This window comes from Dysidea avara, chromosome 2 (genome assembly GCF_963678975.1).
Source record: "Dysidea avara chromosome 2, odDysAvar1.4, whole genome shotgun sequence".
In the NCBI taxonomy this organism is placed as follows: Eukaryota; Metazoa; Porifera; class Demospongiae; order Dictyoceratida; family Dysideidae; genus Dysidea; species Dysidea avara.
This window is the reverse complement of record NC_089273.1, coordinates 7,958,613-8,102,791: the sequence shown is the minus strand read 5'-3', so window position 1 is coordinate 8,102,791 and position 144,179 is coordinate 7,958,613. Positions and strand designations below refer to the sequence as shown.

At 36.7% G+C, this 144,179-nt stretch overlaps 1 protein-coding gene and 1 long non-coding RNA gene across 2 annotated transcripts; one reads left to right on the top strand and one right to left on the bottom strand.

The window, feature by feature from the left end:
- Positions 1-36,266: 36,266 nt before the first annotated feature.
- Positions 36,267-132,432, top strand: LOC136246543 (uncharacterized). The gene is made up of 30 exons (XM_066038040.1): positions 36,267-36,499; positions 39,980-40,264; positions 45,571-45,856; positions 46,775-47,737; positions 48,719-48,886; positions 64,526-65,437; positions 68,108-68,281; positions 69,158-72,103; positions 83,540-83,770; positions 88,077-88,175; positions 90,483-90,753; positions 92,639-92,705; positions 93,310-93,378; positions 97,069-97,204; positions 97,268-97,390; positions 97,483-97,552; positions 97,646-97,748; positions 98,171-98,238; positions 101,914-102,040; positions 102,187-102,278; positions 103,191-103,302; positions 107,118-107,274; positions 107,332-107,413; positions 108,564-108,630; positions 108,685-108,788; positions 113,135-113,264; positions 116,601-116,642; positions 118,108-118,176; positions 118,256-118,316; positions 131,736-132,432. Exons 1-30 carry the CDS (start codon positions 36,296-36,298, stop codon positions 131,804-131,806), a joined length of 8,289 nt encoding a protein of 2,762 aa, XP_065894112.1. The 5' UTR covers positions 36,267-36,295; the 3' UTR covers positions 131,807-132,432.
- LOC136242944 (uncharacterized) lies at positions 129,822-130,390 on the bottom strand. Its single transcript, XR_010694679.1, has 2 exons — positions 130,156-130,390; positions 129,822-130,028 (listed from the first exon to the last, which is right to left on the bottom strand). It is a non-coding gene; the product is annotated as an uncharacterized lncRNA (long non-coding RNA).
- Positions 132,433-144,179: the final 11,747 nt, after the last annotated feature.

Sequence of the window (144,179 nt, the reverse complement as noted above, 5' to 3'; positions counted from 1 at the left end):
GAACTCTCTACAGGTTGATTTATTTGTAGCTGAATTCTCTACAAGGTAACTTCTTCTAGCTGATCTTTCTACAGGGTGATTTGTTTGTAGCTGAACTCTCTACAGGGTGATTTGTTTGCAGCTGAACTCTCTACATGGTAGTTTCTTTGTAGCTGAACTCTCTACAATGTAACTTCTTCTAGCTGAACTCTCTACAGGGTAACTTGTTTCTAGCTGAACTCTCTACAGGGTGGTTTGTTTGTAGGTGAACTCTCTACAAGGTAACTTCTTCTAGATGATCTTTCTACAGGGTGATTTGTTTGTAGCTGAATTCTCTACAGGGCAATTTGTTTGCAGCTGAACTCTCTACATGGTAGTTTCTTTGTAGCTGAACTCTCTACAATGTAACTTCTTCTAGCTGAACTCTCTACATGGTGATTTGTTTGTAGCTGAACTCTCTACAATGTAACTTCTTCTAGCTGAACTCTCTACAGGGTAACTGCTGAACTCTCTACAGGGTGATTTGTTTGTAGCTGAATTCTGTACAGGTGATTTATTTGCAGCTGAGCTCTTTACAGAATGGTTTCTTTGTAGCTGAACTCTCTACAAGGTAACTTCTTCTAAATGATCTTTCTACAGGGCAATTTGTTTGTGGCTGAATTTTCTACAGGGTGATTTCTTTGCAGCTGAACTATCTACATGGTGATTTCTTTGTAGCTGACCTCTCTGTAAGGTGATCCTTCTAGCTGATCTCTCTACCGGATGACTTGTTTGTAGCTGAACTCTCTAGAGGGTGATTTATTTGTAGCTGAACTCTCTACAATGTAACTTCTTCTAGCTGAACTCTCTACGGGTGGCTTGTTTCTAGCTGATCTCTCTACAAGGTGACTTGTTTGTAGCTGAACTCTCTACAGGGTGATTTGTTTGTAGCTGAATTCTCTACAGGGCGATTTATTTGCAGCTAAACTGCTGAACTCTCTACAAGGTAACTTCTTCTAGCTGAACTCTCTACAGGGTAATTTGTTTGTAGCTGAATTCTCTACTGGGCAATTTGTTTGCAGCTGAACTCTCTACATTGTAGTTTCTTTGTAGCTGAACTCTCTACAATGTAACTTCTTCTAGCTGAACTCTCTACGGGTGGCTTGTTTCTAGATGATCTCTGTACAGGGTGACTTGTTTCTAGCTGAACTCTCTACAAGGTGATTTGTTTGTAGCTGAACTCTCTACAAGGTAACTTCTTCTAGCTGATCTTTCTACAGGATAATTTGTTTGTAGCTGAATTCTCTACAGGGTGATTTGTTTGCAGCTGAACTCTCTACATGGTAGTTTCTTTGTAGCTAAACTTTCTACAATGTAATTTCTTCTAGCTGAACTCTCTACAGGATGACTTGTTTCTAGCTGATCTCTGTACAGGGTGACTTGTTCCTAGCTGAACTCTCTACAGGTGATTTGTTTGCAGCTGAACTCTCTACAAAGTGACTTCTTCTAGCTGATCTATCTACAGGATGACTTGTTTCTAACTGAACTCTCTACAGTGTGATCTGTTCATAGCGGAACTTTCTACTGGGTGATTTGTTTGCAGCTAAACTCTTTGCATGATTGTTTCTTTGTAACTGAACTCTCTACAAGGTAACTTCTTCCAGCTGATCTCTCTACAGGGTAATTTGTTTGTAGCTGAATTCTCTACAGGGTGATTTATTTGAGCTGAACTCTCTACATGATGGCTTCTTTGTAGATGAACCCTCTATAAGGTACCTTCTTCTAGCCGATCTGACTACAGGGTGACTTGTTTGTAGCTGAATTCTCTACAGAATAACTTGCAATGTAAGATTACTGAGTAAATTATAAATGCAGTAGAATGCTTTATTAGGGTGACTGTTCTATTAGAGTATCTCGATCTCGCATTTGCTGCACGTAGTTGCCTTTCGAATCATAACTCAGTGATTTGTAATCCGATTCTTCTGTACTACTGCAAGGACTTTCTATGATGATTATTCCAGCTACATACTGATTTTCAGCTCGTTGGTCTACGCGGTTTGCCTGGTAGACACGAAAACTAATAGTTTTTTCATTCATAAAAATCGATCGCGTAATTTTGACACAGGTTGGGTTTTGTGTCATATCTCCATGGTCTTTATCCCGATTCCTTTCAAACCACAAAAAGGCACTCCTACGATGGTTGCTCCATCTACATATCAATTTTCAACTGATTCCTCCAAGGGGTTTACCCTGTAGGCGTGACAGACCTTCGACCTTATTTTACGCAAATAATCGATCATAACTCCGTGAATGTTCATCGGATTCCTACCAAAGTTGGTACGGAGATCCGCCTTAATGAGCCCTTTAAGTGTGCCAAATTTCAGCCCGATCCGAGCACGAATTCGTGTTTTATGGCGGATTTTGCGAAGTGTGCGAAATGAAGAAGAAGTAGAAGAAGAAGAAAAAAACGAAGAAATTAAAACGAAATTTTGTTCGCTCGTATCTCGGAAATGGCTGGAGCGATTTTCTTCAAATTTGGTGTGTAGACTCCTCTAGCTGGCCGGCACCTCTCTACCAAATTTGGTTCCAATCGGATAAGGGATCACAGAGCTACATAGGTGTGAAAATTGCGTTTTCTTTCTTCCTGTTAATATACTCACGGGTGGCACGCCGGCTTCTTGGGCCGCACGACACACTACCGTGTGTCTTGATATAAATAATTTGTACATTTACAGATAAAATATTTAAAGTACATCTACTTCATATCTTTTCTTCTTCCTGTGGTAAAGAAAAAAAGATAGGTATAAAAAGTCCCAAAGCCAGCCATAGGCCGGCTTTGGGGTATACAAATGCAAAAAGAAATGAAATCTAATCCAAAACAGCCAAGCTGTAAAAAAAGTGTGCGTCCCTCAAAAAGGCTATGGTGAAAAAAGATGTGAAATCCAAGGTGGTGGCCAAGAAATGGCTGTGATAGTAGGTTAATGGTAAAAAATTTAATAACGTCAATTCAGATGAATTTGGTGCCGCTTGGTCTTGGCACAAAATTCATCTGCATTGTCGTTATTAAAATTTTTACCATTAACATACCATCACAGCCATTTCTTAGCTGCCACCTTGGATTTCACATCTTTTTTCACCATAGCCTTTTTAAGGGCTGCACTCTTTTTTACAGCTTAGCTGTTTTGGATTAGAGTTCACTTCTTTTTGTACTTATAAATCCCAGAGTCGGCCTATGGCTGGCTTTGGGACTTTATTAACCTATCTTTTTTTCTTTACCGCAGGAAGAAGAAAAGGTGAAGCAGATGTACTTTAATTTTATCACTAAATGTGCAACTTATATATAATACATATATTTATTACAGAACTCTCCACGTTAGTTTCTTTATAAATGAACACTCTACAAGGTGACTTCTTCTTGCTGCTCTCTCTACAGGGTGAATTGTTTGTAGCTGAACGATCTACAAGGTAACTTCTTCTAGCTGATCTCTCTACAGGGTAGCTGAATTCTGTACAGTTGATTTGTTTGCAGCTGAGCTCCTTACAGAATGGTTTCTTTGTAGCTGAACTCTCTACAAGGTAACTTCTTCTAACCGATATTTCTACAGGGAGATTTGTTTGTAGCTGAACTCTCTACATGGTGGTTTCTTTGTAGCTGAACTATCTACAAGGTGACTTCCTCTAGCTGATCTTTCTACAGGGCGAATTGTTTGTAGCTCAATTCTCTACATGGTGGTTTCTTTGTAACTGAACTCTCTACAAGGTGACTTCTTCTAGCTGATCTTTCTACAGGGTGATTTGTTTGTAGCTGAACTCTCTACAAGGAAACTACTTCTACGTAGCTGATCTCTCAACAGGGAGATTTGTTTGTAGCTGAACTCTATATAGGTGATTTGTTTGCAGCTGAGCTCTTCACAGAATAGATTCTTTGTAGCTGAACTCTTTACAAAGTGACTTCTTCTAACTGATCTTTCTATACGGCAATTTGTTACTTTGTGGCTGAACTTTCTACAGGGTGATTTCTTTGCAGCTGAACTCTCTTCAAGGTAATTTCTTCTAGCTGATCTCTCTACAGAGTGATTTGTTTGTAGCTGAATTCTCTACATGGTGGTTTCTTTGTAACTGAACTCTCTACAAGGTGACTTCTTCTCGCTGATCTTTCTACAGGGTGATTTGTTTGTAACTGAACTCTCTACAGGTGATTTGTTTGTAGCTGAACTCTCTACAAGGAAACTTTTTCTAGCTGATCTTTCTACAGGGTTATTTGTTTGTAGCTGAACTCTCTACAAGGAAACTTTTTCTAGCTGATCTTTCTACAGGGTTATTTGTTTGTAGCTGAATTCTGTACAGGTGATTTGTTTGCAGCTGAGCTCTTTACAGGATGGTTTCTTTGTAGCTGAACTCTCTACAAGGTAACTTCTTCTAGTTGATGTCTCTACAATGTCACAAGTTTGTAGCTGAACTCTCTACATGGTGGTTTCTGTGTAACTGAACTCTCTACAAGGTGACTTCTTCTAGCTGATCTTTCTACAGGGTGATTTGTTTGTAGCTGAACTCTCTACAAGGAAACTTCTAGTGTTGTTTTAGTTCTAAGGAACTAGAACTAAATCTAGTTTTAGTACAGCAATTTAATTCTAGTTCTAGTACACTACAACTAAACTAAAATTGTGGTCTATTTTAGTTCTAAAACTAAAACTAAACTAAAATTCTTTCAAGTTTTGGTTCAAAAACTAGAACTAAACCAAAACCTTTAAAACTTTTAGTTCAAGAACTAGAACTAACTAAAAGGTTTCTCAAGCAATCCTACATAAAAGGGTGTTGTACACTATAACCACTTAACACTTTTCTTTGAAGATGGTGATGCCTGCAAATGCCTGCAAATGCTACCATAAACATTGTCAGAGGAGGTTGGACATGCACACATGAGTGCATACATTTTGTATTGAAAGTGTAACCAAGCGTTCACGAAAGTTTTCACAAATACCATTCGAGAGTGTACTTCAAGTTTAGTCTATTGAGCCGGTCAACCCCACTACTCCAGGCACTTAAATTACTCTTGAAATCTCCAGGATCATGTGTGTAAGCATTCGCTGGGTGGAATCCATGTGTAATACTATAGGGATGCCCTATGTACGTGTATTTAAACACAATGATTGTCGAAGAAAGCAATGTGCATGCTAACAAAGCCTCTAAGAGTATTGAAAAAGAAGAGCAGACACCGCTAGTTTGGCCCTACAGAGAATCGAAAAGAGAATTAGAAATTCACACACCCACCTTCCAATAAAACATTGCTATTCAGCATTAATTCTGCCTATTTAGGTTATTTAAGCTCAGTTCTATTAGAGCTTTTGTTCATTTGTGCACAATGGTAAGTGGAAATAGTGCTGAACATCAAAACAACAAATCTAAAGTTTCTGTAAGTCTAGGGTGTGCTACCAAGGTTAGTATATGTGAAGATATCTAACACTAAAACTAACACTAACTAAAATGAAACTAATACTAACTAAATTACAGAAATATGGGGTACCAGAACTAATACTAACTAAAACTTTGGTGGAATTGGGGCACTAGAACTAAAACTAACTAAAACTATGGTGGAATTGGGATACTAGAACTAAAACTAAATAAAACTATGACAGAATTGGAGTACTAGAACTAGAACTAAACTAAAATGAACTTGCTGTACTAAAACAACACTAGAAACTTCTACTAACTGATCTCTCTACAGGGAGATTTGTTTGCAGCTGAATTATCTACAAGGTAACTTCTTCTAGCTGATCTCCCTACAGGGTGAATTGTTTGTAGCTGATCTCTCTCTACAGGGTGACTTGTTTGTAGCTAATCTCTATACAGGTTGCTTGTTTCTAGTTGATCTCTTGAATTCTCTTCAGGGCGACTGCTCTATTAGGATGACTGCTCTATTAGAGTATCTCGATCTCTCACTTACTGCACCAAGTTGGATTTCGTGTTATAACTCCGTGGCTTTAAGTCTGATTCTTCTACACCATGGATGAGCCTTTCTAAGATGATTACTCCATCTGTACAGCGATTTTCAAAGCATTACCCCAAGCGGTTTATCTGGTAAGCGTGGCAAGCAGTCGTTTTTTTATTAGCTAATCTCGATTGCGTAATTGTTACACACTGTTGGTTTTTTCGTTGTATCTTCCTGGTTTTAAGCTCGATTTCTTTCAAACCACAAACGGTTTGAGGTTCAATAGTCAACCTATTCTCCCACCGATTTTCAGCTTCTTCCCATACGCGGTTTACCCTGTAGGCGTGACAACATATTGGTGTTATTTTTAGTGAATAATCACTCATAACTCTTTGCCTGTTTATCGTATTCCTGCCAAAGTTGGTACTGAGATGCGCCTTAATACCCCCATTCTGTGTGACAAATGTTAAGGTAATCGGATAAGGCGTTCGCGTTTTATAGCAGTTTTTGTAAGTGTGCGAAGAGAGGTAGAAAAATAAGAAGAAAAAATAAGCAGGTTATATAGAGCCGGTACCGGTTACACTGTTTTGCCGGCTATTTTGCCGGCAGTGGAGGGTATAATACTTAGAATGTTACGTGCATTAAAAAAAACTTGTACAAAAAACCTAAGAAAGCGAAAAAAAAAAGTTGTCTAAGCGAGGGTTCGAACCCGGGCATCCGTACTCATAAGCAATGTTTGTAACGATTATACCACGGGTGCTGCAGCTAGTCACATTATTTAGTTTCTACGTTATAAACATCCGACTGAAGTGACTTCTATATATAACTAGAGTGAAGAAGAAACCAAAGCTGAACCCTAGCCTACCCCTAACGCTAAGGAACTACTTTTCGCATCCCCTAAAGTTGAATGCTCGGGGCAACCTACTAGACGCGTGCCCTAAAGTTGAATGCTCGGGGCAACCTACTAGTACCGGCACAATAGCCGTTAGTGTTTGCAAACCGGTACCGGCTAAATATACACTTCGAAAAAAATAACCAAGAAACTAAGCCAATTTTTGAAGTCGGATATCTTGGGAACGCTTGAAGCGATTTCGCTCAAATTGGGAATGTGGAGTGCTGAAGTTGGAGGGAGTGTCCACAGCAAAAATCGTCTTGTTTCATCAAGGCAGCATAGAGCTACGGAGGTGCGAAAATTGCGTTTTCTTTCTTCCTGTCAATATACTCACTGGTGTTGCGCGCCGGCTTCTTGGGCCGCACGACACACTACCGTGTGTCTTGATATCTTGATATCATGATAGCTATGTTGAGTATGCTGTTCATGCTGTTCAACCATTATTGCTATCCCTTATTTTATTACTTTTTATTGCTGGATCCTAATTTTTAAATTACACTGGTTTGTTACGTTATGGTTGTAGCTAGCCATGATATGTGATTGTTCTCATCAGGGTGAGTGCTTTATTAGACTATTCAATCTTACCAATTCAGCCACATAATAAATTGGGGGTGTGGTCACCTTCTTTTATGAACTGCGGCTGCATGATGTTATGAGGGAAACTGAATCATTATGGCCATAATTAATAATTAATTTTTATGTTTCAGATCAAGAAAGTCAACTTAAACCTTACAACTGCCTCTGGCTGTTTTATTAGAGTAACTATAAGTGGAATGCTCTATTATAGTGATTTCTTATTAATCACTATTTGTGACTGGATTTTGGAAAAACGATCCGAATCGCACATTAGAAGTTTCGAGATAAACGGTTTTAAAGAATCGAAGCCAGCATAACTCTCCAAGGATGGCAAGCACGCGTATGAAATTTACACAAAAGATGCAATCTGTTACCTTTCAAGCCACTTCCAGTACTTGTAGCTGCTTGTACAGTTTCCCGCCAAATAAGATAGAAAATCTGAGCAGTTGGACGAGCGAAGTAGTATCACGAGTGCTCACAAAGGGGTGGAGGCTGGGGGGTGGCGGGGAGGGCAAAAGATAGGCTTCATAATGGAGGCATACCACGATTGGAGTCCAGACACGAGATTACAGGGCTGTGCTGGCTCTTTAGTGGCTGATATGTAGCAAAATCTACAGAGAACACGTCTGGCCAACATTATAAGGCTGTCCACCAGTAAACCACTGATCCTTGCCAAGCCAGGTCCTTCACAAGGCCTGAAACCGCCATTTGGGCACTCCACACCACCCAGAAAAGACGTCTATTAAAACCGTCTATTAAAACCAGCCTCGTGTAGTTTGAGTAGTGCTGAGGGTCAAAACTTATAGTACGATAGTGTAGCTATCCACTGGTGGTGTTAGTTTGATTTTGCCTGATGTGCGATTTGGTTCGGTTCTGTAAAATCTGGTCACATTTGAAGAAGCTACTTTCTCCCCTGGCTGATGGTATTCAGCTGACCTAGCCTGCCCTTTTCTATTCCTAACTATGTAAGTTAGCTCATTACACACATGCAATCATTAAGATGATGAAATAATGGAGAAAACTTGGATGATGTCTTAATAGTGTCTGAATTTAGGTGGCAACACATATTATAAATAGCAATGATGGGGATCTGGAATATGCTCATTTTTTTGGTTCAAGGACTCTCATCGTGAACAGGGCCGCCCAGAGAAATTAAGGGGCCCAGGGAAAAGAGTTAAAGTGGGGCTCTTGACCCAAGTTGTAAGGTGAAGACCAAAAAAAAAAAAAAAAAAAAAAAAGGTCACAACCTGCTGGCAATGACAATAACTACCCATCACTAACCATATCTCCTTATCTATTAGCTTGCTACACTGCTCCTCTGAAGAATACTGTGACTGCTCTATTAGAGTATTTAGATCTGACTGCTCTATTAGAGTATATTGATCTTTTAAACAAGTATTCAGGGGGCCCTTCATGGGGCCTCCTGGGGCCCCTTTCAGGCTGGGGCCCGGGGAAAAATGCCCCAGTTGCCCCCCCCTGTGGGCGGCCCTGATCGTGAACATAGTAAAGTTTTGCATATATCAGCCATGCTAGGAGTTTTAAGAACAAACTATCACCATCATGTACACAGCATTTCAGCACTGACTGATCGTCATGGTGCTAAGGTAGAAATGTGATGGGCAATTATGGTTCATGGAACCAGTACCTTTGATGCAGTATTAGTGTATAATATAATGATTTGAAATTTGTTTGACACAATAGCCAATCAAAACTAAAATTGATTGGTCATTTGAGTATTTGGTAGGCCAATATTGCAGTGATTGTACATACGTAGCATGCAAAGCACACTCAGCATGCTTTAGCTAGGGGAGTTTGGGGGAATGCTCCCCAGGTGTTATGAGATTAAATTTTATGCATTTTTCAGGTTGTTGTAGAAAGGAAGTGTTTAATGCAAACATTTCTGTCAATATAATGTTATACAGTTTAAATAACTTTTATTATAATGATTGTCATTGTTATAAAAATGATTGAAGATTGATATGTACTTATACAGTAATTATTTGACAATCAGATATATACAAATTCAGTCATCTATAGTTATTTGATCATCTAAATCAATAATAATAACTTCAGAATCATTGTCAGAACAGCAGGGTCATTCCTGTCATCCCAGAAATCAAGTAAATTCCGAGAATCAGAACACTCATCTTCTGATTCAGATGAAGAATCAGAGGAGCTAATAACAATCGATGAGCAGCTAGGTCCAGACATCAACTGTAAACCATCAGCATCTTTTGCAACCTTTTTTCCTGTACTGCTTACGACCACTTTGATTCGTTCGCCTGATCTTATCATTCACTAAAGAGTTACTGCCTCATTTGGATCAAAATCAGAGAGTGAAATGTTTGCTGCTGAAATGCTGAGAAAATCATCAAGTGTTTCATTAGATTGCAAAGACCTTTTCTTAATTTTGATAATTTTCATTTGTGAGAATACTCTCTCCACCACTCCAATGGATACTGGTAGAGAAAATAACAGCTCAATAAGGTCAAGGACATTAACCAAGGTGCAGAATCTGGTGAATGAAACAGCCTCTACCAAACATTTTTATAGTCTATTGTAGACAAAGAGATGTATTTGGTAGCATACTGCAGCAGACATTCAAATTCAGTATGGATTTCACTAATTCCCGTGTTTGCTTTTTCTCTGCTATCCTGTCAATTGCTCCTAAATCCTCATCCTCATCAACTGCCTTCTGCCACCCCTGAGATACAAGAACACAGATAATATCTCTTAGCATCTCAAGATCTGTCCATGCAAGCCTGGGCTTTATGCAGTCACAGACTTTCGAACAATATTAGCAAAATGCAACTTTGCTGTATCATACTGCTTCAGACGTTGTGACTGATACACAGTACTTGTGTTTTCTGATCCATCAGTAGTTGTGCATTTACTGATAGTTGATACATATGTTGGCCACTGTGCTACAGGAGTAGAACTCAATTTCTCAATCTCTTTGATAGACCTAAGCAAACTTGAAAGAGCTGCAAGTGTGTCAAGGTGGTCGTATTGTATCTCTTTCGACAATACTGTATGACACAAGGTGAAAGAACATCCACAAACACAGCACATCCTAGGATGTACCTATACCATCTACCCACTTGTTGTAGTGGCCTTTGAGCTAGGCTCAATCATTAACTTTCACTGGCCGGTCTTCTGACAAGGATAAAAGGTGGTTTGTGTAGGCTCAAAACTTTGAAAGAATGGGTTTCATGGCATTCCACTTATGTCCTACCCAACAAGAACCACTAGCTCTTATAGGCCTTATCCCACCATCTTCTGTGTCTAATATTAAGCACTGCTTCAAACCAGAGCAAATTTCCTCCAACTCTCTACATTATTAGGGGAATATGTTCATAAATAAGGTACAATCGTAGGAGCATGTCATCAAATCAAACATACTACCTGTCAAAGCATCCTTAACAGCCTATTCAAGCCTATGATGAACCATGCACCAAGACCAAAACGCTCATGGACGTTTCTCCTCCGAGACCAGCACCAGCAACATTAACTGCTGCCCCATCTGTTCTTACCCCAACTAATGCACTGCGGTCTTCAGTTAAGCTAATATTATATGTATGTGTACTCAAGTTTCTATTCACAATGTTACAATATCTAATCTTGAAATATTCCTTCCTTAACAAAAACCCTGAAGTTCAATACTCTATTATAATTTCCAACAATGTTATTAGCTGCATTTGGCATTTTCTTTACACCATGTAAAAAGACAAATGCTACATATCTGTGGATCCTTAAAATTCCATAGGAGATAAATGTGAATTTTATTGTCGTACTTAAGCAATAATTAAATTTAACACATCATCCCATTATATTGATTACATTGTGTTAATAGCAAAATTAATTATTCGTGTATTAATCCACTATGTGGTTGTCTTCAATCATTTCGGTATTGTTCATTTTGTAAGCACACAAGATGTGATAATGTGAATACGAGTAAAATGAAAGCATGAAAGTGTCTTTATAATTATTAGATGCTTTCTTTTTCTAATTTTAATATCATGTCTTTTGGGTGTAGCTGTTAAACAGTTACTTGACAATGTGCATTCTTCTATTCTACAACTGGACTGCTTTTTGCATTAGCCAGAATTATACTGTTCCAACTTAATAGTGTAGTATGCAATCCTTCACTATGTTTGACTGTACTAGAATTATATTAGCTACTTTCTCCAATCATCAGTGGTTTCATTTCCATGGAACACTTGAAACTTTCCTCGATCATCCACTGTTGAGGTTGTTTACGAGGTTGTACTGCTAATATGATCCACTGGTTTAGTGTAACCAGCAAAATTGAATAACATTCAATGACAACAAATCAATTTTCAAATGTTGTGATACATTTTGCTTAGTGGTGATTATTTATGCACCTAAAATGAGCAGTATATTTTTCAAGGAAGGTGGTGGGAGTTTCCAACAGTAGCACAGTGTTACCAGCGGCAGGGGTCTGGGGGCACAGCCACGATTTGTAAACAACTAAAGGCTTAATTTTCATTTCTAACTACAATGAAGTGTATTTAGGATGTGTCTTACACATAAAGTGTATGATGTAAATAGAGGAGGTCTATCTATTTTCATGCATAAAATAATCACTGATTATAACAGTATATAAATATTAAAGCTATATATGTACTCAATTTTGCATCACAAACTGTATACAGTATTTATAATGTCACAATATGTGTATTCTTTGAAACCCTGAAATTCAATACTCTATATACATAATTTCCAACAACATCAATTTCTCTCTCACATTAACAAAAATGATAACATAAGGTGACTAATTTTAGTGATGTACTAAATTTAATGATTTTAGCAATTTAGCTAAATTTTATAAACGTTAAACCTGCAAAATTTATACTTAATTCATTACATCAATTCACAAATTCATAAAATCACTATAATTAATGCTGTATGCACTAATTTTGCCAATATACAAAATCACTAATTTAGTGTATCGCTAAATATAGTCACCTTAATGCACATGGACAAGTATGTCAAAGCACCCTTGACTGCTCTATTAGAATATCTTGATCTTTTCTTTACAACTTTAATGTTACATCTGTGGATCCTTAAAATTCCTCAAGAAATAATGTGAATTTTATTACCATACATACAGTACTTCATAATAAAATTAAAAATTTAGCTGTATATATCAAAATTAGCCAGCAATTATAAAATAAAATAATGAATATCTTTTTATATGATATTTTTATTATCTCAAAGGAGGCCATCTGTTTGACATTCTACTTTCAGTCATGGCTATATTGGCAAGCTGTAGCTATATAGTATTGTGTGACCGGATTTGTGAAAAGGAGTCTTCCGCATAGATCCAATTCACCAAATTTGTTGACTCATAATTTCGTATTTGAAAAGGCTATTTGCTTGAAATTTGGGAAGTTGTGAGCACCAGTGGATGGAAAATTTTCAGGTTAATATGTTTTTTTGAGTACTGAGTTAAGGACTTTCAAAGTGATAGAATTGGATGTGTGTGGAAGACCATTTTTTACAAATTTGGCCACATATATGAAAAAAAAAGCTGTAGTTGTAGAGATAGAATGAGATATTAAAGCCTATGGGTCTGTAGGATTAGATTTATGCTTGCTAGTAATACTATTGTTTTGACCGCAGAAGAATCACTTCAACAATAATTTTAGGAATAATACATGTATATACTGAATTTCCAGAAAAATAATAATATGTCAGTATTACAAAACGAAAAGAAAAAGAAGTGAACTAAATGTAAAGAAATTCAGAGAATTTGAAGTTATATGGACATTATTGTACTATTAGATGACACCGATAAACAATTCCATACAAGGGTACTCAGTATATAACAATATAACACAATAGTTTTATGTATTTTAGATAGATACTCACCACTGAGCAAAATGACATCTCAGTATTTCAAACATGATTTGTTGTCTTAAACTTGATACTATCATGAGACAACACATCATCCCATTATATCAAATTTTGCTGGTTACACTAAACTAGTGGATCGTATTAGCAGTACAATCTTGTAAACAACCTTAATTATAGTGCATTGTCAAGTGGAGTTTTCAATGTTCTTGTTGAAAATAATTACATTAATCATTGATGAAATACAGTATGCATTTACAGTGTAATTGTGCTGTAGTCACAAATAGTGAATGTGATATACATACAGCATTATTGTACATAGTATTTTTCAGTGGAAATAATACAATCCCTTACCATAAAAAACAAAACAAATGCGAGGTCTAGAATGTACAAGTAACTCTTTGAAGTGTGGCCAAACAACAATGTCACAACCTGGCGAAGCAAGTGCCTAAAGTATAATACTATTATACATTTCCTACTTTCATTTTCTTATGTAATTAGCAATATCACAATAATTACAGTATGTGACTGGACGGATTTGCAATATGTTAACATAGCCAAATGGATTGAACTAACCCTATTGACTTGAAATTTGGTAGCAACAACATGGAATAGTAGATGAACAAAAGTTCAGATGTGTGTACAACTTTGAAAAGCTATGGTGTCTCAAATTTATACAATTGGATGTGTGTGGAACTCTCCTTTTCGCAAATTTGGTCAGTAAATGCTACTGAGATAATTAAAGATGATTATCACACTGTGTTAATAGCAAAATTAATTATTTGTGAAGTTTTGTACTCACAAAGTTGAACATTATACTTTTTTGAACAATCCTTAAATATCACTCATTTTGCTTATGTGAGATGCCCATTATTTCCTCAAATTATTCCACCATTTATGACTGGGCCTGCAAAAATAGGGCATGTGGGCGCATAAAAATTGCTTATTTTTTCAAACTTTGATTTGTCATAACTTTGTTTCCATGCTCCTGTAGCCATGAAATTTTTAGCACTTATTAAACATTTACTTGGCTTTACAATACAAGCTACAGAATGAAAATATTAGATAATCACCGCTGAGCAAAACAACATCGCAATAATGAAATTTGATTTGCTGTCTTAAACTTAAGACAACATGTTATTCAAGTATATCAAATTTTACTGGTCGCAATAAACTAGTGGATCATATTAGCAGTACAAACTCGTAAACAACCTAATATTTGATGGTCAAACTGAAAATCAAGTGTTCTATGGAGCTAGATTCCTTGTTGAAAATAAATAATTATAATGATGATTGGAGCATGTATAGCTAGCTATTTTATTTCTGTTACAGTCAAAAAGTGTACAGTATTACATTGTACTTTTTAATTGGAACACTATAATTCTTGCCCATGCAAAAAGTAGTTCAGCTGTAGAAGAAGAATGCACAATGAGCTGTTTAGTGAGTTGCAACCAAAAGACATATCAAAATTTAGCTTCTATAAGGTATAGACACTTTTCATGCTTTACTATTGTATGTCAGTATATAAACCATCTGAAGCAATGTTTCAGCTTCAAAAATTAATACTCATCTACTTTGTTAGATAGTTGAAATATTAGGGTATTTAATTTCATAATTGTGCTCATAATTCTATGTGATTACTCTACTTGATTGTTCTATTACAATTGCTGACTGCTCTATTAGAGTATTTCGATTTTTTTTTAAATGTGTAAATTGCAGATTTCCATTTTGTTAAAGCTATATGCTTGCCTCAAATACCAGCATAATACCCAATATCTATTGTTTGTGTAACTATACTGGTATAATTTCCACATCCCTAAATTAGTATAACTTAGAAAATTTCACAATTAGTTTGTACTTGGCCATCTTGCATTGTAATTTTGTAAACAGATGGTCCAACACTAATCAGTTACAACATTTGTAATGAAATGAAGTTTGGTATGAATGTACTCTGTAATCATTTTCCATCATTTCAGTATATTGTTCATTTTGCAAGCACACAAGATGTGATAATGTGAAATCATGGAAAACAAGCACCAATTGCTTGCAGACCATAGGCAGTGGAGACAGGGGGCCAGGGGGTCATGCACCCCCCTCCCCCCCCCCACTTTTATGGGACACTGTTTGCAAGAAAAGATAGAGATACTCTAACAGAACAGTCAGGATCTGGATACTCTAATAGAGCAGTCACAGTATTTAGAGAAGCAGTGTAGCAAGCTACTTTGCTACTTATGTGTAGTTATAAACAAGGAGATATAATTGGTGGAGAGCAGCTATTGTCAGCAGGCTATGACCTTTTTGGGGGTGGGGGGCTCTTCAACTTACAACTGACTTGACCCCCTCCCTCGTTGGCCTGTTCCACCACCCCTGTTGCAGACCCTTGGCATATTTGCCATAAAGCAATAATAAAATAAATAAATAAATGAAAAAAGCATGAAAGTGTCTATACTTTATAGATGGTTTATTAGCTAAATTTTGATATCATGTCTTATGGCTGCAACTCATTGAACAAATAATTGTGCATTCTTAGCCTCTCCTATTCTACAACTGGACTGCTTTTTGCATGGGCCAGGATTTTATTGCTCCAACTGAATAGTACAGCATAAGGCTGTATGCAATTTCTTAACTATTTTTGACTATACGTACTAAAATAAATACTTGCTCCAATTGTCAGTGGTTTCAGTTCTATGAAACACTTGAAACTCTCCTTGACCATCCACCATTAAGGTTGTTTACAAGATTGTACTGCTAATATGATCCACTGGATTACTGTAACCAATAAAATTTGATATAACAGAATAACATGTTGTTTATGAGTAGTATCAAGTTTATGACAACAAATCAAATTTCAAATGTTGTGATGTCATTTTGCTCAGTGGTGAGTATCTACCCATCTATAATGAGCAGTGTATTTTTCAAGAGGGTTTACAACAGCAGCACAATATTACTAGCAGCAGGGGTCTGGGGGCACAGCAATAATTGTAAACAATGAAAGCATAACTTCCATTTCTAACTACAATTTTATACACAAAAGTACATGACATAAATAGAGGAGGTCTATCTAATTTCATACATGGATAAAATACTACTGATTACAATGGCGGATCCAGGATGGGGCATTTGGGGCAAATGCCCCCTCCCTTCAAGAAATTGCATACAAGATCGAGATACTCTAATAGAGCAGTCAATTACTCTAATAAAGCAGTCACAATGTTCATGAGGCAGTGCAGCTTACTTATGAAGCTATAAATAAGATTTTATTTTACATAGCATATTGTGATATAATATATTTGGTAAAGGATAACTAGCTATTATTATTGTGACCTTTTTTTTTTTTTTTTTGCTCTTCAACTTTTTTCAGCAAGGTGCCCCCCTCTTTCCAAACTCTGGATCCGCCCCTGGATTATAACAGTATGCTAAGTTCATAATAATAATGCACTCAGTTTTGCATCACATACTACACAATATTTATAATGCTATTATCTAGTCTAGAGATATTCCTTCCTTAACAAAAACCACATCCCTAAAATATAACTTAGAAGGTTGCATTTCGCTTGTAGTTGCCCATCTCTTTAATTTGTATACTAATAACAATTCATTGTAAACAGAAGGTTAAGCACAAATCAATTGCAGTATTTCTAGTGAAATGAAGTTTGGTATTAATGCATTCTGTAATGGTCTTCATTCATTCACATTTTTCATAGTTGTCGTGTGTAAGCTATGAACAGCAAGTGTACCTTATGCAAGGAAATTGTGACGGAAGAAAAATTTGACGAATTCACACTTCAACAGATTTGATGAATAGAAAATTGACAAAAATGAATAAAAAGTGTAGACATAACCTGTATTTTTAAAGGCACTTATAAACAATTTTTGAATTTAAATTTGACAAATTAAACCAATTTGTCAAATTTGTCAAAGTTTTTTGAATCAAAATTTCCTTGCGTACGGTAACTTAGGTTTATGATATAAAGCTTGTTAATTAGCTACAGTATGGACTTTCATGACACAATAAAAATAATACCAATTGAATGTTCTACTAGAGTGGTATTAGAGCATCTTGATATCTCCTCCTTTTGGTCCTCCTCAGATATAATCTGGCTATGCAAGACCACATTTATTGACACTTATACAATACATTAGCTATGTGCATTCCTATGAATTCTTATGCTTAGAATATTGGCATTAAACCTTTGTTGGATGAAGATGAAAATCTCAGATACTGTGGTGATTTAATCTTCAGTCCAGCATGATGTACTTTAGTCTAGGAATGCACACAAAATGAATTACCAACACCACAATGCATAGGTGGTGGGAAGGGAAGGAAGGGGTTGGGGGATGAGGGGGTTAATGAGTTGAACCCCCTTGGTCTGTGAAGGGGGGATTAGCCCCCTTCCCCCTTGGAATGATATCTCACTGAAATTATCATTCTTGGAATGAGGTTGAAAACCGTGAAAAAGATATTGATATACTCTAATAGAACACTCATATACCCTAATAGAGCAGTCAAAACTCTTCATATAAGCGTGTTCCTAGAAGTAGTTTAATAACTAAAAACACTGCCTACAGTGGGAATGGAACTACTGACTTCTTCCTTGAGAGGTGGTGTATTACCAATGTACAAGTGTTTCCAGGTGACCTAAAAAAAGCTATTTTGTACTGCTTATAAATGCTGTATGTTGATTTAGCCATGTAGTCAACATTGCCAAAAGAGTTTTTATTAATGCAAAAATAACAAATTTTAAGCAGTTTTGACTAAATGTTGATGTTTCAGTTGAAATGCTTCAAATTTTACCTATAAATTAATTCTGGTGAGCTTTCAGAGACATTGTAAAAGCTAAAATGGCTATATGCTGCCAGAAATTTTATACTCTAGTTAGCCCTCCCCCCCTCACATCAACTACTTCCCCATACCACTGCCAGAATATACATCTTCCACTCCAAGTTAAATTAATCAACTTAAATAGCAATGACTTCTCACCAGTGAATGATTTTGCTGAAACATCTATCTAAATAGGAAATGGTAGCTATTGCAGCATGATAATTATTTTGTAAGTAAACTGTTTAGAGAGGTGTATAATAGATCTACCTAGCTACCAGGTATAAAGTAGTAATGCATACTCAATGTTGTACCATAGCTGTACCTATCATTAATTGAATGTGCTCAATTATAATGACATCATCAGTGTTATATTAGTCCCTATAAATATTAATATAGCAAGCCTGTATTTAATTGTTACCTGTTGATACAGTCATGAAACTCTTGACAAAAATAGCAGCTGCTGTACTTACAGTATGTTTCTTGTGCCAAATTGAAGGAGGTAGTGCAGTGATGAATGATAGTCCAAGTGATGTACCTTGGAACAACGGTGATGAAGATCTTGCTAGTGGCTCAGGTGGTGGAAATCAGAGAGGTCAGGATAAACTGCCTGGTTGTGTATCTGGAAACTACACCTTTCATTCAATTGATGACATTCTAAATAACATCTCCAGTAATAACACCATTGTCAACATTACAACTGATGTTGTGTTGTCCTCTAATGTGACATTAGAAGGTCTTGAAAATATCATGATAATAGGACACAGAAATCCTGTTGTAAAGTGTAATGATGTTGGTGCAGTAAAGTTCATCTCCTGCAAGAATATAACCATTGAAGGTATCCAGTGGGAGGGGTGTGGCTCTAAAGATTATCCAGGAGTTGAATTCTACAACTCATTCAACTTTTCTTTTGAAAGATGCTCATTCCATAACTCCAAAGGAAAAAGTGTTTTACTTTCACAAGTGTCTGGAAATGTGTACATTAAAAATTGCAATTTTACACACAAAATTAAATATAGTGGGCATGGAGCAGCTATACATTATTCAACATTTACGACTAGTCATGGTCAACACAAGTTGGTGGTCCAAAATAGCCTATTCATTTTCAATAGAGCCACACAAAGTGTGGTTTACATTGACGGTTCAGGTAGCCAGATTACTGGCCATGTTTACTTACAAGACGATGTGTTTGTCAACAACACAGGAGTACCAATTTACGTTTCACATAACAATCTTCATATTAGCGGTAATGTGTCGTTTAAGGATAATACAGCAAAATCTGGTGGAGGAATTTTCAGCAACAACTGCTATGTCATATTATATGATATATCTGATGTAAATTTTATTGGTAACTCTGTTACAGTTAATGGTGGAGCAATTTATCATATTTACACCAGAATCATATTTGAAGAAAATTCAACAGTGACATTTAAAGATAACAGTGCAAGATCTGGTGGTGCCATATACAGTGATAATTCTGATATTACATTTGATGGTAACTCAAGTGTAACATTTAACAATAATGAAGCCAGTTTTGGAGGAGCCGTATATTGTAAGTCTTCATCTAACATCATATTTGATGGTAACGCAGGTGGAACATTTAATAATAATGAAGCCAGCGATGATGGAGGAGCCATATATTGTAAGTCTTCATCTCATATCACATTTGATGGTAACTCAAGTGTAACATTTAATAGTAATGAAGCCAGGTATTGGGGAGGAGCTGTCCTTTGTTATGTTTCAACTCATATAACATTTGATGGCAACACAAGTGTAACGTTTAATAATAATGAAGCCAGTGATGATGGAGGAGCTGTATTTTGCTGGTCTTCATCTCCTATCACATTTGACAGTAATTCAATTGTAAAATTTAATAATAATGGAGCTGGTGATGATGGAGGAGCCATATATTGTAAGTATTCATCTCTTATCACATTTGATGGTAACTCAAGTGTAACATTCAATAATAATGAAGCCAATTTTGGAGGAGCTGTATATTGCAAGGATTCATCTCATATCACATTTGATGGTACCTCAAGTGTAACATTTAATAATAATGAAGCCAGTGATCATGGTGGATCTGTATTTTGTATTTCTTCATCCCATATCACGTTTGATATTAACTCAAGCGTACACTTTACCAATAATAATGCCTATTATTATGGAGGAGCTGTATATTGTGAGAATTTATCTCATATCACATTTGATGGTAACTCAAATGTAACATTTGATAATAATGAAGCCAGTGTTTTTGGAGGTGCTATAAATTGTGTGTCTTCATCTCATATCATATTTGGTAGTTATTCAAGTGTAACATTTAATAGTAATACAGTCAGTCAATATGGAGGAGCTGTATATTGTGGCACTTCATCTCATATCACATTCAACAGTAACTCAAGTGTAACATTCAAAGATAATAGAGCCAGTGATTATGGAGGAGCTGTATTTTGTCTATCTTCATCAAACATCACATTTGATGGTAACTCAAGTGTAACATTTAATAATAACAGTGTCAGTAGCGATGGGGGAGCTGTAAGTGTTAGGTCTTTTTCTTATATCACATTTGATGGTAACTCCAATGTAACATTTAATAATAATGAAGCAGGTGGATGGGGAGGAGCCGTACTCTGCAGTGAGGACTCAACTCCTCTCATATTTGATGGTAACTCAAGTGTAACTTTTAATAATAATAAAGCCCGTCATGGAGCAGCCGTGTATTGTAGGTATCAAATTTATATCACATTTGATGGAAATTCAAGGGTAACATTTAATAGTAATGAAGCCAGATTTGATGGAGGAGCTGTATATGTTTGGGATTTTTCATCGCGCATCACATTTGATGGCAACTCAATTGTAACAATTAATAACAATAAAGCCAAAAATGTTGGTGGAGCTGTATATTGTGCTTCTTTTTCTCATATCACATTTGATGGTAACTCAAGTGTAACATTTAATAACAATGAAGCCATTGATGGTGGAGCTGTACATTGTGAGCCTTCATCTCATATCACATTTGATGGTAATTCAAATGTAGCATTTCACAATAATAGAGCCACTGATTGGGGAGGAGCTGTATATTGCGCTATTCAATGTGATGTTCAATTTTATGAAAGAACATTAGTAACTTTTATCAATAACAGTGCAGTAACTGGTGGAGCTATACTCAGTCAAAGTAATTCATATATATCAGCCCAAGGAAATTCAACTGTGAAATTTATACAGAACACAGCAATACAGGGTGGAGCTATATATTCATCAAGTCAAGCCACTGTCTTATTAGAAGAAAACTGTGTGATGACTTTCAAAGATAACAAGGCTACTGAAAGTGGAGGAGCACTTTACATTACTGCCTATTCCACTGCTATATTTACTGGACATTCTGAAGTGACTTATTCCAACAACGAAGTTACCCAGTATGGCGGAGCAATATATTGTAGTGATAACTCTAACATTATTCTTGATGAGAGTATTTCCATAGAATTTACAAACAACACGTCTGAATATGGTGGAGCCATGTCAATTACACATTCATTCATGATATTTGAAGGAAACAGTTTAGCAATGTTCACAGATAATATTGCAGAGCGAGGTGGAACATTTTATATGTTACTATCTATTGCAGCATTTAAAGGAAACATTTCAGTAAATTTCTCCAGGAACACAGCAAAAAATGGTGGAGCTATTTCTGCCGTGAAATCTTCTATAACTTTAGCAGAAAAATCTCAATTGTATTTGCTTGACAATTCAGCTACAGGCAATGGTGGGGCAATGCATCTTAGTGATAACTTTACTGTAAATATATCCCATAATTCTCATGTCACTTTTTATCACAACACAGCTGATCGTCATGGTGGAGCAATATATTGTGACCTAACGAAAAGTACAAAGAACAAGATTGCATTTAGCACTACAGATATTGTATTTGATGACAACACTGACCTAACAGGTTCTGATGTTTATGTTGACATGCCAACATCATGTGATGAGATGTGTTTCAACAACAGCATCATTAATAAAGGATATAATCAATTTGTTGGGGTCATTAAAACTTCTCCTAGAAAACTAGAATTTAATGACTCAGCAGTTACATGTATTGATGATGACAATGATACAAACTGTCAAACTTACCTAACAAGAAATATAATGCTTGGTCAGGAAATTATAATTAATGCTTGTGTAAGGGATTATTACAATCAATCTGCTGAATCAACACAATTTGTACTGAGCAGTGACGATCAAGATCATATTAACATTACTGGACCAGACAATGTGCTATTATCCTGTACACTATTTGAAGGAGTCAGCATAAAAGGAGAGAAAATTTTGGATATAACTAATTATTCAATGACCATTACATCATATGATGGTAGTAAATCTGACCTGAATAAATTTTCTATTGACCTAATAACCGAATTTTCACCATGTCACCCTGGTTTCCACTATGATAACAATACACAAAAATGTGTATGCTACGGTGATAGTGATATTGTGTCTTGTTCTGGTAGTTCATCATCTATTAAAATAGGTTATTGGTTTGGTGAAGTTGATGATAAAGCTACAGTAACGACTTGTCCCAATATCTACTGCAACTTTTCTTGTTGTGAAACAGCTAATGGATATTTTAAACTTTCACCAGTCAGAGCAAATCAGTGTAATGCTCAAAGATCTGGTACTGCTTGTGGTGGTTGTGAGGAAGGCTTTACTCTTTCATTTGATTCTATAGAATGTGTAAGTGTTGACACATGTACAACTGGACAGACAGCACTTGTGGTGACATTATCAATCCTGTACTGGGTGGTCATAGTTATACTAATGCTTATTGTAACATACTACCACATTGGGATTGGTTATTTGTATGCTATTACATACTATTACAGTATGGTGGATATTTTACTGAGTGAACACTTGTACATATCACAAGGGTTATATACAGTTGTTAGCATTATGTCCAGTATTGCAAAAGTCACACCACAGTTTTTAGGACAGCTCTGTTTAGTAACTAATATGAGTGGAATTGACCAACAGTTCATTCATTATGCTCATCCACTAGCTGTTGCCATCATCATAACAATGATCTGCCTATCAGCAAGACTATCATACAAGTTTTCATCATTTGTTAGTAGAGGAATCATCCATAATATCTCTTTCCTTTTATTGCCATCCTACACTTCCATGGTAACAACTTCATTACTGTTACTCAGATCACTGACATTTCATAATGTGGATAAGGTTTACACTTACTTGTCACCTGACATAGAGTATTTTCATAGTCGTCATCTACCATATGTTATCATAGCAATGATATGTTCAGTAATCATTGTGATGGGTCTTCCCCTTCTATTGCTGCTAGAGCCATTTCTTAACCACAAAATAAACTTTAATAGGATAAAACCATTGTTGGATCAGTTTCAAGGATGTTACAAAGACAAGTATCGTAGTTTCGCTGCTTATTACATGATATGTCGACTGGTGATTATTTTGATAACGGTTACTAATCCATCCAGTAATAACACCACCCAGTATTTATTGATCATTGCTAACTCCACACTTGCCTTGGTACATGTGACAATAAAGCCATATGAATCTAACATTCTTAATGTGTTTGATGGCTTTGTGTTGCAGTTGATGATTGTGGTTTCAATGGTACCACTTATTGACAGTAATGATCCTGATTTATTGCTATCATTTATGTTTGTACTAGTTATACTACCCTTAATACCATTTCTGATAATGGAAATTTACCTTCACAAAAAGACAATAAAGAAAATCATTAAGTATTGTGTACCACCTAAACCTGACACTACCAATGACAACAATGAGCTACCGATGAGAGAAGAGTTTGTTGATAGTGTTATTGATGATAGCAGGAGGGTGAATGCTACTATAGTTGAAATGTAAGTATAATATCACATCACTTATGTCTGTGTGTCAGCCACTGCATCATAGAAATTCAACCATACTATGCATTTATGTTACATAGTCTATGTACATTGCTGAACAGTTTCAAATATTCTACAAAAAAATAAATTGTCAGCTCAAGTTTGTACATAGGTACATACTAACATCAATCAGTCAGTTTGCAAGTAAGTAAGTAAGCATTGACTTAGTCAGTAAGATTTGGAGCATAAGTGGGTTGGTAAAGAAATTGAGCAAATTGCTTAGATAATAGCTACAAGCAGTTTTGCACAATGGACACTGGGGAAAATAAGTTTACACATTTTGCATTGAGACATTCTAATAGAACAGTCACACATGACTACATAATATTATCAGCAATATACTGTCTGTAAGTAGCAAATGAAGATAATAAAATTCTAATAGAACAGTCATCCCACAGTGAAATTATAGCTATGCTGTTGGAAATCATTCGACTTAAATTATAGTATATATTCAACTGTGGGCAAAATAGATATTTAAAAGATTTCTGGAATAGCAACAGATAACAGACTGATTGCTATCTACAAGTAGCATTACCCAATAACTAGAAAAGCAGAAATTGTCCAGTTTGGTTCTCTCAGTTTTTGATCCTATGTATTCTCATCACTTCTTCTTCTATTTTCTAGTGCTATTCCGTATGCATCAGAACACTTGTGATTATGGCAACAATACTGAATAACAAAATAACTCTAACGGAAGAATTTTCTGCAATGAATATTAAAAATAAAATTAAAAATAATATTGTGCTGCATACTTGATGAAAGTTTGGTAGCAACATCTATAATATAGTTCTTTCAGAATTGCACTAATTAGATGTTCTTTATAAATGTCACTATCCTTATAAGATTTGCTGGGAAGTAAATCATGGTCATTGGTTTTGATGCATATAATACACATTTCAGGCAAAATAATACTTTTGAAAGGGTTACCTTATGTAATGGGTCAGAGGTGCAGGATCTGAGAGCATGTTGTGACAGTTCCCAGTCATTATGTTTGTCTGCATGTACCCACATGGCTTAATAAAGGCTAAATAGGCTAGATATAAGCTAAATAAAGGCTAAATAAAGCCTGTATTATACTACTGCACAGGTAACTTTTTGTTTCCCATTTTAAAAGATGAGTGTGGAAACTTTACAACCTTTGTGGACAGATTTCCCTTATGTTTTAGGGAGTTGCAGGTATGAATCAGCAAACATGGTGCAGAAGTCCCCTTTTTGTAAATTTGGTTACACCCCTGAATTCTGTTCTAGCTTTGAACAGTTCGCTAAATGGTTCAAGATTTGGCATGTACATAAATGCAGAATTTTGTAATTAACTTACTTTAGGAACCAATTACATTTAGACCAAAGCAGGATAAAGTACTCGAATTTCATTGGCTACTCACAGGTATCTAAATTATTTAAATCCCTTGTTTATGTCTCAATAGATCATAATCTCTGAGGCGATACAAAACACAGCACATGTAACATTGGCAATGCATTGGTGTTCAACTGGACAATGAGTGTCATACTAATTACAGGGAGGTTAATGGGCTTGTTTATCTCATGTCACAAGCGGCTGTGAAGGTACTTCCTGTTCAATCATGTGCCTATTTCAAGGTTATGTCCCACAGAGGATGAAAAAGACTCAATATTCAGGTTGATATAGCCAAAATACCACTAATAATTATTATTCTAATTTTGTCAATAGCTATGCACTTATCAATGTTAAGCCCCACTGCAACCAGTACAAGGAAGGTGGGGATAAATTATAGTGGGGATTTGACCTGGTAGAATGTGAAATTCTCCAACCTTGGAGTAATTTGTTAGGTCAAACCCCCACACTAGGTTTGAGTCATTATGCTTCCTATTATGCTTTTGAGCAGTGCTCAAAAATCCAACTGGTTATGCCCAAAATAATTATGTTTGTAAGGTAATCTTGGGAATTTCTTATAGCATTCTCGAATTTGTCCCATCCCAACTTGGTATTCCTCAACATGTTCTTTTCTCATAATACTAATTTTCAACATACGTAACTATACAATACTCCTACCATTGACCAGGTTACAGACTGTGGGTAAATCAGGTTATAGGCTGAGGGTAAATCAAGTTCAAATCAAGTTATAAATGTGTTGCTTAAGTGATTGATGAATGATTCCTTATTCAAATGCAAACATAGAAATTTCACAGAAAATTGAACCTATGATCTAAATTCTAAATTTGTGACCGGATTTGCGAAAAGGTACCTTTTTCACACACAAAATTTGACCCATTTTTTGAACTTTAAAGCTGCATAACATTTTGATCATGGCATACACATGCTTGCAATTTTCACTGAATGTGGCTACAGTATCTGGCTACAATTTGATACTAAGAGCAAGTTAATCAGTGTAAGGAGTCAAGTGTTACATCATTTTGTTTGCTGGTATGTCAAATGTGTGGAAAAGGTACCTTTTCGCAAATCCGGTCACATTTAGAGAGTTATACTGTAAATTCCATTAATGTAACAATATAATATCTTCACTCTTCTAACCCTGGCCTCTTTCCAAAAGTCTTTCATTCTATAGTACATACTAGTTGTTTTTTTTTAATTATTGCAATAATTATGGTTACTCTATACAGACAGTATATTAGAGTACTGTAAGTTGATTTTAAAGTTCCTGGCTCTGTGCTTCATATCATCCCTCAGAACGTAACTTGAGATTCATCAATTTAGCCAAAATTTACAGCAAAATAAGACAGTGAAGTGTACAGAACAAAATTCTGGTATAAGAGGTACAATTTTTCTAAAGTGTGTATGGGGATCAGAATTCACAAACTTTGCACATTATAATTATTTCTGCAAGAAAAGCAGAGACACTGGCACTTAAGCCACACTTAATAACATATCTGCAAAATAATGTACAGTAGCTTCTTGCAATAATAGAGCAATGACGTACTCTCATAGAACATGTACAGTCACTGCACAGTGAAATTATGGCTACGCATTTTTTACTATTGGACAAAATGAATAATATTATTGAGCACATAAAACATAATACATCATAGTTGAGCAATAAACAAATTGCTGGAAGGAAAAAATATATTGGGAAAATCTTATTAGATTGATTCCAAAAGTGACATGAGCATTATGTTAGCTAAAACACTGCACTGTAGTGTAGCTTTTTTTTTCTGCCCTTCTACATGTGTGGCTTGTGTGCTACTGAACTTTGTCAATAATTTTTTCATGGCAAGACTGTGTATGCATAGTACAAGTATCAAAAGATGTTTCCACAACCCCAGGAAACTCATCAATATTCAACATTATTTTTGTGCGTTATTGTCGATAATGTCTTTGCCGTTGGGGAATATATTGTATTATGCGTTCTTTACTCTTGCAGCAGAAAATCAGAGACTGATGATGCCACTCAATACCGTGAATCCTCCATGGAAGTGATGGACGAGATTGAAGACTAACTGTATGCTATGAGATGTGAACAATGACAAGTGTAGATTGTATATATATATATATATGTATATAGTGTGTCACACATACATGTAGCTATCTCCCCTAACGTGAATATTGTAAAAATTTTCAGCTTTAGATAAAATAGCTGTAGTACATATATATGTATATACAGATCTGGGTGTTTTGCATAGTGCTATTAGACTATTGCAACATAAACAAACTGTGTATGTCACCAGTGACTGTATGCATTATTATATTATATATGCTACATTTAAAAAATGTGTCAAGGTTAAGTTTCCAATAGTTCACACAAGAGTACATTTTGGTTACTGGCTGGGATAATTCTTTCCTAACATGTTAAGGCTGTATTTCATTGCTGTTCTTTTATGTACCTACGTACTCCTGTTCAGTATTAAATGCTTTAATTCTAATATTCGTGAGATTTGTACATATTGTGCATCATCAGGGGATGTGTGTGTGTGTGCATGTGAGTGTGTGCGCGCGCACACGCGTGTGTGTGTGTGTGTGTGTGTGTGTGTGTGTGTGTGTGTGTGTGTGTGTGTGTGTGTGTGTGTGTGTGTGTGTGTGTGTGTGTGCCTGAGCATAGCCTGTTTAAGCTTTATTATCCGATTCAGTGCCTGATGCAGTATTGTGTGTTAAATTTGGAGATGGTTTATACACTGATTAATACTTAAACTGCAAATGGCACTATTTAACTTGTACTTGAGCATAAATTTGGGGCTAAAATTTACTGATTATATCAACTCTTGTTAAGAGAACTTTTTGGCAGCTTAGGTTTGTGTCAATCATACCAGCATTATTTCCAGCATAATAGACTTGCAAAAGCATTAAATATCATTCCAGCATAAGCGACAATTTGAATATTTTCAATTAAAGCACGCAATGCATGTATTAAAATCCAGCAAAACATGGAAGCACATACACTTTAGTAATGGAATTCATATCAAGAAATGTTATACTATTTCTTTGCTGATTGTTTAGATCAAGATTCCCTAATAGAACAATCACTTACTCTACAACAGCAGTCAGGAAATGCTGATAGAAAGAGTCAGCTCTCAACCATTTTGAAAGCATAATTTTAAGTATAATAGACTTGATGTTTGAGCACTGCTCAAAAATATAATAAGCAATTTTCAAAGCATAAATAGCTGCAGCTTCAATTTAACCTTTACTCTCTCAATATAACTCTCATTGCCTGTATGAACAACATTCAATTATACCTGTAACTTCTATTAGCTTCATCCCTAGAGCCACTAGAGGTGGTGTTCATAGCTGGAAGTGGTACACACCAAGCATCCCTAGACATTTAATCTGCCCTTGGCTATTTACATAACTCTCTTTGAATTATGTCACTGATTTCAATGGGTTTCACCAACAATTTTATTTCAATGTTTGTAATTTTTGATAATAATGATATCCATCATCTCTATATACAACTGATAATGTACACAAGATGGACCAAGCAGTATAATATTGTATTATTATTATTATTATTATTGACCCTTCCTACATATGGTACACAGTAATACTAGAATAATAGATGCTAATGGTGCCTCAACCAGTTCGCAAAAGGGATTAAACAGAAACTATAAAGTTGTGATGTAGCTATAGACTTCTTAGTTGTGTTGTACAGTAGTGTACAGCTGGCTGAGCATCATATTTCAATTTGCCAGAAATTAGATGCCTTATAGTTTGCACATTAAAGGTACAGGAGTGATTATTCCCTTGCTATGTAGATTATAGATTGGGAGTGTCATATTACTCTTTTAGTCTGCAGTTCTTCTTTGTTCTCTGTTAAACAGTCAGTGTATAGCTTAATAGTACTGTAAATATTGCTGCAATTGTCACTTGTATAAGTAATCTTCATCTACACTGACGCTTTTTGTAAAGAAAAAGACCTGTGCTGATTATATGAGTATAAAGTAACTATATTCAGTTAATTTACTCTGTGAAAGGCAATCTACAAGCTTGCTTATATATACCATGATTGGAAAATGCAGTGATCTGCATATATATAAAATAATATCTATAACATTTCAGTATAAATGTATCTAAACCAAAACAGTCAAGCTGTAAAAAAGAGTGCAGCCCCCCAAAAGGCTATGGTGAAAAAAGATGTGAAATCCAAGGTAGCGGCCAAGAAATGGCTGTGATGGTAGGTTAATGGCAAAAATTTTAATTACGACAATTCAGGTGAATTTGCATTGCCTCCTCTACTAGGATTTAGCACCAAATTCACCTGAATTGTCGTAATTAATATTTTTGCCATTAACCTACCATCACAGTCAATTCTTGGCTGCCTCCTTGAATTTCACATCTTTTTCACCTTGGCTTTTTGGGGGCCGCTCTCTTTTTTTACAGCTTGGCTGTTTTGGTTTAGATATTGCTTCCTTTTGTATTGCAAGCCACAAAGCTGGCCATATGGCTTTGATGCTTCCTTTTACTGTAACTTGTTGTTTTCTTTACTACAGGATTTGTGGAATAAAGGAAGTAATTGTGTGTATAGCTTTTGTCTGATGAAATATTTGTATATTTAACATTGAATGATGAATATTGCATACTGTAGCTAATAAGGTGATTTCTTACATAACTGAGCTGTAGCTAAAACTTTCATTGTTTGTAGCTGAACCGTTTCCAGTATTTCTAGCTGAACTCTCTACAGGACGATTTGTTTCTAGCTGAACTCTCTACAGGGTGATTTATTTGCAGCTGAACTCTCAACAGGGTGATTTGTTTTAGCTGAACTCTCTACATGATGGTTTCTTTGTAGCTGAACTCTTTACAAGGTGACTTGTTCTAGCTGAACTCTCTACAAGGTGGCTGAACTCTCTACAGGGTGATTTGTTTGCAACTGAACTCTCCACAAAATAATTTGTTTCTAGTTGATCTCTCTATAGTGTAACTTGATTGTAGCTGAACTCTCTACAGGATGATTTCTTTGTAGCTGATCTCTCTACAGGGTGACTTGTTTAAAGCTGATCTTTGGATGACTTGTTTCTAGCTGATCTCTCTACACGGTGACTTGTTTCTAGCTGAACTCTGTATAGGGTTATCTGTTTGTAATTGAACTCTCTACAGGATGGTTTCTTTGTAGCTGATCTCTCTACAGGGTGACTTGTTTCTAGCTGATCTCTCTACACGGTGACTTGTTTCTAGCTGAACTCTCTATAGGGTTATCTGTTTGTAATTGAACTCTCTACAGGATGGTTTCTTTTGTAGCTGATCTCTCTATGGGGTGACTTGTTTCTAGCTGATCTCTCTACAGGGTGACTTGTTTCTAGCTGATCTCTCTACACGTTGAGTTGTTTCTAGCTGATCTCTGGATGACATGTTTCTAGCTGATCTCTCCACACGGTTACTTGTTTCTAGCTAAACTCTCTATAGGGTTATCTGTTTGTAATTGAACTCTCTACAGGATGGTTTCTTTGTAGCTGATCTCTCTATGGGGTAACTTGTTTCTAGCTGATCTCTCTACAGGGTGAACTTGTTTCTGGCTGAACTCTCTACAGATGATTTGTTTGCAGCTAAACTCTCTACAAGGTGATTTCTTTTAGCTGATCTCTCTACAGAGTGATCTGTTCATAGCTGAACTGTCTACAAGGTGATTTGTTTGAAGCTGAACTCTTTATATGATGGTTTCTTTGTAGCTGAACTCTCTACAAGGTACCTTCTTCTAGCTGATCTCTCTACAGGGTGACTTTTTCTAACCAAACTCTCTACAGGGTGATCTGTTCATAGCTGAACTCTCTACATGGTGATTTGTTTGCAGCTGAAGTCTCTACATGGTGATTTCTTTGTAACTGAACTCTTTATAAGGTGATGTCTTGTAGCTTCTCTCTCTACTGGATGATTTGTTTCTAGCTGATCTCTCTATAGAGTTGTAACTTTCTCTATAGAGTTATAACATGTTTGTATAGCTGAACTCTGTACAGAGTGCTTTTTTTGATTGGTTGCTGAACTCTCCAGCTATACGTTGACTTGTTTGTACTACAGAGTGACTTGTTTGTAGCTGAACTCTCTGCAGAGTGACTTACTTGTGGCTGAACATTGTATAAAGTAACTTGTTTGTAGCTGATCTAGATGAACTCTCTACTGGGTAGTTTTTTGTATCTGAACCCTCTATTCAGTGACTTGTTTGTAGCTGAATTCTCTACAGAGTGACTTGTTGTAGCTGAACTCTCTACAGGGTGACTTGTTTATAGCTGAATTCTCTTCAGCATGACTTATAATGTTCTGAATCTCTACAGCAACATATTTGTAGCTGAACTCTCTACAGGGTGACTTGCTTGTAGCTGAATTGTATATAAGATTAATTGTTTGTAGCTGAACTCCCTACAGAATAACTTGCAATGTAATATAATTCTATAATGGAGTAAGTTATTAACGTGGATGAATGCTCTATTAGGGTGACTGTTCTATTAGAGTCTCTCGCATATGCTACACGTTAGGCATCAGCCTAGTATGCTGGCATAATTTTGAGCATAATAGGTGCCTGAAAGCATCAAGCATAATGCTAGCATAATAGGCAGAATAATTATGTCATACTGTAAGCAAAGATGCATGCCACTGAAAAAGGTGAACAGAAAAGTTGATGCCGCAATGGAGTATACCTGTAGTTATTTGACACTACTATAATATTATTATAGTTTACAATGCAGCTAAATTCTTAATGCACAACGAACGTTAACTTTTACATTCATTAGCCAGTTGTTCATAAGCAAAAATAACAAAGCATGGAAACTGCAGAAAAATTTGAGCATAATTATGAGCATAATAGGCAAAAAAATTGAGCACTGCAGCATAGCATAATAGGCAAAATTAAAAGCATAATAGGCTGGTGCCTACTACATGTAGTTGGCTTTGGAATCATAACTCAGTGGTTTGTAATCCAATTCTTCTGTACTACTGCAAGGACTTTCTATGATACTTATTCAAGCTACACACCGATTTTCAGCTCATTGCTCTAAACGGTTAGCCTGGTAGGCATGAAAACTAATAGTTTTTTTAAAATTCATAAAATCGATCGCGTAATTGTAACACAGGTTGGGTTTTGTGTCACATCTCGATGGCCTTTAACTGGATTCCTTTCAAACTTCAAGAAGGTACTCCTACGATAGTTACTCCATCTACATAGCAATTTTCAGCTCATTCCTTCAATCAGCTTACCCTGTGGGTGTGACAGACCTTCGACCTTATTTTACTCAAATAATCGGTCATAACTCCGTGAATGTTCATCGGATTTCTACCATACTTAGTACTGCAATTCACCTTAATGCACCCTTTAAGTGTGCCAAATTTCAGCCTGATTGGAGCTCGCATTCGTGTTTTATGTCGGATTTTGCGAATTGTGCGAAAAGAAGAATAAGAAGTAGAAAAAAAAACGACGAAAATAAATCAAACTTTTGCCACTTGTATCTCAGAAATGGCTGGAGCGATTTTCTTCAAATTTGGAATGTGGATTCCCCTACCTAGCCGTCACGTCTGTAGCAACTTTGGTTTCAATCGGATAAGAAATCACGTAGCTACAAAGGTGTGAAAACCGCGTTTATTTTCTTCCTGTTAATATACTCACTTTGTGGCGCGCCAGCATCTTAGGCCGCACGACACACTACCGTGTGTCTTGATCAGTATTATCATAGGCGGCGGAAAGGGGGGGGCTAGGGGGCTGAACGCCCCCCCCTCAGAATGATATCGTCCCGAAATTATCCTTCTTAGAGTGGGGCTGAAAACCGCGATAAAGATCGAGATACTCTAATAGAGCAGTCACTCATGCAGTCACCAGGGGCGTAGGGAGGGGGTTCGGGGGGTTCAGGAACCCCCTGTAAAATTTAGACTTCTGCAAGCAGGATCCTAACTCACCATTTAGTGTGGCAGGACAAAATGAGTGAGCAATATAGTGTAATGGCACAGCACAACGATTGATAAAACTTACAGTACATTCATCTCTCAGGGAAGGATTTACAGAGGTAACTTGAGCCCTCTTCAAAACTTGTTAAAAAGATCGATATACTGTAATAGAGCAGTCAGGTATACTCTAATAGAACATGCATGTAAATATCTCTGTCCATATGAAGTTTTTCAGACATTCCAACATTAAATGCAAAACTTAGCATGACCTTATACTGCTATAGCTTTGGTGCGCAATGTTTAAAGATATAGAGCTCCAGTAATTTATCACTTGTGTTATGCAAGATGAATTCATGCTATGCATATTTCTATAGTTATATTGTTTTGATTGTCATTTGTATCAGTGGATTCATGGCTCCTATACCACAGTGAGATATAACCATCACTTACAGGTTACTATATATGTCTCTATGTGTTATGTTGTCTGTTTCCACTAGGTGACTTATCTAGTACTACCTTCATCCCAGGGGCACTGCATCATAATTAATGTACTTTTTGCATAAAATATAGTAATTTGCTGAGTTTTGATTTATTAAAATATTGAAAGTCTCTCAGCGGCTGGGGGCTGTGCCTACCCCTGCTTCTAGTAACTCAATGCTGGTGCTGGAACTCCGCTTCAAAAAAATCCTGGCTACGTCCCTGGTCACAGTATTAGAGTAGTGTGTAGCAAGGATTTTTATGTAGTTTATCGGCTATAAATGAGTAGCTGGTGAGGTGGACAGCTATGGTTGTGACCTTTTTTTTTTTTTTTTTTGGTCTCACTTTGTCAGCCCAGCCCCCCCCTCATATCAACTACTTCCTCCATCCTGAGTAATATGATACTGTACTGTAAGTAATTATAGCAAAGACAAGGAGCACTGGCCCCTTGATTGAAAACTAAGTTTTGCGGAATAACTTTGGTCCAGAAAAAAAGTTACTGTATAGTTTAGCATTGTTGTTTTTGAGATGTTTTCTAGTACCAAAATAATTTTAAGTCACTTTAAAGCATTTTACAGTTTGCTGAGAGTTGCACCTCCCAAGCTTCACTGATACCTTTATGCGCCACCTCCTTCTGTATGTCAATTTACCACTGCTTGTGGTACATACATACACTAGTTTAATACTAAAGTACAGTGGAACCTGTCTTAGTGGTCACCTGTAAAGAAAGGCCACTTATTTTAAAATACCAGCTTTAAATTACCATAATGTGAAGTTTATACACTAATCCACCTGTCTAAAGCAGTCACCTGCCTATTAAGGCCAAGAAATCTGGCCCTGCTTACTACAACAATAAACAACTAAGTCTGTTTGTTGTTTAGTGATAGGTGCACAACTGCTTGTACTGTATTGGAGTCTTAGCTACACAGCATTATAGAATGGAAATTGAGCTACAATAATAAATGTGACCAAATTTGGAAAACCACCCATAAGGGCACATTTGACTCCTAAAATATTTAATGATCAAATCACAAACTTTATAGTGCAAATCTACTTGTTGATGGTTTTAGGCCATTCTCGATACCTTAAATTACAAGAAAGTTCTTGAAATAGTTTCATAACTGTGCCCTGCTCTTATTAGCAACCCACTAAACACAAAAATTCTAATTATTTCATGCATGTCCACACAGACAAAATTCAGTCACAAGTGTGATAAATGTTGATGATACTCAAAATGATGCTGCATGGTGGTCTTGAATGTAAGAAGAATGTGATGAGTAATGCATACTTAGCTATAGCACAGCATAATCTCTAACATAATTACACAGGATCCATCAAGGAGCTCTTCTTCATTATGTGCTGTAGTTGATAATATTAATATATAGTGGTAAAAGCACCAATCCGCTGGTACGCATATAACTTCTACCAGCAGCCAGACATTATACATATTACATTACTTGATTACATCCACATGTGCACTGAAATAAATTTCACTAGACAGTGTGAAATGGTCATGCAGTTAATGTACTGTACCTTTGAGTGTCTATTCACTATTTTACTAAGAAGGGAATATAAACCCTGGGAAGGAGAAAAGAGTTATAACAATTGAGTATCTGTTGAGCATACCACAGGGTCCCAAGAAATGAGAGTTGCAGTACACAGACAGTGTGCGCTCAATATAGGCAAGTGCCTGAGGACAGAGGACTGCAAGGAGCCATGTACACAGCCTAGGGTCAAGAATTTGCTTTGCATTTCAATAACCACTTTACAGCATAATTTTTCATAAAGGATTGAAATATTATTGTGTGCACTTTTTTTGCTTGGGTTAGATGTAGATAATTAGCTAATGCTCTAGCCTACCACTCCGATCCAGCACAAAAGCTAGATGTACTGGATACATCAAATTCAGTAATAACATTAATGTTAAAGCACGATATGAATAGCTAGCTAGATGCTGCATGTATATAGTTGACTAATAGTACAGGAAAATTTTTCATGCAAAGTCATTATTTACATAGCTATATGATAAGGTGTTGTTTGGAAGTCGATTGATTGATTGATTGATTGATTGATTGATTGATTGATTGATTGATTGATTGATTGATTGATTGATTGTCATTGATTGACTGATTGAGTTGATAGATAGGTTGATTAAAATTGATTGATTGAATTGATCTATTGAATGTTAATATTATTACCCACTCACAATATTCAGACTATATAGCTGTTCTTGAGAATGACAGGTTGCTCCAGTCCATGAATTAACTCTTGCTGCCAGAAGTCAAGATGGGTAGCTAGAATGGGGGTTATGGAGAGGAATTTTATGGATGCAACTGATTTCAAGCATATATAGCACCAAAATCTGGGTGTGGGTCATTGATTCTGACTGTACAACAGTTTTGACATGATGTTTTTTAGTTTCGTGTATTTGGACAGGTTTTTTAGATTATGATGATGTATAATGAAAACTCGCGAAATTTTAAATTTCACAGTTTGACTTCCACGATTATCGTAAATTCTCTTTAAAAATGCGAAGATGATCGTGAGAGTGGTTCTCAGAAGAATCGTCCTCATCCACTTACTGAACATCGTAGCGTGTATCCCTGTCGATCAGTTCTACCCGTTTGGTCCAGATTCTCAAGAAGGTAATACCAGACTTGCTGCTGGCAACGACGGGCCAGTGACGATCTTTCCCGACCAGATCTACTATTTCTACAGCCGACCACGCAGCAGATTGATTGTAAGTGACCGTGTGGTTTTCATTTTCTTAATAGGACTACATAGCTAGAATATTGATGTATGCAACTCTACTAGCTAGGTGTTTACAGTACAGTGTGTAGCTATGTACGGAACTAAACTTCGACCCCCAGCTGACTCAGCCTTTAATGATTTGAAGGGAGACTACATCAGTTATAAGAACTGCTTTTCAGCAGTGCCCTATACAAAGTACACAATATTATACAACACCAACAACAAAAAATACTTACACAAAACAAAACAAAATTTACAAAACATTAATATGTACAACACAATAATTCTTTAGCCTTGAAGACAGCTTGCAATGGTAGTCTAATCGTTCATCTAATCAAAACTTAATGCGCCCCTGTGCAATGATGAAGATGTATAATACGGACCACTGACAATCTGCAACATAATTATGATATTATTCCCAGTCTTGGCCAGACCTCCTGTTCTTCTCTGTGGGGTGGTAACATTTAGTATCTATGGTGGGAAAATCCCCACCTGCACATTGTAGTAGAAAAAGCTGGTCTCTTGGTTTTTCTAGTTGCTGGTCTGTGGGTAAACTGTGTCCATAGCCACAATAATATAATATTCCATAGTACGTAGCTACAGTACTTAGCTACAGTACATACACTGTACCACAACTATCTGTATAGTTATTTATAACTAAGAGTACATAATAGTAGAAGAGGGAGAGGAGAGTGTCTAACTCTCCCTTACAAACACACTGTGCTCAAATCCTCCTACATACTTCAGTCTATAAAACATAATAAACTAATACCTAAGTGAACAGAAGTCTCATTGATTTTTGCTAAATGAAGCAGTACAGAGGAGGGTGGAAGCAATTTAAGCACCATTAAAATGAATTATGCAAAACCAATAGGTTTCTGGATGAACTAAAATGTGTGGACAGTGTAACAAACTGTGGCATGATTGTTTAGTTTAGAATTACCTTGCTAGCGCTAGTATTGAAATATTTTTCCATCAGTTTTTGCCTAGAAAACTAAGTGTTTTTACCAACAAAATACATCATTTTAATCCTTGCACGAAGCACAACCAAAATATCTAGCGATCATCAGCGATCACCACCATTTGCTAGTGACTACTGAGGTCCACGTGATTAAACTATGCAATTAAGGTAATATTTTCAAGTAGCCCCTGTAGTGCTTCCTCCCTCTTCTGGAAGCAGTAGAAGCATTGCAACCTCCATCATAGAGCAAACCATTTGTCACCTTTGGTGGCTATAGTTGACTGCATTTAAGGTCTTAGTGTTGCAGTACGTATGTTTGGCAAATATACTGCACTCTTCTCCCAGAGGAAGTATGACACAAAGTAAGCGCTATCAGAAAGAATTCATATTGATTACTCGTTAAAACTTTGTCTCAATAGATCTTGAAGGATTTTAAGGTCCCTGGACACTGCTTATTCATTATCAGGAGTGCTCTCTTCCCTGGTGGCTGATTTTCCTCCATTTCAAGTTATTTATAATGCGATGAAGTTTCCAATAGGTCATGTATACTGGAGTCAAATCATCAGGGTTGAATGTGGTAGATTACACGATTAAATTTAGAATAAGAAAAGCTTTTGATTTGAACATAGTTTTTAGCAGTACCCTTCCGAAATACGTTCTCAGTATAAACCCTATGGCTCACGTGAACCATATCGTACCTCTTCAGGTGTTCTCCTAATTAAACTATTATGTACTCTTGTTATAACTTAACATAATTATATCACTGGATTTGCAAAAAGGAGTCTTCCGCACACAACCAATTACAAATTTGACGATTCATAACTTCTAATTGAAAATACTGTAGCTATAATTTCCTTGAAAAATTAATTTGCTTTGCAGTGAGCACCAACATAGCTTAATGGATGGAGAGTATTGATTGAGTAATATACATAATAATGATTACTAGACCACTCAAGCAGAAACTAACTCAGTAGAAGGGTATTTTACTGGAACTTGCTGCGGGGACTAGTCAGTAAGCTCATTGACCAAGGCACAGAGTTTTAAAGTCACCGTTGATCATAACAGATGCGAAACTAAGAAGCACATGTACAGAATTATACATATCTTATCACCTAGTAGTTTTAAGAGCCTCAATAATATTATTTATAGTATAAATGGCATGCATTAAAGTATGCTAGACACGCACATTGTATCTTGGATATCACATCTTTTCATATTGAAAGCCGCACTCTTTTACACAGTTGGATTAGATATGTAATACAATAAAATAACAGTCAAAACTCTAAGAAGACATGGTTCAACCACTAGAAACATAGGCCATGGCTGACCAATACTTTGATTGTAGTCACAGGTCTATTATATAGACTATGTAATTATGCCCTTTTGATTACACACTGATATAATATACTGTATGTCCTACCTTGGGAAAGCAATATGTGTTAATAAATAAAGCATGCACATGAGTATGTACGCACCACAGAATTTCAGTCGTTGGTCTTTTTTCTGTGATTTAGTATCAGATATTGCATGCATATTCACAACAGTAATGTTGAATAACATTGTTCTCATCCAGCCTAGCCAGTTGTCTACCTTTGGTATGTGTAGGTGGATAATCTATGAAACAAATTTGTATGTTTGTATAACATTAGCTACAGTAGCAGTTACTATAATATTTTTATGTAATGCTCATGTCAACCAATGGCAGAAATAGCAGCTACCTGATAGATATGTAACTTAATCCCATTGACCAGACTAAGTCGTGACATTATTGCTACCTGTATAAACACAGTCAGCATTTGAGATGATGTCCTATGGCTTCTTTCCCTGTTCAAATCTGGCTTCCTTAGTATTATCTGGTCTATTCATGATCCTAAACTATTCTAATCCACCACTGTACCATACAACAGTTAATTTCATTGGAAAAGCAGTACAATAATACCATAACATGCTACTTATGGTAGTTTCCTTCATTCTTCAGTGATACTGTGCTACTTTCAATTTCACTTTTTTTTGTTTAACATAAATTGACTTTCTGCTGGTATCATGTGTCTGAAGTAACATCATTGTATACTAATCAAAATGCATAATATAGTCCAAGTAATTATTTTAGTTTCCTTCATTAAATTTTCTCTGTTGCTTTTCATTTCTACATTTTTGTTTTTAAAAAAAGGGTCTCTATGATACTGACTGGACTCGCATATGATCATTTTTAGCCCACATAGATAGCAGAGTTGCATGTAAATTTAAAAGGACTATTCATAATACAGTACGTTAGTTTAAATTACTAGTGTAGCACTATTCTGGTTGTTTTGTTGTGTGTTTGATGTTGCAGTAGACCTCCTGTGTAATCCAGTCTTTGGGTGATATTAGGTTATGTTAAAGAGTACAGGTAGACTGTAATTATTGTTTCATATTTCATACATGCATGTATTAATTTATTAATGGTTTTATTATTGTTAGCTCTGTGCATTAAAGATACTGTTATTATTTTATTCAATCTCCTCCCAGCTCCACATCAATGGTGGTATCAGTTTCACTAATAGTCCAATAACATTTACAACTGATCCACTACCACTGGATGGAGGTAGATCATTACTGGCAGTGTTCTGGGCTGATGTGGACACTAGAGGAACTGGTGATATATGGTATCGTCAGAGTACTGATCCTCTACTATTTGATAGAGCCAACACTGAAATAAGAACTGCTTTCCCCTATCAATCTCCTTTCAATGCTACACAGATGTACATCTTTACTTGGGATAGAGTGGGATATTTTGACAGCAAAGTTGATCGGGTAAGTGACACATTGTGTTTGTTTTAATGATTGCATATAATTATAACATGTGACCGGTCCTGCAAAAACATGGCAAAATAGTGCTTTATAAAAACTTCGGTTGAGATACTGTATCTCTATTATCTGCATAGCCAAGGAAATGTTGTGGTAAAGTTTATAACTTCACATGATGAAAGCTTGTGGAGTAATGACACTAAAAATAGAACTGTGGTAACAAGAGGATTATTGATTTTACAGCAACTATTGGGAATACAAATTTCAAGTCCTTAATAAAAATGGCTATAATTTGCTAATTCAATCATATACAGAGTTAAAATTTGTATGTCATATTTGCCATGAAAATGTGATGATACTCATTGGTGGGTATGGTGTCCCTATATTCTCTTTGTTTGTCACAAGTAAAGTGGAATTCAGTGAAAAAAGAAGAATGGTAAACTATACAGTATTTCTGAAGTAATGTAAACAAATGCTCATATGTGACTGGATTTGTGAAAAGGTACCTTTTCCACACATTTTCCACACCAGCAAACAACATGATGTACCACTTCATTTCTTATACTGATTAACTTGCTCTTAGCATCAAAATGTAGCCAATTAATGTAGCTACGCTTGTGGAAAATTTCAGAGAATTACGTGTATATGCAATGATAAAGAGTTATGAAGCTTCAATGTTCAAAAATGGGTCAAATTTGTGTGTGAAAAGGGTACCTTTTTTCATTTCCAGTCATATATCTTGTATTTTCTTTAATGTACAGTACACAATTAAGCAGTGATTTTCAAACTCCCTTTGAGTAAGTAAATAGGCAGGTTTTGTTGTTAGAGCCTGACTTCACCAGGAATGAAGCATTATATAATGTGTCTTTAATGACAATAATATGCATATATTGTACCCATTGTAATGAACGAGAATATTTAGTTTTTGCTCTGTTATAGTTTTGCAGATTCAGTCACATAACATAGTGTAATGTTTTTTTGTGTGTAAACTGTGCACATGCATACGGACATTATCACAGCCTAAATTTTAACATTAAGATTAATACAAATAGTAGTATTTACCAGTAATGTGAAGTTTTCAAAAAAGTGGAATTATACACAGACGTTCACAATTATGTAGTTATTAAAGTTTGTAAGCCACAGTATAGTGGTTAAGTGTTTGTAACCAGATACCAAATCCAGAATAGACATGTACGTAGTCCATACACAGTGTACATTTGTGAGAAGCTGGGCATGCTTTAGCAAACAGCTGTTTACTGGCTGTCAGATGAAGTAGTAATGAAGAGTATCAAATGGTGTATTTAGCCCATAATTAATGATTGCGTGAATTGACACAGATTTGTCAGCAGTGTAGCTCACTTATTTTCAACCATCAAAGGTGTAACATTGTAGAAAAAATTTTCAATGGAGCTAAATGTACTATGTCTGCAACACATATGGCAAAAACTGACCCCACAATCAAAAGTACACGATAGCCATCTCTACCTATTATCAACTTACTATAAATTTCAATTTCTCCATTAGAGGATATACACACAGTATTATTTGGATGAACAAAATGTTCAATATGTGGTGTTCCCAGGAATTTTTGACAGTGAATGACTATCATGAATCCCATACAAAAATGTGGGTAGCAAATGTGGCTTGGATTTTATAACTTGCCAAATGAACTACAGATAGGGCTCCTCCTTCCAGTTACTCTGTTATACATGTGAAGGAATGTAATGCTCTGGAGAAACTCTCGTAACTGGTCTACGTTTTGTGATTCACACTTTCTATGCATACCTACAATGCATTCGTTCACCATCTTGACATAAGAAAACATCACAGTTTATTACACCTTTTTCAGTAGTAAAGTTAGCATATATCCTCTATTCTAAGAAATGTAGCATAACTAGCTATGGATTTCTAAAAGTAACACAACTATCCAAACAGCCTAACCACTAACATAGCAAGGGTCTACACCTAAAAATGAATCAATTTAAACATACTGTTCAAGAGATATGTACACATTTAGTAAGGCAATTATTAATATACACATGATACTTCGTGTAGGCCACAATCAACTTGTACACACTAGCTACGTATAGTTGTGCATCCACAGGTTCGCATTAGTGCATACAGTCCATCATCTCCTTTATCAGCTTTCCAGCATGATATATAGATGAGACATCTTAGCTACAGTTTGACTACTTGTTTAGTGGTCATAATCACTATCAACATCAGCTTCTTCTTTGACAACAGTTTCACTGTAGTGGAGTGTTCTGTAGCTTAGTTTGTATATCTTTAATACTTCATAGTTGTCTGCTGCTGTCTGCTTTACTCTTTCTACTTCTTCTTCTTATCTTCTCTCCTCTTTTTTTCTTTACCTTCTACAATTATCACTATAACATATAAAACACTTATAATGTATACAGAATGATTACATCAGCATGCAACACCCCGACTAACTGAATGACACATTTTTACACTCTAAGTACTTAATTCATATACTGGAGTAATGATGGAGAACATGACCCAACTAGACAGTATAATTATACACGATTACACACTACAAGAACAATAATATACAAACTTTGACATTCCAGAAAATTTACTTTCATAGTAGTAGAACACAATATATATAAGCAAAGTAATTGTAATACTGTACGTACCACCACCACCCATGTATCAACATTGTCAACACAGCCCCTGAAGCTGATAAAGCTAAAGAACTACAATACCTTCATGCTTCTCAAAATAAACAAACAAGTTTTTCGAAAAGCTACCATTATTGGAAGCTTGTACAGGAATTTATCCGATAGCTCACTACATAGCTAAATAGTTACTTAGACTAAATGCCCACCTAAACCTCTCACAAGATCATTTACAAACCATTTTGTATTTTCTTAGCAGCCACAAATTGCGATACTTCCCTAACTCCTTATTTTCTCTGTCCTAACCTTGTAAACCTTGGCCACATTTGAGTTCTCAAGCATCAGTATGTAGCTAGCTAACCGTGGGTGAGGTCCATTCATGTTCAGGTTTTGTACATATTTTAACCATTCAGAAATTCTGTATTTAGGACTGTAGATAGAGATCCTTCTGCTTCATTCGCCCCATTTCTTTCAATAAAGCTACGTGCCTATCATGAAGTCTACAACCTTTTAGGCCATCCAGCTATTCATTAGCTAATTGTGCCAGTTCAACACCACTATCTGTTATACTTTTCCTTGGTTGAGTGCTTGTCTTTATTACATCGTAAGAATGCTGGATAGTCCAAAGAGAAAGAAGGATCAACGGTCTCTTAACTTGTGTTTCTGTAAAAATGCAGGATTATTTGGATGCTATTGGTTGATAATTTATGTGATCTACTCTTTGATAATAGGTGGGGGTTGATGGTTGATTAGTGCCACTAATTGTTCATTTATGTTGCTGTCAAAGGTTACAGTATTTAGCTCAATTTGGCCACTAAAATAACACACAAAAAAACTGGCGAAGAAAGACCTTTTGCCACATGCACAATTAAAATTATCATTGCATTTTATGGACAGTAACTGAATATCGGTGTTATTTAACACAGTCATTTATTACTGGGTAATACATCATTAAAATTTTGATAGTTTTGGTTATTGTAATACGGATTGAAGTGCAGAGTGTAGTATCATATGGTGTAACTCAGTATGTTGTAAGAATGAGTTTAGGACCTTAAAAATATTAAATTGTGATGTATGGCATATGGTACACTGTATTCTATGCATGTTATTCAATACTATACCATTCCAGTTCTTGTCTATTGTATGCATTCTGTGTTCTCTGCACTTTTAGTGGACTGAAGTCTCTAAATACTGTGCATATTGACAGACCATGTTTAGTCATAATTTCTATGATTTGTGTGTACTCTGAATTTGGCTTCTAATCTTGTATGGATGGTACAGTGTGTATAGAAACATAGAAGCTTTTAAGTTACTTACCACAGGCCAAAAGACCATGATAACTTACAGGTGTAGTATGGTACAGTTGCAGATATACTGTCACATAATGCCCTTTTTCTCCAATGCTTCAGTAATATCAGTTTACGTACCTTTTATTGGAAACAGTGAACTTAACATTTGCTAAATCAGCATATTCCTAATTGGCAATAATGTTAATTTCTAGGAGAATTAAATTCCCTGTATAAATTACAATACTTCAATAGATAAATTAATTAGGAAAGGTATTGATTAATGTGTATAGATGGTGCTATATCGACAGTAGTTAGCTGTTCCACACAATATCAACATTAGTGCTGAAATGAACAGCAATTTTTACTATTCGAATAGTTGTGAACAAAACAACCGATTATTCGATTATTGTTTAAGCATAAATAAAATACAGATATCTTTGTTGGGCAGTAAGGTAAAGCCTGAGAGCTATTTCTTTCTCTTCTAAAATGAAGTTTTTTAGTATGAATAGACCACTTTTAGTTCACAGTGTCAATCTTTTAGGTTAATTTTATTCATCTGATCACAGCTTACTACAGTGCTAATGAATATTCGAATGGCATGTTAACAAATTGGATAATGTCATGCCGACCAAATAGTCAAACATCCGAATAATTGTTTCAACACAAACTGATAACATTTGTATCAGTACCAATCTGACAAATGGTTGATGGTTTGGTATACAGAACTTCTAAAGTATCCATGGGTTTCTTTGTAAACCTAAGGTGGCCACAGCACACTAAAATTAATGTATTTTGCAATGGTAATACAGTATGACCACTATGTGTTGTTACACATTAAAATTTTATTAAGAAGTTACAAATCATATAGGTTTATACTGCAGTCCACTTTACCCACTTTAACTAGGTATACTGTATTGCAACGGCTTCTGTATTGCAACGGCTTCTGTACTTTTCTCAACATTCACAGAGAAACATGAAGAGTAGGCATGTAAGTGGTTATGACTTATATGGTTCTAACAAGCTTACGTTAAATGTATGAAGCCATTTTTGGAAATCCAATAGATTTTATGGCTAACTGAGGTACCATGAATATCAGAATTTGAATCTTTTCTTTATGAAAGAAAAGTCCCCTTTTTGAGTAGATTAGAGACCTGTTAGTTATGAACTTTGCAAAGAGCACTGCTCTCCACATGTTTCACTGTGCATGTTTAACTGCACACCAGTTACAAGTTCCTATAGACCTCTACAAAGACAATACAGTTTTGCTCAGCAAACATAGAGCCTCCCTAGGGTAAAATTTCATCACAACCAATTGGTCTCAAAATGTCTGTTACAAAATTTAATACAATGCATAAACTATCCTACTGTATCATTCTATCACTTACAGACCAACACATACCAGTGTGTGGTGGCCACAGATGGACAATCAAAGTCTTATGTCATATACTTGTATGCTGATGATATGATACAATGGACTACTGGAGATAATGATGGTGGAGTTAGTGGATTAGGAGGAATTCCTGCACAAGTTGGTATTAACAAGGGAGATGGGTTGGAAGCTGTCTTGGTAAATGGATCACGTACAAACGCTATCCTTAATATCATAAGTGATAGTAATGTTGGTACAACAGGAATGTTTATATTTGATATCAGTGAGGGGACTGCTCCAGTGGGTATGTATACAATGTGTTGTTGATGTGTATGGTATATACATATACATTAATTTTATGTAAGCCAGGCAAAAATCTGCCAAACCTTCAAGTTTAGAAATTATTTTTATTTTACTTCTCTGAGGTATGTGTAACATACAGGTGTACACGTAAACTTGAAACAGTGTATTTCTATGTTAATCATTTAGGGGTGACACATATGCACAGTAACACTAGCACACTGTATTATCAATGAACTTGGATAGATTACTTTTAGTCTGTGAGTCTGTTGAAACACTAGATGTGTTTATACAGCTCTTTAAGGCACTAGAAAAACAACAGACTAGTGAGGTTTTGAATGTACAATATGTGTATATCATTTACAAGATTTGGTTAATAACAAAACAGGCTATAGTTATTTGGTAAAACCATTCATATTCATAAAAAACAATTTAAAACTTTCATCCACTACTGGGATATAATGTCAATATTGTATAATATACAGTAAAGGTGACCGCACGAAAACTCTCAGGAGATTATACAGGTACCATCATGGTCATATATGGCATGGATACATAGCTACAAGTTTGCAATGTTTGGTGGTAGTTTCATAAGCATAGTTGCTGTGTCCTTGTGTATACAAGTGAGACACTCTAATAGAGCGTAGCAGTCAAATGCTGCAATAGACTAATCACATTTTATCTGTCTTTAAAATTGTGAGTAGCTACAGTAAATAAAATGTCAATTTTTATTATACTGAATGCATTTCCCTAAGACCTCCTATTTCCATGTGTATTCTATGCTTACCATCCAGTGTGTAAATTCCATAGTTGAGACCTGCTCCATAGCCCCTCATTTATTAAAGGGTTATGCCAATTTAGCAAAGATTTTCACACACCCAGTTACATGTAATCATTAACTCCAATTTCTACACTCTTCTAGCATGTACGAATAATGGAAGGGAATACAGAATCGGTGAACAACTTCAACCAAATTGTTCCACAAGATGTACATGTATGCCTGGAGGAGTATTATCATGTGAGACAGTACCTTGTTCTTATGATGGACCAACCTGTCTGGCTACTGGTGATCCTCATTATAAAACATTTGATGGGTACTGGCATCACTTCCAAGGAATTTGTGAATATGTTCTCACTAAACCATGTGATAGTGATGATTTTATCATTTCAGCAAGCAATATTGGACATGATGGTAGTCCTGTATCTTGTGTGAGTCTAGTAAGAATTAGAATTCCAAGTGAAAATCTTGAAATTGTATTAGAAAGAGGTAGCTTCGGAAATATCACAGTAAATGGTACTATGCAAGCTAACTTGGGAGATGGTGTAGTATACAGATCAGATAGTGTAGATGTAGCTCGTACTGGTGGATATCCTAATATTTTCCTGAAGACACGAGGTGTCCGACTGTTTTATGATGGAGTATATCGTGTAGAGATCACTATATCAACCACACTACAAGGACAAGTGTGTGGACTATGTGGTACTTACAATGACAATACTACTGATGATCTTCAGACACCAGCTGGAGTAGTGGTAACTTCAGTAGATGTGTTTGGCGATAGTTGGTTAGTACCAGATCCTACTACCATTGGTTGTGAGGGTGGAGGAATGAAGAAAAGGAATGCACCCAGTGTAACAGAGTGTTCTATGAATACTAACATTACAACTGAAGCCCAAACTAGATGTAGTGTTTTATTACAAGATCCTTTCACTTCCTGTCATGATGTAGTTAATGTTACACAGTTCATAGCCAATTGTGAATTTGACTATTGTTGTTGTAATGAGACAGAACGTGAGGATTGTTACTGTGATGCATTATCCAGTTATGCTAGTGTTTGTGCTGATGTTGGAGCTCAACCATCAAACTGGAGGAGCACATACTGTCGTAAGTGAAAAGCTAAGCCTTAACTTGCAAAGTTAGCTGTAGTTCAATTTGGGATTTGTTGTTAGATACATTTTTTAGGCATAAGAAAATTAAATAATATTAAGATAGCATGCAGAGGAGGTTGGAAGCACTTCAAGTCCTGCTAAAAATAATATTAATTGCATATTTCAGCTTGAAATTTAGTTGCAATGCTAATGGTGGGGCTTAATGGGGCTCATCACATGTTTAGATTATGTGCTTTATACAAACATTAAGCAAGAGGCAGCCAAACAAGCAATCTGTATTATTGTTAGATCACATGATCTCACGTGATGCCTCTCATAATATTAATGTAATGTAGTTCATCTTGTAATATCCCTTGGATTTTGAGGTGAATATTATATAAATATGAGTTTACCAAATTTACTTTGTTTACCGAGTTTGCTGAGTTTACTTTGTTGTTTCTAACTATGAGTTTACCAACGTGATAACAGACACCATTTAAACCGAAATCTCGACAGTCATTCTCCAAGGATACTGAATATACCTTGGGTCTGTAACCATTTAATCAGGTAGAGTCGACACTGCTGAACCATATTATTCAAAAATTACAATTTGCAGTTGTTTATTGGATCATCACTAGAATTAGTTTGTTTTCTGCCCATCCTTTGAAAGTTTCCAATTTTAAAAGCAAAAAAAAAGATTGTGTGTTTGCTTTTATTGCAGTTAGAGTAGTGCATGTTTGCAAGGAAGGGGAAGGAGGTTGTTGTGATGATTTCATCATACCTGTCTTGGGAATATTCTGTAGCTGTAGTTCTAGTGATTTTATGGTACACAAATTTGGCATGGATGTGGCTTTCCAATCGGTTATGGAATTACACAATAAAAGTTGTGCTGTTTAATCACTCAGTCTCTCAAATATGGAATGTGGTCTCCACTCAGTTACTATAATTACTAAATTATTTACAACTGTGTACTGTATGTTACTTTCATTCTCCACAGCACTTTCGTGTCCTACTGGGATGATATATCAACAATGTGGTCCATTGTGTCCTCAGACATGTGATAATCTTGATCAACCTTGTGAAGGAGGATGTGCTGAAGGGTGTTTCTGTGCTGTAGGACAAGCATTAGTTGATGGAGAATGTGTTGATGAGTCACTTTGTACAGGTGTGTACGTGAACTGTATAACAATACTTGTACATACTTTATAGTATATATAAGTTGCATGCAAAGACAAGCATGCTAAAAGTGGAACTACGTAGGCTGAGTAAAACTATGCACATTTCTAGATTCTAATTTCTTCTCTGTTATCTGTATAGTAAAGTAGGAGCGTTCAATCAAAGTTTCGTCCTAGAGGTTACAGTAAATATAATGATAGACAGTTCAGAAATCAATAATGGAGTTTAGTTTAATCATCTAGGAATGCAATTAACATTAATAGCATATTGTGCAACCACTGGATTCCATGAAATGAGTTGAAGCCATTGGAAAAGGATGGTAACCAGAAATAAAACTTTCAGTACTATATCATACAAGGGTGTATGTACATAATTTATGTTCCAATTTTCTGTTCATAGAGTTTTTCCCTTTTGTTTTGTGGTTGTCTTCTGTTAATAGGATCCATGCAAAGCAGCCACGCTGTATAAAAGGGTGTTGACTTCAAAAGGCTTGGTTAAAAAGTTATGAAATCAAAAGTGGCAGATATGAAATGGCTTCAGTGATGTTAATCATAATAATCTTAATAATGCGCTAAGCCATAATGATTGTTAAAATGAAGACACACGGTAGTGTGTCGTGCGGCCCAAGAAGCTGGCGCGTAACACCCGTGAGTATATTGACAGGAAGAAATAAAACGCAATTTTCGCACCTCCGTAGCTCTGTGCTCCCTTGATGAAACAAGACGATTGTTGCTGTGGACATGCCCTCCAACTTCAGCACTCCACATTCCAAATTTGAGCGAAATCGCTTAACGCGTTCCCGAGATATGCGACTTCAACAATTGGCTCAGTTTCGTGGGGTTTATTTTTCTTATTTTTCTTCCTCTTGTCGTACACTTACAAAAACTGCTATAAAACTCGAACGCCACGTCCGATTGCCTTGCAATTTGGCACACAGAAGGGGGGTATAAAGGCGCATCTCGGAACCAACTTTGGCTGGAATACGATAAACAGACAAAGAGTTATGAGCGATTGTTCACGAACAATGACACCAATATGTTGTCACGCCTACAGGGTAAAACCGCGTATGGAAGAAGCTGAAACTCGGTGGGTGAATAGGTTAACTATTGAACCTCAAACCTTTTGTGGTTTGAAAGAAATCGAGCTAAACAAACAGGAAGATACAACGAAAAAACCAACAGTGTGTAACAATTACGCAATCGAGATTAGCGAATAAAAAAACTACTGCTTGCCAAGCCTACCAGATAAACCGCTTGGGGTAATGCTTTGAAAATCGTTGTACAGATGGAGTAATCATCTTAGAAAGGCTCATCAATGGTGTAGAAGAATCAGACTTAAAGCCACGGAGTTATAACACGAAATCCAACTTGGTGCAGCAAGTGCGAGATCGAGATACTCTAATAGAGCAGTCATCCTAATAGAGCAGTCACCCTGAAGAGAATTCAAGAGATCAGCTAGAAACAAGAAACCTGTATAGAGATCAGCTACACACAAGTCACCCTGTAGAGAGATCAGCTAGAAGACGTTACCTTGTAGGGAGTTCATGCAACTATGGAAAGAGATAGTTCAGCTAGAAGAAATCACCTTGTAGAGTTCAGCTACAAAGCAACCACCATGTAGAGAGTTCAGCTACAAACAAATCGCGCTGCAGAGAGATCAATAGAAGAAGTTACCTTGCAGAGAGTTCAGCTACAAAGAAACCATCATGTAGAGAGTTCAGCTACAAACAAATCTCCCTGTAGAGAGATTAGCTAGAAGAAGTTACCTTGTAGAGAGTTCAGCTACAAAGAAACCATCATGTAGAGAGTTCAGCTACAAACAAATCTCCCTGTAGAGAGATCAGCTAGAAGAAGTTACCTTGTAGAGAGTTCAGCTTCAAACAAATCACCCTGTAGAAAGATCAGTTAGAAGAAGTCACCTTGTAGAGAGTTCAGTTACAAAGAAACCACCATGTAGAGAGCTCAGCTACAAACTAGTGACCTTGCATGTAGAGACATCAGCTAGAAGAAGTTACCTTGTAGAGAGTTCAGCTACAAAGAAACCATTCTTTAAAGAGCTCGGCTGCAAACAAATCACCTGTACAGAATTCAGCTACAAACAAATCACCCTGTAGAAAGATCAGCTAGAAAAAGTTACCTTGTAGAGAGTTCAGTTACAAAGAAACCACCATGTAGAGAATTCAGCTACAAACTAGTGATCCTGTAAAGACATCAGCTAGAAAAAGTTACCTTGTAGAGAGTTCAGCTACAAAGAAACCATTATTTAAAGAGCTCAGCTGCAAACAAATCATCTATACAGAATTCAGCTACAAACAAATCACCATGTAGAGAGATCAGCTAGAAGAAGTTACCTTGTAGATAGTTCAGCTACAAACAAATCACCCTGTAGAGAGATCAGCTAGAAGAAGTTAACTTGTAGAGAGTTCAGCTACAAAGAAACCATCATTTAGAGAGTTCAGCTTCAAACAAATCACCTGTAGAGAGTTCAGCTACAAACAAATCTCCCTGTAGAGCGATCAGCTAGAAGAAGTTACCTTGTAGAGAGTTCAGCTACAAACAAATCACCCTATAGAAATATCAGCTAAAAGAAGTCACCTTGTAGTAAGTTCAGTTACATAGAAACGACCATGTAGAGAGTTCAGCTACAAACTAGTGACCTTGTAGAGACATCAGCTAGAAAAGTTACCTTGTAGAGAGTTCAGCTACAAACTAGTGACCTTGTAGAGACATCAGCTAGAAAAGAGAGTTCAGCTACAAAGAAACCATTCTGTAAAGAGCTCAGCTGCAAACAAATCACCTGTACAGAATTCAGCTACAAACAAATCACCCTGTAGAGAGGTCAGCTAGAAGAAATTACCTTGTAGATAGTTCAGCTACAAACAAATCACCCTGTAGAAAGATCAGTTAGAAGAAGTTACCTTGTAGAGAGTTCAGCTACAAAGAAACCATTTTGTAAAGAGCTCAGCTGCAAACAAATCACCTGTACAGAAGTCAGCTACGAACAAATCACCCTGTAGAGAGATCAATAAAAGAAGTTACCTTGCAGAGAGTTCAGCTACAAACAGATCTCTCTGTAGAGAGATCAGCTAGAAGAAATTACCTTGTAGAGAGTTCAGCTACAAAGAAACCACCATGTAGAGAGTTCAGCTGTAAAGAAACCATTTTGTAAAGAGCTCAGCTGCAAACAAATCACATGTACAGAATTCAGCTACAAACAAATCACCCTGTAGAGAGGTCAGCTAGAAGAAATTACCTTGTAGATAGTTCAGCTACAAACAAATCACCCTGTAGAAAGATCAGTTAGAAGAAGTTACCTTGTAGAGAGTTCAGCTACAAAGAAACCATTTTGTAAAGAGCTCAGCTGCAAACAAATCACCTGTACAGAAGTCAGCTACGAACAAATCACCCTGTAGAGAGATCAATAAAAGAAGTTACCTTGCAGAGAGTTCAGCTATAAACAGATCTCTCTGTAGAGAGATCAGCTAGAAGAAATTACCTTGTAGAGAGTTCAGCTACAAAGAAACCACCATGTAGAGAGTTCAGCTGTAAAGAAACCATTTTGTAAAGAGCTCAGCTGCAAACAAATCACATGTACAGAAGTCAGCTATGAACAAATCACCCTGTACAGAGATCAGCTAGAAGAAGTCACCTTGTAGAGAGTTCAGCTACAAAGAAACCACCATGTAGAGAGTTCAGCTGCAAAGAAATCACCCTGTAGAAAATTCAGCTACAAACAAATTGCCCTGTAGAAAGATCAGTTAGAAGAAGTTACCTTTTAGAGAATTCAGCTACAAAGAACCATTCTGTAAAGAGCTCAGCTACAAACAAATCACCTGTACAGAATTCAGCTACAAACAAACCACCCTGTAGAGAGATCAGCTAGAAGAAGTTACCTTGTAGATCGTTCAGCTACAAACAAATCACCCTATAGAGAGATCAGCTAGAAGAAGTTACCTTGTAGAGAGTTCAGCTACAAAGAAACCACCATGTAGAGAGTTCAGCTGTAAAGAAATCACCCTGTATAAAATTCTGCCACAAACAATTTGCCCGGTAGAAAGATCAGTTAGAAGAAGTTACCTTGTAGAGAGTTCAGCTACAAAGAAACCATTCTGTAAAGAGCTCTGCTGCAAATAAATCGCCTGTACAGAATTCAGCTACAAACAAATCACCCTGTAGAGAGATCAGCTAGAAGAAGTTACCTTGTAGATCGTTCAGCTACAAACAATTCACCCTGTAGAGAGAGCATCTAGAAGAAGTCACCTTGTAGAGTGTTCAGTTACAAAGAAACCACCATGGAGATTTCTGTGATCAATACATGTGTTATATATATATAATTTGTACATTTACTGATGAAATATTTAAAGTACATCTACTTCATCTTTTCTTCTTCCTGTGGTAATGAAAAAAAGATAGGTTAAAAAAGTCCCAAAGCCGGCCATTGGGGTATACAAATACAAAAAGAAATGAAATCTAATCCAAAACAGCCAAGCTGTAAAAAAAGTGTGCGGCCCTCAAAGAAGCTATGGTGAAAAAAGATGTGAAATCCAAGGTGGCGGCCAAGAAATGGCTGTGATGGTAGGTTAATGGTAAAAATTTTAATAACGACATTTCAGGTGAATTTTGTGCTTTAGATAATATATTACAGTTGCATATTACTTAGAATAAAGAGTAACGTAATAATATTACATATCTAATCCAAAACAGCCAAGCTGTATAAAAAAGTGTGCGCCCCTCAAAAAGGCTATGGTGAAAAAAGATGTGAAATCCAAGGTGGCGGCCAAGAAATGGCTGTGATGGTAGGTTAATGGTAAAAAATTTAATAATGACAATTCAGGTAAATTTGTGAAGCGGCACAAAATTCACCTGAATTGTCATTATTAAAATTTTTACCAGTAACCTACCATCACAGCCATTTCTTGGCCGCCACCTTGGATTTCATATCTTCTTTCACCATAGCCTTTTTGAGTGCCGCACATTTTTTTTACAGCTTGGCTGTTTTGGATTAGATTTATTATTATTAGCATCATTGCAATTGTTTCATGGCCACCTTTGATTTCACTACTTTTTTCCCCTAGGCTATTGAAGGCCGTAACCTTCTTATACAGCATGGCTGTTTTTTGCATGAATTTCTGCTTCCTTTTGTATTTTAAATTCTATCTCCAAAGCCAACCGCAAACTGATTTTGAGGCTTATTTTATACAAATCATTGTTCTTATCTACAGATACAATGACAATGACATAAAACAAACTAGCGCTCTACCAATACAAAATAATACCGATCCAATACTAAAACCAAAGGATCTAGCTATACAATATCTAAATAACCAGCTAATACTCTATAATTTTGCACTTTCTTGGTCATGGCTACTGCTATGAAGTTACATTATAGTGCCTATATTTATTTGCAATAGTGTTTGTATAATAGTTAGACATCAAAACACAGGGTTCTACAGGATTTAGAAACCTGAAAGGCCCTGTGTTGTGGTGAAACGAGGGCACTACTATAGGGCCTGAGGGTTTCTAAATTCCATAGAACCCTGTGTTTTGATGTCTAGCTAATTTAGACCACAGCTCATTGTTGTACCTTCACTGCTGCTTGTTGTACCTTAACAGCTACTTGTGACACAAGAAATGTAGCACTGACAAGCTCAATACACTTCCTGCAACTTGTAACACATGTTACGGCACCTTGCTATCCAGGTTAAATGCCCATGCATTGCCGTACATAATTGCCGTGTTTAGTATAACCCCAGAGACAGAGATCTACTGAGACATGAACAAGGAATCTACAGGATTATATACCTGTAAGTAGCCAATAAAATTCAAGTATTTCACTTTGCTGTGGTCTAAAACAAAGTAAATTTCTTCTAAGTTAGGAATGCATGATTGTATTATTGTCTATTATGATTTGTATTTTGTTGGTACAGCTCTATTAGAGTATCTCGATTTTTCGGGCAAAATGTAATAGGTTACAGTAAATCATGCCCCTTTTATGCTAGAATACAATTTCCATCCTGTTGTCACAAGTTTTGGTTGCATAGCACTTATTAAGATGATTATCTAATCCAAAACAGCCAAGCTGTAAAAAAAGTGTGCGGCCCTCAGAAAGGCTATGGTGAAAAAAGATGTGAAATCCAAGGTGGCGGCCAAGAAATGGCTGTGATGGTAGGTTAGTGGTAAAAATTTTAATAATGACAATTCAGGTGAATTTTTGTGCCGCTTCACAAAAATTCACCTGAATTGTCGTTATTAAAATTTTTACCACTAACCTACCATCACAGCCATTTCTTGGCCGCCACCTTGGATTTCACATCTTTTTTCACCATAGCCTTTCTGAGGGCCGCACACTTTTTTTACAGCTTGGCTGTTTTGGATTAGATTTCATTTCTTTTTGTATTTGTATACCCCAAAGCTGGCCTATGGCCAGCTTTGGGACTTTTTTAACCTATGTTTTTTTCTTTACTACAGGAAGAAGAAAAGATGAAGTAGATGTACTTTAAATATTTTATCAGTAAATGTACAAATTATATATACTGTATAATACATATGTGACCAGATTTGCGAAAAGGGGTCCAATTTGCCAACTTTGACAATTGATAACTTCAGATTGGAAAGAGCTATTGCCTTGATATTTGGGCAGTGGTGAGCACCACTATAGCTGAATACATGGTGAAATGTTCAGGTTAATATGTTACTTGAACACTGAGTTATGGTCTCCAACATTTACGGAATTGGATGCGTGTGGAAGACCCCTTTTCGCAAATCCGGTCACATATATTGATTACAGAAATCTCCATGGTGGTTTCTTTGTAACTGAACACTCTACAAGGTGACTTCTTCTAATTGCTCTCTCTACAGGGTGAATTGTTTGTAGCTGAACGATCTACAAGGTAACTTCTTCTAGCTGATCTCTCTACAGGGTGATGTGTTTGTAGCTGAATTTTGTATAGGTGATTTGTTTGCAGCTGAGCTCTTTACAGAATGGTTTCTTTGTAGCTGAACTCTCTAAAAGGTAACTTCTTCTAACTGATCTTTCTACAGGGCAATTTGTTTCTGGCAGAATTTTCTACAGGGTGATTTCTTTGCAGCTGAACTCTCTACATGGTGGTTTCTTTGTAGCTGAACTCTCTACAAGGTAATTTCTTCTAGCTGATCTCTCTCCAGGGAGATTTGTTTGTAGCTGAACTATCTACAAGGTAACTTCTTATAGCTGATCTCTACAGGGTGATTTGTTCGTAGTTGAATTCTGTACAGGTGATTTGTTTGCAGCTGAGCTCTTTACAAAATGGTTTCTTTGTAGCTGAACTTTCTCCAAGGTAACTTCTTCTAACTGATTTTTCTACAGGGTGATTTGTTTGTAGCTGAACTATCTACAAGGTAATTTCTTCTAGCTGATCTCTCTACAGGGCGATTTGTTTGTAGCTGAATTCTGTACAAGTGATTTGTTTGCAGCTGAGCTCTTTACAGAATAGTTTCTTTGTAGCTGAACTCTCTACAGGGTGATTTGTTTGTAGCTGAAATCCCTACAAGGTAACTTCTTCTAGCTGATCTCTCTACAGGGTGATTTGTTTGTAGCTGAACTCTCTACAGGTGATTTGTTTGTAGCTGAACTCTACAAGGCGATACTTCTAGGTGATCTCTCTACAGGATTCCTTGTTTCTAACTGAACTCTCAACAGGGTGATCTGTTCATAGCTGAACTTTCTACTGGGTGATTTGTTTGCAGCTGAACTCTCTAAATGGTGGTTTCTTTGTAGCTGAACTCTCTACAATGTGACTTCTTCTAGCTGAACTCTCTACAAGGTGACTTGTTTCTAGCTGATCTCTCTACAGGGTGACTTGTTTCTAGCTGAACTCTCTACAGGTGATTTGTTTGTAGCTGAACTCTCTACATGGTGGTTTCGTTGTAGCTGAACTCTCTACAAGGTAACTTCTTCTAGCTGATCTTTTTCACTGCATATTTGTTTGTAGCTGAGTTCTCTACAGGGTGATTTGTTTGCAGCTGAACTCTCTACATGGGAGTTTCATTGTAGCTGAACTCTCTACAATGTGACTTCTTCTAGCTGAACTCTCTACAGGGTGATTTGTTTCTAGCTGAACTCTCTACAGGTGATTTGTTTGCAGCTGAACTCTCTACATGGTGGTTTCTTTGTAGCTGAACTCTCTACAAGGTAACTTCTTCTAGCCGATCTTTCTACAAGGTGATTGAGTTTTTTGCAGCTGAACTCTTTACATGGTGGTTGCTTTGTAGCTGAACTCTCTAAACGGTGACTTCTTCTAGCTGAACTCTCTACAGGATGATTTGTTTGCAGCTGGATTCTCTACGTGGTAGTTTCTTTGTAGCTGAACTCTCTACAATGTGACTTCTTCTAGCTGAACTCTCTACAGGGTGACTTGTTTTTAGCTGATCTCTCTACAGGGTGACTTGTTTCTAGCTGAACTCTCTACAGGTGATTTGTTTGCAGCTGAACTCTCTACAAGGTAACTTCTTCTAGCTGATCTTTCTACAGGGTGATTTGTTTGTAGCTGAATTCTCTACAGGGTGATTTATTTGCAGCTTAACTCTCTACAAGGTGACTTCTTCTAGCTGAACTCTCTACAGAGTGATTGATTTTTTTTGCAGCTGAACTCTCTACATGGTGGTTTCTTTGTAACTTAACTCTCTACAGGGTGATTTGTTTGTAGCTGAACTCTCTACAGGGTGATCTGTTCATAGCTGAACTCCCTATAAGGTAACTTCTTCTAGCTAATCTTTCTACAGGGCGATTTGTTTGTAGTTGAGTTCTCTACAGGGTGATTTGTTTGCAGCTGAACTCTACATGGTAGCTTCTTTGTAACTCTACAATGTTACTTCTTCTAGCTGAACTCTCTACAAGGTGACTTGTTTCTAGCTGATCTCTCTACAGGGTGACTTGTTTCTAGCTGAACTCTCTACAGGTGATTTGTTTGCAGCTGAACTCTCTACATGATTGTTTCTTTGTAGCTGAACTCTCTACAAGGTAATTTCTTCTAGCTGATCTCTCTACAAGCCGATTTGTTTGTAGCTGAACTCTCTACATGATGGTTTCTTTGTAGCTGAACTCTCTACAAGGTGATTTCTTCTATAGCTGATCTTTCTACAGGGTGATTTGTTTGTAGTTAAACTCTCTACACGATAGATTCTTTGTAGCTGAACTCTCTACAAGGTGATTTCTTCTATAGCTGATCTTTCTACAGGGTGATTTGTTTGTACCTGAACTATCTACATGATGGTTTCTTTGTAGCTGAACTCTCTACAAGGTAACTTCTTCTAGCTGATCTCTCTGCAGGACAATTTGTTTGTACCTGAACTCTCACATGATTGTTTCTTTGAAGCTGAACTCTCTACGAGGTGATTTCTTCTAGCTTATCTTTCTACAGGGTGATTTGTTTGTAGCAGAACTCTCTACAAGGAAACTTCTTCTAGCTGATCTCTCTACAGGGAGATTTGTTTGTAGCTGAACTCTCTATACATGATTTGTTTGCGGCTGAATTCTCTACATGATGGTTTCTTTGTAGCTGAACTCTCTACAAGGTAACTTCTTCTAGCTGATCTCTTTACAGGGTGAATTGTTTGTAGCAGAACGATCTACAAGGTAACTTCTTCTTACTTATCTCTCTACAGGGTGATTTGTTTGTAGCTGAACTTTTTACAAGGAAACCTCTTTTAACTGAGCTCTGTACAGGGTGAATTGTTTGTAGCTGAACTATCTACAAGGTAACTTCTTCTAGCTGATCTCTCCACAGGATGATTTGTTTGTAGCTGAACTATCTACAAGGTAACTTCTTCTAGCTGATCTCTCTACAGGGTGATTTGTTTGTAGCTGAATTCTGAGCTCTTTACAGAATGGTTTCTTTGTAGCTGAACTCTCTACAAGGTAACTTCTTCTAGCTGATGTATCTACAGGGTCACTAGTTTGTAGCTGAATTCTCTACATGGTGGTTTCTTTGTAACTGAAGTATCTACAAGGTGACATCTTCTAGCTGATCTTTCAACAGGGTGATTTGTTTGTATCTGAACTCTCTACAAGAAATCTTCTTCTAACTGATGTTTTAACAGGGTGAATTGTTTGTAGCTGAAGAGAAAGAATAAACGTCTTAATGATTAAGACAAAATATACATTACAAGCATACAGGGGCCTAGACACAGGGGTACCATGTGCTGATGGATCAGTACAGGAGCCCTGGCAAGACTTACATTAACTAAAGGTAAATTAAATTACAATACACAAAAAAAACAAAAAAAAACTATATCTACATATATGTAATACTTAAAGTTTACCTAAGGTGGTCTAAAAGATCCCAGCCCGGGGAGGCTCTAGAATTAAAAATTCTGTAAGAACAGGACACAGCAATGCGAGCTGCCTGCTCAAACAAGGATCTTATGGTTTTCTTTGGCACTTCACAAGCAGTAGCCATTTGAGCAATTGTTTCTGGCAAAAAGTGGCCTAAACAACCAATTTCAATTGGAACAAGATTGACAGTTAACCCAGAAAGCTGGAGGTCATATTGCAAGGAGCTATATCGATCTTCCTTTCTAGCTCTAGCAGCAAGAAGATGTTGCTGGGTATTAGTTGGTACTGTCAATTCGAACAAACAAATGGAATCATTAGAAACCAATACCAAGTCAGGCCTGCTGAGGGTGGAGGAAAGATTGGTTGGGATGGTACTAGGGGGGCTGGAACTAGCTAGATAACCAGGAAGGTCAGCGTAAAGTTTGAATGTTTCAGGTAAATGCTGTTGGAGCCCATGAACAAGGACCTGTAAAACTGAATCATGTCTCCAGGTATACCTGCCTTGATCTAGAGCAGCAGGACAGCCAGTCAAAATATGGTTTGTTGTGGGTTGAGGAGCTTGACAAAGAGCACATCTAGGGTCAGTAATGATGTTCCATCTGGCCAGGTTCATAGGGGTTGGTAGAGTGTCACAACCAGCACGTAGCAGGAAGGACAGCTGTTTTTCAGGGAGGCCATACATCAGTCTCTTCCACAGAGGGCAAGCTTGCTCCAGAGTTACAATATCTAAAAATTTATTTTGAACAGTTAATGGTTCCAGTTTTGACTTCCAATATTCAATGTGAGCAGAGCGTAAGTTGTGGCGAGCATGGTCTCTCTACAGGGTGATTTGTTTGTAGCTGATCTCTATACAGGTTACTTATTTCTAACTGATCTCTTGAATTCTGTTCAGGGTGACTGCTCTATTAGGATGACTGCTCTATTAGAGTATCTCGATCTCGCACTTGCTACACCAAGTTGGATTTCGTGTTATAACTCCGTGGCTTTAAGTCTGATTCTTCTACACCATTGAAGAGCCTTTCTAACATGATAACTCCATCTGTACAGCGATTTTGAAAGCATTACCCCAAGCGGTTTACCTGGTAGGCGTGGCAAGCATAATAATAATAATAATAATAAAATAAAAATATTAAAAATTAGCTAATCTCGATTGCGTAATTGTTACACACTGTTGATTTTTTCGCTGTATCTTCCTGGTTTTTAGCTCGATTTCTTTCAAACCACAAAAGGTTTGAGGTTCAATAGTTAACCTATTCACCCACCGATTTTCAGCTTCTTCCCATACGCGGTTTACCCTGTAGGCGTAACAACATATTGGTGTTATTTTTCGTGCATAATCGCTCATAACTCTTTGTCTGTTTATGGTATTCCAGCCAAAGTTGGTACCGAGATGCGCCTTTATACCCCCCTTCTGTGTGCCAAATTTCAAGGCAATCGGATAACGCGTTCGAGTTTTATAGCAGTTTTTGTAAGTGTGCGACAAGAAAAAGAAAAATAAGAAGAAAAAAAAAACGAAGAAACTCAGCCAATTTTTGAAGTCGTATAGCTCGGGAACGCGCGAAGCGATTTTGCTCAAATTTGGAATGTAGAGTGCTGCAGTTGGGGGGCATGTCCACAGCAAAAATCGTCTTGTTTCATCAAGGAAGCACAGAGCTACGGAGGTGCGAAAATTGCGTTTTCTTTCTTCCTGTCAATATACTCACGGGTGTTACGCGCCGGCTTCTTGGGCCGCACGACACACTACCGTGTGTCTTGATTATAGGATGACAGTTGGCATGAGTGGGTCTTACAACCTGTTTACACGAGCCCTCTAGTTTGAACTACAGCTTATCTTGAATCAGAGTGATTTCCAAGTTAGTGTAAACATGTACCATATCAAACCGAACCATGTCGAACCACTCTGAAATGGACTTACTAGGGATGTGGGTCTGGTCCTACTTACCCAGTATAAACAGTTGCGTCCCTTGCAGTTTAATTTGGTGACTTGTTTGTAGTTGAACTCTCTACAGAATGACTTATTTGTAACTGATTCAGAACTCTTTAAAGGTGATTAGTTTGTAACTGAACTCTCTCCAGGGTGACGTATTTGTAACTGAACTCACTACAGGATGACTTGTTTGTAGTTGAACCCTCTACAAGGTGACTTGTTTGTAACTGAACTCACTAAAGGGTGACTTGTTTGTAGTTGAACTTTCACCAGGCAACTTATTTGAAACTGAAGTCTCTAGAGGGTGATTTTTTTGTAACTGAACTCTCTCCAGGGTGACTTGTTTGTAACTGAACTCTCTCGAAGGTGACTTGTTTGTAGTTGATCTCTCACCAGGGTGACTTATTTATAACTGAACTCCCTACAAGGTGATTTATTTGCAGATGAAGTCTACAGGGTGGTTTATTTATTGCTGAATTCTCTTCAGGGTAACTTGTTTGTAGTTGTTAGCTGAACTCTCTACATGGTGACTTGATTGTAATTGAACGTTCTAATAGAAAGATTGAATATAAAGCTGAATGTTCTATTAGGGTGACTACACTATTAGAGTATACCTCGATTGCACACTTGTTGCACCTAGCTTACTTTCATAGTGTAACTCAGTGGTTGTTTATCTGATTCCTTACAAACTACTGAAAGCTTGTTCTAAAACAATTAATCTACATCTGTACCTAATCTAGTTTGCCTGGTAGGCGTGACAAGTAATACTTTTTTAGGCATCCCAGTATCCGAGATTTTTAAATTAAAAATTCTCCATATATTCCCCAATAGAACCCTGGCACAATATAACAACTTGTGTTTAACTTGGGATTGCTCCATCGTCCGAGCTCCAATGAGGATGAAAATCGCTGTGGGGTTTGTCCACAAGCTGATCATCATGTAAATCTTAGTTTTATCATGCACATTACACATACACATTACAAGTAAGTTTTGTGTTGTTTTGTAAGCCTTGTAATATATGTAGAATACTTTAAAAAAACGTACTGTCCAGTGGAAGGTAGTCACTGGTGCTTACTTTAAAGTGCGTAGTTACTTTTCCCGGGTTAGCGATTTTCAGCTCCAGAGCAATTTTCTGATGGTTGTGTCATCAGCTCAAAAGTATAAACCACTTCAAAGCCGGCATAACAATGCCATAATTGAAACCACAACTCCACCTTAGGTATTGCTACATCATTGTGGAACCTCCACTTTAGTTGTTTACCTTTATAAATATTGTTAACTTGATGTTTTTACTTACTTGAGGTAGCCACTTGCTTATGGGTATTCACCATTGTATTGAGAAATCTGCAGTAGGTGAATCATATTTGCTCACCACAAAGCATATAAAGATCCAATTAGATCTGAAATTACTCTCATTACATGTACAAACTTGCAGCTAGAAGCAACTGCAGTTTCAAGATAGTCCAGATTGCTAGATGGCTTCCTGATTCAATTGTGTCATTTTCCTTTTAAAATGTATGGAGAGCCCCGGAGAAAAAAAGGTACCATTTTTCAGTTTTTAAGCACTGTGCATGCCAAAGTAACTAATTCCAACCCAATAAACTATATATTTCTGAGATCAGCAATCAATACTCTATCTATTGAGTCCATAAAAAGTCCATTTTCCTAATTTTAAAAATCGGGCTGGAATGCCGACGTTTTTATTAACAAAACTCAATTGTGCGCTTTTATACATAGTTGGAATTTTTGTAATAACTCCATGACTGTTATTGCGATTTCTTTCAAACCACAAAGGTTTGCAATATGATAGTTACGCCATATACAGACCGATTTTCAAGTAATTCTATCAAGTGGTTCACCTTGCAGGTATGACAATAAATCACCTTTGGATTTTTGAAAAATTGCGCATAACTTCCTTGTTCTTTGTCTGATCTGTACCAAAATTGGGCTGTAATTGTCCAGTATTACGTTTCTACTGCCCTCCAAATTTTAAATAAATCAACCAAAGCACGAGCAAGTTATTACAATATTTCTACAGTGTGTGAGACAAAGAATAAGAAAAAAATGGAAGAAAAAGATTAAGAAGAAAAATACGAAGAAAATAAGACAAACTTTGTAGGCACGTAATCTCAGTGATGGATGGGTGGATTCATCTCAAATTTGGAACGGGAGGTGCCCTATCCTGAGGGAGTTTCCACAGCAAAAATGGTTAATTCCCATCCTGCCATTATCAAGGTATGGATGTGTGAAAATAGCATTTTCTTGGTTCCTGTAAAATACACACTTGTCCGTCGTGCACCAGCACTAGCTGTACTTGGCTGCATGACACACTATCGTGTGTCTTGATGTATATACAGTGCAGATGTATTTGCCAATACAACTCTGACTGTTCTATTAGAGTAGTTGACACAGTAAACATTACCAATGTAAGTGTTACCCATTGGCTCCCAGTTTGATATCCAAAATATACAGTCAATTGTGAAATATGTACGTGAATATCGATGCACTATTAATTGTGACTGGATCTGTGAAAAGGGGTCTTATAGCCTTCCAAATTTCCACGTTTGACGAGTCATAACACATCATGTGTTTAACCCATTGTCTTATAATTACCTCCAGGAATAGTGCTATGGTAAGAGTGTAAGGTTACCAAATTTTAGGCTGGTACCATACTGGCAAGTCAAGTTATGGATTGCCAAGTGGTTTTACTATAATAGTAGACTACAACAAGTTTGATACTGAAATTCGATTGGCTGAAAATATGATCTCTACTGAAATTTAATTGGCTGAAAATGTGGTTTCTAAATCCTGTAGTGCCACGTTCATGTCCTATTGAGACCACACTCTGAAGTGATGCAAAATTTGGAAATTACATGCCTGTAACATTTGTAGTGCATAGGCATTCAAATGAATAGTAACAGCTGTACCAAATTAGAGGGAAGTGTAAAGGGCTCGTTTGTAGTACATTTTTTTACAAGCAGCTTTCAAGGCACAGCAATAAGTTGTATTCCAGTTAGTTTACTTTGAAGCATACTACAGCAAGCACACACCTGTAACATTAGCAGTTTAAAAGGATAGTAACAGCCTCACTAAATTAGAGGGAGATGTAGAGGGCTGTTTCTACTTATTTACAATACATTTCTCATTTATAAACAGCTATCAACTCAAGGTACAATAACGAGTTGTAGTCTAAATAAGTTAGACGTCAAGAACCAATGGGTTCTACGGGATTTAGAATACCCTTAGGTACCTGAGTGCAGTGAGCGCTACAGGCCAGGACCTTCGAGGCTTCTAAATCCCATAGAACTCTGGTTCTTGACGTCTAACTATTATATAAGCATGTCAGTGTTTATAATACTGTATGATTCTAAGCACTATACCTCACTGTAGCCTGCACACACTTGAACATCACATATGCAGAAGGTCAACAAATCCAACCAAATTGTTCCTCTCATTGTACCTGTCACAATGGAGAGTTTGAATGTGATTCTGTGTTGTGTTCAATTGTTGGAGCTACTTGTGTAGCATCTGGTGATCCTCATTATCAAACATTTGATCTTCAGTTCTTTGACTTTCAAGGAGATTGTGAATATATCCTCACTACTCCATGTGATAGTGACGAGTTTATTGTCTCTGTACAAAATGGTGCACATAATGAGTTTGTGTCTTGTACTGATCAAGTTAACATCACAATTGCTAACACTGAAATAATACTGGGAAGAGGTGATGATGTTACAATTAATGGTGAGAATAGAACACAAACTAATGATGGTGTTATTAATACTACAAGTGAAGTACAAGTGTTAAGAGTTGGTGGGAACACTCATGTTATTCTTCTTGTTCAAAACATCAGGATATTCTGGGATGGGTTATATCGTGTGGAGGTCACTGTATCTACCACATGGCAGAATAGACTATGTGGACTATGTGGTAACTACAATGATGATGATACTGATGATTTCATGACTCCTGATACTACACTAGCTGCTAATGCTGATGAGTTTGGTACTAGTTGGATCACTGGTAACACATCTAATTGTGGCCTCCTCACTACACCACCATTTTGTCTGGGACAAATTAGAACTGATGCTATGAGTACTTGTGCTGCCTTAAGTGGACAATTTTTCTCATCATGCCATTTATCAGTAAATGTTCAATCATTTCAAAATAACTGCATATTTGACTATTGTTATTGTAATGCTGAAGATCGTGAGGAGTGTTTCTGTGAGAGTTTGGCCACATATGCCTCAGCCTGTAGCACTAATGGAATAGTTCTACCAAACTGGAGAGATCCATTTTGCTGTAAGTTAATGTAGACTAATTTGTAAGTGCCACTATTAATGGTGATTTGCAATAATGTAAATATGGTTATATGTACTTTGGTCAATTTAGTATAAGCATGTGTTACAGGAATTTCAACTTAAAGGTGCTGTACTCTTTCACACACTGATATGTTTTAAGTTATAAATAATATGGTTATCATACTGCTAGAGAGTAGGAACTTCAAGAAAATCAATTTGTACCACAACTGTATTGTAAACAAATACCTGTTGACTGCAAAATATTGTATTCACCATGAACTGGTAAATTACCAGCTTAAGTTTATCTAAAATGCTCATACCGTGTAATTATGCTCAGTGTTTATACCTAAGCCATTAATTTTTATATTATTATTAAATTTGCATGTTATGAATAATATGCCTGTAAAACCTGAAGAGAAGGTAGTTCACAGAGTCCGAGGAGAATCACCACACCCGCATTGCAGACTGCCAAAAAACCATCTCAGAGCAATGAGGAAGTTTAATACAGACTTCAGTTACATAGCCTTTACTTCTTATGTGCAAGCTACTTTTACCATTTAACTGTTTTTCTCACATAGGGGTTTTCAGAAAACAATAATTATCAGTAAACCAGATGTTCACTTTGGTTGACTGTGGGCATGCATCTGGTTAAAGTATACATTTTGCAGGTTTTAATTATGCTGCAGTCATTTCATGATTATCTGACTGCTCTATTAGAGTATATTGAGTGACTGTGTGTTTGTGTGTGAGTGCGTGCGTGCGTGTGTGCGTGCGTGCGTGCGTGCATGCGTGCGTGTGTGTGTGAGAGAGAGAGAGTTTTATCAGTGTCAGCTGATTGCAATTATTCTATAGATAGATGCTTACAACATACATAATAATGTCTGACAAAATGGGGCTGATAGCCCATCAAAATTTGACTATAATTTCAAACATTGAAATTTTATAACTTTTTCTGTGGACATGATAACTATTTAAATTTTTCATCACTTATGTAGAAATTTATGGAGATTTTACAGACTTGTTGATGGTTTTAAGCCATTCTCAATACCTTACATTACAAAAAAAATTCTTGAAATATTTTCAAAACTGTACTCTGTTCTTATTAGCAACCCACTAAACTTGAAAAATGCACACCCATAAGGGCGATTTTCTAAAATTCAGTCACAATTGTGTTTCAAGATGACAGCATGCATAGTAAGTGGAAAATGGACTGTTATGGAAGAATGCATAATGATGGATGAATTACTTTTAGTATGATTATTGAATGTGCAGTAAATCATGAAACAAAATTCATTGAAGCCATGCATGATGATTGATTGTCTTAATTGACTACATGATGGCCAAAAACATTAAGACATGTGTGATTGGATCTACAAAAACCGTTCTTATCGCCCAAGACAGGAAGTTTGATTTTTTCACACAAACACAAAGCTTAATGAATGCACTATCAAGTTTCACTGCCACAGTAGACCAGAGTAAAGTGATCTGCTTTTGCTGGCTGCTTTTTTAGAGCACAGTGGCGAGCCGTACGAGTGGTCTGGGTTCTTGATGAAGCCCTGGCCAACCTGGAGATGGCTGTGTGTGGCTGTACAGCTCCGTGGTGTTGGACAATGACCTGTGCTGTAAATTTCCTTTCATTTTAGCCAGTTCTGAGCACTGAATGCCCTATAACTTGGCCTGATTCATCCCAGCACGTTTCTTTTCAATTTTTGAACACCATCTTGCCCGCCTTCCAGGGCCCCCGCCTCCCACCCTTCTGGAGCTTGCCTGATACAGACAACCTCGGTTTAAAAACTATCTAAAATGGCGGGAAACTTAGCTGTTGACTACTTCTTTAGTGGATGATCAGGAAGGTAAGAAATTGTTGTGAAACGTGTGAAAATTCGGTATGCATAGCTACCACCATTGGCCAGCTACAACACACTGAATATTTAAAACCGACGTTTCTCGATACTTTTAAATGGGCGATAAGACCGGTTTTCCCAGAGACAGTCACATATTTCAATTAAGCTGTAAACAGCATTGGAGATAATGGATGTTTCTTGTAAATAATACTGTATCTCTGGTGCAGTATTGGTATCGGCCAATTTCCACCTAAAATGTATTAGGGCCAGATCAGCTAGTAAAAAGTGGTATCAGTACATCACTATTATACATCAATTATTACAGATGCTCATTTATTAATAATCAATCATAAATCTTGAGTCCAATAGGCTATGGAGTTGGGACTTTCATCCTTGTAACTGGGGAATTCATTAAGGTACAATTTTTGGCCTATATGCACTCATGCTTTTAAGCAATAAAGCTGTGTAAGCTTAGAGAGAACAACAATAGTATTGCATTTTACTGCAACATAAACAAATGTACATGTACGTAACTCATGTTTGCTTTGTGGTACAGAAGACAATTCTTATTCTCTATATAACTCAAAAGCAAAATATACCAATTCAAGTATTCTTTCACTGTTTACTAAAGTAAATAAAATGTGCGTAAATTTATTTTTGTAGTTGCTCAATGTATTTTGCAATATATGTATCTCAAAATAAGAATTAATCAAACTAGTTGGGTTTTTTGTTCACGGATCACCTATAAGTTCCTACCTATATTGCTGCTCCTGAGATTGGAGCATTTTACCATACATGCCTTTTAATTTTGTTCTATTCTTCTCCAGCTATTCAGTGTCCAGCAGGGATGGTCTACCAACAATGCGGTCCTATCTGTCCTCAAACATGTGATAGTAGTAATGAGACTTGTTATGGAGGATGTGCTGAAGGTTGCTTCTGTCCTAACGGTCAAGTGGTTAATGAACAAGGAGTGTGTGTGGCTAACTCTATATGCTCTGCTGGTTAGTGAATACCAATCAATGTACACTCGATTGTGAAAAGTGTGAATGTACGTGAATATCGATGCACTATTAATTGAACAGTTACCATACCATCTCATGTCGATCTAACCTACTCCAAGGGTCACCTTGATTCTGCTTGCACTGAGTGAATGCTGATTTTTCCAGCTGTCCATCACTTTAACAGCCAGTACTGGGGGTGGTGGCAAGGGCAGTCCAACTAGCCCAAGATTAAAAAAAAAGTTACAATAGATATGTACATAAATGCCTGTAGCATAGCATGCATATACTTAAAATACTAAAATAAAAAAAATAAAAAAAAAAAAAACTATGTGATAGTTCTTATTGTGCCTTATTTTTATTGTATAACACTCACTTGTAATGCTATGTTGCAATGAATACTACCATCTTAAAGCTTATTGTTCAGTGTATTTACTCCAAACACTTTAATTTAAAGTCAAGACTCACTGTGGAATAATGACAATACTACTGTATTTAACAAAATACTGTAAGTTTCACATCGGTTACCTAATTTAGACCAATGGAGGAGGTGGCTATAGCTATTTAATATACCTGACTATTGTATTAAAATAATTATGCATGGCGAATGCTTTATTAGACTATCCTGTCTAACTCTCTTCATCTTACCTATTAAATGCTACTACCATTAACACACCTGTATTATTTAAGTATGTAGTAATGATGGGATGCTTGCAATAATAAGCATTATAATTTATCATTGTCATAGTGATACAGTTTAAGCAGTGAAACATAATGTTGCAGTGTGGCAGTAAACATACTGTATAATGGAATAATACAGTGAAGAGGTCTTTACAGTGAATGCTGTATAATAGTTTTTTTTTTAATGTGAACTTACAGGTCTATGTGATCCTAATCCTTGTATGAATAATGGAACTTGTACAGATGGAGTTGATTCATTCAGCTGCAATTGTGTTGATGGCTTTACTGGAGAGAATTGTACAACTAACATAGATGATTGTAATCCTAATCCTTGTATGAATAATGGAACTTGTGCAGATGGAATTAACTCTTTCACATGTAATTGTGTTGATGGTTTTACTGGAGAAAATTGTACAACTAACACAGATGATTGTGATCCTAATCCTTGTATGAATAATGGAACTTGTACAGATGGAGTTAATTCTTTCACATGTAATTGTGTTGATGGTTTTACTGGAGAGAATTGTTCAACTAACATAGATGATTGTGATCCTAATCCTTGTATGAATAATGGAACTTGTACAGATGGAGTTAATTCTTTCACATGTAATTGTGTTGATGGTTTCACTGGAGAGAACTGTACAACTAACATAGATGATTGTGATCCCAATCCTTGTATGAATAATGGAACTTGTACAGATGGAGTTAACTCTTTCACGTGTAATTGTGTCGATGGTTTTACTGGAGAGAATTGTACAACTAACATAGATGATTGTGATCCTAATCCTTGTTTGAATAATGGAACTTGTACAGATAGAGTTGGTTCTTTCACCTGTAATTGTGTCGATGGTTTTACTGGAGAGAATTGTACAACTAACATAGATGATTGTGATCCTAATCCTTGTTTGAATAATGGAACTTGTACGGATGGAGTTAATTCTTTCACCTGCAATTGTGTCGATGGTTTTACTGGAGAGAATTGTACAACTAACATAGATGATTGTGATCCTAATCCTTGTTTGAATAATGGAACTTGTACGGATGGAGTTAATTCTTTCACCTGCAATTGTGTCGATGGTTTTACTGGAGAGAATTGTACAACTAACATAGATGATTGTGATCCTAATCCTTGTATGAATAATGGAACTTGTACAGATGGAGTTAATTCTTTCACATGTAATTGTGTTGATGGTTTCACTGGAGAGAACTGTACAACTAACATAGATGATTGTGATCCCAATCCTTGTATGAATAATGGAACTTGTACAGATGGAGTTAACTCTTTCACGTGTAATTGTGTCGATGGTTTTACTGGAGAGAATTGTACAACTAACATAGATGATTGTGATCCTAATCCTTGTATGAATAATGGAACTTGTACAGATGGAGTTAACTCTTTCACGTGTAATTGTGTCAATGGTTTTACTGGAGAGAATTGCACAACTAACATAGATGATTGTGATCCTAATCCTTGTATGAATAATGGAACTTGTACGGATGGAGTTAATTCTTTCACCTGCAATTGTGTCGATGGTTTTACTGGAGAGAATTGTACAACTAACATAGATGATTGTGATCCTAATCCTTGTTTGAATAATGGAACTTGTACAGATAGAGTTGGTTCTTTCACCTGTAATTGTGTCGATGGTTTTACTGGAGAGAATTGTACAACTAACACAGATGATTGTGATCCTAATCCTTGTATGAATAATGGAACTTGTACAGATGGAGTTAATTCTTTCACATGTAATTGTGTTGATGGTTTCACTGGAGAGAACTGTACAACTAACATAGATGATTGTGATCCCAATCCTTGTATGAATAATGGAACTTGTACAGATGGAGTTAACTCTTTCACGTGTAATTGTGTCGATGGTTTTACTGGAGAGAATTGTACAACTAACATAGATGATTGTGATCCTAATCCTTGTATGAATAATGGAACTTGTACAGATGGAGTTAACTCTTTCACGTGTAATTGTGTCAATGGTTTTACTGGAGAGAATTGCACAACTAACATAGATGATTGTGATCCTAATCCTTGTATGAATAATGGAACTTGTACGGATGGAGTTAATTCTTTCACCTGCAATTGTGTCGATGGTTTTACTGGAGAGAATTGTACAACTAACATAGATGATTGTGATCCTAATCCTTGTTTGAATAATGGAACTTGTACAGATAGAGTTGGTTCTTTCACCTGTAATTGTGTCGATGGTTTTACTGGAGAGAATTGTACAACTAACACAGATGATTGTGATCCTAATCCTTGTATGAATAATGGAACTTGTACAGATGGAGTTAATTCTTTTACATGTAATTGTGTTGATGGTTTCACTGGAGAGAACTGTACAACTAACGTCGATGATTGTGATCCTAATCCTTGTATGAATAATGGAACTTGCATAGATGGAGTTAACTCTTTTACATGTAATTGTGTTGATGGTTTTACTGGAGAGAATTGTTCAACTAACATAGATGATTGTGATCCTAATCCTTGTATGAATAATGAAACTTGTACGGATGGAGTTAATTCTTTCACATGTAATTGTGTCGATGGTTTTACTGGAGAGAATTGCACAACTAACATAGATGATTGTGATCCTAATCCTTGTATGAATAATGGAACTTGTGCAGACGGAGTGAATTCTTTTACCTGTAGTTGTGTCGATGGTTTCACTGGAGAGAACTGTGCAACTAACATAGATGATTGTGATCCTAATCCTTGTATGAATAATGGAACTTGTACAGATGGAATTAACTCTTTCATGTGTAATTGTGTCGATGGTTTTACTGGAGAGAATTGTACAATTAACATAGGTGACTGTAATCCTAATCCTTGTATGAATAATGAAACTTGTACGGATGGAGTTAATTCTTTCACATGTAATTGTGTCGATGGTTATACTGGAGATAATTGCACAACTAACATAGATGATTGTGATCCTAATCCTTGTATGAATAATGGAACTTGTACAGATGGAGTTAATTCTTTTGCATGCATTTGTATGGACAGTTTTACTGGGGATACTTGTGAAACTAGCACAGATTTTTGTTCTTCTAATCCTTGTATGAACAATGCTACATGCACTAACTCATCATGTATTTGTTCAAGTGGTTTCATGGGAAATCTATGTGAAATTGGTAAGTTATAATAAATGCGATATCTGTTGATCAAATTTGGCTAGTTTTGCAAATTTCAGTCTTTCTCCATTACTATAAGCACAATTATAGAAATGCATACCATAGGAGCAAACCTTTAGTTGCTTTTTAATCAGTAAAATCATTCATCAGATACATGAAATTTCTATATGAACACTGCTGTTGTTTGTGTACTTATAGATTTTTTTGTCATTATATGTTTCCATCACACTTAAAACAATAAAGTATTGTCACACTATCATAAATTATGTATGTATACTGTATTAATTTTGCTAAACTTTTGCTGCAAGGATATTATTATTATTATTACTTATTGCAACAAAATGAGGATACAATTCTTCATAGCGCTGTACTGCAGTATTATTCCAAGATGTGCTACCTACTAGCCATCATACAGTATGATAGTACTGTATTAGGGATCATGAAGATTTGGGCTTTTCTGGTCTAAAACATCACCCTAAAACCAGTCTCACAATATCTTCATGCCATCTTGGCTGTATCGGTTAAGTATAACCAAGCCCAAAAGTGTCTTTAGTTTACCCTGAAACACTTCCAAAAAGTTATCTGCGAAAACCCGACAAAATGGAGCATTTTTCAAATTCTTTATTATTGAACATTTATAATCTACTTAGCCAAGTGTATGCTCTGATCAAGTTTTAGCCTTGTATGCCAACAACTTTTGGAGTTACAGCCCTACAAAGTAGTAACAACAAAAGGATCGATTTGTACAGCAAGTATTGGGAAAATAAATTACATGCACTTACACAAACGGTTGTAACTTACAAACGTAATGCAGTACAGAGTTGCCACTTGCACCATTGTGTTTGCCATGAATAGGGGAGTCCATTACTGGGTAAGTTTTGTCTTCTGATACCATTCTTCACTGCATACAGAGACGAAATCAGTGAAGAAAAATCGATCGCGTACAATCGTTTCGACGTGACGTAAACAAACGCCCATAACTTACGTATCCTTTAGTCTAATGCAACGAAAAAAAAATGTTGAACTCCTCTTGAGTAGGTGAATAAGATGGTATCTAGGTTTTTATCATTGGAACCTTTCTACACAAATGGGGAAACACCCTTGTACAGGCTCTGCCTTTTGGTGTCACCCTGTCTTTTTTGACAACTCAGATCAAGACACACGATAGTGTGTCGTGCGGCCCAAGAAGCCGGCGCGCCACACCGTGAGTATATTAACAGGAAGAAAGAAAACGCAATTTTCACACCTATGTAGCTCTGTGATCCATTATCCGATTGGAACCAAATTTGCTGGAGACGTGCCGCCCAGTTGAGGTAGTCTACATACCAAATTTGAAGAAAATCGCTCCAGCCATTTCCGAGATACGAGCGAACAAAAATTTCGTTTTAATTTCTTCGTTTTTTTCTTCTTCATTGTAATTGTAATTGTAATTGTAATTGTAATATTTAAACAGGGATTCCACTCAGTGAAAAACACTGATTTTCAGTGGAGCCCTGCGAAACAAGCATACATACATACATACACAAATACATATGTGACTGGGCCTGCGAAAATAGGGCATGTGGGCACAAACTACACCCCACCACACTATCAGTCATGTCTCAGTATTGAAATGCAGTATTTGCATTCTGTAACTTGTATCATATAGCCAAGTAAATATTTGATAAGGGCTGAAAATTGCATGGCCATAGCATGTTGTCATGAAAAGGTATGAACCATGAAAGTTTGAAAAAGTAGGCAAATTTTATGTGCCCACATGCCCTATTTTCGCAGGCCCAGTCACATATATACATACATACATACATACATACATACATAAACATACAACACAAAAGGGTATACAAAGAACAGTACACAAAACTACACAGATACAATCAACTAAATTTATCATGATATAACCGTACAAATTTAGATAAGTTGGTTGCTTCAGTAACAGTTGATGGTAAACTGTTCCATATCATAGCTCCCCTGTAATAAAAACTTCTTTTCCCATAATTGTTGTTTACTCTAGGAACAAAGAGTCTATTAATGTTTCGACCAATATGACCTGTGATATCTCTGGAATAGTGAAATATATTGTGGAGATACGAAGGTAGCTTCTGGTGAATAGATTTAAAGATCTGTATAGCTGTATGAAACTTACGACGTTCCACCAAAGTAAAGGAAAACTTGCTCTGGTACAATGCTGGCAATTTTTTCATAAACTTAGAGTGAGTTCTTTCAATCAGTGCAGTAAACTTAGCGGTGGTGGGGCACCACACAACATCACAGTAATCAAACAATGGTAGGACAAAAGCTGAATAAAGCAAACATAGCACTGCAGGTGTCAAAGTTCCATACCGAAAGATTGATGAGAGTCTTGATCTAGCTCTAGAGGCTATATTAGTGATATGTAAGGACCACGATAATGTGGGATCAATTATAACACCCAAATATCGAACAGAGTCAACTTGGCTTAAAGCCATACCCCCAATTGAGACATTAAAACTTTTGCCCGAAATTCTTTGCCGACTTCCAATGAGCATGGCAGTTGACTTCACAACATTAAGACATAAATGAGAACTACTGATCCACCGAGCTACCTTGTCCAAATCAGATTGAACTTGTGCTTCCACAACACCCAAGTCTGAATGGCTATAATGTAACTCAGCATCATCAGCGTACAGGTCCATAGTAGAGTAATCAACGACAGATGGCAAATCATTGATGTATAAAGCAAAAAGCAATGGACCTAAAACAGATCCTTGGGGCACACCAATTGTAACAGTGCCCCAGTCTGATGTGTTACCATTAAACACCAGACGTTGTTGTCGATTTAACAGATAGTCACATAACAGGGCATAAGACGCTCCGTGAAAACCATAACACTGCAACTTAGAGCACAGAATCGCATGATCAACAGTATCAAAGGCCTTAGCCAGATCCAAAAACACAGCTCCAGTGTATTCACCTCTATCAATAGCCCTAATCCATTTATCTGTTACATACAGCAGCACATCATGAGTGGAATAACCAGAACGAAATCCTGACTGATGAGGTGTCAGTAGATTGTACTTGTTCAGATGTGAAACCATTTGATCATACAGGATACGCTCAAGTATCTTAGATAAAGTAGGCAACACAGAAATTGGACGAAAGTGAGACATACTAGTACAGTGCTTCACCTTAGGCACTGGGGTCACAATAGCCTGCTTCCACTGATTGGGAACAGTGGAGCTTTCAATACATCGATTAATCAACACAGTAATCACCCTCACCATAAAAGGAGAAGCTTTAACAAACCGAGCAGAGACCCCATCAGCTCCAGTAGCTTTATGAACATTTAGGTTAGTAACAACAGATGACACCGTCCCAACATCAACACAAGAGAACCGCATCTGAGGCACAGACTTATTCTCCAGAAATTTTTCTAGAAACTCACAAGCTGGCACACTACCAGTCACGTTAGCAATTGTTTTGTGTGGAATTGAAAGAAAGTACTCATTGAACACATCTGCAGAAACAGAAAGTTGTATACCATTTGAAGGCTTGCAGCTCCTTGACAATGATCGAAAATGTCTCCAAAACTTGGTAGGAGTACTCTTAAGTGAAGATGATAGATTTTCAAAATATTTAGCCTTGGCAGACCGCAGCATGGAATTCACCCTATTACGAAGAGATTTATATGATGACCAGTCCGACAGAGAGCCAGATTTCAAGGCTTTTCTATGAGCAATATCACGCAGACGACGCGCCTTAGTAAGAGAAGCATTCGATAGCCAAGGGCAATCCCGCTGACGAACTCTCAAATTCTTAAGAGGTACCAGTTTATATAGCAACCCATTAATAATTAAATTGAAACATTCCAAACAGTCAGAGAGATTGTCAAACTTCGATAAGACATCATCCCAGATATCATCACACATAAAAATTTCATCTAACTTATCTTTATCAAGCTTTTGATAGTTTCTAACATCTTCATTTCGCACACTTCGCAAAATTCGCCATAAAACACGAATGCGTGCTCAGATTTGGCTGAAATGTGACACACTTAAAGGGCTCATTAAGGCGGATTTCCGTACCAACTTTGATAGGAATCCGATGAACATTCACGGAGTTATGTCCGATTATTTGCGTAAAATAAGGTCGAAGGTCTGTCACGCCTACAGGGTAAACTCCTTGGAGGAATCAGTTGAAAATTGATATGTAGATGGAGCAACCATCGTAGGAGTGCCTTTTTGTGGTTTGAAAGGAATCGGGATAAAGACCATGGAGATATGACACGAAACCCAACCTGTGTCAAAATTACGCGATCGATTTTTATGAATAAAGAAACTATTAGTTTTCGTATCTACCAGGCAAACCGCTTAGAGCAACGAGCTGAAACTCAGTATGTAGCTGGAATAATCATCATAGAAAGTCCTTGCAGTAGTACAGAAGAATCGGATTACAAATCACTGAGTTATGACTCGAAAGGCAACTAGGTGCAGCAAATGCGAGATCGAGATACTCTAATAGAACAGTCACCCTAATAAAGCATTCAGCTGCATTTATAATTTACTCAGTTATATTACATTGTAAGTTATTCTGTAGGGAATTCAGATACAAACAAGTCACCCTGTAGTCAGATCAGCTAGAAGAAGGTACCTAATAGAGAGTTCAGCTACAAATAAGCCATCATGTAGAGAGTTCAGCTCAAATAAATCACCCTGTAGAGAATTCAGCTACAAACAAATTGCCCTGTAGAGAGATCAGCTAGAAGAAGTTACCTTGTAGAGAGTTCAGTTACAAAGAAACAATCATGCAAAGAGTTTAGCTACAAACAAATCACCCAGTAAAAAGTTCTGCTATGAACAGATCACACTGTAGAGAGTTCACTTAGAAAAAAGTCATCCTGTAGAGAGATCAGCTAGAAGAAGTCGCCTTGTAGAGAGTTCAGTTACAAAGAAACAATCATGCAAAGAGTTTAGCTGCAAACAAATCACCCAGTAGAAAGTTCCGCTATTAACAGATCACACTGTAGAGAGTTCAGTTAGAAACAAGTCATCCTGTAGAGAGTTCAGCTAGAATAAGTTACACTGTAGAGAGTTCGGCTACAAAGAAACTACCATGTAAAGAGTTCAGCTGCAAACAAATTGCCCTGTAGAGAATTCAGCTACAAACAAATCACCCTGTAGAAAGATCAGCTAGAAGGAGTTACCTTGTAGAGAGTTCAGCTACAAACAAATCACCCTGTAGAAAGTTCAGTTACAAACAAGTCACCCTGTAGAGAGATCAGCTAGAAACAAGTCATCCTGTAGAGAGTTCAGCTAGAAGAAGTTACGTTGTACAGAGTTCAGCTACAAAGAAACTACCATGTAGAGAGTTCAGCTGCAAATAAATCGCCCTGTAGAGAGTTCAGCTACAAACAAATCACCCTGTAGAAAGATCAGCTAGAAGAAGTTACCTTGTAGAGAGTTCAGCTACAAACAAATCACCCTGTAGAAAGGTCAGCTAGAAGAGGTTACCTTGTAGAGAGTTCAGCTACAAACAAATCACCCTGTAGAGAGTTCAGCTAGAAACAAGTCACCCTGTAGAGAGATCAGCTAGAAACAAGTCATCCTGTAGAGAGTTCAGCTAGAAGAAGTTACCTTGTAGAGAGTTCAGCTACAAACAAATCACCCTGTAGACAGTTGAGCTACAAACAAGTCACCCTGTAGAGAGATCAGCTAGAAACAAGTCATCCTGTAGAGAGTTCAGCTAGAAGAAGTTACATTGTAGAGAGTTCAGCTACAAAGAAACTACCATGTAGAGAATTCAGCTACAAACAAATCACCCTGTAGAAAGGTCAGCTAGAAGAAGTTACCTTGTAGAGAGTTCAGCTACAAACAAATCACCCTGTAGAGAGTTCAGCTACAAACAAGTCACCATGTAGAGAGTTCAGCTAGAAGAAGTTATATTGTAGAGAGTTCAGCTACAAAGAAACTACCATGTAGAGAGTTCAGCTGCAAACAAATTGCCCTGTAGAGAATTCAGCTACAAACAAATTACCCTGTAAAAAGATCAGCTAGAAGAAGTTACCTTGTAGAGAGTTCAGCTACAAAGAAACCACCCTGTAGAGAGTTCAGCTACAAACAAGTCACCCTGTAGAGAGTCCAGCTAGAAACAAGTCACCCTGTAGAAAGATCAACTAGAAACAAGCCACCCGTAGAGAGTTCAGCTAGAATAAGTTACACTGTAGAGAGTTCAGCTACAAAGAAACTACCATGTAGAGAGTTCAGCTGCAAACAAATTGCCCTGTAGAGAATTCAGCTACAAACAAATCACCCTGTAGAAAGATCAGCTAGAAGAAGTTACCTTGTAGAGAGTTCAGCTACAAACAAATCACCCTGTAGAGAGTTCAGCTACAAACAAGTCACCCTGTAGAGAGATCAGCTAGAAACAAGTCATCCTATAGAGAGTTCAGCTAGAAAAAGTTACATTGTAGAGAGTTCAGCTACAAAGAAACTACCATGTAGAGAGTTTAGCTGCAAACAATTCACCCTGTAGAGAATTCAGCTACAAACAAATCACCCTGTAGAAAGATCAGCTAGAAGAAGTTACCTTGTAGAGAGTTCAGCTACAAACAAATCACCTTGTAGAGAGTTCAGCTACAAACAAGTCACCCTGTAGAGAGATCAGCTAGAAACAAGCCACCCGTAGAGAGTTTAGCTAGAAGAAGTTACATTGTAGAGAGTTCAGCAGTTTAGCTGCAAACAAATCGCCCTGTAGAGAATTCAGCTACAAACAAATCACCCTGTAGAAAGATCAGCTAGAAGAAGTTACCTTGTAGAGAGTTCAGCTACAAACAAATCACCCTGTAGAGAGTTCAGCTACAAACAAGTCACCCTGTAGAGAGATCAGCTAGAAACAAGTCATCCTATAGAGAGTTCAGCTAGAAAAAGTTACATTGTAGAGAGTTCAGCTACAAAGAAACTACCATGTAGAGAGTTTAGCTGCAAACAATTTGCCCTGTAGAGAATTCAGCTACAAACAAATCACCCTGTAGAAAGATCAGCTAGAAGAAGTTACCTTGTAGAGAGTTCAGCTACAAACAAATCACCTTGTAGAGAGTTCAGCTATAAACAAGTCACCCTGTAGAGAGATCAGCTAGAAACAAGCCACCCGTAGAGAGTTTAGCTAGAAGAAGTTACATTGTAGAGAGTTCAGCAGTTTAGCTGCAAACAAATCGCCCTGTAGAGAATTCAGCTACAAACAAATCACCCTGTAGAAAGATCAGCTAGAAGAAGTTACCTTGTAGAGAGTTCAGCTACAAACAAATCACCTTGTAGAGAGTTCAGCTACAAACAAGTCACCCTGTAGAGAGATCAGCTAGAAACAAGCCACCCATAGAGAGTTTAGCTAGAAGAAGTTACATTGTAGAGAGTTCAGCAGTTTAGCTGCAAACAAATCGCCCTGTAGAGAATTCAGCTACAAACAAATCACCCTGTAGAAAGATCAGCTAGAAGAAGTTACCTTGTAGAGAGTTCAGCTACAAACAAATCACCCTGTAGAGAGTTCAGCTACAAACAAGTTATCCGGTAGAGGGATCAGCTAGAAGGATCACCTTGCAGAGAGGTCAGCTACAAAGAAATCACCCTGCTTCATCTTTTCTTCTTCCTGTAGTAAAGAAATAAATGACAGGTTAAAAAGCCCTAAAGCCGGCCATAGGCCGGCTTTGGGGTATACAAATGCAAAAAGAAGTGAAATCTAATCCAAAACAGCCAAGCTGTAAAAAAAGAGTGCGGCCCTGAGAAAGGCTATGGTGAAAAAAGATGTGAAATCCAAGGTGGCGGCCAAGAAATGGCTGTGATGGTAGGTTAATGGTAAAAATTTTAATAACAACAATTCAGTGAATTTGGTGCCGCTTGGTCTTGGCACAAAATTCACTTGAATTGTCGTTATTAAAGTTTTTACCATTAACTTACCATCACAGCCATTTCTTGGCCGCCACCTTGGATTTCACATCTTTTTTCACCATAGCCTTTCTCAGGGCCGCACTCTTTTTTTACAGCTTGGCTGTTTTGGATTAGATAAATAATACACAAAGAACAAAGCGTTTAGAAATTTTACGATTTTTTTTCAATTACGCAAATATTTTACCCATTGCAATCAATGGCTTATACTGAAATTTTAAGCTTGCGTCATTAGGTCGGGTTTTCGCAGATCCGGTCACATGTTTAGTGGAATTTTTACTGGCTGGCTGGCTGGCTGGCTAACCGACCGACTGACTGACCGACCGACCAACCGACTGACCGACTGACTGAAACTGACTGACTGATTGACTGACTGACTGACTGATACCTTCACCAAGTGTACATATCTTGATAATGGCTAAGTCTATAGGCTTGATTTTTCACTGTTTGATGTCACTTTGGCATGACTGGTGCTTTTTGGCATACCGGAGTACATACAATGTATGCAACTGTGTCCCACTTTTTGACCCATTTGTTTTTGTTGACAGTGCAAGGTGTCAATTCACAGTAACGCCACATTATGACTTCCCTAAGTTTGATGGGAATCATCCAAATAATCATTTCATTTTGTGACTGAATGACTACATAGGTGTTTCTCCTCATTTGTAATGTGTAACGGGCTGAAAAAAGCTTAAAATGAAGCGTAATGGCCACTTTTTTTATTTCAATAATTTATATTAATTTTAGGGTGCATGTTCAGATGAAAGTACTAAACCTGGTGCCATTCTTTCTATTCTAATGTGTATGCATACTGTAGGTTCACCATTCATGATAATTTTAAAATGTAAACAAAGACGTTTAAGGTAAAATTAAGAATTTTAAGTTTGATTAGGGATCATAGAAATAAAAAGTAGTGAAACAAAGGAGGTCACCTACACCTGAAGATATACTGGTGAACATTTATTCCCTAATTCAGTCATGTCTATGGACTAAAGTAGGGATTAATGTCCACATCCAAAGGTTCAAGGCTGCCCAGATCCAGTCATGGATTTTTTCTTCTTTCTCCACCTTTTCAAACATACTTTATGCAACAACTTTAAACAGGCTGTAGGACCAGGTGTCCTACAGACCTTCAGCACTTGTGCTAGAGCCTTAATAAAAAAACAAAATAAAACTAGTACTGTAATATATCTTCAGGTGTTTATGTGCAAGTCCTTTTCACATAAAATTTGTTCTAATTATACCCTAGTACTGTATAGTAAGGATCATGGAGGTTCGGTCTTTCTTGTCCAAAAATATCTCTGAAAAAGCAGCCTTACTTTTCCTTCATAACAGCTTGGCAATAATTATTGATTAGATATAACCAATCCCATAAATGTCTTCAGAGTGACCTCAAACCCTTCCAAACTATTTTTAATGAAAATAAATTATTTTATTTAACTGAAGTTTTTACTAACTGACTGCCTGTGACTAACTGATGCGTTCAGCAAATTTCTTGGTTCGGGCCTGAAACATGCCTTTTCATCAACTGCAGCAGCTACGTACAATGTTGGCATCATGGACCTATACTTTTGTCTTCCTTTGTGTGTCTTTCTCCACAAGCACGTAGGTGTTGATTGACAGTACCACATCATCACTTCAGTGCTGTAAATTCTGTGGTGTGACTGGATTGATTACAGAGGTGCTTCTCATACTGTTCTTCATTCATAATACTTTATGACAGGTGAAACATAGCTGAAACTGAAGTGGAATGGTCATTTGTCACTTTCCATTTCAGTAATTAATAATCAGGGCATATGTTCAGTTGAAGAATTAATGTTTATAACATGTCTGGTACTGATCTTTCCTTTGATGCAACATGTTATGATTCACCAGAATGAATATTTTACAAAATACAAAAAGTTAAATAAGTGCAGAGAATAAATAGAAAATTTGCAATTAATTTTTAAGTAATTAATTAATTAAACCCTTTTGATACCGTATGTTATTCTACTACCGTACATTGAACAGCCACATTGTTTAAGGAAACATGCATTCTTTATTCCTTCACCTTGAAAAACTTACTTATTGCTTACTTTGCCCGTAGAAAATGCCTGAAAAGAACCATTCATAATATCTTAGCATGGACATCTAGGTTTCATTTCTGTCTTATTTCTGTTACAAACTTACAAAGCATTTCATTCGTAAAATCGCATTAAATATATATTTAAGCATCATGTTTGATTGTGCAACTGTATCATGATATATAATAGATCACCAGATGCAGAATTTAATGCTGAGTGTAGTAAAACTTTCCGTTGTTCAATCAGACCTACAGAAAATAATGTATGCGAAGCATTTTCAAAAGGTGTGCAACTTTTCCTTTGTCTTTTCAGTATAATTTCATTGTTGCTTTACAAGGTAGCTTAATCACTAGGGCTGTGCTTCTAGTATTATTTCATTCTCCATTGTTTATGGAGCGAAACGGTGATAGTTGTGTGTTCATACTATTGTTTGGTTGATCTGCAGGCCAGAAAGACTAATGGAAGTCAGCAAAAATGCATTAGTGCATTAGTGGGATTATACACCGTGCATTTCCTGTGGGGATATAACACTTCTTATTGTTTTAATGTAGTTTAATATCATCCACTACTCCAGCTTGTTTCAGTACTATTTATCGATGTGCTATGGTCCCTACTCTAGTTGAAATTTCCATATTTTTTTTGTGTGTATATACTTGTTAGAATAAGAATGGTGCCAGGCTTATTATTTTTGTCTGAACGTGTGCACGAACTAATGATCACTGAAATAGTGAAGTGGCCAATGTGCTTCATTTTCAACTATATTCAGGTCATTACACAGTGTTGCAAATGACGAACACTACAAGAAGATTCAACCTATGCAATCACAATGGAAATCTCAGACAATTTTTATCACACAGCATTGCTACACCTTGTGGTGTCAATGGATGCAAGAGGAGAGACACATACGTATAAATCCATTACGCAAACATTGCATGTACTGTGGTATGCAAAAGGCACCTGTAGGGCTTAAACAATGTCAAACAGTGAAACAATCAAGCCTATAATCAGGCAGTCAGTCATTAAAAATTTTAAAAAGCTGTGGCAACCCTACTGGAAGCATTTCAGTCACAGTGAAGGAACTTTTGTGCTTGGTTATACCTAACTAATGCTTCCAAGGCACCATGAAGGTGTAGTTTCTGGTCATTTATTTGTGAGAAAGTTCAAACCTCCTTGATCCTAATATACAGTACTACCATACTGTATGATATACTATTATATCATGCCTCCATATATGATATATTTGGATACAAGTGCATATTATTTTATCATTTAAAGTTTTAAATGGTTAGTTTTATGATTAGCTTGTCTCTTTGGTTTTATAGTAACAGTTTAATTCTAACCCAGCGTAAATCTTTCTTAATGCAAGCACTATCTAACACAAACTCTGTTGCATTGTAAATGATTGGTTGTATTAAATTTATGTATATACTGTATGATAGAGTTTGGGTGTTTCTTTACAGAAAGAAATGCTTCTTTAATGCTCACTTCTCCATCAATGACTACCACTACATATACTTCCATTGTTATGACCACAATTTCATCTATGGTTAGCACCACATCTGCCAAGACTAGTACCACTGTTACACGTCCTTCTTCTACTGTTGTTGATGTTACCTCTTCTGCTATGGTTGTTATATCATCTGTTATGATGACTTCCACATCTACTGCAACAGCATCACCATTGCCAACTAGTACGTACAGTAAGATTCATACACATTTTAATTGTTTAGTTTTAAATGAACATGTACAAGGAAGAATTATGAATTTTAAGTTTGATTAGGGATCATATAAGTTTTAAAAGTAGTGAAACAAGCACACCTACAGATATACCAGTGGACATTAATTTTAATCCCTAATTCTGTTTGTACCCATGACTGAATTAAGGATTAAATGTCCACTTGCACATATATCTGCAGGTGTCAGCAACCTTCTTTCTACTTTACATGTTTATGATCCCAAAAATTCCCTTAAATTTTTTTAAACTCTGTTTGTTCACTTTGTAACATAATTAAGACTGGTGAACAAGCACATACCGCATCAAATGAAACCATGGTGCAAGACTTGATGTTTACATCTGAACACGTGTCCCAACAACTAACTATTGAAAAAGTGAAGTGACCATCATGGTATGCTTTCAGCTTTCCTAATATGTGACCGAAATTTGGAAAATCAACCATATGGGTGCATTTGACACTTAAAATATTTAATGACCAAATAACAAGCTTTATAGTGCAATTCTACTTGTTATTGATTGTAAACCATTCTCAATACCTTAAAATTACTAGACAATTACAGAAATGTTGTTATAACTGTGCTCTGCTCATAACAGTAACTCACTAAACATGAAAAGTCTAATTATTTCACATACATCCATACTGTATGGGTGATTTTCCAAAATTTGGTCACATGTACAGCATTACAAACAAAGGACATTGCCTCTGCAATTAATCCAGTCATTACAGAAAATACAGACAATTTCCATTGTAAATGTATACTGGGAAGCCTTTGCACACTGCCATGAATCGACAACTTGCACTGTCAGTGGGACACAAAGAAGGACAGAGGTAAGTTTATAATGTGTACACTGCACATACTGCAGTATGACAAAAGGCACCTGTCGGGCTGCAGTGATGTCAAACAATGATAAAATCACACCCATATCCTTTGCCATTTTCAAGTTATGCTTGTCTGAATGCATCAGGCAGACAGGCAGGCAGACAGTTAGTTAGCCAGCCGGTAGAAAACTGTGGTATATTCTGAAGCAACTTTTTGGAGGCATTTTTGGTCATTTTGAAGATACTTTTCTTCTTGATTTTACCTAACCAATACTGCCAGGATGTGATAAAGACTTCAGTATTTTTTGAAATGGTGCAAACTTCATTACAATAAGTACTGTACTTTTGTACTGTATGATGATATATTTAAAACTATTTTAAAGTGATCCAAGTGATAAAATAGTGCAACAAGAGGAGGTGGTATTACAGCATAATTTGTGAGAAAATCTCTACATTGGCATGTCGTAACAATTGTGACCCAGTCTGGGAAAACCAGTCTTATCGCCCATGTCAGTAGATTCGATTTTTCACCCAGAACACAAAGCTACACAAATAAACTATCTAATTCCACAACCTAAATCAGCTAGACTTGAGTGGTCCGGTTTTGCCAGCTTTTCCCAAGCCCAGTGGCGATCTGTACATGCGGTGTGGGGCCTTAACGGAGCTATGGTCAGCCTGGGGATGGCTGTATGTGGCTGTACAACTCTGTGGTGTTGAATAAGTACATCTGCTGTGAATTTCCTTTCATTTTAGCCAATTTTGAGACCTCAGTGGCTCAAAACTTAACCTAATTCATCCCTACACCTTCCTTTTCAATTTTTGAATACCATCTTGCCCGCCTTCCAGGCCCCCCACCTCCCACCCCTTTTTGAGCTCACCTGATACAGTCAACCTCGGTTTAAAAACTATCTAAAATGGCGGGAAACTTAGTTGTTGGCTACTTGCACAGTGGATGCTCTGGAAGGTAAGGAATTGGTGTAAAACGTGTGAAAATTTGGTAAATATAGCTTCAACCATTGGTGAGCTACAACACACCAAATCCTTAAAACCAGCATTTCTCAATACTTTTAAATAGGAGATAAGACCAGTTTTCCTAGACTGGGTCACAATTATTATTATGATAATGCTGAAGTAGGGATTTTCCTACCAAGTAACATACATTGTAATAACATCATTCATCTCTTGTTTCATAACATTTTATCACTTCAATCTCTACTTCATGTTTACAATAGTAATGCTGGTTTCTGTTGTTATTGTTGTAGCATATAGGTATTGATATAAATGTATATGTGTGACTGTTCTATTAGAATATAATACAAATATGCTCTATAAATCTCATAGTGCCACGCTCAACTCCTATAATAGAGACCACGTTATGAGGGGATACAGCTTTTCACCGAGATTTTTTTGAGGACTGCACCTTTTTCAGATCTTGGCTGTTTTGGTATAGATACAGCTGTACTGAATCAAACAGTATGGTAGTACTGTTTAAGTAGGAATCCCCCGAAATGACGTGCGCCAGCAAAAACATCGCCCATTAAAAACTAACTTAGAAACTTCTTATGCAACAAAAATCACCTTTACGGAATAATCCATCTATATAGCATCAAATGTAGCATTAAAAACAAGAAAACACTTACTGGCGGCCTGATATAGAATTCTTTTTAAATCATCAAAACTCGAAATTTTGTCTCACTGCCTCACTCACTCACTCACTCACTCACTGACCACAGTCACAAGCCTAGATCCCAAACAAAGTAGTGCATGGTCACCATTTTACAACACAATAACAAACTCACCGGTGGGATGTGCCTTTTGAGATTCCGACGAGCGTACGCCCTGTGCGCCTTGTTTTTTCTTTTATCTTCAGTCAGGCTGCTTGTCTTCTTCTTCATCCAACGAAACCATATCGAGACATTAATTTTCCATATCAGCACTTTCTTTAAACTGCATAATAGACGCCACACTAAATTATTTAAGGTGCTTAGACTACGCTACTGTACAGAGGGGGTACCGATACTCCACGATAGGTCTCAACATCACACCTATTCTTTATTCTACCGTACATATTACCGATCTATCGATCGAGACCACGATGACCACTCCCCTTTTGTACTAGCTGTATTTGTGACCACACACCTTCAAGTTGGTTGGCTAATTCGAGCTCGGGTTCGAGATTCTCTTATCTAATATTATCTATATAAATCAATCGAAACAACACCCCTTTTTTGGGCAAGCACACATCTTTGCAAGCTGACTCGAGATACTCTAATACAGTAGTTACCCTAATAGAACAGTCACATGCTTATAGCTAGCTGTATGCTTTATCAAAAAAACTAAATCTAGTAAATTAAAAATTATAAATTTAAAAATGAAGTAGGAATCCAAACGATAAAAAGTAGTGAAACAAGAGAAGAACAATGGTAGCTATTACAGCATAGCTCGGTAGGAAATTCCTACTTTGGCATTGAATGCAAAATAATGGCTATATCATGCCAAAGTAGGGATTTCCCACTGAGCTATACTGTAATAGCTACCATTGTTCATCTCTTGTTTCACTACTTTTTAGTGCTAGGATTCCTACTTCATTTTTAAATTTATAATTTTTAGTATACTAGTTATAAATAGAAGAAAGTGTAATGGGCTTCTTTCCATTAGTTAATCTTGTTTACAAGCAGTTTTCAAGGCACTAGGCCTGAGCTAGTTATGCTTTTGAACAATGCTCTAAAATTTCCCCTACTACTGTATGCTACAATTTGCCCAGTTGGGTCCCATTATGTGCCAAATATGTAGAAATTCATCTTGAATGCTCTATTAGATTATTTAATGCATCTTTGAACATTCTATTAGAATATTTCAACTTGCAGTGGTTAATCTATTAGAGTATATCAATCTTTAACTACTCTACCCTTTACAAGTAGCCTATCCCATTATACATTATGCAGAGTTTCAGCTATTTTGATAACCAATGTACAAAAATTGTGCCTATTATTATAGAATTATGCTCAATATATATTGCCTACCTATTGTGCCAAAAAATATGTTTGCACAATCGGTACAAACTTACAAGACACTTCAGTGAGTTGTAGTCTACATTATTGCTTTGAAACATAATACCGTACCTGTAATATTGGGAGTGCATTATAGATAGTAACATCCGTACTGAATTAGAGGGGGGTGTAATGAGCTTTGTTTCTACTACATTTCTGGTTAACAAGCAGCTATCAAGATACAACAACAAAATAATTAGTTAGACTTTGAAGAAAATAGCTAGACTGTGTTGTGGGACCCAAGTGCAGCAAGAGCTACGCATACTCTTGAGGGCTACTAAATTTTACAGAATCCTGTGTTTTGAAGTCTAACTAATTTACAGTAGATTTCAACTTGTTGTTGTTCAATTTATTGTAACAAAAATGACACAGCTGTACATCTCCCATTGTAGATGCAGTATGCAGATCAGAAAATGATACAACATGGCGAATAGAGTGGCCAACTGTACCTGTAGGATCTTTGGCTACTCAAAATTGTCCTGAATCATCTGGTGAGAGATATAAATATACATATGTGACTGGATCTGGGATAACCGGTCTTATTGTCCATGTCAACAAATTTGATTTTTCACCTAGAACACAAAGCTATATGAATAAACTATCTAATTTCACAATCAAAATCAGCTATACTTGAGTGTTCTGCTTTTGCTGGCTGCTTTTCATACATTGATAAAAGCAAAGAACAACATGCTGGAAATAAGTAGAAGGTTGGAAAAATGGGCACCAAGGAATGGCAACTTAGCCCACTGTGTTTGAAAAAGAGATTGAGATACTCTAATATGACAGTCATGCATAGTGTTAGGACAACATGTTATGCTCATAGAAATGGTGACTAAAGATCGAGATACTTTACTAAAGCAGTCACTACTGTATGTACGAAATATTCTAACAGAGCAGTCACACATGATTGTAAGCTTGAGATACTGCAATTAATTTTATTTGTGCTCAGCAAATAAGAAAACGTTTGAGCAAAATAGGTTTGAAAAATTTGCTGAAGAGAAATACTGGTGGAAAAAAAAGCTAAATTGGCTCATCCCTAGCTACACTGTATATTTCAACTCGGTCTCTTTTTAAAACTTTTTTTTATATTTACTGTATAGAAAACACTGTTATTGTGAATGTATGTAGAAGTAATGTAATTGCTCGACTACAGCGTATATAAACCTAACATGAGCAAAATACAATTTACAATGTCAATGTCAATGATCTCTTGTGACTTACAATTGAGACTCCTGTGGTGCTCAATTGAGACCAACTGAAACACACTATCAAAACTTACATGTGGTATGAGTACTAGTGTTATGATCTGAAACTTTACTTTAGTAACTACAATCATATGTTTAGCCATTTCAAAGGCTGTAGACAAATACCAAACCACATCAAAGGCTTTAATTTAAAAATAACTTTAAAAGTACATCTTGTCTAGCTGTAAAAATGTGCTCTTTTGGTGTATCTTTAGCCCTTAGGCTCCATGCAAGCAAACATACATGGACAATACACGTTCAACTATATAATAAGAATTTTCTTATACTTGAAAACGATTATATTTTTGGGAGTACTGATGATAATTCCATCATATGTGACTGGGCCTGCGAAAATAGGGTATGTGGGCACATAAAAATTGCCTACTTTTCATACTTTGGTGTGTCATAACTTTGTATTCCATTGTTGTTTGGCCATTAAGTTTTCAGCATTTATGAAACCTTTAGTTGGCTTTAGACTAAAGGTTACAGGATAAAAATATTCTATTCCAGTGCTGAGATATGAGATGTTGTGTGGAGAGGTGTAGTTTGTGCCCACATGCCCTATTTTCGTAGGCCCGGTCGCATATATAAATTTAAACAGTTTAACCTTTTCGTACCCTCTAGACACTTTATTGACTGTTTGCCTGAATTTTCCAGGAAAATGGGTAATATTTTTTTTAGTACAGTAAACTTCAAAGTAAGTGTAGTGTGTCTTTACTAGAGGTGTACCGATAATCGGATCGGCTGCAATATCGGCCACCGATATGGTATTTTTTACCAATATCGGTATCGGTACAGAACAGCAGAAGGACTGATATCGCTACCGATATTTATACAGTAGCAATACTTTGTACATTAACGGATATATGCATTGGTTTTCTACGTTATCTATGTGACTCATTAGTGCCAGTGGCTTATTGTTCACTCTGCAACAAACGCTACACTACAAGAAACCATATGAATACGTGTGATTCTAGTGTTTGTTGCTGGAAAGCTTATCACAGTCTTTACAAATGAAGTAGTTATAAAGTACCTTTGTAATAAAAGAAGGGTCACAGGATAACCAAGGAAACTTGCTGTACCAGCTTTCTCACAAGCTTTTAGAATGCGGAGTAATACAGAAATATTCATTTAAGGCTTCATGGGAGTATACATAAAAATGTTTGTGGATGCCTAATTGTCTGGATTGCACAGTAGAAGCCCAAGCTGTATACCAGCACAGGCAGAGTATAGCAATGAATACATGCACATGTTGTTGTAGGGTAGGTAAATGTACACTTTCATTTACTTAAAATATTAATGCAAGTATTGGATCGACTATCAGTTATCGGCTTCTTTTGGTTGCATCAATATCGGGTATCGGTACATGCTAAAAACCCATATCGGTACACCTCTAGTCTTTACTATTGTAAAAGTATGTACATACTGTATGTATGTGATATGTCACTGGTGAAATTCCATAGCATAGCACAGAAGTTCCTCAATGATTCTAATGTAATACCTACTAAATTTGTTTCACTATAGTACTGTATGTATACACCTGTAAATTTGTAGGATTAGCCTCAAGGACATGTTTACAAGACAACTGGTGGGATGACAACATTAATGTAACCCAATGTAACAGCGAAGAGTTGTTATCGCTAAATAATCGATCTAGCAACCTGGAAGATCTCATAAGGAATAATAACAATACTATAGACCCCAATGTGTTGAGTGAAGTACAAGCTATTAGTGAGGAGTTAGCAATATTAACTGATACTCCAGACAGACCTCTAGTACCAAATGATCTTAACACCTCAAATAGTGTACTAAATGATTTGATAAGGTATGTATAATCGTACAGTATGGAAGATTTTACATACATTACTATTGTGTATACAGTACAGGCCTGTATGGTACTGCTCAAACTCATTGTTGCGTTTGTACATATGTGCACCACTCGTCATTTGCATATCGCATGTGTGCATTCACCACTCAAGACTAAATTGCAAGTTTCAAGTGAAATAATGTTCTACTCTCAGTGACAAATATAACATTTTGCAGTTGACCCATCATACCGAAGAGTCAGGATGTTAAGCGCATGTATCTATTAAGCGCATATTATTTGTTAAGCGCATGCACATTTCTTGAAATTAACCATGGAGGATAAGCGCACACAGCAAAAATACGATGATAGAGCTACACACAGCAAGAAATGGCAAGAGAAACTGAAAGTACTGAAAAATTAATGTCTCCTCAAATGCTTACGCCTCCCTTGAGGTCTCTCTTCGCTATGTATACAGCAAATCAGCCATCTGGATAGTAATCATCTCATTCATCACGAAGGATTTCACCCAGAAATGGAGTCAAATATCCTTACATACTGGCGTAGTGACCGGCACAAGTTATTAACTACTGTATTACAATGTAGTGATTCCGAGTTACACTCACATTAATTGTTTATTGGCATATGTGCCTAACAGATAGTATGATCTTTACAAAAAGCTTTCTCCAAAAATTATAAGCACATGCGCTTAACAACCCAACTTTACGGCAATGTCCTATCATTTGTAGTTTTGAATGGACACGATAGAGCATGGCAGGACACTTCATGATTATAAACATGATTGTTAACAGTGAATTGGCATAGTCTGTATATGGGAACATTAGTCACTGTGTTATTGTGGGCTATATGGCTGCTGCTAATTGGTTAAGTACATTCATTGTCACCCCCGTTGGGTTGTAGCAATGTAAATCTCCTAGCAACCAAAAAACAGATATGATTATCACTTTAGCAGTCAGAACCACAACCCAATAGGTAATCTAGGCTCCTTTGATGGCTAGGACATTACGTCTGACCAAACTTCATTGTGATCTGACATTAATGCTATTTGTGAGGCAAATATCCATTGTCTGACCTTTATATTTGTCTCTGATTCTCATAACAAAAGCTCACAAGCTGTTATTATTGTCATGCACTTGTGCTGCACTGAAAACATTTGGCATATAATTGTTATGTTAACACTTCAATCACCACATGTTCTGGCGTTAGTAGTGAACACTATAGGATTATAGGTAATACATATCACTACAATTTGACACTTAGTTTATGTCGTTTTCTAGCACTGGCATTAGAGAGCATTCTATCATGAATTTAATCATTCCTGACAGATTACTCATGAGTAGAACTCTCACCAGCAAAATTAGCTCATGATTAGGTGCGATACAAGCACTGCTTCACTTGCCAATCACCTGGGTCTACTTGTGACTCAATAGAACAGTTCAAGCATGTGAGACGTTACATTGAGCAGTACTGTAAAAGTGTAATATTTCAGCTATTGTTAAAGGTTTGTTTATGTAGCATTCACTCTACCACATCAATACCATCACTATGAAAAGAAATATTCTGTAACATTAGGCTGTTGGCTGTACACTATGTGATGACTTTTTGATACTCATGGCTTACAATTATCATGAACGAAACAGCTACCACACTGTCACGTGAGCAAAACAGTTGCCATGCTCCTTATTTATTAGTGATTTTTTACATCTTGAGCAAAGTTACGTGTGTGAGCACATGCAAGCAAGTGCGACATTGTGCTTGGGCAAGTGTTTACATGTGATATGAGACTTGTTCCAACATTATTTTGTGTTTATAATGTAGGTATTGTAGGCATTGCTAATACATGTAGATTACAGTGACTTTACAACTTCATTTTCTCATTGCACAGCATCTTGTCACTTGCTAGTAGAGGCATGGGGAACACAACTATTGAAACTTTTGATGCAGTAATTCAGGTAGTGATACGTATATGCGGTTTGTTTATCTATAAGTCATCATGACAATAACCTCAAGTATACATGTGACTTGTTGACCTTTACATATGTGACTGGGCCTATAAAAACAAGGCATCTGTGCACAGAAAATTTGTCTACTCATAAAGAGTTAGAATTAAATAAATTGATTTTAATAAATTTAGCTGAAAACAATTCTCCCTGTAGAGAGCTCAGCTTTAATAAGTTAATTTTTAGAGTGTTCAGCTGCTGTACAATTTAGGTAAATGTAATGCCGAATCTAAGTGAGTCATGGAGGAGCAACACAAATTCACCTGAATTGTTGGTATTAAAATTTTTGCCATCACAGTTATTTGTTAGCCACCACCTTTGATTTCAAAACATTTTTCACCCTGGCTTTCTTGGAAGAACTGCACCCTTTTTATAGTTTGGCTGTCTTGGTTTAGTAAAGCATTATGGTACATTTGTCATGGTGTTTCACTTTAATCTGCCACAGTTCTACGTAAACATTGCAAAGAGGCTGGTCCACCCTGTTTGGTTTGGGGTATAGTTTTGTGTTATACATAGCACATTACTACCTGACTGTTTGTATTGTTGTACACTTTAGAACATTTCATCCACCATTGACAATTTGCTGGATGGTTCAAATGAAGTATCATTTGAAGTTGCAAGAGATGTACGTAAGATAAACACATGACCCTACATAAGTATGAGCATGTGTTTAAGTATGTAGTATGTAGTATGTAGTACGTATGTTACAGTATGTAAGTGATATCAGTGAGTATTCATGAAGGTGTTTTTCAAGGTACGTATATACTAAAATGCGTGGGCAGTCAATAACGTTTCATGGTTAGTACCAGCTATTACTCCACTACACTGTTATATAACAAGAGTCCAGGAAACTGGTAAACAACCCAGCTACATTATTAAATTGCACAAAACCTGACCTTCACAATTCCGTGATCATGCAATTAAAATAATATAGATACGCTGACATGATATTAGTATTGCAATACAGCTGGAGTATCACAATATTCCAATAAATTATATTGCACATCACTAATCAGTATAAATGGAAACCACATTAATACAGACAGGTTTAAGATTTTAATGGTTGTAATACTGTAACAGGTTTTAATACAGGTTTTCTCTATTTGCTAGGACATTTATTCTGATCACAATGAAATGTAAAGCCACAGAAGTATATTATCTGTGGTAAAATCCTAAACTACACAAATGCAAAATACATATACGTACGTACTTGCATATGTAACTACAATTGCGACTGTAATACACTGTATGTTAAATATTAAATTTTGAACCTAACACACACTCTTTGCAATGGCAGGTGGTACAACACAACATTACAATAATAGTATGACTGGCTGCCGGTTACATATATTTTACTACAAGTACAAGGAAAAATTAGAAATTTTAAGTTTGATTAGAAATAAATATGGTGGGACAAGGAAGGTTCTCTTACAACCTGAAAATACTGTACACTAGAGAATGTTTAATCACTACTTTTGTTTATGCCCTTGTCTACTGGTATATTATCAGCTAGGGTAGGTGACCTCCCTTGTCTACCGGTATATTATCAGCTAGGGTAGGTGACCTCCCTTGTCTACTGGTATATTATCAGCTAGGGTAGGTGACCTCCCTTGTCTACTGGTATACTATCAGCTAGGGTAGGTGACCTCCCTTGTCTACTGGTATATTATCAGCTATGGTAGGTGACCTCCCTTGTCTACCGGTATATTATCAGCTAGGGTAGGTGACCTCCCTTGTCTACTGGTATATTATCAGCTAGGGTAGGTGACCTCCCTTGTCTACTGGTATACTATCAGCTAGGGTAGGTGACCTCCCTTGTCTACTGGTATATTATCAGGGGTAGGTGACCTCCCTTGTCTACTGGTATATTATCAGCTATGGTAGGTGACCTCCCTTGTCTACCGGTATATTATCAGCTAGGGTAGGTGACCTCCCTTGTCTACTGGTATATTATCAGCTAGGGTAGGTGACCTCCCTTGTCTACTGGTATATTATCAGGGGTAGGTGACCTCCCTTGTCTACTGGTATACTATCAGCTAGGGTAGGTGACCTCCCTTGTCTACTGGTATATTATCAGGGGTAGGTGACCTCCCTTGTCTACTGGTATATTATCAGGGGTAGGTGACCTCCCTTGTCTACCGGTATATTATCAGGGGTAGGTGACCCCCTTGTCTACTGGTATATTATCAGCTATGGTAGGTGACCTCCCTTGTCTACTGGTATATTATCAGCTAGGGTAGGTGACCTCCCTTGTCTACTGGTATACTATCAGCTAGGGTAGGTGACCTCCCTTGTCTACTGGTATATTATCAGGGGTAGGTGACCTCCCTTGTCTACTGGTATATTATCAGCTATGGTAGGTGACCTCCCTTGTCTACCGGTATATTATCAGCTAGGGTAGGTGACCTCCCTTGTCTACTGGTATATTATCAGCTAGGGTAGGTGACCTCCCTTGTCTACTGGTATATTATCAGGGGTAGGTGACCTCCCTTGTCTACTGGTATACTATCAGCTAGGGTAGGTGACCTCCCTTGTCTACTGGTATATTATCAGGGGTAGGTGACCTCCCTTGTCTACTGGTATATTATCAGGGGTAGGTGACCTCCCTTGTCTACCGGTATATTATCAGGGGTAGGTGACCCCCTTGTCTACTGGTATATTATCAGCTAGGGTAGGTGACCTCCCTTGTCTACTGGTATATTATCAGCTAGGGTAGGTGACCTCCCTTGTTTACTGGTATATTATCAGGGGTAGGTGACCTCCCTTGTCTACTGGTATATTATCAGCTAGGGTAGGTGACCTCCCTTGTCTACTGGTATATTATCAGCTAGGGTAGGTGACCTCCCTTGTTTACTGGTATATTATCAGGGGTAGGTGACCTCCCTTGTCTACTGGTATATTATCAGGGGTAGGTGACCTCCCTTGTTTCACTAGTTGTAATTCAACTTAAAATTCCTCATTAAAGTTTCCTTGTACTTGTTTGTTTACTTTTTGTCACATAATTATGGCTGGTGAATCATGCATGATCCATCAAATGAAATAATGTTCTGTATCTTAAGGTGCATCCTAACTATCAATTTCTGAAGTGACCAATATGCTTCATTTTCAGCTATGCTTAGCCCATTATGCTGTGTTACAAATGAAGAACAGTACCTCTGCATTCAGTCCAGTCAGTACATTTACAAAGTTACAAATGTAGGGAAGCCATCACACCACTGTGAATCAACACGTTATCCTACCAGCAAAGAGAAATTGGACGCAATAGAAGACATACCTAATTGCATTGTATGACATATGACAATATGCAATACCTTCATGGTGCCTTGGAAGTATTGGTTAGGTACAACCAGTACTACCAAAAACCCTTTCAAAAGGTTCCTACAAAAAAAATTTTAAATCTTTATTTTGGGACATTTTTACTGCCTAACTAACTGACTGGCTGAATTACTCACTCACTCACTCACTCACTCACTCACTCACTCACTCACTCACTCACTCACTCACTCACTCACTCACTCACTCACTCACTCACTCACTCACTCACTCACTCACTCACTCACTCACTCACTCACTCACTCACTCACTCACTCACTCACTCACTTACTCACTAAAAAAATGTTTTCAGACTGTTTAAACCCAATAATGGCTGAACCTATGGGCTTGATTTTTGTACTGTTAGACATTACTTCAACCCAATAGGTGCTTTTCAGCATTGGGCTGGTTTCTGGTCTTTTTTTTTTTTAAGTGCAATCCTCCATGATACAGTACATACTACCATATTGTATGATACATAATGTGAGCCTCTGGTTTTCATGTTTAATGCCATTAGCTATGGTAATGTACGAGGGTATGTGTGAAATTATGTTATGGACAACAGTAATGTAAATGTAATACTTATGTAGTTACCAGGGCTGAAAACACAGTGACCAATAGAAGAGGTGCATTTAGAATGATACTTGCATATTTGAAATTCTTGCTAATTCTAATGGGGCCAGGTCAAGAGTGATTTTGTATCAATATGTTGGAAGTTTATTAATATAAAAATTTATTTCTGCATTTTGTGAATGACAGAATTTGAGGCTATCTTCAGGGAATCATTTATTTGTGAACATTTATTGGGATTATATGCTCCCAGGCCCCCACGTCTGGGATTGGCTGTTGTTTCAATTTGAAATAAACAATTGCAGTTGAGAAAAAAGTTTTGTGCGCATATATAATACATTTACAGATATCAGTAACCATTTAATGTTAGCAGATCAATATGGTAGTAGTTGTTTAAAATATTGATGATATCTAATGTAAAATAATTATCCAGATGCAGTTGCCAGTTGGTGAAGATTTATTACAAAACATTGAAAACTTTGCCGTAGCAATTGGTGAGGTCCTTACTGCTGCCATCTCTACTAATACTACTAATGAAACTAGTAGGACTATTGAGAGAGAAAACATTGGTATGTATGTAGTAGCTAGATGTATTTTGTAATAACACTGATAACTTTTTGTGTTTCATGTAGTTCTCAATGCTCAGTTACCATCAGAAGACATAAATTTGATAACTGATATAATATTTCCACTGACTAGTGATACTCAGGTCACTATACCAGCTGGTGCCATCATACATCAAAGAAGTGTGGAAGGTACATAGTAACAATGTACACTTGCATTCACATACGTGCAATTATACTAGTGTACAGCTTGTTTATGACATACTTTTGACTTTATATTATAGATACTATTGTACCAGTGGTGAGCTTTGTTGTCGATAACTTACAAAGATATCTCGTGGATGAGATTGCAATGTAAGCTAGTATATTTTGTACTCTGAAATATTCCTATATGCACATCAAACATATGTGCTCACATACTTACTGCAAAAAAAATTTTCACCTTAGTGGAGATAAACGATTTGCTGCTAGTATGATCTTATCTAGTCAGATCTCAAATGAAGTGATACAACTACCACCCAACAGTACTGTACTGTTGAGATTTGATAATGTAAGATTGTGAAGCAGTATTGAAATACCATGAAAATTTAATGTTGATATAAATATTAGTGATGAAAGTACTTTATTTATTAATAGTTTAAATTCCTTGTACATATTTTATGTTTATAAGAGCTAATCTTCACTCTGTACAATGTGAAGGCTACCACAGAAAAGATTTGTTGCTTTTATTAATAATCAGGTGCAAACAAGCTTGTTATAACTTGGGACATTATTTTACCACTTAAATAAAGGCTTCATTCTAATCATATTTGTTGAGTAACTGCAGTTGATAGCCTAGATAACTGTGCTATAATCACTTTGCTTGGATGTACGTAATAGTTTTGATGCATCATGAAAATTGTAATACATAGTTTCTGGAGAGCTGGGTTTATTAGCTGAGCTTGATTTAGTAAAACATTTTTTTCTTATTAGTTTCCTAATGCTAGTAAACTCACTAACTTCCAGTGTGCATTTTGGGATTTCAACCTGAGAGATGTGAAGTAAGTTGAACTACTTAGCTACATGTACGTACATATAAGGTACAGTATGCACACTTAACAGAACACTTTTCATCATGGTAAAGAAACATAATAGCCACATACTAATGAACAGAAATACTGACAAGTGTGCCACATAAAACTAGTGGTTCCACATACTGTGAATAGTTTATGCAGGTATCAAACGGTACGGTAGTACCGTTTAAGTAGAGATCACCTCGAAAATTTCATGCATTGCCCAAAATCCTGCTTTCAGAAATCATTCTAAAGACATTTACACGATGAAAGTCACCTTTACGGAATAGTACTAGTCCATATAATATATAATACAGCATTAAATATAACAAAACACTTACATGTGACTGGATATAGAATTTTTTTTAAATTGCCAAAACTCGAATTTTAGTCGCACTGCCTCACTGCCTGACCACAGTCGCAAGGCTAGAGGCCAAACAAAGCAGCGCACGGTCACCATTTTACGCCACAGTAACAAACTTACCAGTAGGATGTGCCTTTTGGGGTTCCGATGAGTGTAGGCCTCTGCGCCTTGTCTTTTCTTTTATCTTCAATCAGGTTACTGGTCTTCTTCATCCAACAAAACCATATCGAGGTGTTTATTTTCCATATCAGCACTTTCTTTCAGCAGCATATTTAAGCGCCATAGAATTATTTCAGAGCTGGATTTCAGAAGCGCTTCAGTCCGGGCGTTACTATAAGAGATACACTACCTAGATATCTGCAACTTCACGATTGGGATCCTGTTCAATATAGGTTCGAGACCAAGCCCATCAAATAAAGATCTAATAGCAATAGAGTATGGAGACCCCACCTCTTATCAATCTAGTTATTTACTTACAGGTTTTTGCAATTGAATTCGTCGCCTTTGCGATTGAATTCGTCCCGTTTGCAATTGAATTCGTCGGTATTGCAATTGAATTCGTCCCGTTTGCAATTGAATTTGTCCCGTTTGCAATTGAATTCGTCGGTTTTGCAATTGAATTAGTCGGTTTTGCAGTTGAATTAGTCGGTTTTGCAATAGAATTCGTCACATTTGCATTACAATTCGTCATAAACAAAACGGCTCCAAGAAACCAACCCGTTCATTAAGAGATGAACTATTTATGCCTTGGAGAGTTACACTTGCGACACTAGAAAGTAATTGGAGCTGGTAGTACGCGAAGTTGATAGCTGTCTGACAAGTTAATTAACTTTCTCGCGAGTGACCACACCCATCGCGAATGGCGTAGTAGAGTTTGGAATGTTGCTGGATAGGCTGTAGAAAAAGAATTATTGCCTTATAAAGAGTTGTTTACTGCTGTTGTACTTGAACAAGTTCTTGTAGCAGCTGCTACATCATGTTTTCGTGTTTCCTCCAGCTGCCATTCTTGTTACGGACGAATTTAACTGCAAAAGCGACGAATTCAATTGCAAAACCGATGAATTCAATTGCAAACGGGACGAATTCAATTGCAAAAGCGACGAACTCAATTGCAAACGGGACGAATTCAATTGCAAAGTCGCCGAATTCAATTGCAAAAACCTGTAACAGTAAACAATATCACCTCACTCTTTATTGGTCTAGCTAGCTGCACACCTCTTGTCTGACTCGAGATATACTCTAATACAACAGTCACTCTAATACAACAGTCATGTATGATAGAACAGTTACAAGTTACATTGGTCTGGTAGACATATAAGCAAACACAAGTATATTACACTATTGTTCTAAAGGAGACAGGTGCCCCTCAGCAACAGCAAGGTCAACAGCTGAAGACACACAAGGACACTTGGATCTAGAATGTAATTCCTTGATACACATTAATGGAGATCACAGCAAGGAGAACCCCAAATTACAGCGAAGCCAGCCCATAACCACAGAATATAAGGGACTCCACTTCTCACTGAGCAAATGGGCAAGATGTTTATAAATAATAGTTATACAGGCACAATGTGGAGTCTATGAAATTTATAAACCCGAAGACCCGGGCTGTTGTAGCGCACAAGCGAAGCGAGGGCACTACTAAGGGCCTGAGGGTTTATAAATTTCATAGACTCCACATTGTGCCCATATAATTGTTTTAGACTTTATTTCACATTACACTCAGATTACTTACCTCATCCACGGCTGTTTCTGCTGTTGGCTCGGCAAAAGTGGCTGGTTTTCTTATGATAATACTAGCGCCATGGCAACTATACATCCTCACGTGACAAAATAATCATGCTTGTTAAATCACCGCACGTGAACAATGCATTGCGATTGGACAAACCGGATTCTGAGCATATGTTATATTGTGCCTGAAGGCGTGGAGTATATTAGAAAACAAGGTGGAGTATATGACATTTATTACCCACCCAAAACAGCCTAAATAGAGTCTAAGTGATGCATGATGGTATCCGTCTTCCCCATAATATGTACCTACAGATGTGGAAAATACAAATGAACTAACACAAGTTACATTGTAGCTAGCTGTGCCACAACAAAAAAACTAAGGGAACTAGTAGTGAAACAAGAGATAAATGATGGTGTTACAGCATAGCTCAGTGTACTAGGGATTATTTATAAAGCTCCTAGCTTACACTAATACATATATCTAAATATGAATTAATTTTGCATACCTTTACCCTAAGCGAATAAACATTGTTATAGGTTCTCTGGTGGGGATTCTTATGTATACGTACTTGTATGTACATTATATAACATCAAACTGTATAAACAAGCAAGTACACAGGTTCAGTGTTGGTAGTAGGCTTAAGTGCAGTATAAAATTATCTATTATTCTTTCTGACAATTCTTTTTCTATGCATTTCTTATTTTCAAAGTTATTCCCAAAAGTTTCCTGGAATGATTACTGAAAGAGAGCAAGCTACATAACATTTGGTTGTCTGTTTTGGTGACTGATCTATTAGTGTATCTCGATTTTTTGTACCGATTTTTTGCTAACAGTATTTGAGGATATATCTTCATAAAAATGTGAAACTTTCAATTATTTATTCTTGAAGATCATCCTTTTTTTCTGGCATTATTCCTGATTCTTTCTACAATTATTTTTGAAATTATTCTGATGTAAAATACACATGCCTAATGGTAATTATCAGTGTTGGGAGTAACGCGTTACTTATGTAATGCGCTACGTAATATTATTACTTTTGTGGTAACTAAGTAATATAATGCAATACGCTATGAAAACAGGTAATATAACTCAAGTTACTTCACTTACAAATGTAATACATTACCTAAGTAATATAGTTACTGTAACGAATCTAATATTACGTAGTACTATTACTACAAGTAACGAAGTTACTAATCTCGTTAGTGATCCACTGAGTAATGCTTAGCCACAACAAAGTAATGATGCCTTTGGAATGAAGCCTACTGAATGAAGCTTATTTACCAGCTTCTTACTCATAAGCAAGATTTGCACATTGTCCAACAACACAATCATGTCACGTGATAAAGTGGTAGTTTCACACGTGACAGCTTAAGGCTGTGGACACAAAGTAATTATGTAATATTATTATAGTTACTTTATTTTATGGGTAATATGTAACTGTAACTAAATAGTTCAGTTGCAAGTAATATGTAATATGTAACTTTTACAAAGTAACTTGCCCAACACTGGTAATTATACACACAATTTAAAACCATAAGAAATGTCTTGCTGTTATTTTTGTACACAGTGGTCAAACAATTGGAGGATGGTCTACTGAGGGTATCATACAGGATAGTAATCCAGGACTACCTGTATTGTGTAATACTACACATCTAACAAGTTTTGCTGTACTTGTGAGTAGTGGAAAAGGACAAGTATGTACCTCAATTGTTTACATACATAACACCTACAGATTATGAAGATAGACACCATTTCTTGGCTTGTGAACACTATAGTATTATATAATTAGATTTTTTAACTTTACTGTTGCAGTGTACTGCTTTTGTTCCTCCACATTTAGGGATCCCTGTCACTTCGTATAGTCAGTTATATTGGATGTGGTATATCTATTGTGTGTCTAATAGTGACCATCATTACTATAATAGTATGGAGGTTAGTCTTAATTGTTCCTTTAAAATGTACAAATGTCATTATGATTTTTATTTTCTGGGTGTGTATGTGCATATGTATGTGTGTGTGACCATATCTATGAAAACCTGTGCATTTTTCAAATTCTTGTTTATTAAATATTTATAATATACTTAGTCAAGTGTATGCTCAAGCAAAGTTTTGGTCTCACATGTCAATAACCTTGGGAGTTACAGTGATAAAAAGTGGCAAACACAGAAAAGTTGATTTGTGCAGCAAGAATAGGGAAATTAAATTACAGGCACTCGCTAAAACAGTTGTAACGTACAAGCACAATCACATACAGAGTTGAAATGTGTGCCGTCGTGTTCACCGTGAATAGAGGAATTGATTACTGGGTAATCTTTTCCACTTTCTTTACTTACATATGTACAAAGGCAAAAACAGTAAAGAAAGATCAATCATGTACGTAACTATTGTTTTAATGCGATATAAACAAGTATCCATAACTTGTGTATCCATAAGCGTATTGCAATGAAATAAATATTTTCGAACTCCTCTTGAGTAGGCAAATGAAGGTTTTTATTGTTAAACTTTTCCTTTACAATCAAAGCATTCAAAAAATTTTAAAATATGCGAATATTTCACCCAGCTTTACTGAAAATTTGGCCTTGTCTAGTTGTATCGGGTTTTCCCATATCTGCTCACATAATATTATGTACATACTCATGTACAGTAATTTAATGGGTATATACACTATAGATGCTTTGATTGGTCTATACATAATTGAGAAAAAGGATGCAATATACAATTGCATCAACTGTACATGTATACTTTATGCTCTTGTGCAGCAGTTTGTTGCAGCCGTGTAGTATGCCAATTGTATGTATTTGCTTTCTTTTTGTTTATTTATGCAATCATCTGCATTTATTTTAGAAAAAAGGCATTTAAAAAGAAGCATCACTTGGTACATCTAAACCTCTCCATTGTTCTCCTCTTAGCTTTGTTGGTATTTGTCAGTGGAATAGAAACTGCTAGTAACAACACAGTAAGTGTGTGGTATTGTTACATACATGTGCAAATACTGTATTATTATTATTATTATATTGTGTTAAGTACAGAACTCAGATTGAGTATTATATGTACAAATTTGCAATGTTGTTCTTAAATTGATTAAAAGATTCTGCTTTAACCACCGATGATGGTAAACTGTTCCACATAGTAATAGTTGATGGAAAAAATGAGAATTTGTAGGAGTCAACTCTGGTACACAGTTGAGTATACAGTATGTGAGTCTGCCTTCAAAATCAAGGCATGTGAGCACAAACTACACCCCATCACTCAGCAGGTCATATCTCAGTACTGGAATGGATTATTAAGTATTTTGTGACTTGTATTGTTGACTGGATCTGCAAAATTACACATTTGTGCATTTTAAAATTCCATATTATGTAATCTACTTAGCCAAGTGTATGCTCTGGCTAAGTTTCAGCCTCGTCAATAACTTTGCAAGTTACAACCCTACAAAGTAACAACAACAGAAAAATCGATTTTTACAGCAAGTATAGGGAAAATAAATTACAGGTGCTTACTACAACAGTTGTAACTTACAAGCAGAGTGACACAGATAGTTGAAATTTGCACTGTCATGTTGAGTTTTTCTTGTATCACCATTCTTCACTACATACAAAGGTGAAATTAGGAAAGAAAAATCGATCACATACTAGCACTTTGCCATGATGTAAACAATGACAATAACTTACATGTTCTTGTGTCTACTGCAACTCCTCTTGATAGGAGAATAAGATGACATTCAGGATTTTTTTGTAGACCCTTTTCACTAAAAAAAGCATTCAAAAAATTTACAGATTTTCAGGTATTTATTCACCCATTGTATACAATGCTGATTGTGTTGGGTATTTGCAGATCCAGTCACATAAATTATTTCCATTAAGGGCTAAAAATTACATGGCCAACACAATGGCATAAAAAATTATGAGTCATGAAGGTTTTGAAAATTTTTTGTAAATTTTTATGTGCCAACATTCCCTGTTTTTGCAGGCCTGCTCACCTACAGAAGAGTGTGGTTTGAGCAAGTAGGTTTGGGTTTCTGTAAAGATGTTAAGATGTTGGCACATATGGTTGTATGTTAAAATATGGTGCATTTATGTAGAGCCAGTTTGTTTTAACAACCAAATAAAAATGCTTAGGACTTTCACCACCATTACATGTACATAATACTTGTACGTAGGCACTTTTCAAACAATGCTAGTTCCAAGAATAATAGTAAAGAAAACAAATCCACTTTCCCTACTAAAATAATCATACATTACTACATTTTCAAGTTGACGTTTTAAGTTTGTATTTACTATTTACAGTTGTAAGGGAATTAAGGTACTCTGTATAGCTTACAATCATTCTGTATAAAACATTCAAGACTAATTTTAGCAATTGCAAGTGCTAATAAAGAATCCAAACCAGCATTGGTACATAGTCCAGTAAATAATTCCTCTCCTCTGTAACTTACAGTAATTGTCTGAAAGCCTTGATTCTCTAAACACCAAATGTAACAACTGCTCAACCATGTACTTGTCACCAGTCATGTATGTTGTATTACAGCAATTGATCAAAGGCATGTATATAAATCAATAGGCTTCACAAATTTATTTATTTCATCACTTCTCTCTATCTCTAGAAAAAAAGTTTTCAGAAAACTGTACTGTGTGTAGATATGTATAAACGGCTAATAGTATGGTGTGTGGAGGGTCAAAAGCTGCCACCAGTGTTATAAAACAGTTGTATCCCAGAATACATGTTGCTAAGCATCACTTTTAGGCTACACAGTCTAGTGATTAATTAAAGCTCAATGCAAAATATGAATTTACAATGCTAGCATTAAGCTACATAATTAAGACTATTTCATTTTTAGAATAACCAGTTGCACACTAAATAACTCACTGAATGGGAAGCAGTACAGTGACTAAACCATCAGTTCACCATGCACTCATTTGTGCAAACTAAATACCAATAATATGTTGACAAACGACCAAGACAGTAACATGATTCTGTAGACACAGTTCTCTTACCTTCTGTTTTTGTACTGCAAATATAGTTTCCTTTGATCTGCACGTGCTCCATACCACAAAAGAATCCATAACACACCTATTCAGTTTGTATATGATTTATAAATCTGGCTATCAACCTTCGGGTGTTCTTTTACAAATCAGATACACACCTCATACAATAGGTGTGTCATACTATTAAACGGTACGGTCTTACTGTTTAAGTAGGAATCCAGGTGAAATTTTCGTGTGCCGCCAAATTTTCGCCTTTAAAAATCATCTTAGAGATATCTTATGAAACAAAAATCACCTTTACAGAATAGTACTAGTCTATATAGTACATAAAACAGCATTAAATACAACAAAACGCTTACAGGTGGCCGGATATAATTTTTTTTTAAATCGCCAAAACTCGAATTTTAGACTCACTACCTCACTGCCTCACTCACTGACCACAGTCACAAGCCTAGAGCCCAAACGAAGCAGCGCACGGCCACCATTTTACGCCACAATTACAAACTCACCAGTGAGATGTGCCTTTTGGGGTTCCGACGAGTGTGTGCCCTCTGCGCCTTGTCTTTTCTTTTATCTTCAATCAGGCTGTTTGTCTTCTTCTTCATCCAATGAAACCATATCGAGGTGTTAGTTTTCCGTATCAACACTTTCTTTAAACTGCATAAATAGACACCACAAAATTATTTAAGACGCTTAGACTACGCTACTGTACGGAGGAATAGATTATATTCCTACTGATATAATCTATGACGGAGGGTAATGTACGGAGGTACTCAGTGGTATTGGATAGCTTCACGATAGGTCACAAGATCACGCCCATTCTTCATTCTACGCATTATCGATCTATCGATTGAAACCACGATGACACACCCCTTTCACTAGCTGTATTTCAGACTAGCTGTATTTCAGTGACCACACACCTTCAATTTGGAAGGCTGACTCAACATACTCTATAATCGATCAAAACCATGCCCCTTTTTTGGCAAGCGCACATCTTGCAGGCTGCCTCGAGATACTCTAACACAGCAGTCACCCTAATAGAACAGTCACATGTTTATAGCTAGCCGTATGCCTTAACAAACAACTAAACAAACTAGTATATTAAAAATTATAAATTTAAAAATAAAGTAGGAATCCAAACGATAAAAAGTAGTGAAACAAGAGAAGAACAATGGTAGCTATTACAGCATAGCTCGGTGGGAAATTCCTACTTTGGCATTGAATGCAAAATAATGGCTATATCATGCCAAAGTAGGGATTTCCCACCGAGCTATGCTGTAATAGCTACCATTGTTCTTCTCTTGTTTCACTACTTTTTATCATTTGGATTCCAACTTTATTTTTAAATTTATAATTTTTAATATATTTAACATAACCATTCAGCCATTATTTATTGGAGAGGCACCATGTATATACATACAAGACAAAACTGGTTACATACTGTAAAAATGAAATGTGTACTGCATGCCAAAATGTCATGATATACACACACCAATTATACCAATTAGTTTGTATATTGTGACATTTTGGTGTGTCAGACACACTTCATTTTGTACACTGTACTGTTTACTACATATTTATAAGTACTCACAAAAGATTTTTGTGTTTGCATAGTTGCCATAGAGTGAATATGTGTTTTAGAGAAGCATGTTTACATGGTAATTATTTTACAAGCGATACGATAGTGAAAGCAAGTCTGAAGACAGTGATGACTACACAATTTAAATTTGAATGATCTACATACATACAAATGTAACATCTTTGTTATTGATGCTTGCTGCTCTAGCCTGGCTGTATATTTGTCACAATACTACTACACTACTTCTTCCTGGCTGTATTTTCTTGGTCGCTATGTGAAGGGATGATGGTCTTTACATTGTTTACTAAACCATTCTACGAGGGATTCTTTCACCAAATGAGCTTCTATCTGATTGTTGGTTGGGGTAGGTACATTATTCTCTATCTTATAAAGTACTAATCACTTACATAATGACCCACAGGTCTTCCTATTCCAATAGTGGTAATATCAGTTGCTGCATCACATGACAATTATGGACTATACTATAATGAGGAGAGATGGGCGTAAGTTGTGTAGATACAGTACCCGTAATGTAAAGTGCAGTACAATATCCATGCACAATGACAAATCTGAGTCTGAGGTTAAGCCAAGGGTTTTTGTTCTACTTAGATATGATTGCATTGCAAAAATCTACCCTTGACATCTTATTTATGTATTTAATAAGAAAAATACAGGCTATCGGTCTCTCATTATTAGGGATGCGCCGATTTTGCCAGCAAAATTTTTGGAAAAATACGTTGGTAAAAGCAAAGAGCAAAATGCTGAGAAATAGGTGGAAAATTGGAAAAATGGGCACCAAGGGATGGCAACTTGGCACATTTTGTATGAAAAAGATTGAGGTACTCTAATAGAACAGTCACGCATAGTATTAGGACAACATGTGTTCATAGGAAATGGTGACTTAAGATCGAGATACTCTAATAGAGCGTCACTATGTACAAAATATTCTGAGATACTGCAATTAATTTTTACTGATGCTCAGATAGAAAAATTTTGAGCAAACTACGTATTGAGCAAAATAGGTAAGAAATAAAAGAATTGCTGGAAAGAATAATAGATGGGAAAATAATCAAAATAGGCTCATTCCTACTCATTATGTCCATATCCAATTTCGTCCTGAAATGTCTTCCAGTCACAATGAGTATTCCTAAAGTGTGGACTGTAAATTTGTGCAATTACCCTTCTCTAGTTGCATATCGTGACTACAGTCAACTTTTTTATGCACTAATAAACTACATAGATACTTACATTTCCCTATTACACTTCTCTGATTGCCTAGTTGAAGTTCAAACTGTATGTGTGTACACAAAACACAAATGCTAAAATAAAAGGAAGCTACTGTAGATGATTCCAGCTTTGAGTTTAAAATGGCTAGCTGTTTTATCAATAAAGAGATGTGTGTTGCATTAGATTACATAGTTTAAAACACTTTTAGATTAGTTAAATACATAAAATAATTTTACACACAACTTCAGTGCTATGGACTTTTCTCATTATATGAACATCAGGTGGTTTTTATAACTGACATTCCACTGTATTTTGTTGTGCATGCTGGATTTGTGTTCTTGTACTGTTACATGTAGTGTAACATTGTTATGAATTGTATACAGACAACATTAACACTTTTATACTAATGCCCATGATATTTAATAGGTGTTGGATATCAGAGGATGATGGGGCAATATGGGCCTTCACTGCCCCAATGATCATTATAATACTGGTATGTACTACTGTATAATACAGTGTGAGGTGTGTGTTAATGCATCTTTCACAGGTCAATTATTTCTTTCTGGCTGTGTCAGTGTTTAAGGTATATAAAGCAAAAGTACGTCATCAGAAAATGTCAGCTGAACAAAAATCAAAATATGAAACTGCACGGTAAGTAATGGTACTGGATATAGTATGTACTACGTACCAGCCAATTATGCTGGTATAATTTAAAGCATAATAAGTGACCAAAAGCATCAAGCATAATGCCAGCATAATGCCAGCATAATAAGGACGATATTTGAAAATTTAATTAAAATGTGTAATATGCGTGCCTGAAAGAAAGCAAATATTCTCTGCCAATAGTATTATTAGTGCATTTCATATTTTAAAACTTGTAATAAAATTTATTAAACCGTTTCTTTGCTGGTTATTCACATTTTGCAGAAATAAGATAGAGATACTCTAATAGAACACTCACTACTCTAATACAGCAGTCACAAATGGCTGATATACTCTAATAAAACAGTCAGTTCTAGAGCACAATCTTGATTTTGAAAGCATAATTTTGTGCATAATACACTTAATTTTTGAGCAATGCTCAAAAGCATAAAAGATAAAATTTTGGGCATAATAGGCCAGAGCCTATTACGTATGTGTAATTGTTTGTATACAGTTTGCATACACAAAAGTGTTTAGTAACATATTACATATGTACAGTACATTAAATTAATTCCAAGATTTAATATTATGCAGAAATTCTGCACACTGTACTTCAGTAGTTCTTTGTGAGGAATGGTATTTAAAATGTGGTACATAGCCACCAGGTATTTGGAGTATTCAACATTCATCATAGACTTATGGATCTGAGATAACTCCAAGAAAGCTTTAGCACAAAACTACAGTGAAAACTCTATAATCCAATGTTGAGAAAATTGTGTCAGATTAGTGAGCATGTCAGATTATTGACGCAGTCTTACGTATATAGAAAAACAGTGGAACCTGTGTTAATGGTCACCTGAATAGAGGATATAAATACCAAAAGTCTTAATCAGCATGTGATTTTTTAAACCATATTGTCACTGCTTGAAGTATCTTAGTTTACTACAGTGGTATATCCCCAGTATATGGAACAGTTAATTGTTTGTTATTGTAGTAGTTTTTCAGTAAACCCGCATTCACTGATGTTTTACTGAGAGTTTAAAACTTAGTAAAATAATTATGTTCCATATACTTAAGTTTACTGACACTTTACGATCAGTATAACTACAGTAAGGCATCTTAACAAATTAGTAAACTAAGAACCTTCAAGCAGTGTGTAACGGTGAATGGATGTATTGTGTCATCCGGCAACAAGTGTAATAAATTCATTGCATAGACAGTACACTAGTATAGACAATGAAAAATTCTTGTACATACAAAATGTATGAAGAGTACAACTGGTGATAGAAGACTTACCCGTAGCTGTAGTGGAAGGTTTATAAGACCAAGCTGCATTCCATACTCATAATTTATGTTTATATGGGATTTTTAACATCTAATTGATAATAATATTATTCATTTGAATTATAGTGTGCATATCCTCTATTAAGCAGTCACCTTTGTGTAACAGCCATGGTCACAAGGTGCTAAATATTTTTCCATGCAGAAATATATGCACTGTGGTCTGTACTAAGTGGTCACCTGTCTAATGTGTATAATAGCCAACCAAGAATTCACCTATCTGTGCATGAACCAGCTGACACATCTTGTTGCTCCTGGTAGCAGCTGCTGTTGACATCCTTGTGACAAGTCATGGCTTTCATTAGTTGTAGTAAACCTTGTTCTACTAATTAAGCCATTGTAATCTCATACCCACTCTCACAATAAAGTAGTGCCCCCTGGTCTTCTTTTAGGACCTGACATTTTTAACCTGAATTTAATATACATGGGGAAGCTCCAGGGGTAATCCTAAGGTTTCCGGAAACCAGTCACATTCAGATCGAGATACTCTAATAGAGCAGTCAATCACTCTAATAAAGTATTGACAGTATTATTTAGAATGTAGCAAGCTATGTAGTTATAAAATTTTATTTTATTTTATCAGTGATATTAATATATAGTTAGCGGAGGGCAGTTATTCACAGCAGGCAGTAACCATTTTTTGGTCTTCACCCAAAATCTAGCTATGGTCTCAATTAGAAACTAGTTACCAAAAATCCTGGAGCCGCCTATGTATATACAACAGACTAGTATGTGACCGGATCTGCAAGAACCCCATATGTTAGCGCATTTTTGAAATACAGTTTATTACATTTTCTTTAGCCAAAGGAATAATCAACCGAAGTTTCAGCTCTAGAAGCTTTGAAGTTGTGAAGATGCAGAGCTACAAAGTGGCAACAACAGGAAAATTGATTTGTACAGTGACAATATGGAAAATAAACTACAAGCACGTAATTAAATGGTAATAACTTACGATTGCAGTCCCCTACCAAGATGAAATTTCCACCATCGAATTCTCCATGGACAGGCGAATCCGGTGCTGGGTAAGTTTTGCCTTCCAGTCCCTTTCTATGACCAGAGCGAAGACGAAAACATGAGAAAAAATGATAGCAAACTGCTTGTGCAGACTAATGGTCATAACGTCTGCCTCATTGAGAGCACTGACACAAAACAATGATTTCCAAACTCCTGGGGATCACAATGGTACCAAGGTATTTGCTGTTACCATCTTCCTTCACTTTGAAACAAGCATTCAAACAATTTTGCAGAATTTTTCGATCTCGTAAATATATTACCCATTGTGTTTTATTGTATATTATACTGTAAAATTATGCTTGCGCTAACACATGGCAGATCCGGTCACATATGTAAAGAATACTAATTTAATAATGAAGTAGTGATCCAAGCAATAAAAATAGCGAAACAAGATGTGAATGATGGCATTAGAGCAAAGCTTGGTGGGAAAACCCCTACGTTGTCATGGTACGACTATAATCTTTGCCAAAGTAGACAGTTTTACTATCATTTATCTCTTGTTTCACTACTTTATATGGCTTGGATCCCTAATTCATTTTTAATCAATAATTTTATACAGTACTAGTTTGTGTGGTTTTTTGTTATAGCATACAGTTAAGTGGGGATCCCCCAAAAGTGATGCGTGCTGCCTAAGATGCCACCTTTAAAAGTAATCCTAGAGACAAACAAACATCACCTTTACATAGTGCATCTAACATCAAATACAGTCAGGATTCTAACAAGTGTGTGTCCTCCACACTTTGTCCTTCGATCATACTGGTCATCTTCTTCTTGATGCAATGGAACCACTATATTAAGCCATTCATTTACCTTCCTTGATCAACACAGTAATTTATGCACCACAAAAAATTTTTAAGCTTTTACACTCAGTAGATATCTGTAACTTCACGAGATAATGCCCATTGAGGACCTACTGTAGGTAGTAGATTAATAATGATCAAGCATGAGAACCATACTCCTTACTAATCTATTTACCTGATCATGTTGACCATACCCCCTTATTATTGATCTAGCTACATTTATAGTGCTAGTACAATGAAAATATGAAATAGTAGCACACCCCCTAAGTAGATGAAGGCTGACTCGAGATACTCTAATACAGCAATAATCCTGATAGACCACTTGTACATATACTGTACAACATCTTTAAGGCATATTCCTCCAATAAAACACTCACTGAATATTAGATCTGAGCCTATTATGCTCACAATTTTATCTATTATTCTTTCAAGAATTTCCCAAAAAATTCTCCTAGCTATTATTCTTTTTCTATTCTTGTATCTAGCCTATTATTCCATAATAATGCTGATTAGTTTCTGTGGCTAGTTGTTTGGTTTTCAAGATGCTGCTATAAGTAGTTTTTCCAGAATAAATAGCCTAAAATGAAGTATTTTTATAGCCATAAATAGTTAAAAGAGACTTAGAATATCTGCAGTAATAATTCAAATATTCTCAATTATATTATTATCCCTTATTATTATTATCCCTTATTATTATCCATTATTATCTGTCTTATCCCTTATGCTGGCTGCAGATGATTAACATGAAACCATCTGACTGCTCTATTAGAGTATTTGAGTGTTCTATTAGAGTATATCGATCTTTTAGAGGCTTTTCAGTCAGCACTTGTATAATAATACCATCATTCTTAGTAACACCTAACTGTTTCTTCTAGCTAATCAAGAATAGACACACCCCTTACTTCCATTGATTATTCCCACGAACGTCCGATAATTCTAAAATAATGTCTGGAACCATTCTATTATATTCTGGATTTATTCTCATAAAATTGGTGACCTGATATTCTGAAAATTATGCCAGCATAATGCAGTAGGTGCAGGCCTACTGAATATCAACATTCTTCCACTGGTATTATCTTGTTGTCCTTCCCTCCCTCCTTCGACCCATCCCCCCCCCCCCCACACACACACACACACACATTTGCATATGTGTATGTAGAGTAATTCAGAAACATAACTTATTTTCAACTTTTTGTATAGTGCTGTACTGATCAGCATTCTGGCTCTTCTGCCCTTACTTGGAGGTACATGGATATTGGGATTACTGTTTCTAATTGACAGTGATTCTGAACCACTGGCCTGGATGTTCACTATATTGAATTCATTACAAGTAAGTATTATGAATCAGACAGTAACACTGACTTTTATTGAGGATGACACTTGTGCTATTTCCAAGTGTACTAAGATCAGTTTTGTGGCATAAACATGTGATTTGTTGTTTTGTTTAATAAAGATAACCTTCACACTTACCAAGGCTTCCTGTGAACTATTGTATTTATGTACGTAAATTCTATACACTTGCAATAACTGTTGTTGATAATTAGAGATGATGTCAATGATAACAGCTGAGGTAATCATAAATGTCATCATTGGTTTCTAATCTATGGACAAAGCAGTTATTTTAAAAATGTCCTAACCAAAACTGTGGGTCTTATTATGTAAACAAGTGTTAGATGTCTTATAAAACAAAAATCTTTGTAAATAAGGGCTTTCACATGTCTAAAGTAGTTAAGAAACACTGATGTTGCACTATGTGAAATGATTAGTCCACTTAGATGCTGTACTACAACAACCTACTAGGTAGGAATGTGCGATAGAATATTTGTGACCGGATCTGTGAAAACCCAACATAATGGCACAAGCCTAAATTTTCAGTATAAGCCATTGATTGCAATGGGTAAAATATTTGCATAATCGAGAAAAAAATTTGTAAAATCTTAAATGCTTTGTTCCTTGTGAAGAAAGGTTCCAATGATAAAAACCTGGATATCATTTTATTCGCCTACTCAAGAAGAGTTCAAAAATCTTTGTTTTATTGCAGTAGACTAAAGGATACGTAAGTTATGGGCATTTGTGTACGTCACATCTAAATGATCGTATGCAATCGATTTTTCTTCACTGGTTTCGTCTGTGTATGTAGTGAAGAATGATAATAGAAAAACCAACTTACCCACTAATGGCCTTCCCTATTCATGGTGAACATAATGGTGCAAGTTACAACTCTTTACTGCATTGTATTTGTAAGTTACAGCCATTTTTGTAAGCGCATGTAATTTATTTTCCCAATACTTGCTGTACAAATTGATCTTTCTGTTGTTGCTACTTTGTAGGGCTGTAACTCCAAAAGTTGTTGGCATACAAGGCTGGCCAGAGCATACACTAGGGTTTCCAATGTTAAAATTCAACTTCTTCAAAATAATTTGTTAACTACTGTTACATGTTGGACTAACTCTCACTTGAATACAGCTGCAGTGGCAATAAATTCCATTGCCTTCTTGGGGTAGAAATCGATCGAAATACCTGCAAAATCCGACATTACAAGCTGTAACTCTCAGAAGTCTTGATACTTTTATTGCAATACTGGAGTTCAACGTTCCTCTATGAGTAAACCTTCACCTAAATGCATTGGTAGTTTGATTGGTGAGGTAGGATTTCTGTCACTGCATCATTTGAGCACAATTTTGGGCTCCAAAAATGGGTTTTCGTCTATGGACACCAAACGATTGATAGCTCAAACTTCCTCACACCACAGCAGTAATCATCCATCAATAAAGAAGTCACATACGAAGTAAGGTTAAGTTGTGACATCTCTAACCATCTGGGTGATCGTGATATAGGGAAAAATTAGCCGGAAATCACACCTTCACTACATAACTTGTCTACTCAACTGTTTAAAAATAGATATCTCGGTGTAAAACAACTGTATGATCCATAAAATATAACTAATAGCGAAGTTATCATCACTGCAATTTAGTTGCAAGTTCACTTAGCCTGGTTCAATCAGGCTCATGTGACTAGGAATGGTGTGGTCAGTAATGATACACTGCCTACATTTATTTGTTTATTATTACTGGGCAAGCAATATTTGTATTGAGGGATAAAATCACAGTTGTTGTAGCACTGCAGAAGACATCAAGTGTTTAGATGGCAGAAATCACATGAGCTTCATTGTAATTTCCTTAGCACCATTAAATTTTATTTTACGATCCCTGACAACAATAACCTCACTCCTAGCTGTACTTTAGGGATCATACAGTTGTTTTACATCACGATTTCTATTTTTAAGCAGTTGAGTGGGCAAGTTATGTAGTCAAGGTATGATTTCCGGCAAATTTTGCGTTATATCATGCTCACCCAGATGGCTAGAGATGTCACAACTTAACCTTACTTTGTATGTGATGTCTTTGTTGATGGATGATTACTACTGGAGTGTGAGGAAATTTGGGCTATCAATCGTTTGGTGTCCATAGACGAAAACCCATTTTTGGAGCCCAAAATCGTGCTCAAATGATGCAGCGACAAGAAACCTACCTCACCAATCACACTACCAATGCTTTTAGGTGAAGGTTTACTTACAGAGGAAGGTTGAACTCCAGTATTGCGATAAAGGATCAAGGCTTCTGAGAGTTATAGCTCGTAATGTCAGATTTTTCAGATATTTTGATCGATTTCTACCCCAAGAAGACAATGGAATTTATTGCCACTGCAGTTATATTCAAGTGAGAGTTAGTCCAACATGTAACGGCAGTTAGCAAATTATTTTGAAGAAGTCGAATTTTTACATTGGAAACCCTACATCCACTTAGCTAAGTAGATTATAAAAATTCAATAATAAAGAATTTTTAAAATGCGCCATTTTGTCGGGTTTTCGCAGATCCGGTCACATTTGTGCGACCTGTCTGTTGACTTGATGAGGCACTTTCCATTAGTCATTCTCCTCCCGAATTTCATTCCCGTCCCATTATGTTTTTCTAGAATTCTTCTTACCCCTAAATAGGGATGTGGCGATTATGCCTGCATAATTTTGGGCATAATATGTATGTGTGGGAATCAGGAATTAGGCTAGTATTTTGAGGGCTTTAACAGTAGGAAATCTGCAGATTGCACAATTCTGTTAAAAAATCAAGATACTCTAATAGAGCAGTCAGAAACTCTAATAGAACAGTCACTGAATATTGTTTATTCTAATAAAGCAGTCACATTGAAATGAAATACTCTAATACAGCAGCCAACTAAAGAATTCAAGATTATTTGAAGCTTAAACATCAATGAAGATGGTCTGATACAGCAATAAACTGCCATAATTAGCCAATCACGGTGGTATAATTTTGGGAATAATGGGCAATTCTTAAAAGCATAATAGCTGATTTTTTTAGCACTGCTCAAAAGCATAATACTCAATTTTTGGAGCATAATAGCCTCATGCCTAATGCTAAATGAGGAAACATCCAACTATACTTAGCCAGAATTAGCCATAGCCATTATAATATAGGTGTACAGCTCTCGTAACACTGTGTACATACGCATGTAGTACATACAAGAGTTGTATGCATAGCATACGTGCACATGGCACACATGATAAATGTTTTAATTATTAATGTAACGGTTATTGGTTCTTTTATGTGTGTTTTACATGCCTTGTAATTATGATTCTTTGTTATTTTAGGGCTTTACCATATTCTTCTTCCATGTTTTACGGAACAAAGAGGTAATAAATGTGCACATTAGGAGCTTACACATACTGTAAGATGCTTATGGCACTAATGATGCACATACTGTATTTACTCCACACCTTCAACAATAGCTACATCTGCCAAAATTGATTTTGAAAATTGGTCTTCGACATCATTTTTGAGCATTGAGTGTTGGTCAAATTTGGACAATTTTGCCGGAGTATTCTACGTATGTGAATGACTTTAGTTTATTCATTATGTTTCTTGGTTATTTCAACAAACAAGATAATTAAATGTTTGGGTAACTTAATGATACATTATTCTCTACATGTGTAATACAATATGTACACACACTCACATAATATATTATGTTCGTGTGCATGTCTGCATTGTATGTTACATAAAGCACAACCAATATAACTTGGCCTGAATGTGGACAAAACTCATCCCATCATATAGCACGTCATACAGTATCTCATCACTAGAAATAATATCTGAAATGTTTACTACTGAGGCTGTAGAAATTCACTGCGATGGCATGTTTTGCGTCATAGAAGCTTTAAAAATTTACGTGCTCTGTTCATTGCAGGCCCAGTCAGATATGTTCATATCAGTGCCAACACTAACAGTAATATAGTATAGTACATCCCTACAATAAACTAGAGCTGTGCACCTACATTCACATTTTAATCAGCTGTTTATTGGACACCTGACGATAATCAGTTAATTAGTGCAATTAAATTCCAATATTTGGATATGGTTTTAAACAGTAAATATTTCTTTATGGTGCACATGTGCTTGTGTGACTGATATTAAATTATTATTGGGTGAGTAGATTGATGCATAATAAAATGTATTATACCAAGATCCAGTCACCATGATCTGTTTACCATGATCTGTGTGTTCAGCACTCAATAGCTACTCAAATTTTAGCGTGTATTTGAGTGAAATAATTGGGAGCCGTTTATCGGTTATTTAATATTTATCACTGGTTATTGAAATTTTGGGAATCTTCGATCAATCAATCCATTGTTATTCGTTGAAAGTGAACGCCTCTACAATAAAACATATGTTTAACCAGGGCCGCCCGCAGGGAAGGGGGGGGGGGGGGGGGGGGGGGGGAGGGGAGGGGATAGCTGGGTCATTTTTTCCTGGGTCCTAGCCTGAAAAGGCCCCCCTGGGGCCATATCAAGGTCCCTTAAATACCTGCTAAAAAGATTGATATATTCTAATAGAGCAGTTAAGATCTAGATACTCTAATAGAGCTGTCGCATATTCTTCAGAGGAATAGTGTAGCAAGCTATGTATGTAGTTATAAATAAGGAGATACAGTTAGCGAGGGGCAGCTATTGTCATTGTCAGCATGTAATGACCTTTTTATTTGGTCTTCGACTTACAGCTACCCAGGGGCCCCACTTTAACCCTTTGCCCTGGGCCCCTTAATTTCTCTGGGTGACCCTGCATTTAACATTTTGCTACATTATGTGCCTTTATCTGTAGGTCATAAAATTTTGTCAGAATACTTGGAGACGAATGAAGTCAAAGAGAATAGATACAACAACGTCTAAGGTGAGTGTATAGACAATTAACACTACACAGTATATGAAGGAAAGGACTATCATTATTAATGTATTTTAATACATTACAGGATGTGATGCTTCATAACTATGTTTTTGTGAATACAGCAAATAGTCCACCAATCCAAACTGGTAAGGATTACATGCAAAGACTCTCGTCCACATTATGATCCCACTGATTCAATTAAGTCGACTCACTTTGTATGTGTGTACCCGCAGTCCATTTTTGAACACACAGAGGATATTTTTAATCATTATTGTTTTTTTTTTTGTTTTTTTTTGCAAATAGTTTAAATCCATGAATCAGTTAGGACTTACAGTATCAGTATTGAGTATATGGCATAACTACAAGTTATGTAAATTGCTCATCCCCACCAAAACAGTCAAGCTGTCAGTAATAAGGTGTGGCCCTCCAAAATCCTTAGTGAAATCAAGGGTGTGGCCAAGAAATGGCTGTTAATTCTAATAAATTTCATCAACAAACCTTATTAATTTTATCAATTGCAGCCATGCAGCCATTTCTTGGCTGCCACCATTGATTTCACAACTTTTTCCAACTTGGATTTTGAAGTCAGCACCTTTTACAGCTTGACTGTTTTGTGTAGATTTCATATTTTTAGGGAATCTTGTAATACCCAAAAATTAGCCTATATAGCTGATGTTTGGGTGTGACTTTCCCACATTTTTTCTTATCTATACTAAATATTTTATTTGTTATTGTTGTTTATGCTCTTACTAGTTTGAGGACTTCTAATAGAGCACACATTGAATGTTTTAGAATAGAATTTCCAGGTCATAGATCTATGAAATTATAAGCTAGAATTTTCATATTTTAAAGTAGAAAGTAAGTGAGGTGAACAGCCAAGATAGCAGTGGCTCAGTGGCTAAGGATCTGGGTGTTACGTGTGTAGGACCCTAGTTCCAACCAAGTAGAGTTTTTAGACTTGTTTATACATTCTATTACCCCACGTTGACTGCTCTATTAGAGCATCTTGACCCTACAATTTTACACTTGTTTTATAATTGTGAAAGGGCATGAAAAACTAAGGCATGTGGGCACATATAATTTCTGTACTTTTTCAAACGGTCATGTCCCATATTTTTTAATGTGGTTATGCTATACTATACAATTTTTATCACATCTTAAACAGTTAATTTCCTTTATAATACAAGTTACAGAATGCATGCAGATATGCTATTCCTGTATGGAGATTGTGACCTGTTGTGTGTTGGGGTGTAGTTTGTGCCCACATGGCCTATTTTTGCAAGCCCGGTAACAATATTGTTGCTCTGTGGCTATGACTCCAATGTTTTTCAAACTATCAAAAGGCTCTGATATGATGATCAGCCTATGTACACACCAAATTTCATTATTAAGTGATTTAACCTGTAGCTGTGACGAAAGTTTTGATCATTTGTAAGAAAATAAACACTGTGTATATTATCTGATTCATAGCAAACTTAGCACGTGAATTTGCCTTTATATGCTCTTCACTTATACCAAAGTTCAAGGCAATTTATGTAGTTACACATTTGAATTTATAGCCATTTGTTGCAAACTATTAGAAAAGAAGTATAAGCCTCTGTAGACCCCTTAAGACTTAAGGGAGCATGCTGCAATTTCATATGTGACCGAATTTTGGAAAATCACCCATATGGGTGCATTTGACACCTAAAATATTTAATTTTCAAATCACAAACTTTATAGTGCAAATCTACTTGTTAATGGTTGTAACCCATTCTCAATACCTAAAATTACAAGAAGATTCTTGAACTATTTTTAAAACTGTGTCCTGCTCTTATTAGCAACCCACTATACATGAAAATTCTAATTATTTCACACGTGCCCATAAGGGTGATTTTCCAAAATTCTGTCACATATTATGGCTTCACATGCAAAATAATGGTTTACATTGATTGATCTCTGCTCTCCATCTACTCCATTTTACGTCAGATGTGTTTGTGTCATCATTTCCAGTTAGAGGTACTCATATTAAAACTCGGTTTAGTGTTTTATACCAAAAGCATGGAAATTCTACTAATTTTGGATCTAATCTCTGTCTTTCAGTTCTATATGTTTCTTAAACTTGTCCTCTTCTGTTTGCAACAAAGGTATGAAAGAAATTTTTTGAGTATTTGCTTAAATGAGTTATTGGATTCTCTAAACTTTCAAATAAAACAGCAATCTTCCCTGTTGAGGCCATAGTAGTCATGCCTAAAAATCTGTTCCCATACTGTTAAGGATAATGCTATTTTAAACCGCTACAAGAATTTTTGGGGAATTTCACAATTAACTGTAAGAGAAGAAGGCAACTTGATGTTGTACTTCTTCTAAAAACCAGGCATCATGCAGCCAGCTAACTCATCTGGAATTAACCAACTATGAATGTGTTGCTAAAATTATTATGTTATTGTTTTAGCTAATAGGTTTTTGTAATAATATATAAATAAGTTATGTAATTTTGGATATTGTAATTCATGAAATTTTCAGCATTTTTCAATTACGTTGCTATGCACTGCTAAAGAAGCGTTTGGTAAACAAACATTTTATAACAACACATTACACACAGAAGTATCTTCTAAACGGTTTATAGTTTGACTATTTTTTCCCATAAATTCTCTCAACAAAGCCTCAGAGCTGCTCTTCATTTCCAACGCAAAGAGATAGGCTATTCCTAGTAGTCTATGAGTCCTGCACCATTGTCTTTCATTTGCTAAACACCTGTAGAACATGAAGGGAAGGTAATTCACAAAGTTTGAGGAGAGTCACTACACCTGTATTTCAGACCACTGCAGAAAGAAACCAATTCACCTATTCCGAAGTTTAATATAGGCTTCATTTCACTTTTATTTTTTACATGCAAACTGCTTTCACCATTAACCATTTTGCTCATGTGGGTGCATACGGAAAAACATAGATAGGCAGGCACACACAAGGACACTTTTACAAAAATAATTTCAGTAAACCAGGCCAATGCCCACAGCTGGCCTTTGGCCGGCTGTGGGTGTGTGAGTGGTTTAATTACAACATTTTGTGACCACACCATAATTAATTTGTGCACATTTCACTTTGATTTAAACAGAAGTTCAATGTCTCAATTAAAACATGTGTTATCCATCAGGTGGGGAATAGTATCTAGGCATGTTGGTTTTACAAGCTCATCACAAACAATTTTATTCAAAGAAGCCATAGAGCTAAGTGCTTTCCCCTTTAAAGAGAAAAATCAAAATTTTGAACATTCATATCTCACAAATCGCTGGTGCAGCTTTAATATTTACTTAGTGACCTGCCCTACCTGACAGACAACTACTGTATTGTACCTGTTACATCACACCTTTCAGTATTCGTATTGCAAATAAATGTAAGCTGTGTGACAAAGTGGCATCTCGGTTGGCAATTAAAGTATTGTTCAGCCTGTTCAGAGCACATACCATATTAGCAAAAAGTTTGGCATAGAATTAAAATTGGCAGATGCGTACATGATCACCAAATTAAAATTTTGCTAATGATGTTTCTAATACTTTAACCTTTTGAACAGCACCAGATCAAGCAATAAGCAAGGTACCATATAAACCAAGCCCATCAAGTATGGTGATGTTAACGGTTGTCAAAAGAGAGGTAGTACAAAGTGGAGCTTTGTCAATGTGATAGCAAACGTATATAGTAGTGTTGCACTGATATGCATTTTTTCACATTTGCCGATACCGATTATTTGCCTATTCCTGTAACCGATATGCCGATATTTACCGATATTCTTCAATTCTTCAGAACAGAGGAGGAGGAGCAAAAAATCACTTGAAGTTTATGTGTGTAAACTGCATTTGTAATGATAATGTAATCAATGTAATTAATTGCGTGGGCAGCCGACTTTTACAATGTTTTATACAGTTTTGCTACTATCTCCTTTCATGGAAAATGAAGCAAAGTAGCTAAGCCAGCTTATCAAACAGTGTTTTTAGTGGGACTACAGACTCTTTGTGAAGAGTAATCAACTAATTGTGTGGGCAGCCAATAAATATCCACAGCCTACTATAGCCTTGCAACCATATTTGTGCAAACAAACAAGCCAAAACAGTTACAAAACAGTTACAGCAAATCACTTACTGCTACATTCACCACCTTCTTTACTTTTACCTGTTCATTGCCGTCAATTTAACGATTGATTGTGGGTTTCGGTTAATCGGCAAATTATTTCCTCTTCGTAGCCGATACCGAAACTTGTAAAATTAGCTAATATATATATATTTTTTTTTCCCGGGCTTGATGGACTGCCCTTACCTACCACCCCCAGCACATAAATGGCCTGTGCTGGACAAACCGGGACTTTCTTAGTCCACGGCAAACTGAGACTCTGCCCGAATCAGCTCCACAATTGGGGGAGTCTTAACATAGTGACCGATGGATGAGCGGGCTCCGCGGATGCATTGTATGGAGGACCGCAAGAGAGAAAAAGGTAGACAGCACCTTAACCACCCCATGACAACAGAGTAATCATCGCCCCACTTATTTGAAAGTTGACGAGCCAAGCGTTGATAAAAAACAGAAGCCTCATGAGCCAGACCACCAGAGGCAGACATTACCAGGGGGGTAAAAGAGGCATGCTCCTCCTCACGAATTCTCTGAGCATACGCGCGTTTCTTAATATTCTCGTGCCTCCGATAACAGGAGGCCAGTGATGAGGACGCATTAGAAGCAGCCAGAGGGTTGAACACCCGCACATCCACAAAACATCTTTCACTTCTTCCACCCCAAAAATCATTCATGGCGGTGTCAAGACGGGCACCATCCGTTGGATATTGGCAGAAGCAGGGTAGTCCTGCTGTGAAACCGGCTGGAGCTCTGGTTCAACAGCTACCTGAGAGCATACTTCAGTCAACAGGGTAGCAGTTAGATCTCTGATCTCATTGTGTCGGATAGAAGGCATGCCACCCTTGGGACAGGATAAAGCATGCTCCACTGAAAAGGAAGTCCCACATGCACAGTGAGCAGGAGTCCGCTGAGGAGACCACCCATAACGTAGTGCCACGGCATCATGAAACGCGGACTTATGCAGTGCAAAGCCATGTTCCTGTAGGGGCCGGGTGGTAAGCCAGTTGGAGGCCCCTTTGGCTGAGGCTAGATCTAAAACGCATTGAGAGGAGGGATCCAAGTGGGTACGCAAAATGGAAGATCTATCCGAATAGTTGGAAGATTTGGAATTGCGGATTGTGGACTTGCGAGATAGCTGTTCTGTTTTAAAATTAGATAATATCAATTGTTACCGATAATTCAACCGATTATCGGTGCAACACTAGTATATAGCTAGCGAGATAGTTAGCTAACTTGTATGGAAGGCACAGTCTGCACTAAATTTTATGTAATGAACCTCAGCCAGTGATCTTACCAGCGGTTAATCAAAACAATTCTATGATTGTCTGTAATATCACAAGTTTAGGTCCTACTCTTTCACTGGCAGAAGCAAAGATACACGCAGTGGAGATCTTGCGTGGAGAATGTTCCCAATCACTCTATTTCCTTTTCAGATGGTTGCTGCACTGGAATGCTTTGAATAAATCTCTGCCTTCGATTTACATGAAATAGCCGGTCTCCCTAGTACACAGGCCAATAAGTAGGCAACAAGATAAGGGTTTATACATCTTTGTAAACAAGAAACTATGTAGGTAGCTACACATGTGCAATTTGCTATCTTTTAAGGTTCCACATTAACAGACATCCATTTCATCAAATTAAACTCTCGCCTAATGAAAATTATTGAGCAAACACCAAATATTCTGCTTAAAATTAATGGTGTTTAAAATAAACAGTATCTGTGATGACAAAATGTGATGTCATGATTGAGAAATGGCCGTGTAAATGTGTGGGCTTCAGAGCATGCGGTATTCGAAATGAATATTGTTTGTAATTTTCTACACATGGAAAATTAAGGTAAGTAGTACATGTACCGTGACAGTGCAAAACATTCTCCAACAAGGAAAGCAGACCAAAAAATTTTAAGTTTGGACACAAATAGGCTTATTTGTATTTCATTATATACTATATGCATCACTTTCACTCTTGAATTTATAAACACTATTATAAGGAAACACTATCTCGCCCAATACCTCTCTGTACAAAGTACCTCTCCCCACTTGACTTATGTTTCATGGTCTTCTGATGCTTAAAAGTGCAACACATACACTAACATATTTATAATTATGAATGCTATCATGATGAACATAATCCCTACTGCTTTATGTAGATACAGTGTAATGCTTGTGTCTTTGCTCTAAACATAATTTATCCCACACACCTCCCCTACAGGTCTTATATATGTCAGTACGTCACACTAGAATGCTAATACAAACAACTAGTACATGTATGCATTGGGACCTGCCGATTATGCTGCATAATGTTGAGCATAATGGGTACACATACCTGAAAGCATTGAGCACAATACTAGCATAATAGGAAAAGAATTCTTATGCCATACTATATATAAATCCTTGCTTATCAAAATACAAATCAATGAAAAAGATCTAATAGAACAGTGAGGCATAATAAATATTGAGCATAATTTTGAAAATAATTGGGAAAAAAGTTTCAGTGGTGCTCATAAGCATAGTAGGTAAAATAAAACAATAGTTGGCAGGTCCCTAGTATGCATGCCTACAGCAAACATAAATGTAACTGGATATGCAAAAGGGGGTCTGATAGCCTTTCCGAATTCCAAACTTTCATTAATCATATCTCCTTAAGCGTTTAACCTATCACCTTCATATTACAGCAAACAATAGTGATATGTTAGGGGTATATTGTGACCAAATTTCAGGGTAGTACCATCAAGACACACGGTAGTGTGTCGTGCGGCCCAAGAAGCCGGCGCGCCACACCGTGAGTATATTTACAGGAAGAAAGAAAACGTAATTTTCACACTATTGTATCTCAGTGATCCCTTATCCGATTGGCACCAAATTTGCTACAGAGTTGCCCGCCAGCCAGGGGAGTCTATATTCTAAATTGGAAGGAAATCGCTCCAGCCGATTCCGAGATACGAGCTGCCAAAGTTTCTATTTTTTCTTCGTTTTTTTCTTCGTGTTTTCGCACACTTGCAAAAATTGCTATAAAATGCAAACGCGTACTCCGATCGCCTTGAAATTTGGCACACAGAAAGGGAATCCAAAGGCGAATCCTAGCTTTAAATTTGGTGCAAATCCGATTGATGGTTCAGGAGTTATGACCAATTATTCGCGTAAAACAAGATCGATTTGTTGCCACGCCTACAGGGTAAACCGCTTCATGGAATGAGTTGAAAATTGCTATGTAGATGGAGTAACCATCGTAGGAGTGCCTTTTGGTGGTTTGAAAGAAATCGAGATAAAGACAATGGAGATATGACACAAAATCCAACCTGTGTAACAATTACGCGATGGATTTTTATGAATAAAAAAGTATTAATTTTCACGCCTACTAGGCAAACCGCTTAGAGCAATGAGCTGAAAATCGGTGTATAAGTGGAATAATCTTCATAGAAAGTCCTTGCAGTAGTACAGAAGAATTGGAGTACAAACCACTGAGTTATGATTCGAAAGCCAACTCCGTGTAGCAAATGCGAGATCGAGATACTCTAATAGAACAGTCACCCTAATAGAGCATTAGCCTAATTTATTTACTCCATTATAGAATTTTATTATATTACAAGTTATTCTGTAGGGAGTTCAGCTGCAAACAGTTAATCTTATAGATAGTTCAGCAAGAAGCAAGTCACCCTGTGGAGAGTTAAGCTACAAATATATCACTGTAGAGATTCAGAACATTACAAGTCACACTGAAGAGAATTCAGCTATAAACAAGTCATGCACCCTGTAGAGAATTCAGCTACAATTAAGTCACTCTCTAGAGAATTCAGCTACACACAAGTCACTGTGGAGAGAGTTCAGCTACAAACAAATTACCTTGTAGAGAGATCACCAACAAACAAAGCACTTTGCAGAGAGTTCAGCAACAAACAAATCAACTTGTAGAGAGATCAGCTAGAAACAAATCAACCTGCAGTGTGATCAGCTACAAACATATCAGCTTGTAGAGAGATCAGTTACACACAAATTAACCTGTAGAGAGATAAGCTAGAAACAAATCACCCTGTAGAGAGTTCAGCTACAAAAAAATCACCCTGTAGAGACATCAGCTAAAAACTAGACACAATGCAAGGAGTTCAGCTACAAGCAATCACCCTGTAGAGAGTTCAGCTAAAACAAATCAACCTGCAGAGATCAGCTACAAACAAATTACCCTGTAGAGAGATCAGCTACAAACAAATCAACCTGCAGAGAGATCAGCTACACACAAATCAACTTGTAGAGAGATCAGCTACAAACAAACCATCCTGTAGAAAAATCAGCTAGAAACTAGACACAATGTAAGGAGTTCAGCTACAAGCAAATCACCCTGTAGAGAGTTCAGCTACAAACAAATCAACCTGTAGAGCAATCAACTAGAAACAAATCACCCTGAAGAGAGGTCAGCTACAAAAAAATCACCCTGTAGAGAAGTCAGCTAGAAACAAATCACCCTGAAGAGAGGTCAGCTACAAAAAATCACCTTGTAGAGAGATCAGCTACAAACAAAACACTTTGCAGAGAGTTCAGCTACAAACAAATCAACCTTTAGAGCGATCAGCAACAAACAAATCAACTTGTAGAGAGATTATTTAGAAACAAATCAACCTGCAGAGAGTTCAGCTACAAACGAATCAACCTTTAGAGCGATCAGCAACAAACAAATCAACTTGTAGAGAGATTATTTAGAAACAAATCAACCTGCAGAGAGTTCAGCTACAAACGAATCAACATTTAGAGTGATCAGCAACAAACAAATCAACTTGTAGAGAGATTATTTAAAAACAAATCACCCTGTAGAGACATCAGCTAGAAACTAGACACAATGTAAGGAGCTCAGCTACAAGCAAATCACCCTGTAGAGAGATCAGCTGCAAACAAATCACCTTATAGAGAGTTCAGCTACAAACAAATTACCCTGTAAAGAGATCGGCTACAATCAAATCAACCTGCAGAAAGATCAGCTATACGCAAATCAACTTGTAGAGAGATCAGCTACAAATAAATCACCCTGCAGAGAGATCAGCTAGAAACTAGACACAATGTAAGGAGTTCAGCTACAAGTAAATCACCCTGTAGTGAGTTCAGCTAAAACAAATAAACCTGCAGAGAGATCAGCTACAAACAAATCACCTTATAGATAGTTCAGCTACAAACAAATTACCCTTTAGAGTGATCGGCTACAAATAAATCAACCTGCAGAGAGATCAGCTAGAAACTAGACACAATGCAAGGGTTCAGCTACAAGCAAATCACCCTTTAGTGAGTTCAGCTACAAACAAGTCAACCTGCAGTGAGATAACCTACAAAAATGCACCTTGTACAGAGTTCAGCTACAAACAAATTACCCTGTAGAGAGATCAGCTACAAACAAAGCACTTTGCAGAGATTTCAGCAACAAACAAATCAACTTGTAGAGAGATCAGCTAGAAACAAATCAACCTGCAGAGTGATCAGCTACAACAAATCAGCTTGTAGAGAGATCAGTTACACACAAATTAACCTGTAGAGAGATAAGTTAGAAACAAATCGCCCTGTAGAGAGTTCAGCTACAAAACAACACCCTGTAGAGACATCAGCTAAAAACTAGACACAATGCAAGGAGTTCAGCTACAATCAATCACCCTGTAGTGAGTTCAGCTAAAACAAATAAACCTGCGGAGAGATCAGCTACAAACAAATCACCTTATAGATAATTCAGCTACAAACAAATTACCCTCTAGAGTGATCGGCTACAAATAAATCAACCTGCAGAGAGATCAGCTAGAAACTAGACACAATGCAAGGGTTTAGAGTGATCGGCTACAAATAAATCAACCTGCAGAGAGATCAGCTAGAAACTAGACACAATGCAAGGGTTCAGCTACAAGCAAATCACTCTTTAGTGAGTTCAGCTACAAACAAATCAACCTGCAGTGAGATCACCTACAAAAATGCACCTTGTACAGAGTTCAGTTACAAACAAATTACCCTGTAGAGAGATCAGGTAGAAAAATTCGCCTTGTAGAGAGTTCAGCAACAAAGAAACCACCATGTAGAGAGTTCAGCTGCAAACAAATCACCATGTAGAAAATTCAGTTACAAACAAATCAACCTGTAGAAAGATCAGCTAGAAGAATTAAGTTACCTTGTAGAGAGTTCAGCTACAAAGAAACCATCATGTAGAGAGTTCAGCTACAAAGAAATTACACCGTAGAGAGTTCAGCTAGAAGAAGTCACCTTGTAAAGAGCTCAGCTACAAAGAAACCATCATGTAGCGAGTTCAGCTACAAAGAAACCACCATGTAGAGTGTTTAGTAGGGACCCGCCGATTATGCTCATACTTTTACCTATTATGCTATGCTGCACTACTCAAAAATTTACCTATTATGCTTAAATTTATGCTCAATACTTACCTATTATGCTCAAATCATGCCCAATTTTTTATGCTTCAGATACCATGCTCTGCCAGTTTATGGATAAATTATAGTGGCTGAAGCACAAACTTACTTGTTAAAATGCATATCACAGAAAAGATCGATATATTCTAATAGAACAGTCAGCTATGTGATTGTTCTATTAGAGTTACTGACTGTTCTATTAGAATATATCGATCTTTCTGTGAGGATTATAAGCAAGAATTCATACTGTTACAAAATATTCTACCTATTATGCTAGCATTATGCTCAATGCTTTCAGGCACTATTATGCTCATAATTATGCCAGCATAATTTGCGGGTCCCTAGTGTTTAGCTGCAAAAAATCACCTGTAGAGAGTTCAGCTAGAAACAATCACCCTGTAGAGAGACCAGCTAGAAGAGGTCACCTTGTAGAGAGTTCAGCTACAAAGAAACTATCCTGTATATAGTTCAGCTACATTTCAAGTCACCCAGTAGAGAGATCAGCTGCAAAAAAAAATATCCTGTGGGGAATAATGGGCATGTAATAAATATATGTATATAATTTGTACAATTACTAATAAAATCAAAAATAATTGAAGTATTAAAAATCTTCTTTAAGGGTGCTCGCGGCTATTTGAAGACATACAACATGCAATTTTTGTATCATTGCTTATACTCACATAATGTATAAAATGAATCCATATGTTACTTACGTTGGAAGTGCTTCTCTTTCACTTCAACACAAACCAAACAGAATTCTTCTAGCCTATACCATTTTATAACTATGCGTAGTTCTTTATGAAGCACTTAAATCGAAACTAGTCCTCCATTTTTCACAGTAGCGCACTGGAAACAACGTTGAACAAACTTCAGCTTATAACTCACAACTCTATGTTTAGTATTAGTACACAGTGTACATAGAACTTAAGTTAGTACTAAAAGTGTGCTACACCATTCAAAACCTCATGTTCTCGGTGCCGTAACTCATGAAGCCATAACGATACGGACAAAATCTAAACATAGACCTCTGAAGAATTTATCAGCGAATCTCCCTACAAAATTTGAAGCCTTCACGGCTATCACTCAAAAACTAGTTTTATTTTTAGTAAACATGTGCAAAGATTGCGTGCGCCCAACATTATTGATACAATAACCACACAAATTCCTATTGACCGCAATCACCAACTTTTCAAATAACATGTCATAAACGCTGTTCTAAACACAAAAGGCTCTGTTTTCTCTTCTTCACACACAGGAACAGCTTCTTGCTCCGCCTGGAGTCTCCAAGTCGCTCTTGGATAGGTTACGCTAGGCACGCCATCATCAGCAGCTTGTAACGCCTTGTGATTCCAGCTGGTAACATTATCCCCTACATAAGCAGCTTACAATTACAATACTAACTACCAGCATACCCTGTCACTCGAGAAAACAAGGCACGAACGCATGTTGCCTACAAGTGAAAAGTGCGTTCACACTTGTTACCTTAAATAACTTACTTTTAGATTAATTCATGTTAGTATAACTGTTGATCCATCAGACAATCATTTGCTAACACTTCAGTGACAATTCTGAAGCGAAAAACATACTATTCTTCCTCGTGTTCTCTGGCGCAAAACAGGTCCGCTTAACACGGATACTACAAGTATGCGTAGTAATGCCAATTATGATGCAATAGCCGCATGTGGTTTCTGGGCTGGCACTTAAACGGCTTCAAATATCAGCGAGCACCCTTAAGTTATTTTCTTCTTCCTGTGGTAAAGAAAAAACACATGGGTTAAAAAAGCCCCAAAGCCAGCCATAGGCTGGCTTTGCAGTATACAAATACAATAAGAAGTGATATCTAATCAAAAACAGCCAAGCTGTAAAAAAAGGTGCGGCCCCCAAAAAGGCCATGGTGAAAAAAGATGTGAAATCCAAGGTGGCAGCCAAGAAATGGCTGTGATGGTAGGTTAATGGTTAAATTTTAATAACAACAATTCAGGTGAATTTGGTGCCAAGACCAAGCGGCACAAAATTCACCTGAATTGTCGTTATTAAAATTTAACCATTAACCTACCATCACAGCCATTTCTTGGCCGCCATCTTGGATTTCACATCTTTTTTTCACCATGGCCTTTTTGGGGGTCGCATCTTATTTTACAGCTTGGCTGTTTTTGATTAGTTATATATAAGTCAAGATATGAGTTGCAAAATACATGCAAATTGAAATGCTATGATATAGACCCCTTTTCGCAGATAGGCACCGGCCGATTATGCCGGCATAATTTAAAGCATAATAGGTGGCCAAAAGCATCAAGCATAATGCCAGCATAATAGGGACGATGTTTGAAAAATTAATTAAATGCGCAATACGCGCGCCTGAAAGAAAGCAAATATTCACTGCCAATAGTATTATTAGTGCATTTTATAATCAAAAACACGTAATACAACTTATTAAACCGTTTCTTTGTTGGTTATTCACACTTTGCAGAAATAAGATCGAGATACTCTAATAGAGCAGTCACTTACTCTAATAGAGCAGTCAGGAAAGGCTGATATACTCTAATAAAACAGTCACTTCTAGAGCATAATTTTGATTTTGAAAGCATAATTTTGAGCATAATAGGCTTAATTTTTGAGCAATGCTCAAAAGCATAATAGGTAAAATTTCAGGCATAATAGGCCGGTGCCTATTCGCAGATCCGGTCACAAATACATAGATTAGTGACTATACAATACATAAAAGCAGCTATGCCCTAGTCGGTGGCTTAATATTCTGGACTGTATTTACTGTAGTACTAAAATGAGTGTTTAGCACTTCTACAGAGTGGTACTTAAAATAATTATGAAAGTTGGCGACCATAATGGCTGCAATAATGTTGATGATAATAAATTTTAATAATAACCATTATTAATTTTATTATCATCAACATCATTGCAGCCATTTCATGGCCACCACCCTTGATTTCATAACATTTTTCACCCAGGATTTATTGAATGACATTTCTTGTGTGAGTTACACTGGAGAAATACATGCATGTATACATGTAGATTCACAATTAGTGTACACTACATGTCATCAATTTTACATTATTAGATACAACGACTACTGTACAATCATTCAATTACAAAACTGAAAATGGAGTCTCATCATCATCAAGCAGCTAAGCCATGATGTTTGGAAGGAGAATTAGTTTCTACTATATTAAAATAACATTAATCTAATATGTATGATATAATTATACATAATGTGACTGGATTTATAAAAAGGTACCTTTTCCACACATTTTACTTGTGAGCAAACAAAATAATGAGCTGATTTTGTACCATAATATATATATATATATATATTATTGTTAGTACTATACTATAGTTTTACTCCTGACAGTTATATACAATAACACAATAGTATTCTCCTACTTTTCAAACGTACATGTACTTAGTGAAGTTAATATAAACATCTTTAGTGGGACCATGCGTCCCACAGGCCCTTCTGGTATACAGGCTCTGCCTTTACCAGGTACTTTAATCATAATCATAACAAAATAGTAATGAAGTTTCAAACTTCAAAAAATGGGTCTAATTTTATTGGTGAAAAAAGGTACATTTTTTGCAAATCTAGTCACATATAAATTCTTCATGTATGTACATAGCTAGCAGCTTTGTGATTGAATGTATGACATTTTCACACTTAAAAATCTCATACCTGAATTGTGTATCTCTTATTCTCTGTAATGTATAATAATTTTATACATAAGTGTCAGGAAAATCTCCATTAATTTTCACATAAGTGTTGAACATTTTTAATAGTTATATTATCTCCACAGAAAAAAGTTGTGAATTTTAAACTTTGAAATTGTGGTCAAAATTTGATGGGCTATGACACTTATTTTGTCATACTGGGTCACATTATGCTAGCAATTTAGTTGCAGCATGCAGGTAGAAATGATAATCAAATTAAAGAGATTCACACTTAATCTTTTTCCAATTTAATTGGGTAAATATACAACCAAGTACTAAAGATAATACGAAATGTTGTTAAAATTACGTATTAATACTGAATAAATAATTAATGTTTGAGAAAGCTACAAGGCCTAAGGCTTCGCATTCACCTGGAATAGAATCCATGTTGTATGAAGAGACAATCGTATAATGGGCGGGTGTTTTTGTGAAGGTGATGGAAACATACAGCAATTCTATTTAATGCCAATCAAAACAGTTAGCACGTGATTCCCACTAGACAAGCGGACTACTGTTCATTTGTGTTTGAAAGTCAGTGACAGCGACTATTTCGATTGGAAGACGAGTGGCTGCTACACCTGCTTAATAAACAACATGATCGGAGGTTGCTACTAATCATTGGAGGATAGTTTGTGTAGGTTAAAAAACGCTTTGATAGTCTTGTTTCTTTAGTCTCGTATAACTAGGGTACCTTCACTTGTGTATGGGATGGGAGAAAGCCTCACCTGGCAGGCCATTGTGCGAAGAAGGTGCAGTTTCCAACTGGTAAGTTTGTGTGATGATGCATAACTCTCTACCTGTCACTGTTAAACTGCATCCTACATACTGAACGCTGATGGAGAGAACAAATACAACATACACAAAATATGCCCTTAGGCTGATAATTGCTGTGTGCAAGGTTGTGCTTGCTGTTAACTTCTGTTGTTATGTAACTAAGCCTGCTGCCATCAGCAATGCACCACATACATGTACTTGTGCACACTGACATCTCCATGGTCGGATGATCACTGATTGTAATTGCATACTAATACATCCCTTATGTTTATTGTGCCAGTCAATTCCTCTAGAATTGTATTACTGTGCATCTTTACACACTGTGTGGCCATGCATTGTTTGTATATGCCCCACTAGTAGGTTGTCCCATTGGTGATTGTACTTGGTTGTATTTGCTCCGGGCCTAATAATAATGACAATAATAAATATGTTGATGTACTTGCAATTTGTGTTTGTATAATTGGGATAGAAGTTGTACATTAAGAATATTATTAAAGCGCTATACTTACTGTGTAGTTCACTTTGTATATATTTATGTAACAAAATAAATATTTTTGTACACAGAATTACATTGTTTTTCAATTAAGTACTCCATTATTTTACAGCAACTAGTTAGCTACTGTAACTAGTTCTTCAAAGATTTTCAAAGTAGTATAGCTAGAATTATGACTTAACTACTGCCTTATGCAGTAGCTGTAGGCTTTAAACTACGTACGTAAGACACAAGAAGCAAAATATATAGTAGTTGACAATCTTGCTTACTTACCACTGTAGATTGAGCAATCATTTAGAACAATAACTTAATGTTATATGCAAGGACGGAGTAAGGGGGCGCAGTGGGACTGAAACGTCCCCTTCCAGAATTTTACCATGTGCTATAGCTAGTCTAAGAAAGATACAGTAGTAGAAGCTACAGTATACAGGTGCAGTTGCACCTAAAGCATATGTGGACAATCAAAATATGGAAATAGTGATACGAGAATAGCTAATCTCTTCTAGAAATCAGCAAGAGTGGAACAAAGGAGAAAACTTCCAAAAAATGTGCTATGTAGACATCAAAATACTCTAATAGAACAGTCAACTACTTTAATGGAACATTTCCGTCATTAAAATTCTTTAACTAAGACCAACTCCTCAGTTAAATTTTGAACTCAAACCATGTACTGCAACATTTATTTTGGGCCTTTTTATATGAAAGCTGTAGGCTGTTAAGACCTGCACAAAGCTAACAAAATAGGCAGAACACTTGTGCATTACCATAAATTCTTGCTTATCAAAATACACAACACAGAAAAAGATTGTTATACTCTAATAGAAATGTTTGAGAACAATCATTCTGCTGATGGTTTTATTAGAGTACATCGATGTTTTCTGTAACATGCATTTTGACAAGCAAGTCTGTGCTTCAGCAAATTACTGTTTTCTCATAAAGTGAAATTTTACTAGAAAGACATAGGAACTGAGGTATACATATTGAGCATAATTTGAGCATAATAGGCAAAATATTAGGCAGTGCAGCATATAGGGACCCGCCGATTATGCTCATTATTTTACCTATTATGCTATGCTGCACTGCTCAAAAATTAACTACTCTAATATAACAGTCACTTAACTGTAGTGAAAACCCCTTTTCAAAATTCATGCGTACGCCCCTGAATAAGCCACTGGAAATGCCGTCTTATATCCCCCTTTTTCACTGTGTAATTTTGAGAATAATAGATGGTGAAAAGAATTGGAGAAGATTAGGGATCCGCCGATTATGCTCATTATTTTACCTATTATGCTTAAATTATATAATTAATGCTCAATATTTATCTATTATGCTCAATATTTTTACCTCAGTTCCCATGTTTTTCTAATAACATTGCATTTTATGGAAAAGCAGTAAGTGGTTGAAGCACAGACTGTAAATCCTTGCTTGTCAAAATACATGTCACAGAAAAGATCGATATACTCTAATAGAACAGTCAGCTACCTGATAATTTTATTAGAGTTACTGACTGTTCTATTAGAGTATATCGATCTTTTTGTTGGTTATGTATTTTGATAAGCAAGGATTTATAGCATTGCACAACTTTTCTGTCTATTATACTAGCATTATGCTCAATACTTTCAGGCACCTATTATGCTCATTATTATGCCAGCATAATCGGCGGGTCCCTAGCAGCATAGCATAATGAGTGAAACAAATGAGCATAATCGGCGGATCCTAGACATTCCCCCAGACCTCCTAGATAAAACATGTGCTGTATGCTTCTCATGCTTAGTGTGCTTCTCACACTACTATAAAGCTACTATATAGTTTTATCAACCGGTTGCCTAGCCTCTACTATAGAGTCTTTTAGCTTAGTACCCCCCAATGAGAATCCTAGATCCTCCCCTGATATCATATGTAAAAAATAGTGAAACTTTATTTCTATACTGTAAATAAAGCTCATGTTGTAAACCACATAATCCACAACTTTGAAATTATGGTGCCTGCATCCATAAATGCCCAAATTTTAAAGCACCCATAACTTTCTTCTAGATAAAGATTAGTACATCATTTTTGGACACCAAGTGGCACTGGAAACTAACTTGAATTATAACATACTTGAAGGGTGAGGTCATGACACACACCCTGGAGGGGTGGTTGATTAAACATCAAATATACGCTTTGAGAATTTTCTGTGCTACTATTTATCTCAAGGTGCTATCCTTTCTTCCACAGATTCCCCTTCATATCACACAACTTTTCACAGAAGATATTTTACATACAGAACAGTAGCCTTGATTTATATCAGTTTCAGTCACATTCACATCATTTTTATAAAAAGAAATTTCAAGCAGCATACAAAAGCCATTGACTTACAATAAAGACCACAAAAATTGTTGAACTATTAAAGTCCTTAGAGGTCCACAAGGCTGCTGGGCCTGATGAAATACCAGCATAACTGTTAAAGGAAACCAGTGACCTTCTTGCCCCATCACTTACTCTCATTTACCAAGCATCATTACATCAGTGCTAATTACCTGCAGATTGGAAAAGAGCATACGTACCCATCTTTAAAAAGGGCAATCATGCTGCTCCTAATAACTACAGACCCATATCCTTTACTTGTATATGCTCTAAAATTCTGGAACATATAGTGTACTCACATATATTCACCCATCTATCTGACCATAGGATTTTATGAGACCAACAACATGGATTTCATCAATCAAGATCGTGTGAGTCCCAGCTCATACTGACAGTTAACAACTTTGCTGAAACACTTAATAGAGGAGAACAGTCTGATGTGGTATTTTTGGATTTCTCCAAAGCATTTGATAGAGTGTCCCATCACCACCTATTTCACAAGCTTCATCACTATGGTATTTGTGGAGATGTACTAGACTGGATAAAGAACTTTACTTCGAAAAGATCTCAACATGTAATAATTGATGGTCAAAAAGTGATGTCTCTAGCATTTCATCTGGCGTTCCTCAAGGGACAGTGCTTGCTCCACTACTGTTTCTTTGTTTTATTAATGACTTGCCTAATAGAATCACATCCAAAATAAAATTATATACAGATGATGTACTGTTGTATACTACCATTAACTCACAAGATGGCTGCCATAGACTACAGCAAGACCTCGACACTTTAGAACAGTGGGCACTAGATTGGAAAATGTCATTTAATATACAAAAATGTGAATTTCTCAGAATTATCAACAAAAAACACCCAATAATAGCTCAATACACTTTACAAAACCAAACTATAAAGGAAGTAACTCATGCCAAATATTTAGGGGTGACTATTGATAAGAATTTATCCTGGTCAGAGCATATCAAACAAATAACTAAGAAAGCCTATAATGTAAAATGCTTTTTACAGAGTCTCTACAGGGTGGCTTATTGGTAGCCGAACTCTCTACATGGTGATTTGTTTGCAGCTGAACTCTTTTTCTAGCTGATCTCTCTACAGTGTGATTTTTTTTGTAGCTGATTTCTCTACAGGGTGGTTCGTTTGCAGCTGAATTCACTACAGGATAACTTGTTTCTAGCTGCATGCTCTCTTTGTAGGGTCACCTGTTTCTAGCTAATCTGATTACTCTATAGGGTGGCTTGTTGTAGCTGAACTCTCTACATGGTGATAGGTGATTTGGTTCTATGTGATCTTTCTACAGGGTGACTTATTTCTAGCTGATGTCTATACAGGGTTACTTTTTCTAGTTGATCTCTCTACAGTGTGATTTGCTTGTAGCTGATCTCTCTACAGGGCAGTTTTTTGTAGCTGAACTGTTTACAAGGTGACTTGTTTAAAGCTGAACTCTCTACAGTGTGACTTGAGGTGTAGTTGAACTCTGTACAGGGTAACTTGTTTCTAGCCTCACTCTCTACAGGGTGACTTATTCATAGCTCTAAAGAGTTATTTGTTTGTAGCTGAAATCACTGCAGGGTAATTTGTTTGTATTGAACTCTCTACAGGATAACTTTTTTCTAGCTGATCAAGACACACGATAGTGTGTCGTGCGGCCCAAGAAGCCAGCGCGCCACACCGTGAGTATATTGACAAGAAGAACAAAAACGTCATTTTCACACCTTTGTATTTCGGTGATCACTTATCTGATTGGAACCAAATTTGCTACACAGTTGCCCGCCAGTCAAGGGAGTCTACATTCCAAATTTGAAGGAAATCGCTCCAGCCATTTCCGAGATACGAGTTGCCAAAGTTTCGTTTTTTTTCTTGGTTTTTTTCTTCTTCTTCGTCTTTTCGCACACTTGCAAAAATTGCTATAACAAGCAAACGCGTACTCCGATCGCCTTGAAATTTGGCACACAGAAAGGGAGTCCAAAGGCGAATCCTAGCATCAAATTTGGTACAAATCCGATGAATGGTTCAGGAGTTATGACCGATTATTTGCGTAAAACAAGATCGATTTGTTGTCACGCCTACAGGGTAAACCGCTTCATGGAATGAGTTGAAAATTGCTATGTAGATGGAGTAACCATCGTAGGAGTGCCTTTTGGTGGTTTGAAAGAAATCGAGATAAAGACCACGGAGATATGACACAAAACCCAACTTGTGTCACAATTACGCGATCGATTTTTATGAATAAAAAAGTATTAGTTTTCACGCCTACTAGGCAAACCGCTTAGAGCAATGAGCTGAAAATCGGTGTATAGCTGGAATAATCTTCATAGAAAGTCCTTGCAGTAATACAGAAGAATCGGATTACAAACCACTGAGTTATGATTCGAAAGCCAACTCCGTGTAGCAAATGCGAGATCGAGATACTCTAATAGAACAGTCACCCTAATAGAGCATTCGGCTAATTTATTTACTCCAATTATAGAATTTTATTACATCACAAGTTATTCTGTAGGGAGTTCAGCTGCAAACAGTTAATCTTATAGACAGTTCAGCAAGAAGACAGTCACCATGTGGAGAGTTAAGCAAATATATCACTATAGAGAATCAGAACATTACAAGTCACACTGAAGAAAGTTCAACTATAAACAAGTCATGCACTGTGTAGAGAATTCAACTACAACTAAGTCACTCTCTAGAGAATTCAGCTACACAGAATTCAGCTACACACAAGTCACTGTGGAGAGAGTTCAGCTACAAACAAATTGCCCTTTAGAGTGATCAGCTACAAACAAAACACCTTGCAGAGTGTTCAGCTACAACAAATCAACCTTTAGAGAGATCAGCAATGAACAAATCAACACAAATCTACCTGTAGAGAGATCAGCTAGAAACAAATCACCCTGAAGAGAGTTCAGCTACAAAAAATCACCCTATAGAGACATCAGCTAGAAACTAGACACAATGTAAGGAGTTCAGCTACAAGCAATCACCCTGTAGAGAGTTCAGCTAAAACAAATTAACCTTCAGAGAGATCAGCTACAAGCAAATCACCTTATAGAGAGTTCAGCTACAAACAGATTACCTGTAGAGAGATCGGCAAATCAACCTGCAGAGAGATCAGCTACACAAAAATCAACTTGTAGAGAGATCAGCTACAAACAAATCACCCTGTAGAGAGATCAGCTACAAACTAGACACAAAGTAAGGAGTTCAGCTACAAGTATATTACCCTGTACAGAGTTCATCTACAAACAAATCAACCTGTAGAGCAATCAGCTAGAAATAAATCACCCTGAAGAGAGGTCAGCTACAAAAAATCACCCTGTAGAGAGATCAGCTAGAAACAAATCATCCTGAAGAGAGGTCAGCTACAAAAAAATCACCCTGTAGAGAGATCAGCTACAAACAAATTGCCCTGTAGAGAGATCAGCTACAAGCAAAACACCCTGTAGAGAGTTCAGCAACAAAGAAACCACCATGTAGAGAGTTCAGCTACAAACAAATTACCCTGTAGAGAGATTGGTTACAAACAAATCAGCCTGTAGAGAGTTCAGCTAAAACAAATCAACCTGCAGAGAGATCAACTACAAACAAATCACCTTATAGAGAGTTCAGCTACAAACAAATTACCCTTTAGAGAGATCGGCTACAAACAAATCAACCTGCAGAGAGATCAGCTACAAACAAATCACCTTTTAGACAGTTCAGCTACAAATAAATTACCTTGTAGAGAGATCGGCTACAAACAAATCAACCTGCAGAGAGATCAGCTACACACAATTCAACTTGTAGAGAGATCAGCTACAAACAAATCACCCTGTAGAGAGATCAGCTAGAAACTAGACACAATGTAAGGAGTTCAGCTACAAGCAAATCACCCTGTAGAGAGTTCAGCTACAAACAAACCAACCTGTAGAGCGATCAGCTAGAAACAAATCACCCTGAAGAGAGGTCAGCTACAAAAAATCACCCTGTAGCGATATCAGCTAGAAACAAATCACCCTGAAGAGAGGTCAGCTACAAAAAATCACCCTGTAGAGAGATCAGCTACAAAAAAATCACCCTGTAGAGAGATCAGCTAGAAACAAATCACCCTGAAGAGAGGTCAGCTACAAAAAAATCACCCTGTAGAGAGATCAGCTAGAAACAAATCACCCTGAAGAGAAGTCAGCTACAAACAAAACACTTTGCAGAGAATTCAGCTACAAACAAATCAGCTTGTAGAGAGATCAGTTACACACAAATCAACCTGTAGAGAGATAAGCTAGAAACAAATCACCCTGTAGAGAGTAGCTACAAGCAAAACACACTGTAGAGAGTTCAGCAACAAAGAAACCACCATGTAGAGAGTTCAGCTGCAAACAAATTACCTTATAGAGAGTTCAGCTACAAACAAATCACCGTGTAGAGAGATCAGCTAGAAACTAGACACAATGTAAGGAGTTCAGCTACAAGCAAATCACCCTTTAGTGAGTTCAGCTACAAACAAATCAACCTGCAGTGAGATCACCTACAAAAAAGCACCTTGTACATAGTTCAGCTACAAACAAATTACCCTGTAGAGAGATCGGCTACAAACAAATCAACCAGTATAAAGATCAGCTACACACAAATCAACTTGTAGAGAGATCAGCTACAAACAAATCACCCTGTAGAGAGATCAGCTAGAAACTAGATACAATGCAAGGAGTTCAGCTACAAGCAAAATCACCCTTTAGTGAGTTCAGCTACAAACAAATCAACCTGCAGTGAGATCACCCACAAAAATGCACTTGTACAGAGTTCAGTTACAAACAAATCACCCTGTAGAGAGATCAGGTAGAAGAATTCACCTTGTAGAGAGTTCAGCAACAAAGAAACCACCATGTAGAGAGTTCAGCTGCAAACAAATCACCCAGTAGAAAGATCAGCTAGAAGAAGTTACCTTGTAGAGAGTTCAGTTACAAAGAAACCATCATATAGAGAGTTCAGCTACAAAGAAATTACCCCGTAGAGAGTTCAGCTAGAAGAAGTCACCTTGTAAAGAGTTCAGCTACAAAGAAACCATCATGTACAGAGTTCAGCTACAAAGAAACCACCTGTACAGACTTCAACTACAAACAAATTACCCTGTATAGAGATCAGCTAGAAGAAGTTACCTTGTAGATAGTTCAGCTACAACAATTCAGCCTGTAGAAAGATCAGCTAGAAGAAGTCACCTTGTAGAGTGTTCGGTTACAAAGAAACCATCATGTAGAGAGTTCAGCTACAAAAAAATCACCCTGTAGAGAGTTCAGCTAGACGAAGTCACCTTATAGAGAGTTCAGCTACAAAGAAACCATCATGTAGAGAGTTTAGCTGCAAACAAATCACCTGTAGAGAGTTCAGCTAGAAACAAAATACCCTGTAGAGAGACCAGCTAGAAGAGGTTACCTTGTAGAGAGTTCAGCTACAAAGAAACCATCCTGTATATGTTCAGCTACATTTCAAGTCACCCAGTAGAGAGATCAGCTGCAAAAAAATATCCTGTGGGGAATAATGGGCATGTAATAAATATATGTATATAATTTGTATAATTACCAATAAAATCAAAAATAATTGAAGTACTAAAATTCTTCTTTAAGTTCTTTTCTTCTTCCTGTAGTAAAGAAAAAAACACATGGGTTAAAAAAGCACAAAAGCCAGCCATAGGCCGGCTTTGCAGTATACAAATACAAAAAGAAGTGATATCTAATCAAAAACAGCCAAGCTGTAAAAAAAGGTGCGGCCCCCAAAAAGGCCATGGTGAAAAAAGATGTGAAATCCAAGGTGGCGGCCAAGAAATGGCTGTGATGGTAGGTTAATGGTTACATTTTAATAACGACAATTCAGGTGAATTTTGTGCCGCTTGGTCTTGGCACCAAATTCACCTGAATTGTGGTTATTAAAATGTAACCATTAACCTACCATCACAGCCATTTCTTGGCCGCCATCTTGGATTTCACATCTTTTTTCACCATGGCCTTTTTGGGGGCCACACCTTTTTTTACAGCTTGGCTGTTTTTGATTAGATCTCTCTACAGTGTGATTTGTTTGCAGCTGAACTCTCTTTTTGTAGCTGATCTCTCTATAGTGTGATTTGCTTGTAGCTGAACTCTGTACAGGATAACTTGCTTCTAGCTGTTCTCTCAAGTTTGTTGCTTAACTCTCTACATGGTGGCTTATTTGTATATAGCTGAACTATCTGCAGAGTAATTTGTTTGTAGCTGAACTCTACAGGGTAACTTGTTTCTAGCTAATCTCTCTCCAGGGTGACTTGTTTGTAACTGATCTCTCTACAGAGTGATTTTGTAGCTGAACTCTCTACAAGGTGACTTGTTTTTAGATGAATTCTCTACAGGATTACTTGTTTCTGCCACCGCATCTAATTGAACTGAACATTTTAGCTACATTTTCAAACTTGATTGAATAGCACTTATAATTTGTAATGTTATTGTTTAAGCTTAATCAGCTTTGCTGTCTACCCTTTTCCCCCAAATAATAATAATAATTGCATCATGTGATCAATTGCACACATGACGAATGGTGTAAGTGAAATTGCGAAGGACGTATTGTTCAATGGTTGGTTGAGACATATTAAAAGGCAGCAACCACTAAACTTGAGTGGTTGTGTTATATATGTGTTAGGTTAGTGAATTGCTGATGTATATTTACCTGATGAATGGTTTGTTTATTTGTTAGAGTTATTGCATAAAGTGGCCTATGGCGTTATGGCTTTGCAGCCTTAGATCTTGGTGATCATGAAAATGTTAGTAGAGTGTGATAAAAGCTACTGTGCATTATTTCAAAAGCCAGTGTTAGGGCTGTTTTGAATGAAATGGCTGGGGCATCAATTTCTCCATCTCAGAGGATCCTTTTTTGGAGGAACTGTAAAGAATGGACTATCGACCCAGACTGATTGAACTAGGTTTTGTAGTTACCTTATGGGGCTTTTTCTTGTTGTACGTATGCATGTACGTATGCATGTAGATACACTTTTTTCTCTTAGCCATACCCACAACTGACTACTATGTAGATCAGATCTGTGGTCGCGTGTTAGTTCAAGGATTCACATACTTGTCTCTTTTTTGTTGTTGTACACATTCATCATAATCATGATGGTCTCTCTCTCTTATCTTGATTATTGTTGTTCCATGTAGGCATAGAACCATAAGCAGATCGATACTCTCTAATACAACAACAGTCACCTACATGTTTTTTAAATAAAATACTCTAGTAGAGCATTCACAAGTTAAGCTAGCTGAATGGATGCATTTAAATATGGCAACAAATAACAGTTTGGAATGTTTTAAATACTTAAACTTTGAATACTGCTATTGTGACTACCTTACAGTAGTGAACTTCAGAAAAGCCCTACAATCTACAAACCGTGCTCTCTAGCTAGCTACCAGATGATCCATGAAACAGGCAGGCTGCAATAGTGGCAGCAGCAGGCCAACCATATCGATATTAATGGTACTTTAACACAATTCTGTGGCATGTTCTACATTAGAAATATCACACAGTCCGTATGTCATTTTTACACCAGCTTAATTTGCGAATGCTCTATTAGAGTATTTTTTATTTAGGTAACTGTTGTATTAGAGAGTATTGATCTGTTTATGGTTCTATGCTGTAACACAAGCCTATGTGGGGCAACAGTAGCTGTATCACACTCTACTAACGTTCTCGTGATCACCAAGATCTAAAGCCACAAGGTAATGGGCTACAAGGCCCCTTTTATGCAATAACCCTATTTGTTACATGTTGTGGGCACGTGACGTCTCGAACATATTGGAGTACAAGCCAAGTCTGAAGTTATTGACCATCAACAGGAGGACTGGCTGAGAATAATATATAGCTGGAAAGAAGTATTACCAACTAAGGGGACTCGAGTGTGGAGGGCTTCCATATTCTAGGAATTGAAGTTGGCTGTCAGTATGCTGTCTGGAAGTGAGGATTAGTTAGTTTTACAATAGGTTTATAGTTTCTATAAGCTGCATAAACAGCAGTGTGTAGGTTTTAGCTAGTTAGATGCATAAACAGTACCTTTTACTGTTACTGCGCATGCCTAAGGGCACGTTTTGTGTATGAATCATTTTTGTTCAGCATGGTCTAGGAGAAACACCCAGGCCTTCCCCTTAAGACCTTACACTTTAAATCTGAACCCCCTTCAAAAAACTCTTGGCT

Excerpts from the sequence above, each read along its gene's own strand:
- LOC136246543 (XM_066038040.1), top strand. The coding sequence starts at position 36,296 with ATGATCGTGAGAGTGGTTCTCAGAAGAATCGTCCTCATCCACTTACTG. Across the intron at positions 102,041-102,186 it reads TGAGTAGTGGAAAAGGACAA|GGATCCCTGTCACTTCGTAT; the intron begins GTATGTACCTCA and ends CTCCACATTTAG. Across the intron at positions 116,643-118,107 it reads ATGTTTTACGGAACAAAGAG|GTCATAAAATTTTGTCAGAA; the intron begins GTAATAAATGTG and ends CTTTATCTGTAG.